Source organism: Ornithorhynchus anatinus, chromosome 4 (assembly GCF_004115215.2).
Source record: "Ornithorhynchus anatinus isolate Pmale09 chromosome 4, mOrnAna1.pri.v4, whole genome shotgun sequence".
NCBI lineage: Eukaryota > Metazoa > Chordata > Mammalia > Monotremata > Ornithorhynchidae > Ornithorhynchus > Ornithorhynchus anatinus.
Genome location: NC_041731.1, coordinates 13,528,300 through 13,647,525, shown reverse-complemented (window position 1 = coordinate 13,647,525; position 119,226 = coordinate 13,528,300). Strand labels below are relative to the sequence as shown.

General features: G+C 44.4%; 1 protein-coding gene across 6 annotated transcripts; it reads left to right on the top strand.

Moving 5' to 3' along the window:
- Positions 1-46,138: 46,138 nt before the first annotated feature.
- Positions 46,139-118,534, top strand: EZH2 (enhancer of zeste 2 polycomb repressive complex 2 subunit). 6 transcript variants are annotated; one of them, XM_007661506.4, is made up of 20 exons: positions 46,139-46,427; positions 87,668-87,791; positions 88,794-88,922; positions 92,977-93,093; positions 93,860-93,980; positions 94,549-94,692; positions 95,107-95,209; positions 96,507-96,685; positions 106,146-106,237; positions 107,606-107,846; positions 108,707-108,876; positions 110,445-110,539; positions 111,799-111,839; positions 112,395-112,520; positions 113,046-113,224; positions 115,067-115,162; positions 115,970-116,051; positions 117,190-117,270; positions 117,427-117,511; positions 118,216-118,534. In XM_007661506.4, exons 2-20 carry the CDS (start codon positions 87,675-87,677, stop codon positions 118,274-118,276), a joined length of 2,259 nt encoding a protein of 752 aa, XP_007659696.1. In that variant the 5' UTR covers positions 46,139-46,427; positions 87,668-87,674; the 3' UTR covers positions 118,277-118,534. The 6 variants fall into 6 exon arrangements, with proteins under 6 accessions (XP_007659696.1, XP_028918967.1, XP_028918968.1 ...); XM_029063134.2 differs by lacking the exon at positions 46,139-46,427 and adding an exon at positions 57,435-57,531; XM_029063135.2 differs by lacking the exon at positions 46,139-46,427 and adding an exon at positions 75,449-75,469 and having other exon boundaries at positions 88,794-88,895; positions 96,507-96,670.
- Positions 118,535-119,226: the final 692 nt, after the last annotated feature.

The following is a 119,226-nucleotide window of genomic DNA, read 5'->3' as shown; positions in this document are numbered from 1 at the left end:
CAGTGGGGAGGAGACCAGGGACCCTACTGTACACCGTTTAGACCGTGAGCCCGTCACTGGGCAGGAATTGTTGCCAAATTGTACATTCCAAGTGCTTAGTACAGTGCTCTGCACATAGTAAGTGCTCAGTGTGGCTCAGTGGAAAGAGCCTGGGCTTCGGAGTCAGAGGTAATGGATTCGACTCCCGGCTCTGCCACTTGTCAGCTGTGTGACTGTGGGCAAGTCACTTAACTTCTCTGGACCTCAGTTACCTCATCTGTAAAATGGGGATTAACTGTGAGCCTCACGTGGGATGACCTGATTATCCTGTATCTACCCCAGCGCTTAGAACAGTGCTCTGCACATAGTAAGCGCTTAACAAATACAAATACAGACATTATCTGAACTTGAGAGACCCCTAGCCACTCAGTGTGTGGGACCTCTCTCCCCGCCCAATCCTGGAAAAAGGCTGTCCTGTGGAATGCGATCCTTCTTAACAAATACCAACATCATTATTATCAATAAATGCTATTGGATGAATACAGCACCCGTGCCCTCTAGAGGGGCGGGGCTTCAGAGATAGCTGCCATCCGCCTCCGCCGACTCCTGCCAGGACTGCACTCTACCCATCGGGGGGTTTTCCTCACTCTTCCCTCACTCCTAGTCCCCAGCTACTGGGGTCTCCTGAGACACCCCTTTGAGTGCTTCACAAAAACAGCTGGCTCCTACAATCTGGTGTCTCGCAGTAGGCTTGCGGTATCCATCTGCCGCTTGGAAGACACCTGCCATCTTCCTCTCCTGGTGCCCACCGGGGTTGTCATTTGAGGTCACTGCCCTGTCCAGGGTGAGGCACTTGGCAGAAATGGTGGTTTACTAGGGAGGAGCAGAGGGGTCTAGTGAATAAAACACGGGTCTGGAAGTCAAAAGGGCCACTTGTCTGCTGTGGCACCCCGGCAAGTCACTTCACTTCTCTGGACCTCAGTTAGCTCATCTGTAAGATGGGCATTGAAACTGTAAGCTCCAAAGGAGGCAGGGACTGTAACCAACCTGATAACCGTGTATCTACCCCAGCGTTTAGCCTGGCACATATTAAGCACTTAACGAATACTATTTAAAAAAAAAAAAAGTAGGCACCACTGAAATCTGTCAGCTGTCATTGTGTCCTCATCATCAATGGTATTTGTTGAGCCCTTACTACGTGCAGAGCACTGTACTAAGCACTTAGACCTGTCTAATAGGACTGACCCAGCTTAATTCCTGGCCCGGTTAGGTCCCTCCTGGGTGCACTCCCGAGTGGCCCTTGCCCAGGGGTGATTCTGGACCCCCCCAAGCAGGGCACGGTGGCAGCTTGAAGGGCGATAGGACTGGCCCGTGAGCAGCTCTAGGATAGATGAATGTCGGGCGAAACCCTAGGCCACGTGTGATGGGGCTCAAGTTGTCAGTGATTGACTCGTGCAACAGCCGGAAGCCACCGACCGGGGACAGGTGTTCAGTATTACCCATGGCATCTCTGTCCCTGACTTCTCCAGCCGACGGGCCCCCGGAACAGCCAGGCCAGTGCCAATTAAGGAAGGGGGAGCAAAAGGTCTAGCGACGGAGGGAGGGGAAAGAGAGCAGTGTGGCCTAGTGGATAGACCACGGGCCTCGGAGTCAGAAGAATCTGGGTTCTAATCCCGGTTCTGCCACTTGCCTACTGTATGACCTGGGACAATCACTAAACGTCTCTGTGCCTCTGTTCCTTCATCTAAAAAATGGAAATTAAGACTGGGAGCCCCATGTGGGACAGGGACTGGTTCCAACCCGATTTGCTTGATTCCACCTCAGCACTTAGTACAGTGCCTGGTGAATAGTAAGTACTTAATACCATTATCATTATTTTTTATTATTATTATTAAGGGGGGGAGGGGTGGTCTGGATGTCTGTTACCTGCCCAGGCCCTTGCTAATGACAGGGTTGAGGGAGCCCGGGTTTAATTGCTAGAAGTAAGAATACTTGGGAACTTTCCCAAGTGCTTAGTACAGTGCTCTGCACACAGTAAGTATTCGATAAATACGATTGGTTAAGCACTGGAGTAGATGCAAGATAATTCTAGTGGACACAGTCCCTGTCCCACTCCAGACTCTCAGTCTAAGAGGGAGGCAAAATAGATATTTTACCCCCACTTTACAGGTGAGGAGGCAAGTGACTTGCCCAAGATCACACAGCAGGCAAGTGGCAGAGCTGGAAACCCAGGTCTCCTGCCTCCCAGGCCTGGGTTCTTTCTGTGTTGTCCTGTCTTGGACTGGTACTTACCTTGCTGTGCTGCCCAGCTCATTCACCTCTGCATCCTCCTCTTCCTTCCCACCTCCATTTGTCACCATCCTCTAGACTGTAAACTACCCTCTAAGCTGAAAGCTCTCTGTGGGCAGGGAATACGTCTACCAACTCTGCTGTATTGTACTCTCCCAGCCGCTCAATACAGTGCTCTGCATACATAGGGGAAGCAGTGTGGCTTAGTGGAAAGAGCAAGCACTTGGGAATCCGAGGGCTCCACTATGTACTTGCTGTGTGACCTTGGGCAAGTCTCTTACCTTCTCTATGAGTGTCCTCATCTGCAAAATGGGTACTCAAAACCTGTTTTCCCTACTACTTAGACTGTGAGCCCCGTGGGGGACAGGGGCTGGGTCTGGCCTGATTAACTTGTATCTACCCCAGTGCTTAGTACAGTGCTTTTGGCAAATAGTAAGCACATAACAAATACCACTGTAATTATTATCATTATCATCATCACTGTCAGAGAAAATTCTGGCTTGTCAAAGTAGCTGAGCAGTAATGCGAATCATCAAAATTACAGCTCTTCAACAAGACAAGTAAAACTTTGAACTATCCTCCTATCATCAAGCATATTACATTATTGGGAAAATGGTGGAAAATAATTCAGTAGCCCAAATCACAGGCAAATGGCAGTTATTTCACTGGTGTCTGGCGTTGGTGAGGTTTGGGGCTATTATATTCCTTTTTGAGGGTGCTTTGTGGTTACCATTTCTCCTTTCAATTGAAACTTGATAGTTACATGTCTAAAAACCTCCTCTGCTTCCCTTCTTCCTTAAACCTGTTTTTGTCTCCCACCCCAGCTCAAAGCCAAATCATCATCGATGGCAGCATTCTGCCAAACGAGTTGATTTCCAGTAAAATAAGTAAAGGATTTGAAAGACTGGGGCCCCCTTATTCTTTGTAAGCAGTCCTTTCTTCTGTTCGGGGTCATAAAATGTAATTAATGTCTTTCTTAACCTTAACTGAACAATATGCTCAAATAAACCAAGGGAAGGTGGCCATAGCTGCCAAACAAAGGAATAAAATGGTTAAGGGTGGATGGAGGAAAAACACAATGAAAGCTAAGCCGGTTATTCCACAGAAATGCTCTGAAAAGGGGGATGTTTTATTATAGTAATAGCAGTCGTTAACTACTTACTGGGGGCAAAGCATTGCTGGGCCCTGATCCTAGGGGAGCTCCCAGTCATTGAGATGGAAAAGAGCAGATGTGGGATTTTGGAGTCCAGTGGAGTGTTTCGAAGATAATATTGTTCCTAGTCAATCGTACCCCCAAAAAAATATGTTAATGAGAAGGATAGGAAGGAGGGCTGAGAGTAAAAGACTAGTCAAATACGGTAGTGAGAAGGTGGGAGGAAGAGAGAACAGGGATATCGATCTGTAACTGACTGTGAACAATCAATTGTGATAACTCACTACCTTCGGACTAGCCGACAGCGACACCCCACTCAAACCGTATTTAAAGCTCAAGCTGTTTGATCTCTTTCTGCTTATAGTGGATGTTTGTGTTTACATGTTAAAATAAATTATGGTCTATCTCGGACTAAGTTTTTTAATCTGACGATATGCAATCAGCATCAACTACTTCTATTAATTTGGGGAACGTGTGAAATCCTAGCCAGGATTTTGGTCGAGCATGCTGGGAGAGAAGCAGACTAATGTAGCAGCAGGAAAGCCCGGAATTCTCCAGCTGCTAGGCTTTGTGTAGGGACTCTGGGCCTGAATAGGCAGGGAGCCCTACTTTCTTTTTCTGCTTCCAGTCAGGATCGGGATCTGGAATCAGGAGAGAAAATGCTGATGAGGGGCTCTAAGCTCAGCTCTCTTTAAGGTCCAGCGAACAAGAGAGCATCAGGAAAGTGTGTTTGGGTGCGGGGGGTGTGCGGGGGGACAAGAAAGCAACAGGGAGGTGTGTGTCTGTCCACTGGACAAGTGAGCTTCAAGCAAGTTGTGTGTGCATGAGTGTCCAGTGGATAAAAAAGCATCAGACAGGGTGTGAAAATATGTGTGTTGGGGATCCAGGTCTCATAGCTCTTTGGAAGTCAAGAAAACATAACATTCCACACAGTATGGAATTTGATGCCGCTGAATTCTTTGAGGACAGGGATCACGTCTGCTGAATCAGCAGTACTCTCCTAAGCGCTTATCCCAATGTTCTGCACACTGCACACACTCAGTAAATATGACGGATCGATGCCCTGCTATCGCCACACTGCTGAAAGCCATGCTTGCCATTTTCATTCTGCTTTCTACCCCTTTGTCTATTTATGCGTCATTAGCTAATGTAGCAAAATAGTTAAGTTCTGAGTTGAATATTTCAGTTCCTGGACCGCCATCCTGAAGACTTTTGATGATGCTAGTAGGCTGAGCTGGAAGAGTTTCCAGGTGGAGCAGAACATTATTCCCACAGCAGCTTCTAAAATCTCTTGTTGCATCATGAAGCAGCGTGGGCTGGTGGAAACAGCACAGGCCTGTGAGTCAGAGGACATGGGTCCTAAACCCAGCTCTGTCAGTTGTCTACGTGAGACTTTGAGTAAGTCATTTTACTTCTCTGTGGCTCAGTTCCCTCATCTGCAAAATGGGGATTCAATGCCTGTTCTCCTTACTTAAACTGTAAACCCCATAGGGGACCTGATGATCTTATATCTACCCCAATGTGTAGTAGAGTTCTTGGCACATAGTAAGTGTTTTACAAATACAATTTTTTTTATGGTACATGTTGAGCATTTACCATGTGCCAGGCACTGTGCTAAGCATTGAAGTGGATACAACCTAGTCAGGTTGGCCCCATTCCATGTCCCACAGTCGACTCGTTGTGGGCAGGGAATATGTTTGTTGTTATACTGTACTCTCCCAAGTGCTTAGTAGAGTGCTTTGCACAGAGTAAGCACTCAATAAATATGAATGAATGAATGAATAAATGGGGCTAACAGTCTTAATCTCCATTTAACAGATGAGGTAACTGAGGCAAAGGGAAGTGAAGTGATTTGCCCAAAGTCATACAACAGAGAAGTGTGGAGGCAGGATTAGAACCCAGGTCCTTCTGAGTCCGAGGCCCATGCTGCTTCTCCTAACAAGAATAATTATTAATTATTAATACAATTATTATCCTCAAGCATGGCAGGCAGAGTGGGTTGGACACAACTGGATCAACCTTCATTGCTACGAAAAGGTCAGAAAAGGCATATTGAACTCTGATTTGATCATACCTTCACAGAATAGCCGATGGATATACGTGGCCTAGTGGATAGAGCCCGGACTTGGAAGTCAGAGGACCTGGGTTCTAATTCCAGTGCTGCTACTTGTCTGCATGTGTGACTTTGGGCAAGTCACTTATCTGGGCCCCAGTTACCTTATCTGTAAAATGGGGATTAAGACTGTGAGCCCCATGAGGGCCAGGGACTGTGTTCAACCTGATTAGCTTGTACCTAACCCCAACGGCTAGAACAATGCTTGACACAAAGTATTGCTTAAGAAATGCCATCATTAACTATTCAGGGCAGTTTAGTAATTACCATATCCTGGGTCAGTGGATGGTGTTAAAAAAAAAAAAGACAACATGATAACAACATGAGTCTCCCAGGGAGCTTCTGGGCACACCGAACTAGTGTGACTTCCAAGGAAAATTAATAAGAAAGTTTTTTCTGTTTACCTTCCCCTCAACTCCCCCCATCCTCCAATCTCTCTCCACCCCCTTTCCCATCCCCATCCTCTATTCCCTCCTGCTCCGCTGTGAGGAAATTCACATTGGTGTCTCCAGAGATGCTGGGTGCTGCTTGGGCTAGAATGGCATTCTGCGCCCTTTGGGAAACACAATGGTGGGTGTACTCCCTCATCACCTTCAGCTGGACTCACCCATAAGTCCCGGAGCTGATGGAGATTTCAGGAGGCATTGTGAAAACAGCCCTGGTGCATAGAGGGTCAGAACGACCCATTCTGAGTCCACAGATATTTTCCTGGCACTTGTATTTCATTCATTCAATCCTATTTATTGAGCACTTACCGTGTGCAGAGAACTGCACTAAGCACTTGGGAGAGTACAATGCAACAATAAACAGAACACATTCCCTGTCCACAACTTGCAAGTACAAAGTAACAATAACCTCTTTTAACTGCATAATTTGCAACTCTCCTCTAAAGACCTTGGTCTAAAGACCAAGCCCTTCTGCCTGTTTCTTCTCCCCTCCATTCACGGGTTGTGATGTTGATAAGTAGGGGAAAATCAATCAGTGCTATTTATTGAGTGCGCACTGGGTGCAGGGGCACCGTACAAAGCGCTTGTGGAAATACAATATAAGAGAGTTGGTTGACGGTTCCCTGCCCGCAACAAGCTCATAGCCTAAAATAGAAGTCTGAAAGAGTGTTCTAATCAATATAAAAGTCGACTTTGGCAGGGAAGGGTGACTCGCCGTCTATCTCATGAGGTCATGACAAGAAGAAATGGGCTTCATTTAGCTCTTCTCACCCTTCACTTCCTCAGGGAGCTTATTACTCACATGGCTTTAGTTCCCATCTCTCTGGGGATGATTCTCAAATGTATTTCTTTTTCTACTCATTCATCATCAGCCAGTGGAGCAGAATGCAATGAAAGCATTAAGTTCTGGGTTGAATGAAGTAGTCCTAGGACTCCCATCCTAAGGACTTTTGATGAGGCTAATAGCCTGGGCTGTAGGAGTTAACCCTAACCTCACACCTACTCTGGCAGGGAGGTCTAGTGGATAGAGCCCAGGCCCCGAAGTCAGAAAGACCTGAGTTCTAAGCTCTGCTCCACCACTTGTCCATTGTGAGACATCAGGCAACCTCTCTGTGCCTCATTTTCCTTCTCTGTAAAATGGGGATTAAGACTGAGCCCCATGTGGGGTATGAACTGTGTCCAACCTGATTAGTTTGTATCTTCCTGAGTGCTTAGTGCAGTGCTTAAAAAATACCATTAAACAAATAAAATAAAATTAATAATCTCACCTTTCCTCTGGCTACCAGAACCTTAAATCAACAGGGCTAAAACTGAACTCCTTAATTGTAGTGTTCGTTCAGTGCTTACTAAGTACCAAGCACTGTACTAGGCACTAGGGTAATAAAAATTGTGATGCTTGTTGAGCATTTACTTTGTACTCTGTAAATTCCTTGAAGACAGGGATCAGGTCTATTTATTCCATTATACTCTCCCAAGTCCTTAGTACAGTAAGCGCTCAATAAATACTATTGATTTATGGGAATGTAGTCAGTCTCCTGATTCCAAAAAGCACCAAGCACTTTCGTCTATCTCTCTCGACATCATCCCTGAGTTGTGATGCAGAGAACAGCGTGTTGCACATAGTAAGCGCTTAACAAATACCATTATTATTATTATAAGTGAGGCAGAAGAGCAGTTTGAAGAGGGATATAATCAGAGTCTGAAAGTAGATATAAATAATTAATTAACACAAGTTTATCAAGTTGATAAATAAACAGCTAAAACTACTTAGGTGGCTTAGAATGACTAAGTGGAACGAGTATGGACCTGGTAATCAAAAAGACCTGGCCTCTAATCCCAGCTCTGCCATTTGTCTGCTTTGTGACCTTGGGCAAGTCACTTAATTGCTCTGTGCTTCAGTTTCCTCTCTGAAAAATAGGGATTCAATTCAATGCCTGATTTCCCCCCTAATTATACTGAGATAGAAACCTTAATTATTATGGGATAGAAACCATCTGACCTTTCACTCATTCATTCGATCGTATTTATTGAGCGCTTACTGTGTGCAGGGCACTGTACTAAGCGCTTGGAATGTACAATTTGACAACAGATAGAGACAATCCTTTCCCAACCAACGGGCTCCAAGTCTAAAAGGGGGAGAGAGACAGCAAAACAAAACAAGTAGTCATGCATCAATACCATCAAAATATATAGAATCATAGATAAATACACAAAATTAATAAAATGAATAGAGTAATAATATATAGAAATATACACAAGTGCTGTGGGGAGCGCAAGGGGTAGAGCAGAGGGAGGGAGTAGGGGGAATGGGAGGAGGGGCAGAAGGAAAGGGAGGGCTCAGTCTGGGAAGGCCTTCTGGAGGATAAACAGGTCTGACCTGTTTATCTTCTATCTACCCCTCCGCTTAGAAGAGTGTTTTACACATAGTAGGCACTTAACTACCACAACAAAAATAAAATGGCCTAGAAGAGAGCAGAGCTGAGAAAGTGACGGGGTGTTAAATTAAGGAATGACTAAGAAAGAGTAATTTTTAGCTCCCTCTGGAAGCCTGTGGACTCCCCTTGAACTCTGCATCCTTCATGACCTATTTAGGAAGGAAAAAATATGGATTTACAGGTGCTTGTGTATACACACAGTGGGAAATGAGATTACAAGTACTCTACCCATCACTTCAAAATCTCTATGTTCCAAAGGTATGTGTCAAATGTTCTTTTTAAGTGATGTATCCATTTGGTACAGGCTTTCTTCATATTACTACCCATTCATTTTCTGAAGAGAAAATGATAGAAAGAAAGGGAGAAGGAGTTTTGAAACAAACGACTAAAATTACCCATATCTGTCATTTGCCTATTGCACAGAGATTGCTTGCCTGGATTGAGTTCCATGTTTTACCCTTGGGAGTAAATTAAAAACAGCTTTCTCCTCTGGAGATTGTTTGAATATGTCTAGTCCATACTCCAGTGGAGTCAATGCTTTGAAACAGATTTGATGGCTTATTGCCACTATCATGGTTTTATTTTTGGCATTTAAGCACCTTCTGAAACTGGTTTCGTTTGCTGGGAAAATAAGAATTAGAAATAGCACTTTAGGTAAGAATTCCATCCTACATTTAATTAGAAAGGTTGATCTACATTTCAGCTTTTCATTCCATTTATTCCTTTTTTGTTAAAATACTGGCACCTTTTCCAACCAGAAATAATGGCCATATTTTGCTAGTTACTTGTTGCATTTCTTTAGTAATAGACACTAGTTAGGAGACAGAATCCCGGTTCGTTCATTCATTCATTCATTCAATAATATTTATTGAGCACTTACTGTGTGCAGAGCACTGTACTAAGTGCTTGGGAGTGTACAATAGAACAATACACAGACACATTCCCTGCCCACATTGAGCTTCTTAAGACGCTGACAATCTAGCAGGGGGAGAAAGATATAAATAAATGACGGAGAGGAAGCAACAGAGTATAAAGATAATAATAATAGTGGCATTTGTTAAGTGTGTAATAATAATAATACAAACTAATCAGGTTGGACACAGTCCATGTCCTACGAGGGACTTATAGTCTCAAACCTAGTATTACAGATGAGGCAACCGAGACATAGAGCAGTTCATTGACGTGCCCAAGGTCACACAGCAGTCAAGTAGTGGTTGGAATTAGAACCCAGACCCTTCTGACTTCCAGGCCCGTGATCTTTCTTCTTAGGCCACACAACTTTTCACCTGAAGAAATGTCCAACCTGAAGAATCACCTCGGACATTTTACAAACTCGCTGTGGGCAGGGAATGTGCCTATCAGCCCTGTTATATTGTACGCTCCCAAGCGCTTAGGTCAGTACTCTGCACTCAATAAATACAATCAATAATAATTATAATAATAGTAATAATAGTACTTTTAAGCACTTACTATGTGCCAAGCACTGTTCTAAACCCTAGGGTAGATACAAGTTAATCAGGTTGGATACAGTCTTTGCCCTACATAGGGGTCACACACTTAACTTCTCTGGTCCTCAGTTGCCTCATCTGTAAAATGGAGATTAAGTGACTTGTCCAAGGTCACACAGCAGATATGTGGCAGAGCCAGGATTAGAATGTAATTGATTGATGAGGTCAAGCTGTTGCTCATTCCTGGCATGCCCTCCCATCTCCTCAGGACCCAGTAGGCTTCCTCCTTTCTTCAAAACACCGCTCAAGGTACCAGGCCCAAACTGGGGCTTGGCCAACTCTAATCACCCCTGCAATTCCCTTAGCACTTGTGTTTGACTGTAATTGGCTGGAGATATATTTCTAAGGTAAGTGCCTGGCTAGTTGGCTCTCTCTGTCTCTATTGTTTCTGTCCTTTGCATTTACAGTTTGTCCTGTTATGTCAGTAGAAAAGCTCTCTGAGGAAAGTGACTGTCTTTTCTTCTTTTGTAATTCCCATAGGGTCCAATGCAGTGTTCTGCTGTAAGGGGTATTAAATAACTGACTACTTGATAGACTGTCTTTCCTTCTGACTCACCTGACTGGATTTCAATGGCGGAGACGATGGACGACTGCCATCATCTCCATTAGTTCAGATCGTTTTTTGGGTTGGTTTGGAGCGTCTGGTCGTGGAAAATGATGGAGAGACAGAGAATTTGGTAGACATTCAAGAGTTAAGTTGCACATTTTAAATTTTTTAATGGGAACAGATGTCTGTTTTGACTAAGGGTGCCATATATTTTCAGGTGTGCATTAGAGTGTATAGAGAGTAGGGTGCCCATTCATTCATTCAATCGTATTTATTAAGCGCTTACTGTGTGCAGAGCACTGTACTACGTGTTTGAGAAAGTACAATACAACAATAAACAGTGACATTCTCTGACCACAGTGAGCTCACAATTGTTTCCCATTTGTCTTAGAATAGTAGAAGTTGGCCCCAAAGATTGTCAGCTTAGAAACCTAGAGAAAGAGGCAATATTAAAATGTTTAGGAATTGGAAATCATGCAGAACTAGTAAACCCTAAAAACTATCCCTGGAGAAATGTTTAAAATCCGAGTGACCAGGCAAACTCTTTTTAAAGGTCAGCAGTTCATACTGGGAAAAAATTGTGAGTCTACCCAATTCAATTGAATTTGTCGTCTGCATTGTTTTTCGGTTTTAAAATGTTTTAAGAATGCATGATATAGTCCATGTTGAATTTATTTGATTTTACCTTTTCTAAATAAATTACCTTGTAGTACCTAATGTATTCAATTTTTTTTACATCTTACTAAAGTGAAATAAAATACTGAGTTTTCTGGATGCAAAAGACTAGTCAAGTGAAGCAGTGGGAGTGGAGAAGGAACAAAGAAATCTGTAACTGACTGTGATCAATTAATTATAAATTCCACTGCACTCGGACCAGCCAATTTCAACCTTTCCTCTGGGAAGTATATATGTTCCTTATTATATAGCTACTTATATATTATGGTGAGTAATTATAAAGCAATCTTATTAATACATCAGCCTATTATTTTTAAGACCCTGTTTATATCAACCATATCAAAGGAAAATAATCTATTTTTACCTTCCGGAAGATTTGATTAAATCAGAACACCCAGTTGCATTCTGGGTGTTCTACCATGCAAAATAAGCAGCTGCTCCATTCATAGTTGATTCCAAATATGGTTTGGATTATTCCATTAACCCTGGAAATAATTCAGGTACTTATTTTGAATTTCTAAGGCAGGCATCTTTGTCATCCAGAATGAAGAATAAACCATTGATTTTTTTCATAAAGAAAATCCACACTGGTGAATGTCTTTGTCCAGAATGCTTTAGAATTTCTATTCAGCAGTACACACACAAGCACACACGCACCCACAAACACACACACTCTCTTTTTCTCTCCCTCTTCCACTTCCATTTCCTTTTCTCTAAAATCTAGGAATCTTCTTTTATAATCGACACTTGTGAATGTCTTCAAGTGAGACACACACACCTCCCACCCCCAATTTTTCCCTTTTAACCCCCGACCAGATTACATTGGAGCATTTAACCACCTTACTGCTGTGCTTCTTCAAGCTTTAACATTTCCTTCTACCCCTTATCAATCTCCTTTTTAAAAAAAATTATAGTCCCAGGAAGCTGGTCTAAACTTAAAAATAGTTTATTATGGGCAGGGAACGTGTCTGCTAATGTTCAGTGCTCTGCACATAGTAAGCGCTCAATAAATACCACCGATTGATTGATTTAATTTTCCTCCAACCAGTGTCATAGGCGAACCGGTTTGGTTATTGCTTTGGAAACAGAGTTCAGACTTCAGTGGTTATCTGCGCGGATTGCTTAAAAGGGTTGAAAACAACACATTTTTGAAATTGAACATTCTAGAGTCATGGTAGAGTGTAATCACTAACACAAAAGGTAAATACTGCCAAGGGAAGGGGTGTAGAGTACACAAGGAATAGTCTAGGAAAATACTGCCACAGTCATTCAATCAACCAGAATGGAGTTTCTACTGAAATAGGCACTTAATTCAACTTGGCTTCTAGCATTCAGTTTGATTTATTTTTGCTTAACTATTCCAAAGGTGATTGATATCCTTTTCTATCCGAAATGCTGATGTTTTGGGAAAGCAGAGTCCAAGATGCTAATCCAAGACTATAACGTTTGTCTCCCCTTCTAGGCTGTAAGCTTATTATGGACAGGGAACGTATCTGCTAATTCTCTTGTGTGGTACTCTCCCAAGCGCTTGGGACAGGGCTCTGCAAATACTGTTTGATTGACTCATTAATGCACAAACAAATGAGGTAGGTCTAGGGCTTGGAAGGCCAACGGCAGTGATGAATCTCAGTTCAACCTTCCTGCATCCTTTAAGGAAGCTACCCTGGACTGATCTGTGCCTTTTTATCTTTGCCCCACTCCCAACCCCACAGCACTTATGCCTGTATTCAACGCTTAAAACGGTGCTTGGCACATAGTAAGCCCTTAACAAATACCATAATAATAATAATACCATTTGAATTAAATATTTAAAATTACTTATTAATTCATATTAATGTCTGTCTCCCCCCTCTAGACTATATGCTAGTTATGGGCTGGGAATGTGTCTGCTAATTCTGTTAAATCTATGTATATTAATATATTAATGATAGTAATAATAATAATGTGGTATTGTTAAGCCCTTACTATGTGTTGAGCACTGTACTAAGCACTAGAGTAGATATAAGATAGTCAGGTCCCAGATGGGGTTCACAGCCTAAGTAGGAGGAAGAACAGATATTGAGTCCCCGTTTTACAGCTGAGGGAACTGAGGCACAGAGAAGTTAAAGGACAGAGAAATTAAATGACTTGCTCAAGTCATAGAGCAAGCAAGTGGTGAAGCTGGAATTAGAAGCCTGTTCCACTGACGCCCAGGCTCTTTCCACCAGGCCACACTGCTTCTCATGCCCTTCTGCTCCATCTTCCAAGCGCAGTGCACTGCACTCAGTAGACGCTCAGTTAATAAATACCATTACTATTACTATTGACAAAACCCATCTCACAAACAGCGAAAATGTTAGACCATCTCCTTCCGATACAGCTGCCAAGTAACACAGAGAAATGAATCAGTGAAAACAGGAAAGTGTTATCGGACCTGAGGTCAAAGGTCAGAAAAGAACAGCTAAGCGATACCAAACCTCCTTGCCCAGGATTCCTGAAATACAAAGACTACCTATTTTGTACAAAGGCTACCTGTTTTATTGATCAGGCCAAGATCTACCGCTTGTAAAAAACAGAGGCTGTCAGAGTGGGGAATTTCCTTATCTCAAATAAGAGGCGGCAACTTTGGCCAAAGGAGTTTCCTGTCTGCCCTTCCTGCATCTTGCTTGTCCATTCCACTGTTAACTCTTCTGAGCCTTTTGGAATCCAGCAGTTTGTTGTACAGTGCCTGTGCTTTCACTCTGTAGTACTCAAAGCAGAGGATAATTGATTTTATAATAACTGAGGCCATACTGGAAGATTTGGCAAAGACTAATATTCCCACTGATATTCAAGTAGAGCAGGAAAACACAAAAGGCATCTTTTCCCTTAGATAGCGCTGATTTTGATGGGACCAAGAGAACAGCAGGCAATGTGAACAGAAATGATCATTGGGGAATATGGCACTTCTCAGTGATCTCTTAACGCTTTCTGAAAATAATGACCCACCTGTTCTTTCTTTCTTACATGGTCTCCATCTGGGGCCTCAAGGCTCTCCATCACCTGGCCCCATCCTACCTCTCCTCCCTTCTCTCTTTCTACTGCCCACCCCGCACGCTCTGCTCCTCTGCCGCCCACCTCTTCACCATCCCCTGTTCTCGCCTATCCCGGCGTCGACCCCCGGGCCATGTCCTCCCGCAGTCCTGGAATGCCCTCCCTCCTCACCTCCACCAAACTAATTCTCTTCCCCTCTTCAAAACCCTACTTAAAGCTCACCTCCTCCAAGAGGCCTTCCCAGACTGAGCCCCCCCTTTTCCCTCTGCTCCCTCTGCTCCCACTCTACTCCCCCTTCACCTCTCCTCAGCTAAGCCCTCTCTTCCCCCCTTTCCTTCTCCTCCACCCCTCTCCCTTCCCCTCCCCTCAGCACTGAACTCGTCAGCTCAACTGTATATATTTTTATTACCCTATTTATTTTGTTAATGAGATGTACATCACCTTGATTCTATTTATTTGCTATTGTTTTAATGACATGTTCATCCCCTTGATTCTATTTATTGCTATTGTTTTTGTCTGTCCATCTCCCCCAATTAGACTGTAAGCCCGTCAAAGGGCAGGGACTGTCTCTATCTGTTACAGATTTGTACATTCCAAGCGCTTAGTGCAGTGCTCTGCACATAGTAAGCGCTCAGTAAATATTATTGAATGAATGAGTGGATGAATGAATGAATGACTGAATAATGGTCTGTATGTGGCATTAGGTAAGGTGCCCTGTCACCCTGAATTTAGCAGGATAGTCCCGTTGGTGGACAGTTTTTCCTACCATCCCAATTCCCACTCCCTAGTCCAAACTTTAAGCTTGCCAAATTCAAGGTGTTTGGTCACCTTAAGCTTAATAATAATAACAACAACAATAATAATAATAGTGGTATTTGTTAAGGGCTTACTATGTGCCAGGCACTGTACTAAGCAGAGGGGGGAATACAAACAAGTCGGGCTGGACAGAGTCCCGGTCCCACATGGGGCTCACAGTCTTAATCTCCATTTTATAGAGGAGGGAACTGAGGCACAGAGAAGTGAAGTGGCATGCCCAAGGTCACACAGCAGACAAGTGGCAGAGCCAGAATTAAAACCCATGACCTTCTGACTCCCAGGCCTGTGCTCTACCCACGAGGCTATGCTGCTGGAGGAAGCTGCCCTGGAAGAGCCACCATGTTGGACAAACCAGTCAGCACAAGGATAAGGGTTTGGGAAAAAACCCTCCCTCGCAGGAGGTACAGCTGCCTCACTGAACCCCTTCAAGAGGATGTGGGGGTGAGCAGGCCAAGCAGAGAGGAGAAGGAAATGGGGATTAAGATTGTGAGCCCCACTGTGGACATGGACTGTGTCCAACCTGATTACTTTGAATCCACCCCAGAGCTTAGAACAGTGCTTGCCACATAGTAAGTGCTTAACAAATACCATCATCATGATTATTACCAAACAGTACCAAAGTGAGATATCGTCGCGGTCCCTGATCCCCAAAAGGCATGGGAGTTAGAGGGTCTGGTCTGGGTTCTAATTCTGCTCTGCCACGTGTGCTGTTTGACTAGGCAAATCACTTCACTTCTCTACACCTCAGTTTCCTCATCTGTAAAATGGGGGTTAAAGACTGTGAGCCCTATGTGGAATGGGGACTGTGTTCAAACCAATTTGCTTGTAACTACTCCAGTGCTTTGTACAGTGCCTGGTACATAGTAAGTGCTTAACAAATACCGCAATTATTATTATTATTAGCCACCTTGCCACACATCTCATGATCTTGTAAATTTCAATCATGCTGTCTCTCTAGAATGCAGAGAACTAATCTTTTAAATCTATTTTATGAAAGCTGCTAAAAAAAGGAATGCTAAATAGTAACATTAGTTAGCCATAAGACAATATCAACGAAAACCAGTTCCTTCAGGGCAGCCTCTGGGGCCACTGAAAAAGATAATATTTCAAATCCTTATAAAAATACCTACTAAACTTGTCAAGAAAATGCCAGTGGAGTTCAATTTGCAAAGTTCAGTGAAACAGACAAAGCCTGATAGGAAAAGGCCAGTCAAGTTTAGCAGTGAGGTGGAATATACCAAGTTTAGTGAAACTATATTAAAGAGTTCTGGGCACCCACTACTATCGGACCAGCCGAATCATTGACTTTTCTATCCTCATATATAAATCACTCAAGTTATTTCTCTAATTCACTTAGGATGATCTTTTAAAAATCGTTTTTTTTAAAAAAAAGCTAAAATGTTAACCTGAACCCTGCATTGTATATGATGAACAAATATACATCTTGGGATATGGGAATTTTCATTTTGCTTGAAATGCTTAACAAAAACACAGATTGTCAAAATGGAAAGCCGTAGTTGCATGACGGGAAATCAAAGCAAATCACCAAGCAGAACCTCTGGCTTTCCCGTTGTATTTTTAGAATTGTATTAGTTGGTAGATTGCAGAGAAAATGGACACCCTGTAACAGAAAAAAAAAAGCAAAGCAATTAATATTTATGTGAAAACGGCTTGCTTTTCATTTCTTGTTCTTGATCATCCGCAAAACATTCTTTGGTTGAGATGAGGCAGCAGATGGCAGCAAAATCTACAAAGGCTATCCTACCAGCCTTTGCTTTCTGGTCCTTGAGTCGGCTGAGAACAATGAGCTGTAGGAATGTCTTCATTTTTTCCACTCACGTTTTTTTCCCCTTTTCTTTCAGTGTTGTCAAAAATCTCTGACGAAAAAAATGGCCATCTACCTCCTTAATAATTAAAACAAATTCATTCGTTATGCAGAAATTGTCAGAATGCACCCTAGTAGTTTTCTTCCTAATTCTATTTCAAGTTGAAAGATATGATAGTATCAGAGCTCTAGCTCTCATTTATCTATATCTATCTATCTATCTATCTATCTATCTATCTATCTATCTATCTATCTATCTATCTATCTATCTATCTATCTATCTATCAATACCCCCTCCATCTCAGCCTCCCTGTCCCTTGTCCCATAGGAGAGGGAGAAATGGATAGGAGTTTTGCTGATCTACCAAAATCCTGGTGTCAGCTCAATGCCTCTATTCCAGACAGGGTGGAAGAGAATGTGTCTGTTTATTGTTATAGTGTACTCTCCCAAACCCTTAGAACAGTGCTCTGCACACAGTAAGTGCAGTAAGTGGAAAGAGCTTGGGCCTAGGAGCCGGAGGACCTGGGTTCTAATTCCAGTTCTGCCACTTGTCTGCTTTGTAACCTTGAGCAGGTCACTTCACTTCTCTGTGCCTCAGTTACCTCATAATAATAATAATAATAATAATAATGTTGGTATTTGTTAAGTGCTTACTATGTGCAGAGCACTGTTCTAAGCGCTGGGGTGACACAGGGGAATCAGGTTGTCCCACGTGGGGCTCACAGTCTCATCCCCATTTTACAGATGAGGTAACTGAGGCACAGAGAAGTGAAGTGACTTGCCCACAGTCACACAGCTGACAAGTGGCAGAGCGGGAATAAGACTGTGAGCCCCATGTGAGACATGGGCTGTGTCAAACCTGATAAACTTATATCTACCCCAGTGCTTAGTACAGGGCCTGGCACATAGTAAGTGCTTAAACACCATAAAAAAAAAGGGCCATGAATTAAGGATGAAAAGTAAACTTCTGATCTGGATCTTTTCTGGATCTATGAAGAATGTCTAAGGGACTGTCACCATACGGATTTCCCACAAGCAGCAAAATACAATGGGATGTTCATTCTGAACTCTGGGTGACCCTTTTTTTCCTAAGAGGGCAATACAGTGAAGTTTTGGAATCCCTAAAGCAAAGGACAGCTATGTAAATGAGCATGGATTTATGAACCCAGGACCCAGGACAGTAAGACTACCTCTAAAGCGTGGCTGAAGGTAGCCAAGGAGTTTGATAACGATTGGACAATGAACAGTTGAGATCACTACCAGATGATGAATCCACAGTAGACTCTTGAATAGGGGGAAGTGCTCAGTCCAGTGCTCTGCACACAGTGAGTGCTCAATAAATAGCACTGGTTGATTGAAAGGTGGCAAAAATCCTGCAAATTGACAGATTTAAAGTCCTATTTACAAAATTTACAGGAACAATTAAAGGTCAGTTGACCCGAGCTAAATTGAGCCCAAGTATTACCATCTATGTGATTTGAGTGACTGTTATTTCTCCCTCCCTGCCACACTCACAGACCATACAGTAGAAAGGTTAAGGAGAAGAGTTTTAGTTTGATGGTATTTCAAGTTATGAATCTGTCAAATAAGAGTATTACTTAGTGGACTTTTTCCCTTTATAAAAATATTTTAAAATAAGAGCATAAGCTTTAGATTGTAAACACCTTGAGGGCAGGAATGATGTCTTCTGACTCTATTGTACTTTCCCAAGGGCAGAGTGCAATGCTCTGCAAACGATTGGAGTTCAATGAATACTCTCGATGGATTAATAAACATTCCTGTGGCCCATCTAACGCCATTATTCTGCCTCCAAAGACAATCAAACAATCACTAGTATTCATTGAGGATTTACCCTGTGAGCTCGTTGGTGGTTAAGGAGTGTGTCGGTTGTTATATTATACTCTTCCAAGCGCTTGGTATAGTGCTTAGCACACAGCAAGCGCTCAATAAATACAGTTGAATGAATGAATGAATGGAGTGCTTGGGAGAGCACAATAAAGTAAATAATGAATAGACATAATCCCTGCCCTCAAGGAATTTGCAATCTACCTGGGGAGCCAGCCATTAAAATAAATTAAGGAACTGTATTGTGGTTTTCTTCCTTCATACCCAGTACCAATTTTAAGGGTGCTTTCTAGCACCCTTTGCTTATCCCCTACTAATCATCTTGGATTTATCACTGGTGAATGTATCCACACCCGTCTGAAATTATTGCTATTTTCTATGTGCACAGTTTATGTACTCCCCATGCATAGGATCACCTCCCATTGTCTAGAGCATTTCCTTTTGTTTGCCTTCAATTCTCTCCTGACTTTGTATGCAAACTGCCATTTAGGGGTGCGAATGCACTAAGAGAATAGCAGCTAAAAAGCTAAATATCCCAGAATGATTAAAATAAAAAATAAAAACCAAGCAAGCAGATTGGCTACAGCTCCACTCCAACACTGGCTTTGCAGAAGGAAACACTGAATTTGGCACCAAATAAATACTTGGCTGAGGAGGGCCACCATACCTCGTGTCTTTCACTTATAGTGTTTATAATCTGGTAGGAAGGCTACAGTGCTCATCGAAATGCAACTGTGTAACAAAGTAAGAAAAAATAGACTCTCCCAAAACGAAATCTCTCAGTTGAATCCTCACCTGCTCAAGCACCTGAAGTCACCCTCCTAGTAGGGTGCAGTGCTCTTTAGAGGGGATGTTTGGGACTGAAAAAAAAAAAATTAAAAACAAGCAATCCTCTCTCCCCGCTACCTCTTTCCTTAAGGTGAAAATTGCCACCCCCTATTTGAGAACATAACCTCAACTGATCTTTATCTGATGGCCTGCCGGGAGCAGAAATACTTTCGTAAGAAGATATAAAATGCTCAGTATATAAACCAAGATGAAGTCATTTGGGTCCTTTGTAATATTTGTCTGTGGCCGCTTCGCGGTTAACATAGACACTCTTGGGAGTTTCGTAGCCTAATGTGGCATCAAGAAGCAATCTTTCCCGCTTTCACTTGAATTGTCATTTTGGAAACATTTTGGAATTTTGCAGCTCTTCCCATTCCCTCCCCCGTTAGGAAAAGCAAAGCCAGTCAAACTCAGTTGTGGGGGGAGACAATGTTCCATTCGAATCAAATGTAACAATAACCCACAACTCTCGGACCAACTAAGTAAATTGCAGACTTCTGCCTTATATATAGCTCCTCCTTTCTTCTCTTTTCTAAGTTAGGGGCTGTTTTTACTAATTAGGCCTAAAGAATGAAAATGCAGAATACCGACCTTGCCAAAGCCAATAAAAGAAAAACAATGAGGTTTAACATTGTATTTTTGTGACTTATGAAGTCTTTTGGGAGTTCTAGTTGCCTCAGTTGCATTGTGGGTAATGACTGGCTAAATATGAAAGTAAAGACTATTATCGTTGCATAATGATAAAAAAACCATAATTCATTAACCTCAAAGTCGGGTGGAGGGCGGGGCTTACAGAGGGCGGGGCCTAGGGGGTGGAGCTATGGCCAATTCATTCATTCAGTCTTATTTATTGAGCTCTTACTGTGTGCAGAGCACTGTACTAAACGCTTGGAATGGCAGGTGAATGGGGTTTAAAAAAAGGCAAGAAAGGGAGAGAGAAGAGTCACTTGAGGCCTGGACTGTACACTCATTTGGGGCAAGGAACGTGTCTACCTACTCTGTATTGTACTCTCCCAAGCGCTTAGTACAGTGCTCTGCACTCAGTAAGCGCTCAGTACATGCCATTGATTGTTTGCTTGATTGAGAGGAAGAAAGACAGATACAAACAGAAAAAGAAAATGACCAAAAAAGAGAAAGAGGCAGAGAACAGTGCTTGGCACATTGTAAGCGCTTTACAGATACCATTATTATTAGAAAGAGACTATTGCTTCCAGAGACTAAGACTTCCAGGCAGGCACAACAGACCCACATTCCACCCACACCACAATCATCCACCCAGAAGATATTTTCAGCCACCAACAGCAGCAGCAAGGAAGAGGAGAGGGAAGGCATCTATGCTGCTCTCCACAAACCCGTGCCAAATACACTGATGTTGCCCTTGACCACAGCCTAGTGCTTAGAACAGTGCTTGACGCATAGCGCTGAACAAATACCAAGATTATTATATAATATTATAATGTCAATCATCATAATATTATTATAATATCAAAATGTTAATTATTTCAATATCATGATATTGTAATAATAATAATGGTATTTGTTAAGCGCTTACTGTGTGCCAGGCACTGTACTAAACACTGGGGGGGGTGCAAGTAAATTGGGTGGGATACAGTCCCTGTCCCACATTATTATTACTGTGGCTGACTCCGTGAACTTGAGATTTACGACATGGCTGCATTCATTCATTCATTCATTCATTCATTCATTCATCCATCCATCCATCCATCCATCCATCCATTCATTCATTCATCCATCCATCCATCCATCCATCCATCCATCCATCCATCCATCCATCCATCGTATTTATTGAGCGCTTACTGTGTGTAGAGCACTGTACTAAGTGCTTGAGTACTTGCGTGCTGGGAATTTCCCCGGCAGCCTAGGGCAGAAATGAGCATGGAGATGGGAGATTGTGGGCTCACTGTGGGCAGGGAACGTATCTACCAACTATATTGTATCGAACTCTTCCAAGTGCTTACTACAGTGTTCTGGACACAGTAAGCGCTCAATAAATACCACTGATGATGAAGGGCAGCATTAGGCTCTCTTTTTCTGCACCCTTCCCTGTCTTTCCCTTCTTCTGCTACTGCCACCACTGCTAGCTTCTTCCTCTTACTTGGACTGTGAGCTCTGTGTGGGACTTGATTATCTTGTATCTGCCACAGCGCATAGTGCAAAGCTTGACACATAGTAAGTGCTTAACAAATACCATTATTATTATTGTTATTATTATTATTCCACACACCAGACTCTCTGCTACAACTATCACTATGGCCACGCTGCCATCTTCACACCCCAGCCAAAAACAGGATATTAAAGCATTCTTGTGTCCATTTTATAGGGGCTGGCAGGTGACCAGAATTCTTTATGGTCTCCTCTAGTTCAGTCTGTTAGCTGTATTTATAGAGCACTTATTGTGTGCAGAGCACTGTACTAAGCACTTGGGAGAGGACAATTCAACATTAGACAGACACATCCTCTGCCCACAATGGACTTCTAGCCACTTTAAGTAATGAGAAGTTTGTATAGTCAACCTTTAAGCCCTGTAAGCTCACAGTTGCCCCAAAAAGGAAATCATTTTCCCTGATGCAGAGCTAATGAGACATTGTTACTATCTAGAGTGAATGTGTCACGTCAAGACGTGGCGCCCATCATGGCCTCTCTGACGCAAGGTGTGAGAGTTGTCGCTCTGCGCTGTTGTGGCCCCCAGAGACCCTCCAGGTCAGATCCAGGGGTCACTCTGGGGCCCGGAGGGTTGGTCAGTGGAGGCAGAAACCCTAGTTTCAGTTGGAGGATCGGGGGGATGAAATTGGCACAAGCCTGGGATTCTATCACCATCAGCCTTGGTCCCATATTGCCTCCAACAGGAGACCGACATTAATATGTACATAAATGCTGTGGGGCTGAGGGGATGAATATCAAGTGCTCCAAGGGGACAGATTCAAGCGTATAGGTGACGCAGGAGGCAGAGGGAGTCGGGAAAAAGAAAATTTAATCGGGGGGAGGCCTCTTGGGGGAGACGTGACCTTAATAAGGCTTTGAAAGAGGGAAGAGCAGTCGTCCGTGGTATAAGGAGAGAGTTCCAGGGCAGAGGGAGAGGATTCATTCATTCATTCATTCAATCGTATTTATTGAGCGCTTACTCTCCCAAGCCCTTAGTACAGTGCTCTGCACTCAGTAAGCGCTCAATAAATATAACTGATTGGTTTATCAGCTGTGATAAGGAGGTTCACAGCTGTAGCCTTCAGCAATGACATAGTAACATAAGTGGGACCAGAGAATTGCTCTAGCGATGCGTAAAAGTCCTTGGTTTGGTCAACGTATCCCTGGTTCTCCTCAGATTTGATGACCCACCTCTGATCAGGCATGTGTTTTAACTTGATCTGTATATCCAACAGAATTTTGTAACCTTCCACTTTGCTATAATACTGAGGAGCCAGAAAGGGCCGTTGATATATTTCTTGCTTTGTTCCAAGAAGTTTTGTAATGTTTGTATTGTTTTCATCAAGCCAGTCTTGATGTTGTCTCTTTGCTATTCCCATGGTCTTCATAGCTGCCGAATAGACAGTATCTCTGGGAAACCCCCATTTGCTGCTCTACTGTACTGTACTCTCCCAAGTGATTAGCACAATGTTTTGTATATTGCTGGGTTCTTTCTAATTCCAGATCTGCCACAAGTCTGCTGTGTGACCTTGGGCAAGACACTTGACTGCTCTGTGCCTCAGTTATCTTATCTGCAAAATGAGGGTGAAGATTGCAAGCTCCATGTGGGATATGGATTGTGTCCAAATTGATTAACTTGTATCTACCACAGCACTTAGAACAGTGTCCTGCATAGTAAGTGCTCAATAAGTACCACTGATTGATTGGGCTCAGTAAGCTCTCAATAAATACTATTGATTGATTGATTGATTGACTGATTGGAGGTTCCTGTTCCAGTAATAATAATGTTGGTATTTGTTAAGCGCTTACTATGTGCAGAGCACTGTTCTAAGCGGTGGGGGAGATACAGGGTTATCAGGTTGTCCCACGTGAGGCTCACAGTCTTCATCCCCATTTTCCAGATGAGAGAACTGAGGCCCAGAGAAGTGAAGTGACTTGCCCAAAGTCACACAGCTGACAAGTGGCAGAGCTGGGATACGAACCCATGACCTCTGACTCCCAAGCCCGGGCTCTTTTCACTGAGCCACGCTGCTTCTCTAAGGTTGCTGTCCCACTAATGTCCTTTTGGTAATAAACCGGTACACGCTTGGAGGTCAATCAGTAACTCAAATCAATTAATTGTATTTATTGAGCACCTGTGTGCAGTGCTTACTGTGGGCCAGGCAGTGTTCTAAGCTCTGGGATAGATACAAGGTAATCAGTGGCACAAAGTCCCTGTCCTACACAGGGCTTACAGTCTTAATCCCCATTTTATAGATGAGGGAACTGAGGCACAGAGAAGTGAAATGACAATCAAGGTAACACAGCAGACAAGGGGCTGAGACAGTATTAGAACCTAGGTCCTTCTGACCCCCAGGTCCATGCTCTATCCACTAGGCCATACTGCTTCTCTACAGGGTACTGAACTGAGTGCTTGTAAAAGTACAAGAGAATGAGTAGACATGATCCTTGTCCTCAAACAGGGATCTAGCAGGGGAGGCAAACACTAAAATAAAGGGTTCTGCCTCCACTGGCCAAAATATTTTTTTAGAAATAATTTTCCACAAGAGATTCCATTTGGGGCTCAAGTCCACCCAAAGCAAACTTAACAGAGAGCGCCAATCCAATATTAGCAAGAACTGTGCTACACCGATAGGATCACACAATGATGACGCTGATGGTGGTATTTTTTAAATGCTTATTTTGTGTCAAGCACTGTTCTAAGCGCCGGGGTAGATACAAGCTAACCAGGTGGGACACCTTCCCTGCATCACAGTCTTAATCCCCATTTTAAAGGTGAGGTATCTGAGGCATGGAGAAATTAAGTGAATTCCCCAAGGTCACACAGAAGACGAGTAGCGAATGAGATCCTAGGCCCTTCTGACTCTCAGGCCTGTGCTCTATTCCCTGTTTTAAACTTTGGGCCCCTAGGCCCACCTCTAAGCCTACCCTGGGGGCCAGGGGCAGACTGACCAGCTGTAGGCAATGGCCCTGCTGTCATTCTTGGTGATCCCCCTCTCCTACCCCTGCCTTTACCCACTACTCCACTCTTTTTACTGCAGTATAACCAGAACAGGAGAATCACCTGACTTCTCAGAGGCATCCCTAGTGCCTCCCTGCCCCCCTCCACTTCCTCCTCTCCTCGATGGGCTTGGGCCGGACTAGGGCCAACTGACCTGTCTCTCCCTAACCCATAGAAGAACCTCAGTGACCGGCTTTCTGGACAGTCCACTGCTGCTCCAAAGGGTCAGATTCTGACCGCTTTTACCTCGGCTGCTGTTGCTAAGGATGGTGCTGTTATCGTGCATTTCAAATGCATTTTAGATCCCAGTTTCTGAAGAGATTTTTCTTCTGGAGGGTAAAATACCAGTTCCATTTCCAAATTTGCAATCTTTCATTCATTCAGTCAGCCATATTTATTGAGCCCTTACTGTGTGGAGAACACTGTAGTAAGAGCTTGGGAAAGTACAATAAACAGACACATTCCCTGCCCACAACAAGCTTACAGTCTAGAGGTGGAAAACAAACATTAATATAGACAGCTAAATTATAAATAAGTACATAAGTTATGTGGGGCTGGGAGAGGGAAACAACAGAGGGAGCAAGTCAGGGTGGCACAGAAGAGACTAGGAGAAGAGGAAAGGGATGTTTAGTTAGGGAAGGCCTCTTGGAGGAGATGTGCCCTCATAAGACTTTGAAGGTGGGGAGAGTGGACGTCCATCGGATTTGAGGAGGGAGGGCATTCCAGGCCAGAGGCAGGATGTGGGTGAGGGGTCAGCAACAAGATAGATGAGATAGAGATACAGTGAGAAGATTAGCATTAGAGGAGTGAAGTGTGCAGGCTGGGTTGTAGTAAGAGAGTAGTGAGGTGAGGTAGGAGGGGGCAAGGTGATTGAATGCCGCCTCGCCTCTCCCCTGCTACCCTTTAGGCTGATGCCAGTTCCCAGAGTTCCAAGGGCTGACAAGAGATGAGGGGAACAACTGAGACATCAACCTCCTGAGCAGCTACTGTCCAATGGGTCCACCCTCAACCCAAACCGTGATAAGTCAAAGAGATGGAATCAGAAAAGTCACCCTGTCTGCGTGGCACCAGCAGAATATTCTGTACTGAGTGCAAACTATGTACTAGAATCAAATCCCCTAATGTTAGCTAACTAATGAGCTATCATTAGTGCTGGATAAGACAGATGAATTCTATATCATTTTACTGACCTGCCATAGACTTGCCCTATGTAGAAAGTTCAAGTCAGCCTTCATTTCTTCAGGATAAACAGGCCCAATCCCTTCATCTTTATTACCTTGCACTTGTGCCTCTTCAATTTCAAACTGCTATGACAAATTATTTTACTAACTTACCTTTGAACTTATTGGAAGATCAGTTCTAAGGCATCCTAAATAAGGAATGGGTTTCTGGAAGTTAGCATTTCGTGTCTCCAGGATAAATCCAATAATAATAATAACAATAATAATAATAAGTAGGGGACATTGGCCCAGGGGTGTAGGGTTATTGAGGGAGTATGGCTCCACTAGGCCCCCCAATATTCCCCAATATACTATAGGGGTCAGCTAAGGGAGCGGTCGCCTAAGATCCAGTGACTTGGGGAAGACCTGACCCAGCCTGACACAGTTGGGCATGCAAGATTATTTCCTCAGGATGAGCAGGACTTTCTACCAGCTCATCCTGATTCAGTCTGGTTGGTATGGGATACCAGCCTGTCACCTTCCATTCATTCATTCAATTCATTCCATTGTATTTATTGAATGCTTACTGTGTGTAGAGCACTGTACTAGGTGCTTGGGAGAGTCGAATACAGCAATAAACAGACACTTTCCCTGCCCACAATGAGCTTACAGTCTAGAAGGAAGCTTACCATCTTCGCCTGGTTGGAAGAGAGGCAGGAAAGGCAGAGGAGAGACCCTGAAAGAACTGGACCCCCAATGGCTAATTAACACAGCCATAGAGGGGCAGAGGGTGTGTGTATAAATCCATCAGTGACAAACTTCCTTCCAGGGAAGATCGATCAATCAGTAGTATTCAATGAGTGCTTATCATGTGAAGAGCACTATACTAAGCACTTGAAAGAACATAATATAGGAGAATTAGCAGACATGTTCCCTGCCCTCAGAGAGGACTGTCTATAAGAAAAGAAACCACCTGGTCTCAGGTATCCAGAGTAGCTGAATGACAACCCTTTTCCTTGAACCCTCCTCTCCAATCTCCCAATCCACTTCCCGAAGAACCACACATTACATCTAAATGCTGTGCTCAAATTAGCATCTAATGGTCTCCTCATTATGTGGGGATTGGATTGGAAAGTTAGCCAGGGAAAGTCATTCAAGCTATTCCGGTGGCTAATTTGGCACAGCTCCCCATTCCTGCAGTGAATTACAGTTGAAAGTAGGGCTGAGGTCTGTTTAACTTCACTCGTGGAGACATGCCTTCTCCTAAATAACTGGGACTCCCGAGTCGAACCTGCAAAAACAGCGAAGCTTAAGCTAAATAGAACAGCCTCGTATGTGAGAACCAGGACATTACATTGGTGGCAGGTGGTGTTTTCAAGCCCACCTTGTCCCTTGGAAGGTATAAGGATAATCATTTTCAATTTGTATATTGGTACTTAATTTGCTTGGCCCAAACTGAGAGAGGCGGTTGTCTGTAAAGCAAGAATAGTGCACCCTCTGTTGGTTTGACTCTAAGCTTATAATTGATCAAAACATTATGGTAATAACTTTCTGGCTTGACACTACTCTACAGATAATCGCTTACTTCTCAGGAGAGTAATGATTCATGCTGGGCAAGTGAAAATCAATGCTGATTACATTTAGTACAGTGTCGGGAATCTTATCGGGGCCAGAGAGAAGGGTGGGCTGAGAGAAAACAATATCTTGGGTGCACTAATTAGCAAGTCTAGATTGACATACTGTGGGGGCTGCAGTTTCTTTAGAACTAGATGGTGTAGAGTACAACCCTAGTTTTTGTGAAGACACTTTGGTAGTAAACCAAGCCCTACTACAATCAAATCTCCTCCAGGAAGCCTTCTATGACTAATCTCTCATGGCCTATCCCTATTTCTTCCTCTACTCTATCACTCTCTAGTTCCTTAGGCTCTCAATTACCCCTCCAGGTGCACTTGTGTACCTATATTTAAACTCAGTACTTTCCCCTGTAATTTATTCTAGTGTCTGTCTCCCCGCTAGACTATAAATTCCTTGTGGCCCAGGACCTTATCCTGCCTACGGACTTCACTGTATTCTCCCCAGCACTTGGTACATTGGTCTGCCCAGTGTAAGCACTCAATAAATACTACTGATTGATCCATCTTTCCTGGAAGGAAGTTTGGCATTTTTGAGAAGATGAATTCATCCTTTCTGCACCCTGGTGTAGCATTAATAAATTTCTGCTTTACTGCCCCTAAGTGACTGTAACTTTAATTTATTCCCTGAGAGAAGATAAACATCTTGGAGAAACTGGCTCACTGGCCACGCCCACTCAAATATGTTTTGGAAGGAAACTGCATTGCTGGGGATTTCTCCTTCTAGCACCTGGTGTGAAACCTATCAATGACTGTGAGGAGAGTGCATGAAATCACCCCAGGGTGGTATTTGGGGAGACAGATACCCCAGTCCTGACCTAGAATCCTTTTTGGGACAGATAGCATTGCTGTCTTTCCCTCACACTCAACCCTGATCTTCCTATCCCCTGCTGCACTGGGGAATTTCACTACCATCTTTCTCCCCGCTCTAGACTGTAAACTTATTGTGGGCAGGGAGCGTTTCTAGCAACTCTGTTATACTGTACTCTCCCAAGCGCTTAGTTCAGTGCTCTGCACACAGTAAGTACTCAGTAAATACTATTGATTGATGGATTGATTGTAAGCTCACTGTGGGCAGGGAATGTATCTAGTATATTTTTATATCGAACTCTCCCAAGTACTTAGGACAGTCAGCACTCAATAAATTCGATCGAATATTGATTGATGAATTGATTGATTACCATTCTCAGAGTCCAGGTAGGCTGGCCCCGGGGTGAGAAGAGTGCCAAAAATCGCTCAGCATGCCCAGGCAGCAGCGATGAATCAGACAGACTCCTAGGCCAATCAGGAGACTCACATAAGCCTTCTGATTCACAGGCAAACCCGTTTCATTTCTGTCTGTCCTGAAAAATTGGCTTTTATTCCACTCTGACTGAACGACTTACAAATCTCCCCTCACGCTCACCTGAAAATGAAGCTGCTTCTGTATGGGCCATTGGGAAATTATTTTTCAAACGAATATAGGATTTGCCCCAGGCAGACTCGGCGATTATTATCCCGTACCATTTTGAAAGCCTCTAATAGTATTAGTTCTTTCACGAGCTTTAATTAAGGATATAACTCGGGTCCCCTGCAGTCATGTGCTTCCTGGAATTTGAATGATCAGGTCGAAAGGGACCTTGAAAAGGACGAGTCTGACACCCTCACTTTTAAGCAGGAGGAAGGCTAAACCATCCTAGACGGATGAATCTCTTTGCTAATTTCAAAGATCTTCAGAGGAAGAGATTTTGCTAGTTCTTTCTGTAGCCCAGCCTAATGGTTTATGTCCCTTAGCATGGCAATGCCTAGCAATCTCTATGGCAGGATTATTTCCTGAAACAGTCATGTGGTCCCTAGCCTGAGGAATGGGAGCATTTAAAAATAGTTCCATTTATAGAGTAGAAATTCAGTAGAATTATTTCTGTTTCAAATAGTTCCCATCTTTGGATTTAATGTCACTTCCCCTCCACTTACCCCCCACCTTAGACTGTGAGTGCCATGAAAGACAGGGATTGTATCCTATCTCTTCACATTGTACCTACCTAGAGTTTAGCCCAGTGCTTGTCACATAGTAAGCACTTAAGCCTCAAGATGATGATGATGAGTTCTTAGCCTGTAGCCTTGGCCACATCAACTATGACCTCTGCCTAGCCTTGACCCAGGTAGCCTGGAAATTCTCCCTCATAGTTCCCATTTTTCAAGAATTATGACTTTGATAGGAAAATTCACGCACTTGATCTCAGGAGTTGATGGGAGGTAGGGGAGAAAGGGTTGGGGAGACAACTTGCTAACTCTTGGAGATTTAAGATGATTTCGAAGAAAGCTCTTGAAAACAGTGGCATTAATGAGATGATTTCTCAATCTTCCGACCTGCTCCAGCCCTATAATTCTCTGATCTAATATAAATTACAACACCTGGCCTTCTGATAGTAATTGGTAATGTTTCCTTTACAGGGATTACAGATGACTGTGTAAGTATGTGCTTGTGGACATTTATGAGGCTCATTCTGCAATCTGTTTTTGAGTTCCCAGCCCTAAAAAATAACTGAGTAGGTGTTCAGGCAAGTTTTAAAAGGCTGTCTATTTTGCCATGAATCCAAATGGCTCTTAAAAGTCCAATTCATCTGTCAAAAGAGGGGGATGTATTTACACTTTAGAGTTTAAATATTTTATTGAAGAGTAGTGGGCAAGACCAAACCAGCATTAAATAAGTTCTCCATATGGATTGAAGCACCCTGGAGTCTGCTATGTAATTGAGAGCTCCAACGTTTGCGTTCTGCGATTGTATTCGGTCAGGTTCACAACTTTAACATATGTCTCTCATCAGACGTTGACGGTATCTCAACGTGCCTTGGAATAGCCACAATCTATTATGGCCTTACCATCTGCTTTGTCTTCTTCCTAAGGTCACTCAGACGGAGCGGAATTGGTTTCTTTGCCTTTTCCCATTCGAAGAACCTCACAGAGTAAGATGAGCACAATACGGACACTCTAGAGACATCTACTTCTGTTGAGGCCTGATATGTTCATCTGAAGCCAAAACTTGCTTCTGCCAAGAAATCTTAAGATCAGAATATTGACATTACAAAACAAAAAATCCTGGAAAGTGTTTTTTCAGGCAGGCTAATGTAGGTAAGAGGCTAGACATGTGTCTGTGACCTCTTGCTCATACCGTTCACCCTGCCTGGAACTCCCTCCCATTTCAGATAATAATAATAATAATAATGTTGGTATTTGTTAAGCGCTTACTATGTGCCAAGCACTGTTCTAAGTGCTGGGGTAGACACAGGGGAATCAGGTTGTCCCACGTGGGGCTCACAGTCTTAATCCCCATTTTACAGATGAGGGAACTGAGGCACAGAGAAGTTAAGTGACTTGCCCACAGTCACACAGCCGACAAGTGGCAGAGCTGGGATTCGAACTCATGAGCCCTGATTCCAGGGCCCGTGCTCTTTCCACTGAGCCACGCTGCTTCTCTAGGGGAGGTGCCTCCCAGATACATCAGATACATCAGACCTCAGATCTCCCTATCTTCAAAGTCCTCCTTACACCCCATCTCCTCCAAGAAGCCTTCCTAGATTAATTCCCAACCTCCCAGGCATATCCATCCACAAGCCATCCTTTGTACTGATGTGTTATATTCATCCTCGGTGCTAATATACTTAGGCATATTCAATGGATTATTCAATTTATGTATTTCAGGTACTTCATCCTTACATATTTGTGCTACAGATGAAATTCATTTCGGATGGTTTCATGGAGTAGGTTGAGTTTTACTAGTTCTTATTTCCTTGCCCTGATATAAAAAGTGATAATGGTATTTATTAACTGCTTGCTATGTGTTAAGCACTGAGGTAGATACAAGATAATTGGATAATTATGTTTCTAATTATGGATAATAATGTTTTTAGCTAACATGTCTGGGTGCGTTCATCTTAAAAGCCACAATGAATGGAATAAATGGATATCGGCTATTAAAAATTTGGAGAAAAATGGTTAGGTCTTCTACCCTGAACTGCAGACCAAGAGACTTCCAAAGAATCCTAGGAGTGAGGAGAATTGAGCCCAATCTATTTTAACCACTACTTTAATTCAATTTTACTTTCTGCTTGTCTGCGACTGGAAACTGTACAATTAGTGCTGATTTAAGTGGTTCTTTCTCCTGAATCCATGAAGAGGCAGTCAGAGATGCTTTGAGCACTCCTGAATCATACTTGTTTGACTTCCTCACATACCATGCATTGTTCAACAAGGATGTAAGGTATTAGTGCTTTGATTGCAGCTGCCCCAAGAGACTGTGTAAACTTGTTCAAACCACAGCGTGCTCAATTCCAACTGATGCAATTAATGAAGAGCTGGATATTCATCCACATGCTTTGTAATGAATTAATTAAGAATCATTTCCTTATCCAGAGACATTTTGCTTTTTATTTATAAATATGGGATCGGTTTAAATAATCACACAGAAGGCACAATGGAAGGGAAGGGCTAGTGGCTAGCGGCTAATGGCTAGTGGAGAAGAGTCCCGCACTTCAGACTGTTAATTCACTGTCAATGAGTTTAAACCAAATCACAGAGACCGAAATCAGCCTGCGGAATCCACCACCGCAAGAGACTATAGGTTCAGAAAAAAAAAGCAAAACTGTGCCAAAACTCCTGATCTGATACGGAAACTGTTTTGACAAAATTTTCCGTTGATGTTGGTTTGCCAGCCCGTATGTGTTTGCTTTGTGCGGAGAGTCCGTTCGAGATTCTGTGGGCTTGCCCTGGAAACCTTATAAACCAAACCAGACCTAATAAAAGGTCTGAGAGGGCTTAGCTTGGGGTGCTCTGACTCACTCCCTGCTCTTTAAAAATGGGAGGAGTCAGGGGAGGGCCTGCCTCCTAGGGTCCCCATTGAAGGTACTAGAAGCAACGTGGTCTAATGGAAAGAAGACAGAGTCAGGAGACTGGGGTTCTAATCCTGACCATGCCACTTGCCTGCTGCGTGACTTTGGTCAAGTCACTTAACTTCTCTGTGTCCCAGTTTGCTCATCTGTAACACGGTGATTAAATACCTGTTCTTCCTGCTACTTAGACTGTGAGCCCCACGTTTCTATTCAGATTGCATCATATCTACCACTCCACTTGGCATATAGTAAGTGTTGCACAAATACCAGTGTGATCTAGTGGATAGAGCACCGGCCAGGGAGTCAGAAGGACTTGGATTCTAATGCTGACTCCACCACTTGTCTGCTGTGTGGCAAGCAGACAATGTCTCTGTGCCTCAGTTACCTCATCTGTAAAATGGGGATTAAAACTGGGAGCCCCATGTGGGACATGGACTGTGTCCAAACTGATTAGCTTGTAACTACCCCAAGCCTTAGTACAATCCCTGGCACATACATAGTAAGCAGTTAACAAGTTCTTAAAAAAAATAGTTTTACTATTAGAATTGTTATTGTTGTTATTATTATTATTACTATCCAGGAAAGAGCGAGGGTTCCTTTGAAGATAGGATTCCTATGAAATGGCATAATACTTACGAGTGTTTCTAAAAGTAGGTCAGCCACATCAAGGGAAATAGTGAAACGTCACTGCCAGGAAAGTAACAGTGTGTTACTGGGGAATGTACAGTGGCGTGGTGACTGAAGATATATCAGACTCCCACAAAACAAGGCATTTACTGCTGTTGGAGTCTTCTGTTGAAATCTCTTTGAAAACATTTTTTTTTTGGTACCGTGGGAGGTTTCGAAGAAGAGCGATGAGTGGGTTTCACTTAGGTCAACTTCAATCTTTTCCCAGAGCAACAAAATTGCCTACTTACTTGCAGGCAACTTTAGTGACAGGTAGTACTTGGTCTGTTGAAGCAGATGGATTGACCAACCTCACTGTGAAATTCAATCGTATTTATTGAGTATTTACTGTGTGCAGAACACTGTCCTAAGCATTTGGGAGAGTACAATATAAACAATAAATTAATGGTATTTATTGAGCATTTACTGTATGCAGAGCACTGTACTAAGCGCTTAGGAGAGTATAATAGAGTTGATAGACATGTTCACAATGAGTTTATAGTCTAGAGGAAATGCTCACAATTCTAACTACTTTATCCTGGCAAAAATGAACATTTTCATTGTACTCCTTATTCAACAGGCTTAAATACCAACATGTATTTTCCAGTCACTGGGTTTTGTTTCTTTATCTTCACTTCCAGTGACTACCTTACTAACTGAAAACAGTGAAGTTTTAAATATGATAATTAGTGTTCAAGGTCCAGACTCCAAAACCACAAATTTGGATCAAAAAGCCTGGACAATAGATAGAATCAAGACCTACTTTGTGCAAATCTTGTGTGGGTTGCTCTGTCTGGTAATGTGGTTTAGCATTAGCTGCTCCGAGCATTGTATACCAGAAGGGTATTGATTACATTTCAGATAATGCAATTCACAGTTAATAAAATGACCAATGCTGGTTCAGGGAAATGTTTATTCTGTCCTATAACGTAGTATGGAAAGCATACATTTTCATAAATTCAACAACATACGGGATCAAGCATTTTCACTGAACAACAAAGAAATAGACACCAATACAGCCACAGATCAGGATAACTTCACTTTCCCTAAGGATGGAAAATACACCTCATTCATATTTTGCTGGGTATTTGTGATTTTTTCTTTGAAAGTGAAAACGTATCTGGCATTTTTCACCTAGTGAGGATGATAATCAGTATAATTAGTATTTTTTAAATGCCTCCTGCGTGCCAAGCTTTAATATACAAAGAAAGTTAAAGACAGTGTTTGGGAAGTATTATGGACAAGAGAGTGGCCTTTTTAAAACAGACCCTAGTTAGGCTATGTGGTGATAACAGAACCTGCTTTAACCCCCAAATGAACCTCTTAATGGAACGTGTGGAATTAACTTTGCTTTGACCTGGCCTTAGGAAGGGAAAGAGAGGACCAGACTCAAGGGTGAAGGAAAGAGATAGAGATAGTGGCAGATGTTCATCAAATCCCACAGTCCTGTGTGATAAGAATAGGTAAAAACCAAACTGCCATTGGCACTGGGACCATCATTCTAGTCACTATAGCTGGGTTCTTCGTCCTAGTATTTTCCTCCTTCCCATGTCCCATCTACTCAATTCAAGGAAATGACATCCATTTTCAGATAGACAGATAGGTAAGAAGGCATAGTATCCAATTTTATTTGAAATGGTTGGACAGTAAATGCTTGAAACACCTAGATCCAACTTCACTCTTGTGGGTACTATTAAATCGCCTCACTGTACAACAAGCATTCTGGCTGCTCTCTGACTCCTCCCTCTTCGTATCTGACAGCCGATCACTCTCCCCACCTTCAAAGCCTTATTGAAGCCACAACTTCCAAGAGGGCTTCCCAGCCTAAACCCTCATTTCCTTTTAATAATAATAAATAACAATAATAATGATGGTATTTGTTAAGTGCTTCCTACGTGCCAAACAGTGTCCTAAGCACTGGGGTAGATACTAGGTAATCAGGTTGTCCCACGTGGGGCTCACAGTCTTAATCCCCATTCTACAGATGAGGTAACTGAGGCACAGAGAAGTAAACTGACTTACCCAAAGTCACACAGCTGATAAGAGGCGGAGCCAGGATTAGAACCCACAACCTCTGACTCGCAAGCCTGTGCGTTTTCCACTAAGCTACATTGCTTCTACTTTTTTCCCACTCCTCCCACTCCCACCCTTGCACTTGGTTTTATACCCTTTATTCACATCCCGTCCCTCAGCCCCGCAGAATTTATGTACAGAATAAGACTGTGAGCCTCATGTGGGACATGGACTATGTCCAACCTGATTAGCTATATCTACCCCAGCACTTAACAAATACCACCAAAAAAAAAAAGGGCGCCCACCATTACCATCTTGCCCATGTCCTCCCTGCAGTTTGCAAATTCCTCACCTTTTCACACCTGAAAGTTCACAGTTTTCCCCAAATTCAAAGCCCTCTGACATGACAACTCCCACAGGAAGCCTTTCCCGATTAACTGTAAATGTCTCCAGTATATATTTCCCCCAACTGCCATTTAAGCTTTATTGTGGGCAGAAATGTGTCTATTTACTGTTGAACTGCACTCTTCCAAGCTCTTAGTACAATGATCTCCACTCAGTAAGCACTCAATAAATACGATTGAATGAGGAAATAATTTTGTCCTATGCATTTATGATGTCATTCTCTCCCAAGCCCTTAGTACTGTGCTCTGCATGGGCCTGGAAGTCAGAAGTTCATGGGTTCTAATCCCCACTCCGCCACTTGTCTGCTGTGTGATCTTGGGCAAGTCACTTCACTTCTCTGGGCCTCCATTCCCTCCTTTGTAAAATGGGGATGGAGACTGTGAGCCCCATGTGGGACAGGGACTGTGTCCAATCCAATTTGCTTGTATCCCACCCAGTGCTTAGTACGGTGCCTGGCATATCATAAGCACCTAACAAATAATAATAATAATAATAATAATGTTGGTATTTGTTAAGCGCTTACTATGTGCCGAGCACTGTTCTAAGCGCTGGGGTAGACAGAGGGGAATCAGGTTGTCCCACGTGGGGCTCACAGTCTTAATCCCCATTTTACAGATGAGGTAACTGAGGCACTGAGAAGTTAAGTGACTTGCCCAAAGTCACACAGCTGACAAGTGGCCGAGCCGGGATTCGAACCCATGACCTCTGACTCCAAAGCCCGTGCTCTTTCCACTGAGCCATGCTATCATCATTGTTATTATTAATATTATTTTTACAGTAGGCACTCTAAATATTATTGGTTGATTGAGTGACCAGCGCATTGTCAGCTGCAGTGCACTGCAGGGAAACAAAGGTCCCTTTTTTTATCCTAGCATGACTTGAATGGTCTTGGGCCTACAAAACTGTGGGGCGGGAAAGGGGTGTGTGGTGTGTGTATGTGTGTGTGTGTGTGTGTGTGTGTGTGTAGGGGGGTGGGAGGGGCTTCATGCCTTGTAGCCTTGACCATGTATCTGTCAGGATGGGCCCCAGATTTAAAAATTTCGTCTGTAAAATGGGGATGAAAACTGTGAGCCCCATGTGGGACAACCTGATCACCTTGTATCCTCCCAGCGCTTAGAACAGCGCTTTGCACATAGTAAGCGCTTAACAAATACCACCATTATTATTATTATAAGAAGGGCCTCCCTTCATGAAGATGGGTAGCTTGACTTTATTGTTATATTATACTCTCCCAAGCGCTTGGTACAGGGCCCTGCGCACAATAAGTGCTCACTAAATATGACTGACTGACTAAACCACTCCAGTATCTGGGAGTCCCTCTGCTTGCTGCAATAAGCATCCTAAGCTACTGGATCCATGTCTAATGGCCCAATCCTACCTTGTAATAACGATGGTTTTCCAAAATCCCCTTTCCCACTTCAAAATGAACATGATTTAAATTGTGAGGGCTAATTCTAAATGAGGAACTTACAAAAGCCAACTTTAAGGTTTCGCTCTGAATAAATGGTTAAGAGGATAGAGGCAGAAGCCGTTAAAAGGGTAGAGGCAGGTGTTTTAAAGAAAGAAAGTTACAGTTCTTAATGAACTACTGAAATGATACTGTTGTGGTTTGGGAAGTGGGGGTGTTTGGGAGTAGCTGTCTACAAGTGAACTCTGGCCCAAGTAGAATGTTACTGCTCTTGAGTGGTTGAAATAAATTGAGGAAAGGAATGATTAATTTCAAATTTGTCTGCGCTATTTACCCATCTCTGGTCCAGACAAATCTGGGCAGCCAGAGGTAAGTAGATTTGGTTTTTGAGAGTTTCCAGGGGGTGAGTGGGGCTCCTCAAGAGAAACTGGGGGAAAAGGAGAGATTGGTCTAGGAATGGAGAGGAAGAAAAAAGCAGGAGGAAGAACTAACAGGAGAGAGGCACTTGGAAGAGTACAATATAACAGTGTGGTAGACAGGTTCCCTGCCCACAATGAGCTTCCAACTTCATTCTCCCACACAGCTCTCTTCCTGTTCCCTGAGTCTCTGCCTTGCTGTTTGAAATACCAAACCCTGTTGCCCTACCTGCTTTCCCTCTCCATTCTCTCCTTTCCTCCTATCATTCCGAAGGGAAGAAAGGGAAAAGTTTACTCCCTCCATTCTCCTGGCTTCTTCCTGCTAGGCCCAAAGACAGACCCAAAAATAGTCTTTGACAGCCATTCAAGAGGAGTCACAATGTCACAATTTCAGTTTTCTTTTAGTAAATTTTTATAGCTTTAGCATGAGCATCATCAACGTAAGTCTACCTCCTAGCACATACTCTAAGTACTTGCTCTCTGTTCTCTCTGTTAATTGCCTTGAGGAAAGACACGCTTAGTAAAACACTGTTCTTGCCATTTTGTCCCCAGTTCTTTCTGAGACTTGGGTCCCTTCTGTAGTATTCATTCCTGGACTTGTCTCGTGCTTCTGCAGAATATTCAGTTTCAAAATTCATCACCAAAGCAGAGGAAGAACCAAATTAAGTGACCACTCAGGTATTAGAAATGGTCAAGAGAGAACTGATTTGGGATAACTTTATTTCTTTTTTCTTTTGGTTATTTCAAAGGAAGGAGATGTTTGAGTTTCCTCACTTGATCAGGTGGTGTCTGGGAGGAAGAGGGGAGGAGAAGCCTGAGAATGAGAAATGGAAGGGAAAGTTAGGGATGTGAAATGACACAATTTTTATCACTGGAGTGGATGTCAAGTAATCCTCACATGTGGCTCCAAGCTCCTGTGGAAGGCAGCAAAGCCTAATGGAGAGATAACGGGCCTGGGAGTCAGAAGGACCTGGGTTCTAACCCCAGCTCTGCCAATTGCTTGCTGTGTGCTTGGGCAAGTCACTTCACTTCTCTGTGCCTCAGATTTCTCGATTGTAAAATGGGGATACCGGTTCTCCTTCCCACTTAGACTGAGCCCCAAGTGGGACAAGGACTGTGCCCAACCTAACTAACCTGTACTTTTCCCAGTGCTTAGAACAGTGCTTGATACATAGTAAGTGCCTAACAAATACCACAAAAATAAAAAGGCAGAATATTGGGCTGGCTGGACTATGACTGGTATTTCTTTTACACTTATCCATCAATCCATGAATCAGTGGTATTAATTGAGTGCTTACTATTTGCAGAGCACTGTGCTAAATGCTTGAGAGAGTACAACGGAATTAGCAGACGTTCCCTGCCCATAACGAGCTTAGAGTCCAGCGGGAGATAAAACAAGATGAGTTTAAGAATAAATATGTTGAACTATAAACACATGCTGGGGCCAGTGAACAAATGATCCGCAACATGAATGAGGACGACAACACTGTATGGGCCATGGTAGGTTGCTAGCCCAGTAGAATTTTTACTAGCCCTGATAGTTTTGGAAGTTATCTGTGAGCTAGATAAGATGTTTGACATCCCTTCCTGGTGTAACTGAGCAAAAGCTCTGAAAGGATTAAATCAGGCTTAAATCGGACAAAGTGAATGATATCTACAGAGGAAATGCGAGAAACTGCTGTACCTCACAACCTAATGTTTTTTAATGCTTATTCTCTGGACAGTGTAGTCAATACCAAATCAATATGGTGTAACAATAATGCTTGAAAGGCTCGAAAAATTCAATACAGTATTTCTCTGGTAAAAGTCAAATTAAATTATCTAATTTGACTGATTTTAAGCAAAATGGTGAAAAAGTAGCACCTAGTAATTTGCTTCTACTTTATTAAAAGAAGTTTGTCTGTTTTTGGCTACTTGTATATGCAAAGCTATAAAGTGACATAATTCAAAGCAGGCAAAGGGTAGGGGTCACCATTTTCTTCCTATTGATAGCCAAAAAATTAAAAACCTTGTCACAAAATAGCCACCGAATAGCTTAACTAATATTAATAATTGTGGTATTTTTTAAGTGCTTACCGTGCGCCAGGCACTGTTCTAAGCTCTAGGGTAGATACAAGATAATCGGGTTGTTCACAGTCCCTATCCCACATGGGACTCATCCTTTTAATCCTCACTTTACAGATGAGGGCACTGAGGCACAGAGAAGCTAAGTGACTTGCCTAAGATTACACAGCAGACAAGCGGCTGAGACAGTATTAGAACCTAGGTCCTTCTGACTCCCAGGCCTGTGCTCTATCCACTAGGCCATGCCGGCTAACAGAGGTGAACAACCAGAGGAAATGGTAGGGGTTGTAATTCTTTCTGCATTTGTTGCTTGCAAAAATGCTTAGCTGAATGATAATAACAATAATAATTAGTATTTGTTAAGCGCTTATGGTGTCCCAGGTGCTGTTCTAAGCGCTGGGGTAGCCACCAAAGAAATTCTGGGATGGCAAAAGTGATTTCAGTTTCTATTCTGGATTTCATCCTGAGTGTGTTATTAGTTTTATGTGCACTCTTGTCTTTGAGGATGAGAGTTTATATATATGGAAATAAATTTTCATGAATAGGACATGTTGTAAACACATAGATTATCATTGCTTCCAAAATATCTTTGGAATTTTCAATTTCCCTTATAAGCAAATGTCAGATTTGAGCTTATCTAAGTAGCAGACAGGGCAAAAAGGCAGAGAACGAATATGGGGCCCCATAAAGCAAAAGACAAATGCTGAAATCACTATGATATTTATGACATTCTTGCCATAAATAAAAATAATGTTTATTCTGCTAACATAATTTTCACTCAGATGCCTTTCAACTGTGGCTTAACACAGAAAAACAAAAGTTGGCCCAAAATAAGAAAAGCATTTTTAAATGGGTAGCTTTAGTTCTGGTGGAGACATGAGCTGCAGACTTCACCTTTTTAGAAAGTCCAAAATCGTTGTCAAATCCTCTTTCCTGAATGAAGTAAATTAGAGAGAGAAAACCAAATGCTGTAAAAATAGCATTTGAAAATCCAGGCACAGGAGATAAAATGAATCGCTTTGATTCTCAGCTTCAGCTAAGAATTTTTAAAATCTTCTGTCCCATTTTCATTGATGCCATTATTTCTGAATGGAACTGTAACTTTTGGATCAGCATTCTGCTTCCTACACTCCTCTCCTCTCCCCCATTATATTCGATTGTCATCAGAAGCGAAACTGCCTGAGTCATTAATCAACCCTGAATTTGAAGCTGGACACGTGAGGGGAGCCATGGGGAGGACTTGGGTAGCAAAATCTCTAACAATTATGGTTCAAGACCCTAGGGAGAGCTCTTAGTACTTTAAAAGAGGTTTGTTTCTTTTTAATTAATCGTACAATACTTGTGACTGAGAAGTAGCTTAGTAATAGTATTAATAGCAGGGAATGTGTCTGTTTATTGTTATACTGTCCCAAGTGCCTAGTACAGTGCTCTGCACATAATAAACTCTCAATAAATACAATTAAATGAATGAGTGCATGAATAGTATTTAGTAAGCAGTTACTGTGGGCAGACCACTGTCCCAAGCGCTGGGAGAGAATACACAGGTGGGAATTAGTCACGGTCCCTGTCCCTTAAAGAGCTTCCAATTAGAGTTTGAGCGGGGAGAAGGGGTTGGAGGTAGACTCATAGGACTGATGAAATGTTCAAACAAAACACAGATACCCCAAATCGGCTCAAAGTCTCGGCAGGGACAGAGGGGTCTGAGAGCCCATGGGAGCAGCTTTTCTCTCCGGCCCGATGTCCACGGAGGCTGCCGGGAGCCAGGGATGCTTGGCGGCGGGTGGGAAGGCAGTGGTTACAGTGGTGCTTTTCTTCGTGGTTTTGGAAGATCTTAGTTAAGTTAGTTCTCAGTCTTTTTTCAAAAGTATCAAGAATCAACATCAGAGCTTGGATCTCAAATTCGGTCGTCAGGTATTCTTCCCAATTCAATGTCCTTTAATGAGAACTAACAAAATCTTCATTTTTGGCCTTCTTAATTCATTTTAACATAGGTCTCCTCCTTTAGACTGTAAGCTCCTTGTGGACAGAGAATGTATCTACCAACTCTGTTATATTGTACTCTCCCAAGCGCTTAGTACAGTGCTCTGTACATAGTAACCAATTTATTAAGTTTTATTAAAAACAATGAGGGGTGGCTTTGGATGGCTAAATGTATGCATTCACCTCTTTTCTAATGTCAATTCCTTGAGGCTAAGAATTCGCTTTTTTTTTTTTACTTTGTTGCAGAGAAACCCATTTAAATGTGAGCTCTTTTTAGTGATAAAGAGTAAAGAGTAAAATTACTAAACTTAATTACAGAACTAGAGTATTGAACCTTACTTATCAAGACTAAATGAGGATCTCATAATAGGAATCTAAACAACTCTATCTGGCATACCCTCAGTGGAAATTCTTTGTCTCCATTTTCCCTGCCTACATTCCCTACATTTTTGTTCTACTTTTTATTCCTTGTATTTTCTTGATTCTTGTCTGTGACTCATCCTATGTGGTCCATGCGTTATTGCAGGAGAAGAGACTAAGATTGAACTCTCCAAAGCGCTTAGTAAAGTGCTTTGCACACAGTAAGTGCTCAGTAAATGAGGATCCTGCTCGAATGGGCTCCAGATGGTTGCTGTGAGCTTAGACAAGTTTTCAGACAGCTTGTCCGTGGACTGGAGATTTTAGTCTGTTTGGCTCCCTTGGGGTCTTAAGATCATTTCAGCCCAAATCAATCAATTAATCAATGGTATTTATTGTTTACTTTGAGCACTGTGCTTGGGAGAGTATGATACAAAATGAATTAGCAGACAGGTTCCCTGCCAACAACTAACAGAGTCTAGAGGAAGCAAGCCAATCAAGGATTTTAATTTCTCTTTTACATGATCAGTACTGAATGATTGTTCAGTTCTGCATTTTATAACATTTGAGTCTGCTTAATGTTCTCTCATCAATCAATCACTGTTATTTGAAGTGCTTTCCGTGAGCAGAGCCCTGTACTAAATGCTTAGGACAGTACAATACCACACTGAACACTGAACATTAAAACCCCTAGCATGATATATTATTGGGGGGGGGGGCATTAAACCCTCACAATTTAGATGGGCTAGAAAACTACCCGCCCCAAAAAGTACAGCCTTTCTGTACTCAGATGTACTGGGACCAATCAATAATCAATCATTTAATGGTATTTGTTGAGTGCTTATTATATGCAGAGCACTGTACTAAGCACTTGGGAAACTACAATACAATAAATACTGTTGGTAGACAGCATTCCTATCCTCAAGGATTTTACAGTCCAGTGGGGGAGGGAGACATTAAAATAAATAGGAGAAGCTGCAGAGTACAAGGATATAGACAGAAGTGCTGTGAGGGTGGGAATGGGGTGGGTATAAAAATGCTTAAGGAGTATACCCTCAACTGCATAGGTGGGGAACAAGAGAGGGTCGCCAGGGGAGGCTTCTTGGAGGATATATGATTTTAGTAGGTCTTTGAAGATGGGGAAAGAGGTGGTCTGTGGGATTTGAAGGGGAAGGGTGTCCTCTAGACTGTAAGCTCATTGTGGGTAGGGAATGTCACTCTTTATTGTTGTGCCGTACTTTCCCAAGCGCTTAGATAAAGTGCTCTGTACACAGTGAGTGCTCAATTAATACGATTCAGTGAATGAGTTCCAAGCCAGAGGGAGGGGTTGGGCAAGGGGCCAGTGGGGAGAGAGACAACATCGAGACACGACAAGCACACTGGTATTAAAGCACCATTTTAAAAGATTCCCAGATCCTCCTCTTTAGAAGCTATCTACTCAGGAACTATTTCTTTTTTCTTCAGAGCAGACCTTGGTGGAATTCTTTGTGTCCTTCTTCTAGTTATTATTTATTCGGGTTTCAATAGGACCTTTCATGTAAAGAGTTCAAGGCCACTACAATTCATGAAACTTTTAATTTTCCTTCAAACCAGGAACAGCCTTCAAATATTACAAAAATAACAAAGAAGTAGTAGAAAAGTGGACGACAAGGATTTTGTCTTTGAGCAGGATAAAGGGACCCACGCACGAGAAGCATTCTCTCTGGGCTGCAGAGGGTCAGCTTCTTCAGGCTGCTCATCTGTAGAGTATTTTCATGTGTGCCTTCCCTGCTGGATTATAAACTCTTTGTGGGCAGGAATCATCCCGACCAAGTCTACTGTGCATTCCTAAGCACCTAATACAGTGCTCGGCACGCAGTAGATGCTCAAAAAATAAAACTATCGATTGTCAGGCCCTTGTTGGGAGGGTAGGGGTCTGCTCAAGTTGGAGTTTTCCTTGTTTTTAATAATAATAATTATGGTATTTGTTAAGCGCTTACTATGTGCCAGGCACTATACTAAGCATTGGGGTAGATACTAGCAAATAAGGTTGGGCAGAGTCCCTGTCCCACATAGGGCTCACAGTTTCAACCCCCATTTTGCAGATAAAGGAACTGAGTGAGGCCCAGAGAAATGAAGTGACTTACCCAATGTCACACAGCAGACAAGTGACTGAGCTGGGATTAGAATCCACGACCTTCTAACTCCCAGGGCCCATGCTCTATCCCCTATGCCATGCTGCTTCTCTACTATGCCATCCTGAATAGTCCTTCTTATGTATCCCAATATAATGTGGAGGAGGCCCTCTCTCTCCCACACCTCTGAGTACAGTTAAAATCAATTGTTTAAATAAATACTACATATGGATAATCGTGTTGTACTCTCCCAAATACTTAGTACAGTGCTCTGCACCCAATAAAAAACTCAATAAATACGACTGATTATGTTTGAATGGGCATTTTCGAGGATAGTTGTGGGTGACATTTCCTCTTCCACTTGAATGATTTGCACTATATCCACACTGGTTTTTGCTGTAATCTTATTTATTATTAATCGTACTTGTTAAGTGCTTGCTTTGTGCACTTAACACTGTACTAAAGGTTAGGGAAAAGTACAGTATAAGGAGACTATTTCAAACTCAGGACCTAGCCCAAAAGTGGGGACTCACAACCTATAAAGTGGGGAGCAGAGGAAACTGTCGATGGACACACAAGGATCATTCTCGGTCTCCTACGCTGGAGCCTCCTCCCCCTCCCATCCTTTAACTGTTGGAGTTCCTCAAGGGTCAGTTCTTGGCCCTCTTCTGTTCTCCATTTACACTCACTCCCTCGGTGAACTCATCCGCTCTCACGGCTTTGACTACCATCTCTACGCAGATGACACGCAGATCTACATCTCCGCCCCTGTCCTCTCCCCCTCCCTTCAGGCTCGCATCTCCTCCCGCCTCCGGGACGTCTCCACCTGGATGTCGGCCCGCCACCTAAAACTCAACATGAGCAAGACTGAGCTCCTCATCTTCCCTCCCAAGCCCGGTCCGCTCCCAGACTTCTCCGTCACCGTGGATGGCACGACCATCCTTCCCGTCCCGCAGGCCCGCAATCTCGGTGTCATCCTTGACTCGTCCCTCTCGTTCACCCCACACATCCTATCCGTTACCAAGACCGGCCGGTTTCACCTCTACGATATCGCCAAGATCCGCCCTTTCCTCTCCACCCAAACGGCTACCTTACTATTACGGGCTCTCGTTATATCCCGGCTAGACTACTGTGTCAGCCTTCTCTCTGACCTCCCTTCCTCCTCTCTCGCCCCGCTCCGGTCTATTCTTCACTCCGCTGCCCGGCTCATCTTCCTGCAGAAACGATCTGGGCATGTCACTCCCCTTCTTAAACAACTCCAGTGGTTGCCTATCGACCTCCGCTCCAAACAAAAACTCCTCACTCTAGGCTTCGAGGCTCTCCATCACCTTGCCCCTTCCTACCTCTCCTCCCTTCTCTCTTTCTACCGCCCACCCCGCACGCTCCGCTCCTCTGCCGCCCACCTCCTCGCCGTCCCTCGGTCTCGCCTATCACGCCGTCGACCCCTGGGTCACGTCCTCCCGCGGTCCTGGAACGCCCTCCCTCCTCACCTCCGCCAAACTGATTCTCTTTCCCTCTTCAAAACCTTACTTAAAACTCACCTCCTCCAAGAGGTGTTCCCAGACTGAGCTCCTCTTCCCCCTCTACTCCCTCTGCCATCCCCCCTTTACCTCTCCGCAGCTTAAGCCTCATTTTCCCCTTTTCCCTCTGCTCCTCCACCTCTCCCTTCCCATCCCCACAGCACTGTACTCGTCCGCTCAACTGTATATATTTTCGTTACCCTATTTATTTTGTTAATGAATTGTACATCGCCTCGATTCTATTTAGTTGCCATTGTTTTTACGAGATGTTCTTCCCCTTGACGCTGTTTAGTGCCATTGTTCTCGTCTGTCCGTCTCCCCCGATTAGACTGTAAGCCCGTCAAACGGCAGGGACTGTCTCTATCTGTTGCCGACTTGTTCATCCCAAGCGCTTAGTACAGTGCTCTGCACATAGTAAGCGCTCAATAAATACTATTGAATAAATGAATGAAAGAATTAATAAGATAAATACAGCAAAACAATTAGCCTTCAAGAGAACAATAACAAGAAAAACGACTGCAATATTCCCGAAAGGAATTTTTTTTGCAGATTTTCCTTGGTTCCTGGCAGAACCCAGCCTAATTCAACCCCAGGGTCCTTAAACGTTGCCCTTTGCTGCTTCTTTCTGCCCTGCTTTTACACGGTGCAGTAATGGTAGGCTGGGGGAGGTGAGGACAAAGAAATGACCCTCCCCCAAGGGAGGAGGAGCCCCAGGCCAAATGGCTGCAGCCAAAGCTTCTTTTGGAGTCCCAAGATGAGCAAGTCCAACCAGTGGGTTTAAGTCACTCTACCGGTCATCCACAGTGGCCTTGAAGCCTCTTTAGAATCTAGCAGCCACCAGATTCAGTCCCAACTGTCTTTCCTGGCTCGGCGGCTCTTCCGTTCTCTTATCCAGCTTTTTGGGGTCTCTTAAGATTTTTTTTTTTTGCCAGACATCAGGAGCATGCCTACATACACGCAGATCATCTGGGCCACTTCGGGGACACTTTCCGGGTGCCATAAAGCCAGATGAGGCAGTTTCTGGACTGAGGTTGGAAATCTTTTGGGGGACCGCCTGCCCATGAGTGATCGAGAAGTGGAGGATCAGCACCAATCTCCGTTTCTAGACACTCAAGTTACCGGCGAGATTCCCTAAATTGAACTACAAGATAAGACGCAGTGGAGATTCCAGTCTTTCTGAATCCGATCAGGTGATTTATTTGTAGTTAGAATTCATGTAAAAAAAATAAAAATGGTGCTTTTCCCATTCACATCCAGGTAATCTAAAGAATTTAAGTGGACCAACATGTACAAACACATCATTATTTCCTGACTTTGGTTCAAGGTTAGATCCTATACCAACCCATCCCATGACAGCTAGCTGGCTGACAGCAGAGGAGTGGGAGGAGAGAGGTGCAGGGGCCAGTTGTCTAGCCCAGCAACCCAGCAGAGAAGCAGCGTGGCCTAGCAGGTAGAGCACAGACCTGACAGACAGAAGGACCTGGGTTCTAATCCCAGCTCTGCCACTTGTCTGCTGGGTAACCTTGGGCAAGTCACTTCACTTCTCTGTGCTGGTTACCTCAGCTGAAAAATAGGGATTACGACTGTGACCTCCATGTGGGACATGGACTGTGTCCAACTGGATTTGCTTGTATCCAAGTTTAGTAAAGTGTCTGGGACAAAGTAAGTGCTTAACAAATACCATTTTTTTAAGCAGCTCAGCAGCACAGGAAGTGGCTCCCTAGGGTTTCCAGGGATCTGGGGTAACACTGCCCACAGGTTTCCTTTCATAAAACCGTGAGAGCAGCCCTCCGGCGGCTGTGACCCACCTCGGCTGGAGCAAGGAGTCGAGTTGCTGACAGATATGGGGAAGCGGTCTCTGCTGCACCTCTCTCTTGCAGCTGATGCAACCGTCCACCTGCCTGAGGAGATCACCTGGTTGGGTGTGGATGACGGACTCTGTGTGTGGATCTTAGTCTCCCACCATGCTCAACTTTCCTGCTGCCTTTTTTCTACCTGTTCATATCAGACCACCAGCTTTATCCTCCATAAAAGCCTCACCCATGGACAAACCTGATCTTCAAGAAATGTAAGATAGTTCTATTTGGTCTATTTAATAATGATGAATCAGGCTGCTAATCTGCAGCTTGTTGGAAAGTGTTGCCATGCCCCAGTGTAATGCCATAAATAGCCCATCAGAAGGCATGATTTGACATGCTTCATTGGCAAGAAATTTATAGTCTAGGATCTTTTAGCAGTCAGGAAGGATGCTACTTTTTTCATTTTAAACTTTCAGGGGCACACTACCACTGAATCAAACAAAAACTAAACAGAAAACCAGCAATAGACCCAGACTAATAAATAAATAAAAGGATTTCATGACTTTTGGCTCGCTCTACTCATAGAGCTCCCTCATAGCACCCAAATGATTTGCATTATTTAGCACCATATGCTTTCAAAGTGGTTGTTCTCATCTGCTTTTATTCCCCAAATCTTGGTGACCTAGGTCAGTTTTGTGCTTTTCATCTTACAGGGGCAGAAAGAGAGACATATAAGAGGGAACTGATTTTCCCCTAAAGTAACAGGACAATTTTCCTGCAGATCTAACAGTGTGTATTTTACTGTTTTAAAATCCCTACCAGACCACGAGATCTTTAAGTCATTTTTGGAAAATACACATTTTGTGAATAACACAGCTCTCTGTGCTTCTATGGAAGTTAAAACTAATTTCTGCAACTTTTTGCTGATAGATACCTTTTAAGTCAGAAGCGGAGTCATTGTAAACGTTATCTCTGAAAAAAAAAGTTGGTTTTAGCACCAAAATGTCAATGGGATTTGAAACCAGAATATAATGTTAAAAATAAATTTTTTTTGAACCTCAACATTACAGTCTGCAAAAAGAGATTGCCCTAAGAGGAAATTAATGATTGTTGCCTCTTAAGTGGTGCCATCTGATGAAGTACTGAGAAGAGAAAATAGTTGAGGAAATGGGATAATCTTCATAATAAGTTTGTCCTATTTATTGTCCATTAATTAATGATAATCCACAATTACAGTGCTTGCCATGGTTCTTTCCATTTCTGCCTCTCCAACATGTGCCCTATTAGAGCAGCCAACGATAATTCTTTTATTGCCCTGGGTAAGTTCTCTTTGTATTACTTCCAATTTTAATTGAATGATTTGTAAGTCCCTTTAAGGGTGCTTGTAAGGACCGTCCTGGGGATAATCCCTAGCCACCCACCATACTATGTGGAAATGCATCCCTATAGAGTTGCTAATATCGGATCCAATTTCATCTCCTTCCACTTGCAGCCTCTCGACTTGCTCTGCAGATCAATCGATCCATCAGTGGTACTGACTGAGCATTTACTGCGTGCAGAGCCCTGTGCTTGGGAAAGTACAAGATACAGTAGAGCTGGTAGAGGGGATCCCTGCTCACAAATAGTTGAGAAGCAGCATCAGTGCCGTGGGAGTCAGATGGCCTGGGTTCTACTCCGGGCTCCGCCAACTGCTTGCAGTGTGTCCTCGGACAAGTTGCTTAATGTCTCAGTGCCTCAGTTGCCTCAACCGTAAAATACCACCTACAGCTTCTTCCTTGGACTGTGAGACCCTTGTGGGACAGGGACTGGGTCCCACCTGATTGACTCCAACAGCTCCAGTGTTTAGAACAATGTTTGACGCACAGGAAGTGCTTAACAAATAAAAGAAAAAAAACACCACCTTCTTTGTAAAGCTTATTTCCCCCACTGAGCTCCATCAGACTGTGAACAATGTATCTTCCAGGTCTATTGCGCTGTCCCTTAGGTTTTAGTGCTGTGGTTGTTCCCACAGAAGTGCTCAGTAAATACCTACGATGATGAGGAGGAAAGATGATGCAAATGTACCTATCAGGAGTGTCCCTGGAGACAGGAGTGCAGAGCCATTAGTTAGAGAGACTGGGGAGGATTTGAAGGGTAAAAATTCCACTAGGCAGCTTGCTCTAGGGTAAAGAGCAGGAAGACTTGGGTTCTAATTGCAAGCAAGTCATTACCTCTCTTTACCAGCTTCCTCACCTGTATACAACGGCAAGGGCAGCTGTTGTCCCTACCACTTAGTTATAATAATAACTATTCTTATATTTTTATGGTATTTATTAAGTGCTCATTATGAGCTAAGCACTGAGATAGATACACCATAATCAGCCCAGATGCACAATGCAAAGGGGTTCACAATTTAAGGGAAGCAGCATGGTCTAGTGGATAGTGCATGGCCTGGGATTCAGAAGGACCCACTGAATCCCACTTGTCTGCTGTGTGACCTTGGGCAAGCTGCTTCACTTCTCTGTGCTTCAGTTATCTTGTCTGTAAAATAGGGATTAAGAGTGTGAGCCTCATCAGGGTCAGAGACTGTGTCCAACTTGATTAACTTGTATCTACCCTAAGTGCCTGGCACACGGTAATCACTTAACAAATACCATAAAAAAAAGTGGTAGCAGGAGCAGGTCTATTTTCAGATGAGGAAACTGAGGCACAGAAACCCTAAATGACTTGGCCAAGGTCCTAGAGTGGCAGAGCTGGGATTTGAACCCAGATCTCCCGACACCCCATCCCGTATTCTTTTCACTAGACTCCTTTTTCTTAGATGGTAAGCGTCATGTGGGACATGGATTGAATCTGACCTTTCATCTACCTTAGGGCTTAGTCCAAAACTTCAATCAATGGTTAGCATTTATTGGGCATTTACCGTTTGCTGTGTTAAGTGCTTTTTTAAGATATTCATTAAGCATTTGCCATGTGCCAGGAAGCAAGGATGCAGGATGTGGAAGGGGGAGGGTGGACGGGGTCCCCGCAGGGTAAATGGGGTGACCGTTGCAAACGTCCCTCAGGCCTGGGACCCCTAGACAATCTCTGCTTTGGCCGTCTGGGAGCCAAACCCCGCTCTCCCTGGTGACCCGGGTAGCAACACTCTTATTCATTCATTCATGCAATAGTATTTATTGAGCGCTTGATGTGTGCAGAGCACCATACTAAGCGCTTGAAAAGTACAATTTGGCAACAGATAGAGATAATCCCTACCCAACAACGGGCTCACAGTCTGCAAGGGGGAGACAGACAACAAAACAAAACAAGTAAACAGGCATCGCTACCATCAAAATAAATAGAACCATAGAAAAGTGCACGTCATTAATAAAATAAATACAATAAATATGTACAAATATATAGAAGTGCTGTGGGGAGGGTAAGGGGGTAGAGAAGAGGGAGGGAGTAGGGGAGATGGGGAGGGGAGGAGGAGCAGAGGGAAAGGGAGGGCTCAGACTGGGAAGGCCTCCTGGAGGAGGTGAGCTCTCAGTAGGGCTTTGAAGAGGGGAAGAGACTGTCCTCCCAGTTTCCCTAAAACCTGGGGGTACATTCTCACAAAACCGTCTCATCTGTAGGATTCAGGGTGTCCTAGGCCGCGCACGTGCCGTTTTTTCTTTCATTTTCTGACCTGCCGTTTTTGTCTGATAGGGTTCTGCATCTGACCGGTAAATCCATAGCATTTGTCGAGTGCCTACTGTGAACAGGCTGTGCTGAATTATGCACTTGGGAGAGTACACTTCAGTAGGCAAGATCCCTGCCTTCTTGAGTTTATATGATCTAGTGGGAGAGACACTCAGGCTCTGGTGCCCAGTGGGGCGAACACAAATATTCAATCATACCTATTGAGCGTTTACTGTGTGCGAAGCACTGTACTAAGCGCTTGGGAGAGTATGACATAACAGACACATTCCTGTCCACAATGAGCTCACGGTTATGATATTTGTTAAGCGCTTACTATGTGCCAAGCACTGTTCTATGAGCTGGGGTAGATACGAGGAAATCAGGTTGGACGCAATCCCTGTCCCACAGAGGGTTCGGTCTTAATCCCTGTTTCACAGATGAGATAAGGGAGGCATAGAGAAGTTAAGTGACTCACCCAAGATCACACAGCAGACAAATGGCAGAGCCGGGATTAGACCTTTCCTCCGCCCCCCACAGCTCCTCCAGATAGCCTGGGGAATGCCCCAGGGATAGGACGGCTGTGGAATACGTTTGGCCGGTTTGGTCTACACAGCGGCTGCCCCCGTGCTGCTTCCAAGCCTCTGCCACCACTGCCCGAGCCCCAGTCCACAACCTTGACATCATCCTTGATTCCTTGCTCTCTTTCAATCTCACGTCATCTGTTACTAAAGCACATTTCCTGGAATTCTCCCCCTCCCCCCTCCGCCCTTTCCTCTTAATCCAAATGGCCACCACCATGGCCGAGCACCTGCCAGACCCCGACTTGAATACCGAATGCCTACTATTGCATCCCTCTCCCGGCTGACTTTCACACCTCCAACCCCTTCCCTCGACGCTTCACTGTACTGAAAGGATCATTTATAAAATGACATTCTGCACACATCTCCCCGGTCCTTGAAAAATCCTCCAGTGGTGGCCCATTCCTCCCTGTGGCCAACAGAAACTTCTGACTCCCTCTACTTCCTCCCTTACCTACCTACTCTCTTCTCCTACTACATCCCAGGGGGGGACATTCCCTTCCTCCCAAGCTCACCTTCTGACTGAACCTCATTCTCGACTCTCCTACCGTCCACCGTGGGATGATGATGATGATACTAATAATGGTACTTGTTAAGCGCTTACTATGTGCCAAGCAGTTTTAATAATAATAATGTTGGTATTTGTTAAGCGCTTACAATGTGCAGAGCACTGTTCTAAGCGCTGGGGTAGATACAGGGTAATCAGGTTGTCCCACGTGAGGCTCACAGTCTTCATCCCCATTTTACAGATGAGGCAACTGAGGCACAGAGAATAATAATAATAATAATAATAATAATGTTGGTATTTGTTAAGCGCTTACTATGTGCAGAGCACTGTTCTAAGCGCTGGGGTAGATACAGGGTATCAGGTTGTCCCACATGAGGCTCACAGTCTTAATCCCCATTTTACAGATGAGGCAACCGAGGCACAGAGAAGTGAAGCGACTTGCCCACAGTCACCCAGCTGACAAGTGGCAGAGCCGGGATTCGAACCCATGACCGCTGACTCCCAAGCCTAGCCTCTTTCCACTGAGCCACGCTGCCTCTCTCCACCCCAGAGTTTAGTACAGTGCCTGGCACCCAGTAATGCCTTAACAAATACAATTATTATTAGTAGTAGTAAGAAACTGTCATTCCTTCATTCAAGTGCTGGGGTAGACACAGTCCCCGTCCCACATGGGGCTCACACTCTTAATCCCCATTTTACAGATGAGGTAACTGAGGCACAGGGAAGTGATTTAATAATGTTGGTATTTGTTAAGCGCTTACTATGTGCCGAGCACTGCTCTAAGCGCTGGGGTAGACACAGGGGAATCAGGTTGTCCCACGTGGGGCTCACAGTCTTAATTCCCATTTTACAGATGAGGTAACTGAGGCACCGAGAAGTTAAGCGACTTGCCCAAGGTCACACAGCAGCCATGCGGGGGAGCTGGGATGGTGCCCGTCCCGCTGCCTGGAACTCCTGGCCAAATCCACCTGACTTCAGTTTTCCCCTATCTTCTTAGCTGCCCTGAAAATATACCTCTTTTCATAGTAGTAATAGAAACAGCATTAATTGTGCACAATGCTCTGTACTAGGTGCTTGGGAAGGACAGAACAAAGTGACCCATTGCCTGACCTCAGTGCGCTTACACTCTGTAGAGAAGATGAAGTAAAAATATTAATACCAGAGCAGTCAAAATAAAGAACACCAAGGAGACCGAAATGAATGCTAAGTGGGCGGTGTAAGTAAATTCCTAAGTGTTAGGGATGACTGAAGGGATGATGACATGGGTCATGATGTTGGGAAATCAACGGTTGTTTTTTTCACCCCATCTCAAATCCCAACTATCACCTCTGCATTTTCGAACTCAACTTTCATTGTCCTTCTGTATATGTTGACTGACGGGCTCCACTATTTAAATGCTCCTTCTGCTTGTAGATTCTTTTGTCATCAACAATGGTATTTTCTGAGCCCTTATGGTGGGCAGAGCAGTGTACTGAGTGCTTTTGTGCGTCTCCCGCTTTAGACTGTAAGCTCCTTTCGGGCAGGGACGATGTCGTCTATCTCTAGTGCACTCTCACAAGCTCTTAGCACTGAGTGCTCAGTACCTACTGTTGGTTGCCTGACAGCAGCTCAGTTGGTCCAGAACTGGCATTTGGCTGATGCCACTTGGCATTTGACAGCTACTGGTACAGAAGTGGTGGAAGGTAATAACAATGTTGGTATTTGCTAAGCGCTTACTATGTGCCGAGCACTGTTCTAAGCGCTGGGGTAGATACAGGGTAATCAGGTTGTCCCACCTGGGGCTCACAGACTTAATCCCCATTTTACAGATGAGGTAACTGAGGCACCGAGAAGTCAAGTGACTTGTCCAAAGTCACACACCTGACAGGTGGTGGAGCCGGGATTAGAACCCACGACCTCTGACTCCTAAGCCTGTGCTCTTTCCCCTGAGCCACACTGCTTCTCTAGTACCCTATTGCCCTTCCTTGCCCCTTCTCTTCCCTCCTGCCTCATATTCACTCACATTCAAAATGAAGACTCAGCCCATATGGCATCTCTCGGCATTTCAGATTGTGAGCTTGGAACAGGGACCGCTTCAGCCACCTTAAATTCTTTCAGAATTGGGGGGTTGGGGGGGGTGATGCTGATATTATCATGTAGAAACCAGGTAAAAACTTTTCAAAACAAACCCATAAAGTAACTTCTGGCCTCTTTTCCCTTCAACTTCAATTCGGGGACCGCCTTCTATCCCGCGAGTCTTTCACCTTCCCAACCCCACTTTTCCACAAGGCACGGAAGCGACGACAGTCAAGGGTTCTCGTCCCAGCTCCGCCATTCGTCTGCCGTGTGGCCTTGGGCAAATCACTTCGCTTCTCTGTACCTCAGTTACCTCATCTGTAAAAGGGGACTGAATCTGTGACCCTCCAAATGGGACAGGGATTGTGTCCAACCGGATCTGCCTTTATCCACCCCAGCGGGTGGATATGCCTGGCACATTAGTAGCAGAAGCAGCGTGGCTCAATGGAAAAAGCCCAGGCTTGGGAGTCAGAGATCATGGGTTTGAATCCCTGCTCTGCCACTTGTCAGCTGTGTGACTGTGGACAAGTCACTTCACTTCTCTGTGCCTCAGTGACCTCATCTGTAAAATGGAGATTAAGACTGTGAGCCTCATGTGGGACAACCTGGTTACCCTGTATACCCCAGCGCTTAGAACAGTGCTCTGCACATAGTAAGCGCTTAACAAATACCAACATTATTATTATTATTATAGTATGCGCTTAACAACTAGCACAGTTATGATTATTTGCAATGGGGCGTTTATTCATTCATTCAGTTGTATTTACTGAGCGCTTACTGTGTGCAGAGCACTGTACTAAGCACTTGGAATGTACAATTCAGTGAGAGATAGGGACAATCCCTGCCCAACGACGGGCTCACAGTCTACAAGATGGGCTCACAGTCTAATGAATGTTTTCTGGTGATCGGTTGCAAGAATCCGGAGGGCCACAGCACAACAAAAAGAGGTTTGGTCGTGTCTCTGTGTGACTTTGGACGAGTCGCTTCACTTCTCTGGGCCCTCGTCTGTAAAATGGGGATTGAGACAGGGCCGTGTGGGACGGGGACTCTGTCCCACCTGATTTGCCTTTATCCACCCCAGCGCTTAACACAGCGCCAGGGACTGTGTCCCACCCGATTTGCCACAGCGCCTGGCACAGGGTAAGCGCTTAACCAATACCACAACGGTTATTAGAGAAGCAGCATGGCTCAGTGGAAAGAGCACGGGCTTTGGAGTCAGAGGTCATGGGTTCGAATCCTGGCTCGGCCACTTGTCAGCTGTGTGACTGTGGGCAAGTCACTTAACTTCTCTGGGCCTCAGTTCCCTCATCTGTAAAATGGGGATTAAGACGGTGAGTCCCACGTGGGACAACCTGATTCCCCTGTGTTTACCCCAGTGCTTAGAACAGTGCTCTGCACATAGTAAGCGCTTAACAAATACCAACATTATTATTATTATTATTACTTGCAGTGGGGCATTTAATGCATGCTTTCTGGTGATTGGTTGCAAGAGTCCGGTGGGCCACGGCATTGCCAAAGGAGGCCTGGGCAAATGGGGTTGAGGGCCCTTGTGGGTGCTGATTACGGGCACCAGCCCCGGGGTGGGGGACGGGACCGACCACTGCTTTTCCTTCTCTTTTTTTAACACTGGCTCAGTGGAAAAAGCCCGGGCTTGGGAGTCAGAGGTCATGGGTTCTAATCCCGGCTCCGCCACTTCTCAGCTGTGTGACTCTGGGCAAGTCACAACTTCTCTGTGCCTCAGTTACCTCAACTGTAAAATGGGGATGAAGACTGTGAGCCCCATGTGCGACCACCTGCTCACCCCTGTATCCTCCCCAGTGCTTAGAACAGTGCTTGGCACATAGTAAGCGCTTAGCAAATGCCATCATTATTAATCCCGGCTCCGCCACTTGTCAACCGTGTGACTTTGGGCAAATCCCTTCGCTGGGAATCAGTTCTACCATCTGTAAAATGGGGCTGAAGACTGGGAGCCCCAGGTGGGACAACCTGATCACCTTCTATTCCTCCTCCAGCCCTTAGAACAGTGCTTCATTCGATAGTATTTGTTGAGCGCTTACTATGTGCAGAGCACTGGACTAAGAGCTTGGAATGTACAATTCGGCAACAGATAGAGACCATCCCTGCCCCATGACGGGCTCACGGCCTAAACGATAATAACCACGATGGTATTTGTTAAGTGCTTACTAGGTGCTAAGCGCTGTCCCAAGCGCTGGGGTCACAAGGAAATCAGGAGGTCCCGCGTTGGCCTCACAGTCTTAACTGTGTGCGAAGCGCTTAACCAACGCCATCGTTATTCGTATGATTCTTTCTCGGGCCCTTACGGGGTGCAGAGCGCTGTGCTAAGCACTTGGAATGTACAGTTGGGCAACAGAGACCATCCCTCAGCTGAAACGATAATAATCACGATGGTATTTAAGTGTTTATTAGGGGCCAAGCACTGTCCTAAAGGATAACAACAATGATGGCATTTAAGCGTTTATTAGTTAGGTGCCAAGCACTGTCCTAAACGATAACAATGATGGCATTTAAGTGGTTATTAATTAGGTGCCAAGCACTGTCCTAAACGATAATAACAATGATGGCATTTAAGTGTTTATTAATTAGGTGCCAAGCAATATCCTAAGCGATAACAATGATGGTATTTAGGTGTTTATTAATTAGGTGCCAAGCACTGTCCTAAACGATAACAGTGATGGTATTTAAGTGTTTATTAGGTGCCAAGCACTGTCCTAAGTGATAATAACAATGATGGCATTTAAGTGGTTAATAATTAGGTGCCAAGCACTGTCCTAAACGATAATAACAATGATGGTATTTAAGTGTTTATTAACTAGGTGCCAAGCACTGTCCTAAACGATAATAACAGTGATGGTATTTAAGTGTTTATTAGGTGCCAAGCACTATCCTAAGTGATAATAACAATGATGGTATTTAAGTGTTTATTAATTAGGTGCCAAGCACTGTCCTAAACGATCACAGCAATGATGGTATTTAAGTGTTTATTAGGGGTGCAGCGCCCTGTGCTAAGCGCTGGGGGGGGCGGGCACGCGGGGCGACCGTTGGCCTCCGCGCCCGCCACGCGGGGACCGGAAGTGCGGGCGGGAGCGCGCGCGCGCGCGCGGAGTCCGTCCCCCCCCCCCCAGCGCGCGCCTGGCTGAGGCCGTTGAGAACCGTTACCCCTCCCCCCCCGCCCCGCGCCGCGGGAACGCTTTCCCGCCAAGAGCGGCGACGCGACGCCCGGTTCCCCGCCGGTTCCCCCGCTCGCCCCGGCGGCCGCCTCCCTCGTCCGGCCTCCCGCCGCGGCGGGTGGTGGTGGTGGGGGGGGGGGGAGGCGGGAAGAACAAAGCGTCCGCCATGGCGGGGCCCGGACGGCGGTCGGGGTCCGGCGGGGCCTCGTCGGGCCGCCCGAGGGGGGCGGGGGGGGAGGGCAGGGGGCGCGCGCGCGCCGGGTGTGGGTTGGGCCGGCGCTCGGGCGCCCCGCTGATTGGCCGAGCGGCGGCGCCCCGTCCGGCCAATCGGGGCGGCGCTTGGTGGCGGCGGCCAATGAGGAGGCCGGCCATTGGGCGGCCGCCTTTGGCGCTCCGGCCGCTCGCGCCCGGCCCCCGCGGGGGCGCAGAAGGCGGCGGGAGGCCGAAGGGAGCGGAGCCCGGCGGGAGGCGGAGGAGGCGGCGGGAGGAGGAGGAGGAGGAGACACCGGGACGAGGCGACAGACACGGTGAGGCTCGGCGCCGGACGCCTCCTTTGTCCGGCCCAGGCGGGAAGCGCCCCCTCCCCCCGCCCGCGGCCCCTTTGTGCGGCCGCCCCAACTTGGCGGGACCGACCCCCTCCCACACAAAGGACCGGCCCAGGCCGGGAGCCCGCGCTCGGGGGAGGGGCGGCTTCTTCAGGAAGGAACCCCCCCCCCCCAGGAGGCTTCCAGCCCCCCCGGGGGTCGTTTAACCCCCCCCACTATGGATGGAAATAATCATAATGATAATGCTAACCGCCCCCCCCATGGATGGAAATGATGGTAGTGAAGCGCCCACTATGTGCCAAGCGCTGTTGTGAGCGCCGGGGGGGGGGAGAGGAGGCGACGAGGGCGTCCCACGTGCGGCCCTCGGTCTAAAGGCCCCATTTTCCAGATGAGGGACCCGAGGCCCAGAGAAGCGGCGCGCCCGGAGTCACGCGGCGGAGCGGGGATGAAGCACGTCGGGGTCGCTTAAGCGCCTACGAGGCGCAGAGCCCTGTGCTAAGCGCCGGGGTGGGTGCAAGGGTCAGGGGCCGGTCCCACGAGAGGCTCCCGGTGGATCCCCGTTTTTTGGTTGGTGTGCGTGTGTTAGGCGCTTACTATGTGCAGAGCGCTGGGCTGAGCGCTGGGGTCGGTGCAGGGCCATGGGGTGGGCCCACGAGAGGCTGCCGGTGAATCCCCATTTGACAGATGCGGGGACTGAGGCCCAGAGAAGCCAAGTGGCTCGCCCGCGGTCCCCCAGCTGCCCGGTGGCGGAGGCGGGATTCGAACCCCCGACCTCGGACTCCCCGGCCCGGGCTCTGGCCACCGAGCCACGCCGCTTCCCCCTCTCCCCCCGAGACCCGGCCTGCGTGGGCTGCTGCCCGCGAGGGCGAGGAAGACCATTCGTTTATTCATTCAATAGTATTTATTGAGCGCTTACTATGTGCAGAGCACTGTGCTAAGCGCTGGGCATGGACCAGTCCCTGCCCACTGACGGGCTCACGCTCTAATCGAGCACCCACTCGGGAAGTCCAGAAGACCCGGAGGACGCCTTGCCCTGCCCCGCAGGAGGAGGAGGAGGAGGAAGAAGAGGTGGTGGTCCCGTCCCCGGGTCCCCCCACGTCCCCCCACGTCCCCCGGCCCAACCGGCCTAAAGATACTTGGAGTCGGAATTTCTGCGCTGGCATCGGGCGCTTTGGGAAAGCTCGAGGGGCCCCCGGAGACCTGGTTCCTCCCAGGAGAGCGGAGGGTGCACCGAAATGTGCCAACTTCTGGCATCGGGGCACGGAGACTACCGCTAGGGAGGACCTGGACCCGGGATCTGGGATCTGGGATCGGGGGGGCGACCTGGTTCCTCCCAGGAGAGTGGAGGGTGCACCCTAATGTGCCAACTTCAGTCATCAGGCCACGGAGACTACCGTTAGGGAGGACCTGGACCCGGGATCTGGGATCTGGGATCTGGGATCGGGGGGCGACCTGGTTCCTCCCAGGAGAGCAGAGGGTGCACCCTAATGTGCCAACTTCTGTCATCAGGGCACAGAGACTACCACTAGAGAGGACCTGGACCTGGGATCGGGGGGCGACCTGGTTCCTCCCAGGAGAGCAGAGGGTGCACCGAAATGTGCCAACTTCTGTCATCAGGGCACAGGGACTACCGCTAGGGAGGACCTGGACCCGGGATCTGGGATCGGGGGACGACCTGGTTCTTCCCAGGAGAGCAGAGGGTGCACCCTAATGTGCCAACTTCTGTCATCAAGACACGGGACTACCGCTAGGGAGGACCTGGTCCCGGGATCTGGGATCGGGGGACGACCTGGTTCCTCCCAGGAGAGCAGAGGGTGCACCCTAATGTACCAACTTCTGTCATCAGGGCACGGGGACTACCACTAGGGAGGACCTGGACCCCGGATCTGGGATCGGGGGGCGACCTGCCGTTCACCTCACCTTTCATCCCCTCTCCCGGAGGGTGTGAGGGAGGCGGCGATGCCGTTTGGGCGGCATCGTTGGACCAAAGGTGGGACGGGACCGTCGTGGGTCGGGGAGAGGCTTTGTGCTTCTGCCTTATTAAAAAAAATGGATTCGGACCCGATGGGGGTGGTGGCGCGGAGGGGAATGGATCCCTTAAGGTAGACTCGCGCGCTTTCAACGTTGGAGTTGGAGCCTGTCTACCACTGGATCGTCATGAAAAAATATTTTGAAGCTTGTGAGGAAGATTCGGAAATTAAGGCGACTTCCTCCACAAGACATTGTGTACCCACCCACGTAGCCCGCTCTCTCTTATTTGTGCTTAGCAGAAAATGTTTCGTTCGTGGAAAGGTTAAATTCGCTGTACGCTTTATATACTAAGGGATTCGGCGTGCGATCGCTGACCTCAGTGATTAAGGGGGAAAGAAAAATGGGAAAGAAAAACAATCTGTTTGTGTGGACCTATCTGTGACCTGTTTGGTGTGGTGTTTTTTTTAATTGATTTTACTCTTGGGAAAAGATGCTACAGTATTGAGGTCAGTTTACACTAGCCTTAGCTTTAGAGCCCTAGCTCTAGTGATTAAAATCATTTCATGAAGACCCATCTAGGTATTTCTGCGTGTACCCAATGTGCTGTTAGGTATTGTGAAAATAAACGATTGTGACGTTAGAAAATGAGTTTCTTCAGAGGGAATTTCTGAATCCGAAATTCCCAGTGATGGAAATGGAAAGAGAAAAGCCGATAGGAAGGATCTCTCAGTAGTCTTCTAATTTGTATTTTGGTATATCTGTTTAAAAAAAAAACAAAAGCCTGACAGTTGCATCTACGAGCCTTTTTGGATCGAACCAAAAATTTTTTAGGCGAACAAGTGTGGGTTTAGTGTAAGATATAAGTATTTGTTATTACGTATTTATAGTCTGCCCAGAGACCTGGAGAAGCAACCTGGTCTAGTGGAAGAAGCACAGGCCTGGGAGTCCGAGGACCTGCGTTCTAGTCCCAGCTCTGCCACCTGCCTGTTGTGTGACCTTGGGCAAGTCACTTCACCTCTCCATACCTCACTCTCCCCCAATCTGTAAAAGGGTGATTCAATACTTGTTCTCCCTGGGAGAACCCATGTAGGATAGGGACTGTATCCAAAGCACAAGTACTTTTATCTACCCCAGCACTTACCAAGTCCAATGCTTGGCCCATTGTAAACACTTAACAGATACTACAGTCATTATAATAATAATGTTGGTATTTGTTGAGCGCTTACTATGTGCAAAGCACTGTTCTAAGCGCTGGGGTAAACATAGGGGAATCAGGTTGTCCCACGTGGGGCTCACAGTCTTAATCCCCATTTTACAGATGAGGGAACTGAGGCACAGAGAAGTTAAGTGACTTGCTCACAGTCACACAGCTGACAAGTGGCAGAGCTGGGATTCGAACTCATGAGCCCTGACTCCAAAGCCCATGCTCTTTCCACTGCGCCACGCTGCTTCTCATTATTAGGAGATGTGGTCACTAAACTGTGTTTCTTAATGCTGGAGGTAATCATTAGAAAGTGTTTCCGACATACCCGTTGAACTATTTCACTTCTGAGAGTTTTCTTTTAAAAATAAGACGAATTAGGTTGTGCACCATAGCAAGGTGAGCTCGCTCCAGATTGGATTTGTAGTCATTCTGAGATTCCAAAGGGCCCCAGGCTCCTACTTTCATTACACAAATTCTTACAAGTGATGGTCGTCTAAAAAATGCGACAGCTCTGCTGTAATGTAAGGCGCCGTGGCCAGCTAGGAAAGCTTTCCTGTAATGTTGGAACAAGTTTCTATATGGTGTGTTGCAAAAGAAGTTATTTTTTAAAGTACAATTCAGTGAAAGCAAATGGTGGTTAAGAAGACATTTATTCCAATCATATAAATGCTCTCCCTCTTCATATAAACACATGACTTAGGCAGAACCTTAAAAACATAGGCGAATGACGAGTAAGGCGTGGACTCGATCGTGACATCTCCAAAGTAATGTAGAATCGTGAAACCGAGCGGTCCGTTTGGCTTGGTCAGTAGAAAAAATGCGCCGAGCGTAGCGCAAAAGAAAGTTAGCAAAGAAATTGGCAGGCTCAAGGTGCGATGAATTGAATTCTCTAAAGGTTTGAAGAAAATCATAACTCTCTCCAGAAGAAATTTGTCAGGATGAGGGGTTTGGAAGAAAATACGGGAATGGTTACGACTTTGTTTATGAAAGACTGCACTAAACACAATGAGAAATGCCCGCTGTTTGGCTTGGAGGCTCACCACCAGCTCACTAGCTCTTCTCCCCTGTCGGTTCTCCTCACCAGCTACTCCCCAGACAGTCACTCTCTCTGCTCCTCCTTTTGTATCTCTTCTGATTCCCCCCACCTTCAACTCCTTGCTCATACCCTTCCTCCTGCCGGGAAGGACCTCCTCCGTCAAATCGGACAGATTTAAAGTCACCTCTTCCAGCGGTGACTTTATTCTCGGGGTCATTTATTTCCTCCTCGAGTTGTCCCCCACTATCACCCTGGATATACAGGTGGACGCCCCGGGGTTTATGGCCGGGCCACAGGACGGAGAACCTGGAGATGTGTCACTCGCACCGACTGCTCCAGGGTTTGTCTTTCATCCCCAGAGTTATGCCCAATCACTGCTGGTGAATCAGTTCCCTTCTTCCCCTGCCTCTTCCCCCTGAGCCACCCAGTTCCCGCCCTCCCCGGTTCCCAGCGTTTCCCCCGTCCCGATCCTGAACTCCTTTCTCCTCAACGTCCCCACCACCCACCGGGAAGCTCCTCACTTCCCACCGCCTTTAGCTCTGGGCCTGATGGCTCCTCGAGGCGGACACCACCTCTGGCTTTCTTGGCCGTGGGGTTGGCAGCCCCGCCGCAGGCAGCCGGGCCAGAGGCTGTTGAGTTTGGTGTGCTGGCAAACGAAGGAGGGTGGTATGTGCGGGGTCAGGGGAGAAGACACCCCGGGGTGACCAAGGAGTGATGAGAAGGGGCAGTTGTCAGCGGCCAGCAGAGAGCCTCCACTGAGGGGGACGGGGCGAGCGAGAGATGGGGATGATGGTCCCCCTTCACCAGGCACTGGGGTGGAAGAGTTAAACCAAGCCGCCTCCCTGCCTTTAGGAAAAGGGAAGGGAATGGGGGACGGGGAGGAATACACCATGTGATTTTTGATTCATCCGTAGGGCTTGACTATCGTGTCGAGACTGGTCCTAGGAGAGAATAACAAGACTTGTGGTAGTTGTTAGGCACTTACTATGTGCCAAGCATTGTACTAAGTGCTGGGGTAGAAAGTGAGGAAATCGGGTTGGATAGAAGGGAACCTATCTAACTATTTGCATGTAAGTCTGAGAAAACGGCATCTCCGATACAGCAGTTCCTAATACTCCCTTGAAGATGAAACTCGGGTGTGGAGTGGAGGGTGTCTGTAATACCTACCCCTGACACTTCAGTATATTCAGTTTCACATGCTCCACTTAATCACTTTTTCCTTTTGTCACTGTTACACTTTGATCTGGGTTTTCCCCCTCCTTTTCCCACCATTAGTAGATGATATATGCCTGACTCTTCATCTTCGGATTATAAACTCCTGGAGGGCAGGGACCGGTTCGATCTGATTATCCGGTATTTCCTCCGACATTTAGCACAGTGGCGAACACGTAGTGAGGACTTACTAAAAATACCGTCACTTGAGCTTCTGTGGCACTCTCCCAAACACTTAGTACAGTGTCCTGCCCCAAGGAGGTGCTCAGTAAAGTCATTGGAAGGCACATTCTTTGCAAGAGATTGGGGTAAAAGTTTTGAGTTTTGAGTGCAGGAATCGAGGCATTCAGTGAAACGTGAGAGTGGCATCCGGGCGTTGGAGATGAACGATTGAGTTTGGGTCAAGGGCCTTTTTATTAATTTTATTTTTATTCCCGTATAATTACATTGACATGAAGAGTTGAAACAAAGGCCGTGTGCTACTGTCTAGCCTGGTTTACTCCGAGTCCTCTATTGTGTGTCACATCTGGCTTCTTGAATGGTTTTAACAGCCACACCTTCGAGCTCCATTTAACATTAAATGGCAAGAAAGAACGAAGGGGTCCTTGAAAGTAGCCCGTGGACCCATATCGAAGTAATCGTGTTTGCCGCTACCTTCCTGCTGACTGGGCTGGACTGGTGTAAAGAATGGATGAGAAAATAAGTAAGACGCTGTCGTCTGTTGAGCAGAAATGGGGCTACCGAGAGCAGGGTTGGCAGAGGAAATGGTTTATCTTCCTTCTGGAGCACATCTTGGAAGGCTCTGGCATTCCTAGAAACTGCCGCCTGCTAGGGTGGTCTTTCTCTCCGTGCTGTTTCCAAACAGTCGGACGGCGTGGTCTCTTTTAGAGCCATGGTGGCACAGCACTGGACAATTGGGAGACGGCAACGGAAGGCAGATCAGCCCGACATCCCTGAGTGGAGTGACTGCATTAGAACAAAGGCTTTGGGAAGATGAGGACACTGAATTGAAAGTGGTGCCAGGCACTGTGGGCAACAAATGTAACGATGCAGCTTTACATGCACAGGGGGTGAAAAGGATTGTTGGTCGCATTCGCACACGTGAATCAAAATTTTATGAGTCGCAGCGTCGAAACCGAAGAAGCAGAGATATAAATCGGGAGTGTAGGGTCTGAGAGTCATAAACAGCTCCTGTCTGACTTTTCAAATGCACTCAGTTCTCCTATAATGCTGGGGTTATGTTCCCAATAAACCCTGCATTAAGCAAAGCTCACTTCATAATATGTATGCTTTGCTGTTCCTCCCGACATCGCTTTGTATTTGGTATCCAGGAAGTCACATTTTGTCAGAAGTATGCTCCTTAATTCCCTAAATTTTCCATCCAGATTAGTTGGGAAAACACACATTATAGGAAAGCCGGGTGTGATGGAAACTATTACTGGCCTCTCGCTTTTTTCTTTTTAAATATTTACGTGCATATTGATCATCTTAATGATTTAATCCTTGGTATTACACACAGTCCTGAATTAAAATTAAAAGATCAGCCAGCCAAGAGGAAAAACGGACTGACTTCACCCCAGGACCCAACCCGGTATTCCTCTACGTATCCATTTTTTCTTTCTCTTTTTTTAATCTGCAAACTCTTTGGGGTCTGCCTTGCTCGTTAAGCCGTAAACTCGCTGTGGGTCAGGGAATGTCCTCTGGGAGAAGGATGAATAAAGGGAGCAAGTCAGGGCGACGCAGAAGGGAGTTGAAGTAAAGGAAAAGAGGGCTTTGTCAGGGAAGGCCTCTTGGAGGAGATGTGCCTTCAGTAAGGCTTTGAAAGGGGGGAGAGTCGTCTGTCGGAGATGAGGAGGGAGGGTGTTCCAGGCCAGAGGCAGGACCAGGGCGAGGCCCAGTGAGAAGTTCAGCCTTAGAGGAGCAAAGCGTGTGGGCTGGGTTGCGGTAGGAGAGTAGCGAGGTGAAGTAGGAGGGGGCAAGGTGATGAAGTGCTTGAAAGCCGACGGTGGATGGGCCGCCGCCGGAGGTTTCCGAGGAGTGGGGGAACGTGACCTGGACGTTTCTGTAAGGTGGAGATGGAAAAATGGGCTTGTAGAAATTGTTCTGCTTTCCAGTGGAGCGTAGGCCACAGGCATTTTTGAGCCAGGTTCTGAAGCTCTGAAATCATAATGACAAATTACGACAGAGCTGAAAACGTGAAAGTGAATAAAGTGGATTGAAGAATTTTGTTTTGCAGTTCGAAACTAGCGTCCCTATGGTGTGCTCACCAAAAAAAAAAAAAAATGTATGTGGTTGTCACACACACAAAGTGGGTGAGCGTTATAGTGAGTTTTTCTTTTAGAATGATTTATACTATTGAGTGTGTAATATATTTTCTCTAAATGGTAAAATCAATAACACTTTTAAGGTTACAAGTTTGTGACTACAGAGTCCACATTCTGAGATCTAGTCAAATAATGCTCATGCTCTAGACACTGTAGGTAAACTCAATTACATGAAGTGAAAACAAGTGTTTATTTAATCACAGTCCAGAGAAGTTCACTTTAATCACTCAGGTAAATGAGTTGCCCTGTGCTTACATAACTGATTAAATGTTTTACTATTATTATTTTTTTTTTAGTTTGTATAAACAGCACTCTTTGCGGATGGCTGTGGGGAATAGGAAAGCATAGTAGGGATATTTTTGTTCAGAATAAGCAAGTTTTTAATGGGAAATTTAGATTTAATTTGGGATATAGGTGTTCTTAGGTCTTTGAAGTCTAACCAGATTTGAGACTTCTTCAAAGTTTACTTAAACTGATGGTAATTGAGTTTTCTCATAAAAAAGCTATATCTCTCTCATGTAAAGATATTGTTTGGGCTCAACAGAACGTGAGTCCCCTGACACTTAGGAGAATATGCAAGGCTTGGTTTTTGCCCGATGATTACGGATGAGAGATGTTATCCTGAAATGTACCTGTGTAAGGCATTTTTTTCTGAGCGCCCTAGCCATGAATATAGTATTTGCTGGTGTAGAGTTTCTTTCTAATGTATTTTAAATACAGGCATTCGGGCAGGCTGATTGTCTGGTTGAAGGTGGAGGCTTGGGGGCAATCATGCCATATTTGAAGATGAGCGATAGGAACAAACACTCAGAGTTAAAAAGGGGAAAGGTCCCCGGCCAATTTTGCTCTTTTGTCTTATGCCATCGATCCGTCTCCGACCCATAGAGAGACCAGGGACGCATCTCTCCTAGAACACCCCACCTCCATCTGCAGTCGTTCTGGTAGGGTATCCACAGAGTTTTTCTACCACCCTGTAAACCCTTACTCCCCTTCACCACATCTCAGTTTGCCAAATGACTGGCCAAAACGGGACCGGGAGAGGGAGCACGATGAAAAGGGTGTGCACAGCCTCGCAGATCGATTTCTAAAACTAGGGCGGGATGCCTCCTGTCTCTCCCCACTCCAGTCTATTCTTCATTCCGCTGCCCGGATCATCTTCGTACAGAAACGCTCTGGGCATGTCGCTCCCCTCCTCAGAAACCTCCAGTGGTTGCCTCTCAACCTCTGCATGAAATAAAAACTCCTCACTCTGGGCTTCAAAGCTCTCCATCACCTTGCCCCCTCCTACCTCACCTCCCTTCTCTCTTTCCACTGCATACCCTGCGCACTCCGCTCCTCCTCAGCTCACCTCTTCTTGGTCCCCAGTTGGCGCCTGTCCCGCCGTCGACCCCTGGCCCAAGTCCTCTCGCTGTCCTAGAACGCCCTCCATCTTCACCTCCGCCAAACTAACTCTCTTCCCCTCTTCAAAGCCCTCCTGACGGCTCACCTCCTCCAGGAGGCCTTCCCAGACTGAGCCCTCCTTTCCCTCTGCTCCTCCTCCCCTCCCCATTCTCCTTTCTCCCGTTTTCTGCTCTTCCCCCTTCCCCTCCACACTGTGCATATTTGTATATATTTATTACCCTATTTGTTTTGTTAATGATGTGTATAGCTCTATGATTCTGTTTATCTTGATGATGTTGTTTTGTTTTGTGCTGTTTTGCTTTGCTGTCTGTCTCCCCCGTTTAGACCGTGAGCCCGTTATTGGGCAGGGATTGTCCCTATCCGTTGCCTAACTGTACATTCCAAGCGTTTAGTACAGAGCTCTACACATAGTAAACGCTCAATAAATTCTATTGAATGAATGAATGCCAGGAGACGGGACTGGGAGCCAGAGGCGAGCTGAGGAAGGGGATTTGTGGGCCACTGGGAGTGGCTTGAAAGGACGCACGTGGGCAGTGCACCCATGAGCTAAAGGTTTATAGTTTGTTGAATCCTACTCAGGAAATTCCCCCTCTTAAAATCCAAGCATGAGGAAAACTGGATGAGGTGGGTTTCAGATGCCCTTAGTTGTGCGTCGCTCAGCATCCTTTAGGGTGCTCACAGGTAAAGAAAATCAGGGTTGTGATAAATGACAAATGAGCAGTTAATGTGCCTTGTATGATCTCACTCGTGCCCCTCTCTGGGCTCAGAGTCCAATACAGTGCCTTTGAAGAAACAGATAAGCTCGTCTGTGGGCCCGGAATCTGCCTGATTACTCATTCAGTAGTATTTATTGAGCGCTTACTATGTGCAGAGCACCATATTGCACTCTCCCAAGCGCTCAGTACAGTGCTCTGCACGCAGTAAGCGCTCCGTAAATACGATTGAATGCATGATTGTAAGATACTTTTATATTCCAATTGTTTAGTACCATGCTCTGGATGAAGTAGAAGGTTCGTAAATTAAATCCCGGGAACGATGAAGACACAGGCTGTTTCGATCCCCAGATATTCAGGAGACCTTCTTGTCCATGCTGCTTTATATCATTTCAGAGTCAACATTATGGCAGAAATTTCTCTTTGCCTTACTTGGTACAAGTAGCAGGCCAAGTTGAGAAAATAAAGTCTTATGAGCCACCTCGCCTGCTTGGCCCCGTTAGGTCTGGATTTCGAGGAAGAGCCTGGAGTTAGGAGCTGGAGGACTGACTGAGGGAAGAAGTGAAGGGGAAAATGGGGTGGTAAATGGGAGGCAGAGAAACCTATAGAAAAGCCTACTAATGCTCCAGCTCCTTTATCGTCTGTACTGAGACAGACTCCTGCTACTTCTCCTGTATTCTCACACTCTATCGTCATCATCACCATCGTCATCCAACTCATTATCGTGGCACTTTTTATCCTCTCTTTGTTCTTCCCCATCCCCTCTCCTCATTCCGTCTCTTCATAATTCTCGTCACCTGCCGAAGCTGGGACTTTTCTGCGCATCCTGCCCATATTTCTTTGGATTTGTTGTTTTCAAATCTCATTTTCTTCCCTCTGCTATCTCGGCCCAGGCCCGTTGGCCTCGCCAGAGGTCGGTGCGGTGCCCCCTAGTGGGAGAAACCGGCACGGGCACAGAGGTGGCTTTATGATCGATAAACTATCGATAAACTAGGAAGGAAAATCCGACCGGAGGAAGTGCATTTTTAGGTGCCGTGGGCCAAAAGCCTTCTAAAGCCATAGATGGTGGTCATTTGCAAAGCTAGAGCTTTTCATGTAGCTTGGCCTTATCAAAGTGCCATCCAGTAATTTCAGTGCCTTGCGCTTAATTCGTTCCATTTTTGATTAAAAAAATAATTGTTAGCGTCATGTCACTTGCCTGATTTCAAGTTTCGAATTTAATGTGTAGGTCGCAGCCTGCTGCTAGGAAGTTATCCAAAAGTTTTTTATGATTCCCTTCTAGAGGAAGGGATCCTCCTTACTTGGCGGGTAAGTGTTTAGACCATGGGAAAGCCTAAGGTAGTAATGGAAAAATTCCAGGGCCTGGCACTTGCCTGGATCACTTCAAATTTCGAATTAATCAATATAAAAGTTGATGAAAGTCAGAACTGATGCAGTGAGCCCTGGAGTCTAAATTACACTCTATCACGGAGTGATATGAGATGCAGCAAAACACATTTTCCTCTAATTGCGAAGTAGGTCAGTCAGTCTTACTGAGCTTTGGCTGTGTGCGGAGCACTGTACTAAGTTTGGGAGAGTACAACAATCTAACAGACACATTCCCTGTCCACAGCGAGGATACAGTGTATGGGGGGAGCCAGACAGTAATAGAAATAAGTCAAATTACAGATATACTGCTGCCCTCCCTCATACTACTGTCTCTCCACTGGTCAGCAGACTTCTCAGACAGGCATGCCAATTCACAGATTTGGGCAACAGATTCAAAGTATTTAAACGGTACTGGTTGATGCCGATTGAGAGATACAGTAAGACTGTACTGGCTGCCCCCCCCGCAATCCAGATCCTGTTCTAGCATGATTCTTCAACCTGGGTCTCGGGTGTGAGCTACCCGGGCCTGTCCGCTTCTGCTGCATTTGCTCCAGTCGGGCCACCCCAGCCAAATAGCTTCTGACCTTTAATGTTTCCGCTGGAGGAGGGTGGGAATCGGAGTCGGAGTGCAGGTAAGATCTCCTTTCTGTTGTGTGGTATCGAATTACAAGAATCTGGAGTGTGTTCTTGCGTAAAAGAGAAAAGGAAGTGGTACTGATTGCTGCGGATGCAGTACGTACGTGTGTGTGTTTGCCTGTGCAGTGAGTGTGTTGGGAAGGATTTACGTGTGGAAGGATAAATAGGTATCTGGGGCTGTCCAGGAGCATAAGGAATTATTTAATAACTCTGCGCCTACCTGGAAGTGGTTGGCCACATTCATTAGTTGCAAACCTTCCTCCCTACCCCCCCCCCCCCCCCCGGATCCTCCCACCCCGCCAAGGAGACAGATTCTTTAAAGATCTGGCAGACTTCTAGTAACATAATATCTGACAAGCTGATTTTCACAGGAGATTTCAGTGCAGTGTGACAATGAAACGTATCGAAAACTAATCAGACAACCCAGGCTCGAAAATGGCTTAGTGAGGGTGCCAAGCGCCGCGTCTAAATCACTCTCGGTTTTTCACTTAACTCAACAGGAGAAAGGTATCTTAGATTGTTGCCGTGCTCTAAGCAGATGTGTATAAACTCTTAAGGCAGGTACCGGGACTTTTACCTTTTTTTATGGTACTTGGTAAGCGCTTACTATGTGCCCGGCAGTGTACTAAGCACAAGGATAGATACAGGATAATTCAGTTGCCCACAGTCCTGTCCCACGTACGGCTCACAGTCTAGGTCGGAGGGAAGATTTAATCCCCATTTTACGGATGACGGTAACGGAGGCACAGAGAACTGAAGCGACTCGCCCAAGGTCACACAGCAGGCGCGTGGCGGAGCTGGGTTTAGAATCCAGGTCCTCCGACTCTCAGGCCCATGCTCTTTCCACTGGCTGTAGTAATATTCTCTCCCCACCGCTTAAGGTAGTGCTGAATATTCAATAGGTTCTCAATTAATACCGCCGTTTGATATTATTTTGGCTCCGCTCACCCCTGATTGCTGGTTTGACCATTGCTTGGTGCATTTAAAAACTTGAAAGATAAAGCTGGTGTATCCTAAAGAGACCTTCAAAGTGTCCAGCAGCCAAATGTCAAACTCCTGGAAAACCAAGACACATGCAAGACATTTAGAAAAACACCAGAACAGCCTGTTAGGGCAAGAAAGCACCCTGTGCTTCGGCCAACGAAGGTGACCTCTGATTAGTTGTGTCTCCGAGATGCTCTCTCTCCCAGCTAGTCTCTAAGACCGAGGGGGCCTGTCCAAGGAAAATGCCAGGATTCAGAAAATGAGAATGATTCTGAGATGAAAGAGCTTCCTGCAGAGAAACATGCAGAGCAGCTACAACTCTTGGCAGGATCCTCACGACTCTATCAAAAGGGATGCTTATTGAAGCCTGGGTCGTAGCAGATTGAAGGCGCCAGAGCCATCTACTGAAATGCGGAGGCCAAAGAGTTGTATTTAGAGTTGATGGCACACTTGATGAAGGTTACTTCTGGATGTTCGTGTGGCTAAACAAGCGATTACAGGATCAACAGTCCTGACTCACAAAGGAATTGTTTAATGTGGTGCTTTGGTGTTTTGTTGTTTGCCGTTTTCAGTTGTCAGTTCGTCCCCTGATCTCCTTGAAGTTCCTTCTCAAGAGAGTCAGCCCTTCTTTTGATTGCCTTGCACTGCCGTGCCATATTGTCTGAGTTTCAGACTGAAGCTGTCTCCCTAAAAGATTGTATATGAATCTATACACCCTCTCATCGCGCTGTCGCACAAGTGCAACAACATTTCACTAATTTTAGCATAGCTTCCACCCTTTAGAGTGAAGAATCAAAGTTCAGTTAATCTGCCATCATCTGGAGAGATGCTGTCACTCCAGTACAGAGTCAATCAGTAGTCTGTATCGAGCCCCTAAAAGGGTGCAGGGCACTTGAGAGCATTCACCAGAAGCAAAAGACATGATCTCTTTAGGGAGCTGACAGTCTAAACTTGGGGGAGGCAGGCGGGCATAAATCGTTGATATAAAGGGGGAATAGGAGGAAGAACAAGTATGTGGACAGGAAGGGAGCGGCCAACTCTGTTGTATTGTACTCTCCCAAGTGCTTAGTAGGGTGTTCTGCACACAATAAGTGCTCAAAAAAGTGCTGTTACATACCTATCCTAGACAACTCGAGAAGCGTGGTGGCCTAGTGGAAAGAGCCCCGGGCCGGGGAGTTAGTTGGAGGACTTGTGTGCTAATTCAGTCTCTGCCACTTGTCTGCCGTGTGACCTTGTTACTGCTCTGTATATTAGTTTTCTCATCTATGAAATGGGTATTAAATACCAGTTCTTCCTCATTCTTAGACTGCAAAGTCTGTGTGGAATCGGGACTGTTTCTGACCTGATGATTTTGTATCTACCCCAACACCTAGTATAGTGGTTGTCGCGGAGTAAATAAGTTAACTAAGGTCACAATTAGTATTATCAGGAATGCTGGGAGAGTTAAAAGGAGGAGGGACTGGGCAGAGTCAGGTTGGACCTGGAAGAATTGCTTTGAATGGATTCACAGGAATGGCAGAGGGTATCGAGTGCCTATTCTTTGTAGAGAGAGAGAGAGTTCACAGAAGTAAGCGATGCAGTCTCAAGTGCCTTTTCACCTTCCTCTTCCCCCTCAGATCTTTCCTTCTCCTTTTTCTCTTCCTGCTTCCCTTATTACTAGTTTTAGTTCTTATATGAGTTCTGTACTAGCCCAACACTGCTGCAAAAAATAATGCCGTATAATTTTCCAAGCTTGTATACATTTTTACATTTTTAAAAGCTTCGGCATCAGTTGCCTTTCTTACCCATTCACCATTCCTGTGAGATAGTCTGGCACCGGTGTTCCCATTGTAGAGGTGAGGGAACTGAGGCCTAGAGGGGTTAATTGACTTATCCAAAACCATATAGAAAGCCAGTGGCAGATTTACAAATATAACCCAGGGCCTTCTGACTCCCACACCCATACTAGTCTTTGTACTAGACCTTGCTGTCACCATACACAAAGAGATAAACCAGAAGTAGCAAACACATATAAAGGGAGAGAGCGTGTGAGAATGGTATTTCTGTTTGGTTATGCAAAGCCAACATTAGTAGAAACTTGATTTCAGTAACCTTATAATTAGGAAAAGGAATGTCTCTTATTTTACTTCTGTGCTCACCTTATGCTCCTGCTGGGTTAAAATGCCACCCAAAGGAGAGGGAGCCTTCCTCTCTATAAACAGTTTCTTGGGGAAATGTCTTGTCTTAAGCTTTCGAGTCGTCTCCGACCCGTAAGTGACTCCAGGGACACATCTCTACCAGAATGCCCCACCTCCCACCTGCAGTCGTTCTGGTATGTATCTCTAATTGAAAAAACAAAAAACCCAAAGGAATTAGAAGGGTAATGCCTGGGCCTGGAGCTCTGAGGGTCTGGACACTTCTAATTGAAGCAGGACGGGAATAACTTAAGCAAACCTAGTGGGCCGCTTTTAGATCTGAGCAGGCTAGGTGGACCCACGTATGTTTGCTCTTTTCTGGTCTGGTTCTTAAACAAGTAGAGTTGGCTAGACTGGGCTTGCACGATCGATCAGGTAGCTGGGATCTTCCTGCAGAGCTAGACAGTAAAAGATTAGCAGATGATAGAGAGGTGGTTCTGTTTCTCTTTCTGTCAGTCTAGAGTGGTGGCCCTCTAAGAGTGTTCAGTATCGACCATTCTAGAATGTCTAGTCCACCTGGGCGGATTTAATGTAAAAGTAACCTTGTTTTGGTTTTCCGGGTTTTCGTCTTAAGGCAGATGCATAGTGTGCTCATCAAAGGTGGGGGTGGTAGCAATAATGGCATTTCATTCATTCATTCAATAGTATTTATTGAGCGCTTACTATGTGCAGGGCACTGTACTAAGCGCTTGGAATGTACAAATCAGTAACAGAGACAGTCCCTGCCCTTTGGGCTTACAGTCTAATGGGGGGAGACGGACAGACAAGAACAATAGCAATAAATAGAATCAAGGGCTTACAGTGTTGAAAACAATACTAAGGGAAATTTATAGGTGTTGATTCAGACCTCAGGGATATCCAAATGTAAGTGGTGGGGAGAAAGGGAGGAAAGAATAGCAGGATAAATTTAAACAAAAATTACAATGGTAAAGATGGTTCTATGGAGGGAATAGTCCTCAGCAGGACCACCCAATTTTGGTCTAAGTTAACCCAGACTTCTTTTCTCAAGGATCTAAAGAGAACCTCTTTCTTGTTCTGCATCGTTTGCTCTTGCAAGGTATGGGACTTCTCTAAGGGAGAGGAAGGAGAAGAAAAGGGCCACTCCTTGGTCACTGGAGCCCTTAATGGCTTGGAGCTCCAGGCCACCTGTTCCTAGGCTTTGGCGCCCCTTGTCCTGCAGGGAGATCTGAACTTGGTGTCTCTTGGAGAGGGAGGAAGCTTTTTCAGTCATCTGGCTTATTCAGACGGTTTCCGTATCCCCAAATCAGAACTGTCCTCTGTTCTCTTCAGTGTTGCGTCTCACCTCATTAATATTACTTTTTAATCCATGCACAGCTGCATTCAGGAATGCTTCCCTTGGAAAGCCTTTTCCCAGGTGAAAGTCACTTCAGTTTGACATATCAATGAGTTTAGGCCTGGAGCATCCTCCTTTGTACCAGAATTTTCAAGGGTAAGATCACAGTCAGCACACCCGGATTGCCTTGATAAATTCATCTTGGATTTCCACATCAATAAGGAAATCATTCTCTCCTTCTTCCCTAGTCCTAACAGGAGAAACCTCTCTTAGGATCACCCGTGTTTGAACACATCCTTCTCGGCATCAAGAGTAGAAACTCCTGACCATTTGCTTTAAGGCAGTCCGTCAGCTCTTCTTCTTTTCCACTCCCAAGTCGCACTCTGTTCCTCTCAGGCACTCCTCACTGGGCCTCGTTCTCTACTCTACCACCTCTGACCTCTGATTCACCTCTTTCCTTCTTCCCAGAACTCATCCGTCAAACCCCCAAAGCTCAAAGACCTCCTGAAACCCTACCTCTTTCTTCCAGGAGGCTTTTGCTGATCTATTTTTCTTTTCCCAACTATCACCGTATCACTTACGCTATTACAACTTGCTATGGCAGTTTTTAACATAGTTAATTTAAGTCCTCCCATCTGTAAGTTATTTTGTGTCTGTCTCCCTGTTTAGATTGTAAACTCCTAGGAGGCAGGGTTTATATCTTCGACCTCTGTTGTCCTCTCCCACATGCTTAGATCAGTGCTCTTAGATCACACAGTGTGTACATAAGTGCTTTTGATTGATTTACTACTTAGGGGCTAGGATTAGGTGGCCTAATGGAAAGAACACTGGGCTAGGAGTTGGAAATCCTGGGTTCTAATCCTGGCTCTGCCCTCCTCCCTCTTTGGTCGAATTCATGAAGCACTTACTGTGTGCCAGGCATTGTTCTAAGTTTTGGGGTAGATACAAGGTAATCAGGTTAGATACAGTCCATGTCCCAGGTGGGGCTGATAATCTTAATTTCTCTTTTTCAGATTGAGGTAACTGAGGCACAGAGAAGTGAAGGGACTTGCCCAAGGTCACACAACAGAATGTGGCAGAGTCAGGATTAAAACCCGGGCCTTTTCACTAGGCCAGGCTACTCTAAACAGCCTGCCTGCTCTGTACTCTTGGGGAAGTCACTTAACTTCTCTTTGCCTCAGTTTCCTTATCTATAAAATGGGGATAAAATACCTGCTCTCCTGCCCCATGTAAGCAGGACTGTAAAGCCCCATGGGGGTCAGCGACTAGATCCGACCTGATTAGCTTGTATCTACCCCAGCATTTGGCAGATAGTAAGCATTTAACAAATAACAGTAATTATTATTAGGAGTAGTATTAATATTGGCACTCTGGGCTAGTCCCAGCACACTCTGAGGGTGAGTGCATCCCTGGTAGCATCCCTGAGAATCATTACTGTAGTGGGATGCCTGGGCGGGGTGGAGCTTGATTTTTTTTTCCTGAGAAAGCTGCCTTTTCTATTGAGCAACCACTTTAGGCTTTGAAGAGATGGGAGCCAAGATTTTCTGGGAGTGAATGCCAGAAGAGGCCATATGATGTGCCCACACATCTCTGGAGAAAGCAGGTGAGGCTAGGATAGATTCCACCTGCTTAGTTATTGTTTAAAGCATCGGGTAAATACATTTTTTAACACACGAAAGAGCAGATTCACTTTCCTTATGCCTGTAACCACTCATAATCCTAGTTCTTTTCAACCTTTGAAAGTCTTGGTAGAATGGTTTATGGTTTTCTGGTCATTCAGGTAAATTCTAGGGAATATAAAGGCGATTTAAAGCATGGTGACCTCCATTCAAAATCCCGCCGTTTCCGCCATCAAATGTAATGAATCTGTGTTCAACTAAATATAAATGGGAGATAGAAAATGGTCATTTCTGTCTTAGTGCAGTAGTAGAACCTCATGTTGTGGGAAAAATTGTGCAATAGAAACCATTGGTTGAGTAGGAATTAGTGGTCTAAGAGATAGTTGGTTCAGGGATACCAACTTGACTGACCAACATGACTGACTTTTTTTGATTGCAAATTCCAATATTATTTAGGTCATCCCTGGCAGAACAGTTTACCCCTTTGCTTCTCTCACTGTCACAGTAGGCTCTCGATGTATAGTAATGATTGATTGGTTTGTGTCCAAATCACATAATGAAAACACTGTTGTAGCTGAGATGCCTATTAAGGATGACCGGTTTATCCTGAATACAGTAATTATCTAAATGTAGGCAAAATAGTGTTTTTTTTAACCCAGCTTAAAATTAGTCAATTTATTTAAAAATGTAGAAAGCTAAATTTGACTCCTAAAGAACAGTATCAGTACGTAGATTTAATTTGGGCAGCATATAAAAAAGAAAGCAATTTAAATCTTCCCAGACAGTGATAGATGGAGAACATGGTTGTACAAGTCCACTTTTACTGTGGTCATTAGTCCTTAAATTGAGTGCTACTCTAATTGAACAGGGAACTTCAAATCATCATTATTATTTTTTTTAACCTGGGCCCTTTTATTTGAAACTCAATTTAAGGTTGTGTCACATCCGTGATATAAAATGCATTTTAAGTCTCTGTTGTTGCAGATTTCTCTGGTGGGAAGTGTATTCTCCTTGAAAAAGCTAGAGTTATTTTGTTCTATTTGAAAAACGTGATGGGTCCGGGGGTGGGGGGACATGGGCAGCTAGATTGAGAAACAAGGGCAGATAAATGCCATTACGAGAGCGGGCCACTGGGCCAGCCAGCCCGTTATTTTGTCTCTGACAGTGGTAACAAGACGTTGGGAAGAATGATGGGAAAAACTGTTTTGTCCAGGTGCAAATTGGGGACCAGTTGAATTTCCAGGTTATTACTGTAGCATCCCACTGTTGTCCTCAGCATCCTGTGGGCCCTATAAGTAGACCCTGTTGCTGACAGGATTTGGAAAATACCATTCTCTGAAATTCAAGGCTTCCCACCAGCTGGGCTTCTTTTTATCTGGTGAACCTCTTTTCCTGACTAACCCTGACTAGTGCCCTCCAATCAACCAAAGCTGATCTCACCAGCCTGGAAGTCTTGATTCTGCCATTTGCAAGCAGTTATTCACACTCTTCACCCTGCCGCCTGCAGGAGTGGTAGTAGACATTATAGTGTTTATTAAATGCATACTGTGTGCAGAGCACTGTGCTAAGTGCTGGGAAAGAATACCCAGGTGGAAATTAGATACGGTCCCTAGACCTCCGAGGGCTCACAATCTAAAAGTTGAGATGGAGGACAGACACGTAAGGAGAGAGGAAACAAAATGCTAATGCAACATAAAATCACGGACAAACACACAAAGTAAAATCAAAGACCTGTAGGGTAGTGAGGCTCGGGGAGCGGAATTTCAGGCCCCTCCTGGCTCAGAGTCCCACAGCCACAGTGATGGCGATAGGAGCGGCAACTTTTCCTATTTTGGCTGGAGTGGTTGGCGCAAGCTGGGTGGGAATGGAGGTTCCCTGGTGGTGTGGGGGAGTGCTGGTATAGGTCCCGGGGGCCTGGGGGCTTGTGGGCAACTTGACCGTCTGGTCAAGGAGAATGCCGAGGTCCCTGGATGTCACGCTGGCAAAGTGACATGGTTCCCGCTGGATTTGCTCGGCTGCGGAGGAGCAAGATGCCTAGCGGTACCCCGCTGCAGTTTAAATCCCTGTGGCCCAGAGCGCACCTCAGGATCAGGAGGGATGGCAGTAAGGTTCCCAATGGATTCCCTCCTCTGTCCACTAGAAAGAGACATCCTGGGGCCTTGTGGATGGCCCTCTTGATGGGTGGTGGGGGGAGAAGGAGCTAGAGAGGAAACAAGCCAGGGCCAAGAGCCTCTTTGCCCCTCCCCTCCTTAAAAACCCTAACTAACCCCAGCCAGCTGCCTGAGTCATATCATTAACCACTACTTCTTTGGTACATATTTGTAAGCTTGGTAATTATTTTGTGCATATGCTCATCTTTCCCATTTTCTGTAAAACCCGTGAGGTTAGGGTCCTTTTTCTCAGGCGTCCTTAATTGCCCTCAGCCTAGTTGGAGAGGCAATTCAAGAAACAAAAATACCTCATGTAGTGTGGCATAGAAGAAGAAATGGAGCTGGGAACCAGGTGACCCAGATTCTAGTGAAAGTGGTAGCATAATTTATTGAGCACCTCCTTGGTGCAGTACACTGTACTGGGTGCTTAGGAAGTACTACTACTACTAATAACTGGTATTTTCTTAAGCGCTTTATTATCTGCGAAGTGCCGGGGTAGATACAAGAGAATCAGGCCCTATAGGGCTCATTGTGTAAGTAGAAGGGAGAACAGCTATTGAATCCCCAATTTTGAAGATGAGGGACCTGAGGCCCAGAGAAAGCGAAGTGACTCGACCAAGATCACACAGTAGACAAATGGCGGAGCCGGGATTAGAACACAAGTCCTCTGACTCCCAGGCCTGTGCTCTTTCCACTAGGCCACATGTTCACTGCCCACAGGAAGCTTCCATTCTAGTGGGGGAGAAAAACATAAAAGTATTCACAATTCAAGAGGGCAGAAATAAATTGGACCCATATGCGAGTGCCAAGGAAAGTGTTAATGTGTTCATTTGTGTTGGATTTGGCTGAAGAGATGCTGTGGCTAACGGTGCTGGGCAGTTAATCGGTCAGTGCTGCTTCTAGTCTCAGCTTTGCCATTAGCCCGCTGTGTGGCCTTGAGAGAGCCAGTTAACCTCTCTGAACCTCAAGTTCCTCCTCTGTGGAAATAATATTGCCTACCATTTGGTGTCTCACAAAGATATTCTGGGGAGAAAATGAGAGCGGTATTGCAAAATAAAAGAAGTTATACAAATCGAAAGTATTATGAATCCATGGAAAATTACTAGTACAGTTCATTGAAAAATCACAGAGAGAAAAACCTTTACCGAATTTTACTTTAGAAGTCTGTAATCAAATGCTCTAAATAACAAGGAACTAAAATTCAATTTAGAAAAAAGCCAGTTTGGGGCAGCAAAGTCATGTCAGTGACGTTGCAGTCTGTGAAGTGAATATCTTCCTTATGGGCATGGTTTCCTGCCTATACCAGTTAGTATCCAAACAAATACCATCAGCAATACCTACTGTGGTATATATGCTTTTAGAGTGGAATGACTCTGATTCATATATTCTGAACACCTTAGCACAGTGGGAGCGTTCAGGTGGAAATCAGTTGAAATCAAATGCTAGAGTGAGGTTTCAGAGTTCCTCAGGATTTTACATCTTTTTGTCTATTAAAATCTTTTGGATGAAGATTTGTACTATATGAGTGAAACCATTAGTATGGACTGAGAAATAGTATGCGCATAAGTTCTTGCCAAACAGCTGGTATCTAAGAGAAGATACTGGCAGAGTGAATCCATAGTGCCATTGGTGGCAGTTTGATGGGATGAACAGTTTTTTTTTCCTTGGGAGGAAAAAGAAAAAGAAATAAAAGCAGATGCTCATTTTCATTATATTTAGGGCAGCAGAAATAAAAGCGAAGTAAAATGAAAAATTTCAATATGGTAGCAGACATGGAAGAAAAATAAAAACCGCTCACTATCAGGATCGATGGTATTTTTTGAGCCTGTGCTGTGTGCAGAGCACTGTACTAGGCATTTGGGGAATATACACTGCCGTTTATTGTCCTAGTAGACGATTTGTCTTCGATAGGTAGGCTAGTTTTACAGCCTGAGGGATAGTGCTATCTTCTCTCCACTCTCTCTGGAGGAATTAAATGTCAGAAAGTTTTACCTGATATTCAATATGAGTTTTAGTTTTCTAATTTTATTCCAATGCTCCTTTACATTCCAAAGGAAATGAACTATTGTCTGTCTTTTTCTTTTATTCTTCATATTTTGTGGACAGCTCTTTTACTCCCATTGTATCCATTCCACATTGCTTGTATGAAGAATTAGGAAATGAATAATTGCTTTTTTTCCCCTTGTTCTCAGACGTCTTGCATGTGGTTACATTTTCCTAGGATTCTCCCAAACACAAATGTTGTGCTCCATTGGAGGACTTTGGGAAAAGGACCTGCCTATCTCAGTGTGATAAATGACATAATGGCATCTTCGCAGGCAGCAGAACTCTTTAGTGATTTCTTGTTGTCTTATCTTAGTGCAGATTCAACTGTAATTTCCTGTCTTTCATTCATAATCTCTTGATATTGTCTTCTTAGCTTTCTCCTGCTGTTGCATATGCGTTCTTCTGATTTCTTCCCCGGATATATATCTGCTTTCACACTGGACTTATTGTATTTGTTGTCTATAGACTAGTTCCAATCTGATCATGTTCCTTTACATATATTTGTCCTACTTAGTGGCATCTGTAATAACTTCTGATTTAATATCCTTTCCCTATCTCACTACAGTGCTCTTTACTCTTTTTTTTCCCCTTCGTTATTCTTAAGAAATATGCTAAAACCAAGGACCATCTTTTGACAGCAACTCACTAGGCTCCTCTTTTGGTAAAACAACGAAGCAGATCATTTTTCACATTGCAATTTTTTTGGGAAAGCCGCTTCGAAGCATCTAGAAATATTCTCAGATTAGGGAAGGAGGTCTAGGAAAGTGAGGCTGTGCCACCTGAATACATTTGGTTTGGCTTTGCTCTCATTTAGCACTCATTTGTTCCAGCTTCTATTGAGAGTTGACTCCTGAATTGAATGAGTTCACCAAAGTTATCACTTCCAAGGATTCCCTTCCAGCGAAACCAAAGCAGCATCCAGTAAATCAGAAAATAATCTCGGGTAAAATCCAGGAGGACCAAAGTGGAAGGGCCAGCACAACTTTGCCTGGTCTGAACCTGGCAAGGTTCTGTTTTGAAGAATCCTCTCAATTTGGCTGAAATCTGGGCACTCTAACAAGACTTGAACTTGGTTGTGTCCTGGCCCAAAGCTCATTTGTTCCCCTGTGGATCCTTGAGGTCAGGTAGGATCTGTTTGGTTTATTTCTTCTTTTCCCAAGTGGCCCAGGACCAGGCAGAGGGAGGGCAGAAAGTCACCTCTCCCCTTATGTTTCCCTTTTTCCTGAACCTCCATGTCTTTGCAGCAGTGGTTGAATCCGGGAAAGGGGAGCTTTTGGGGAGAGACTCCCCTGCCGCAGACCTCCAGGTTTACATGGAAAAGGGGGACATTATGTGCACACTGGAGCTTGTGAGGTTGCTACATATTTAATTTTATTCTTCCCCATTCTTTCATTAACTGACATTTCTGTTACTGTAACTCTTCTGGTGGCCAAGATTTTGTACAGTGGAAGTAAGAGTCTCTCTCTTTGGTGCATTCCAGAGTTTGGCCTGATTGAGAACAAGAGGCTTTTGCGGAGAGTAGGGGAACCCAACTCCTACCTTCCTGGATGGTGTGTACTGGGGTCTAGTTTTAGGGTTGTTTTGGTTTTGTTTTTTCTCTGATACTCTATCACTACCTGTGTCACCATCGTATTGTACAGTTCTGATCAGTGTATGGCGTTTTGGCCCAATTGTCCTTGCCTGCATAAACCATACTCTTTGCTCCCAGGGCAGAGGGCAACTAACACTTTCTTAGAGTTCAGACAGACCGTGGGGTCAGTTTTGCACTTTAACATCCTCTAAGCTTTTTAAGTCAGATAGATATGTTGTTGTTTTTTCATGAAAGCAACAGAACCCCTAACTTTAATGGAACTTTCAGTCTCTTTTTCCATATTAATTATTGGATTTGTAACACATAATCCTGAAAGTTGAAAAATGCAATTACTTTTCCAGTTGATTTTCTTTAACATTTTGTGGGGTGGAAGAAAGTCCTCAGAAAGCCGCCATTAGGAAATTCACAGTTTATAAATAGCTGTCTTGGGAGCATAACACAGGCTGTTGAGCTATTTTGAAGCCAAGAAATATGAGGGTGTGCTGATGTGTTATTGCAGCAAGTTGCTTAGTTTTGTCAATACATAATTCGAGAGAATGTAGGGTATTGTTTTTGTGCCTATGTGAGGGAAAACTGGAATACCATATTTGTCTAAATACTTATGTGGAAACTCCTGGGAATTTCATCACCTTTGCTGCCAGGGATTTCGCCTTCGAATTCCCATTTTCCAGCTGCCTGGCTGAGTTTTGTAAGGAAGTACCCGAACTGACATTTCCTCAGAAGGGTTACAGTGGAGGTGTATTTTACTGTGGTAGAGTTGAGTAGAACGAATGCTAGAACTGGTTTTTAAAAGGAAGAAAGAAGAATATTCTGTACTCCCCCTTTGTCCTTCAAAATAATATTTGGATCTAGTCGGGGGTGCTGACTCCATGACTTTTTAGGCAGGTGAGCCACCATATGTCTTTCACACCTCTTGGACTTAAAAAGGGGCTAGAGATGGATCCAAGCTGTTAACCCTGCCCTTCGCCCCCTCCAGTGGCAAGTGCATTGCAGGATTCCTCTCATCCCCTTCCCCTCCCGCCCCCATTGCCCCACACACACAATGCTTCTACCCAAATTTTCCCTCATGCCGAAGGTGAAAATGCGGCACCTCGGCTTGGCTCATTACTGAAGCAAGGAGTTACTGTGCTTCTTGTCTTCTATGTGTGTGTCACTTTATCATATACTCTGAGATTTTGAAGATAAGGTTGAGAAATCTCCAGCTGAAGGAAAGGGTCTCAAATTTAGACAATTAAGCCTTAGAAATCAAGTTTAAAAAATTTACCCACACATCAAATTTTGTTGTTGCTGTTGTTAATTCTTCCCTCGGGAGGTACCCAGTGGGTTAAAAAAAAACAGCACTTTTTCTGCTCTCCCAACCTGTGTTTGGAACAGTGAGCTAGCATAAATTGTCTATGCAAAACTTGTCATTTGTATAAATCAATTTAAATTTCTGGGGTAGAAGTAATATTGGGGTAGAGACAGTAACTATTAGTGCTCATGATCCCTGTACTCGAGGGCCTTAAAAATGTAAACTAGGGGGAACAGTCCATTTAGAAAAAAAAGTATTCTATTCCGGTAAAAATACTAAGTTCCGCTGAGAATTGGATCACAAATATGGAATCATTAAAATCAATGGAGAAAGAGGGTTAAGTTCCAAACAATAATAGACAATTTTCTGATAATGTGGGAGTGGATGATTTGAGGAGGAATGTGTTTTGGGATCACTGGAGGAGAAACTAGTGAAAACCTGGTGTTTTTACAGGAAATCACAGGAAATCGAAGACCTGTGCCAGAAATTAGGAGTCGGTACACAAATGGGGTGAGAGCAAAAATGCAGTATATTGCAATTCAATATTGTACTCATAAATAGGAAGAAGACATTTCAGGAATTTGTTCCGGCCCCTCAAAAGGGGAGACACTAGGTTAAAGGGTAGACAGATGAACTCCTCCTCAGCCCTGGTTTATGGGTCACTGCCAGGCTCTCTGCTGGTGGGAGACAGTGAGACGGCATTTTCTGGTCTAGTAGGTGGTCTCTCCCCCTCTCAGTTCAGAAATTGTAATTCTACAGCCATGTGGATTTAGGGGGATAATATTAGCATTCTAAAATAAACATTTTATTGGTTTTACACATTATAGACTGCATGCTCACTGTGGACATGGAGTGTGTTGACCGACTGTACTATATTGTACTTTTCCCCAGCATTTAACACAGTGCCCTGCCCACAGTAAGCACTCAATAAATATGATTGCAGGGAAAACTTTCCGGTTTTCTCCCTAGCTTTGCACTCTGGCCAGTGTGTTTCATACTTGGAGGTTAAACCCTTTCTTGATAAAGGGTTAAATTAATTTGAGCACGTTGTCAGTTAATAAAAGTTTATTAAGCTCCATTGGAGATGAGAGGGCTTTGGCCTCATTGCATATAGAATGTAAAGAGGTTATCCTTTAACTGCATTATGAAACAGTCTGCAGAACTTGTGACAAACTAGGACAAGGTTGAGCCATATTACTGTTCCTTGCTTAGCACTTCCTTTCTTGCAAGGATGAATGAAATTAAAATGCAGAGTAAGGAGGGCTTTTCTGACTTTGGGGTTTAAATTCTAGTGGACATCACTGAATTTCAGTTTCAGAGATAGGTACGTGAATCTTTTCTCTTCATATATACTAATGAATGTGGTTGCTTCATCTCTTAAATCGTTCGTGTCTATGTGTATGGGGCTGGGGGGAGGGAAATAGCGACTAATTCTTGTTATGCAACTTTCTGTACTCAAGTATTTCTCAGTTTTTCTAAAACTGTAACAAGTTCAGGTGCTAGCATGTGCCTCACAGCATAATTCATTCATGCAATTGTGTTTATTGAGCACTTATTGTGTGCAGAGCACTGTCCTAAGCCCATGGGAAAGTACAGTGCACCAATAAACAGTGACATTCCCTGCTCCTGAAGCGCTCACAGTCTAGAGTGGGGGAATAAATACAATACAAATACAATACAAATAAATAAAATGAAATGTACATAAGTGCTTTGGGGCTGGGAGGGGGAAAGAGCAAAGGGAGCAAGTCAGGGTGACGCAGAAGCGGGTGGGAAATAAGGAAAAAGTGGGGCTTAGTTTGGGAAGGCCTTTACAGTCTATTCTTCAGTGTTCTCGATGTTGATCGTGTACAAGTCTTTAACACTTAATTATCAATTATTTTTGGCTCCCAGATATTGTAAGACTTAATAATATTCAGGATTTGAAAGCATTTTGTTATCTTGTTAGGTGATTTGTCAAGAAAATTGATGACTCAGTAAGTCAATTGATTCATCTTTCGTAGCTGATGTTTCTTCAAAGGTTCAAATTCTGTTCTCAAAACTGGTTTACTTTTATGTTATTGTGAAATCAGAATCTGGTTATTAAAGATCCTTAATTATTGATAAGTAATTCATCATTTGAAAGGCGCTGCTATTTTTTTTATTTTTAGGTTCATTGCCTTAATTGGCCTATACTTTGATTAATAAAGGGCCCATTGGTCATATTTTGGTCCAAGCTTTTCATTTGGGGATTTTCACCAATTGCATTTTAAAGCATCTGAATGTTTAAAAACTTCAAGGTGTAATCCTACCTTATATTGCCAAAATTTTTTTCTGGTTTCTGGAGATAAGGCTAACAGTTTTCCACATTTTGTTAATGTGAACCACACAACCAGAGATCAGGATGAGATCTGCCACAGCACTAGCAATGGGTGACTACTCTTCCTCTCTCCTCTGGCTTGGAGGAAGATGGTGACTTGTGCCACTTTTTGATGTTTCTGCTGAGAGTTGGGGACTGGGGGATTAAGCAGGTAAAGATTGGGTGGTGAGGGAAGTCAAGGTTAGTATTGGTGGTGTCACCTATTCTTGAAAATGGGGGAATCCACCGTGGTCCCATTTCAGCAGCCCTTGACTGTCTGTGTTACTGTTGTATCTGGATTCCTTTGGTAACTAGGAATGTAAGCCATTTCTATACATCGGTGAGTTAATAGAAGCTGGTATCCTTAAACCAAGAAGCTAGGTGTAAATTATGGGGAATCGGGAGAGTCTTAGTCTCTATTGGAGGATGAGAATAAAGAGAGATTGTTAGTTGGGATTCTGAAACCCTCCCCCAGACCTCACTGCACCATCCCATTATTGTCCCATCTCCTTCCTACCATTACTTTCTAGACTCCTTGCCTACACTCTCTGTCTTAAATTCCTCTCCTCCAATTCTCTCCTAGACCCCCTCCAATCCGGCTTCCTTCCCCTTCACTCTACAGAAACCGCCCTTCAAGTGTCATCAGTGGTCTACTTCTTGCCAAATCCAATGGCCTCAACTCCATCCTGATCCTCCTCGCCCTCTCAGTTGCTTTCCACACTGGAGGGATGGAGTGGGGGAGAGAAGGAGATGGTCACTCCAGCCCTTTTCCATCAGGGTGGGACTCTTCAGGGGTTCCTGACCTTGGGACACCCCCCACCCCTACCCCTTCCAGAAATGTTGTCTCTGTCATTGTGGCATCCTAGTCCTATCCATTGGCTGGAGTGTCGGGCAGGTACTCAGCTCTTTTAGCGTGGGGCTGACATTCTGGACAAAACTTGTACCGTTGTACCCGTTTCTTCAGAGTTGCTCTATGCATGCTCACTGCAATTTCTTCCAGCACTGTATCATGTTCTGTCCAGATAGATGTTCTGTCAGAACATTGCCTAATTGTGTAGTAAAACTGTCCAAATCCTATGGTGCAAAACAGGTCGTGGAAGACAGTGTATTTAGAAAGTTGGGGACATTGCTGTGGCTGGAGTGGCATCGGGGAGGGAAAAGGTCGATGGGTTGGGCGTTATAACTCTGCTTACGCCTGCTTAAACAGTGAACCTTTTGTGGGACAGAGACTGTGTCTAATCTGATTAACGTGCGTCTACCCCAGCGCTTGGAACAGCTTGAAGCATAGTAAGCAAATGCTTAACAAATACCATTAAAAAAAAAGTTATGCACAAAGTAGACGCTCAACAAATACTGGCAATACATTCATTGCACCTGAAAAATGAACTTCACAGTGCAAGAGGCCCTTAAAGATTAGCTGCCATTTTATTTGAGTGATATCAGTGAGAGCTCTGTATTGCCCCTAAATCAGCCCAAGAGTCTTATTGAGCCCTTGCTTATGGCCTTAGGATGGTCAGGCACAGGTCAAAATTCAGCGTAGGCTTCTCTAGGGCAAAAGTATGCCTTTTATATCTTCTGAAGATTCTGCAGGCATCTAATATGGTACCCTCCATGAGGTACTAAATAAATACTGTTGGTACCCGATCAAGTTCAGCGGTACGGGGTGGGGAGGCTCAGACAATGCCATCTCTTGCTGGCTGGGCCCCACATTAAATGTTAATTTTTTTCTTTTGCTTTGTTAGAGGAGCTGCACGGCGTAATGGAAGGGCAGTCAGACCGTCATATTTATTGAGCACCTGGGAAAGTACAATATAATAATATGAGACACAGTCCCTGTCTCAATGAGCTTACCGTCTAGAAGCACATTTGAGGAATTGGGAGACCCACTGATCCCTGCCCTGTAACTTGCCTATTGTGTGACACTGGGCAAGTCACTTTATTTCTGGGCTGTACGACATCAAAGGTAAAAATGGGATAGATTCTCCTTCCTGTTTAGACTTTGAGGTCCAGGTGGAACAGGATCGGGTCTGATCTACTTATACTCTATCTACCCCATCACTTAGTTCAGTGTTTGGCATGTAGCTCTTAACAAATACCACAGTTATTACTGCTGTTATCATTATTATATCGGAAAACTATAGTGCAACACATGTTTGTTTCTGAATAGCAATCCCTTAAAGAACTTTGTATCACATCACATGTTTTCCTTGAAATTCGAGAGACATTTCATTGTAGTCAAGTGAATTGGAAACATTTGGTGAGACCATGGCTTTCTTATCTGGGTTGCTGGATTTTATCTCAGAATATCACCAGGCAAACTGTGCATATCAAGCATCCCCTGCTGTCCCTCACCCAACACACACTCAAAACACTGGCTGAAACAGTTTTTCGATGTGATTCAGTCTCATTCCCAGATCAGTTTAACGTTCACCGGAGGCTAGAGATGGGCTGGGGATAAACCAGGGCTGGCCTGGATTCTCTTAGATTTTCCATTGTTCACTTGAGCACCCCGAGCTTGTTCACTTCTTGTTCTAGGCTCAGCAGGTTCGAAATGCCAGGTATCTCCTTTATAAACTCTTTGGTTCCAGAGAGATTGGAACTTTGTCTTTTCCACCCTCTTGAGTGCTTATTTAGAAGGTTTAAAGTGTTGTAAGCGAGAGTATCTCTGAAAATGGCAGAGTATATTTTGAACTACTGCATAATTAGGTGGAAATCATTATGTTCAGAGTGGCTAGATGAGTGATTTCAATGTGACACTATTGTTTATAGGATAATCATGGGCCAGTCTGGAAAGAAATCTGAGAAGGGACCGGTTTGTTGGCGGAAGCGTGTAAAATCAGAGTACATGCGACTGAGACAACTCAAGAGGTTTAGACGAGCAGATGAAGTAAAGGTATACTTTTATCTTTCTTGAAAATGTATGTAGAATTCAAAAAATATGAAGTTTTTCCCCCCTAAAGTGGGTATTTTAAAATCTGAAGCAGTCCAATATAGAGTTAATCTTATCATAAATTGCTTTAATATGCAGTTGTTTACTCCCTTAAGTTATTGTAAAATGAATTGCCATTACCTTAGTACTTGTTGAAATTTAACTTGTATTCATTATTGCTTGGATAACATTCTAATGTTCACTTTTAGTCTCTCTTCTTCCACTGAGGTTGTTGGCCCCTTGTGGAACTGGGGTGGTGCCTTAATTGTTTTCTGTACACCTGCCTCAGCATTTAATACAGGACAGCGCCTACTTTAAGGGCTTAATAAGTATTAGTAGTAATATTCTAATAAATGTAGAATTGGAAATTACCCCTGATTCATTTGTGGAACCTCAATGTTAATAAACTTGCGATGTCTCAATTCCATTTCTTAAAAAATTGACGTGTATTTTGGTCTCTATTCAGGTACCTAAAAGAGAATGTTTTATAAACTTAAGAACTATGCCTCTTCTAAATGTTTAGTAGTGAGGAATTTCAGGACAGATAGATGAGTTTACACTATTTATATGCAAGTTCACCACAGCTTGTGGTGAATCAACGAGAGATTCTCCTTCATTGAGAAAATCAATTGTGAGAAACTACCTCAAAATCATCTTTGAGAAAGTCAGTATTTACCGAGCACCTCCTGATGATAGAAGAGCACTGTACTAAACAATCACCTAATTGTATTTATTGAGCGCTTACTATGTGCAGAGCACTGTACTATGTGTTTGGAAGAGCTTAATCTAACAGTGTTGGCACACGACTAAGCCCACCAAGGGTGTATAACAAACTTAGTAGATGTGATCCCTGCTCTCAAAGAAGGCAAGAAATGGCTTTTGGTGACATTTTAGGGAGCTGCCACGTGATTGAAAAGATGCTTTGTCTACTGAGATGCAATTTTAAAATTTCCTCATTATTTTTAGAGTATGTTTAATTCTAATCGTCAGAAGATACTGGAAAGAACAGAAATCTTAAATCAAGAATGGAAACAGCGAAGGATACAGCCTGTACACATCATGACTTCTGTGAGCTCATTGCGAGGGACCAGGGAGGTTGGTTAACATGCCGTGTTGTAGTAATTGTCAGCGCATTTTTGATTTTACTAGTGGAAAATTGATTGGTAATTGTTGGAAAATGATTCTTCAGCTTGCCCATCTCTCTCCGTTGTTAACTTTCCATCTGAAACTGTTAAAGGCTCTGCAGAACACCCTTTCAGTTCAGTTCATTCTCACTGCCATGTTGGGTAGATTTCTGGTTTCTATAATAGAAGGCCTTTTTATTTCCATTGTTAATGAAAGTATCTAACGCTCCTAATCAAGCTCATAATAATAACCATTGTGGCAGTTGTCGACTGCTGACCGAGTGCCGGGCACTGTAGGAAGTGCAAAGGTGGATACAAGCAAATCAGCTTGGACAAGGGGCCTGACCCACAGGGCTCACAGTCTCAAAACCCATTTTACCGAGGTAACTGAGGCCCAGAGACGTTACACAACTTGCCCAAAGTCACACAGCAGAGAAGTGGAGGAACTGGGATGAGAGTACAGGTCCTTCTGACTCTCAGGCCCATGCTGTATCCACTAGGCCACGCTGCTTCTCATCAGACAAGTTTTTATTACAGGGTTTCCTGACACACCAATGGAGCCTTTCTTTGTAAGAAAAAAAAACAAAAACAAAAGTCAGGAATGGGTTTAGTTTTTTAATGTAACTTTTAAATGTGAAATCCCCTTGCCCAGATATGTATCTGTGCTCATGAGTTAGGTTGAGAAGACTTCTGTTAGGCCATCCCTTATTTCATTTTTTTATTCCTAATGTAGGAAATAAGAACAAACCAAAGTAGGTGTTGGATGCTTTCATTTAAATGACTTTTCACTTTAAAATAAGGCATATAAGGATATATTTGACCTTCAAGCTCAAAGCATATAGCTCGGATGGTAAAATTCATCCCAGGTTTTGTGAGTGACTGAAAAGACCAATTTAAGACCCAGGGTCCCTGTGTGATTCTTTATCATATTCCTTACCCCTAAAAGCATGCATTGGTTTATGAACTGTCTTTATTCTATGCAAATAGTAAAAATCAAATAAGTTGATATGTGGGATTAGTTTTCCAAAGTCCCTTTTAGCTACCTCTCGTACTAGCACAGAAATAACCTTGAATGGATTTTGCGGGTATTTTTAAATTAAAAATAATTTCCTAACAAGGACATTAAATGAAATTTCCATCATTCTTTGGAACGTTGGTCCGAATCTGTTAGACTTGTGGCTTTAATTGGATTTTAATTTGCTGACTTGTTATAGAGATAGTCTTTTGTTTACTCTACTGAACTGATGGAGTGGAGTGATTAGGATGCAAATAGGCTGTATAAATAACTTTGAAGAACTTAGATGCTTTTAGAATCCTCAGTCTCCTTAAAATTACCATTATTTTAAAGGGATGCTTTATGGACAGAAATTTTGATTTGATTTGTATATCTGGATCAAGAATATTGAAAAGGAATGGGTGAAAAAGTGAAGCAGTTGGCAACAACGTATCTACTGTGTGATGATTTCAAACTGTTGGATTTAGGAGCTGTAGGCATTTGTTCCGGCTTTTAGACATCTCTCAACGGACATGTCAGCGTGAGCGGCGATATTGTTTACTTAATTAACTGTAATTTGTGGTTGGACGGGCGTGTTTCGGTCATGCTCGCTGCAAGGTTCAGCCATCCGACCCAACCACCCACTTCATATGACTGGCACTGACCCTTTTTTTTTTTAAATTAAAAAATAGCATTTGTTACTGGCTTACTATGTGCCAGGCACTGTACTAAATGCTGGGGTAGATACAGAGTTATCAGGCTAGACACAGTCCTGTGTCCCGTTTGGGGCTCACAGTTTTAACACCCATTTTACTGATGAGTTAACTGAGGCACAGAGAAGTTAAGTGACTTGCCCGAGGTCACACAGCAGACAAATGATGAAGCCGGGATTAGGACCCAGGTCCTTCCGGCTCCCAGACCTTGTTCTACCCATTAGGCCACGCTACTTCCAGCTATAGTTGTCCAGCCTGCCTGGCGATATGGTGATTTGCTCAGGCACACCTAATAGTGCAGCAAAAGAGAAATCTCAGGAACTGACATTTTGGTTGCCCCAGGTCCATTCTTGCATCTAGCCATATTCTTAAGCCCTATTTCAAATTGTATTCATAAGCCCCCTGCTCTCAGTTTTCCTGGATCTTTTCCTTTGCCCTCCCCATAAATAACATTCAGCCTTTTTTTGCTTCCACTTGAGAATCCCCTTTCCTGCCCTTTCTCCTCCCCACAACTTTACCCAGCCCAGTAGGCGCATACAGTCTTGAGCAGGGCACCTTCACTGATAGGCAGCTGCTAGATTCACTCGGGAGTTTTTCTCTCCCGTTCCAGTGCACTTACAAGGCTTCTGCACGTCCAGCTTCCTCATCTCAGTTCTCATCCACATCCCTTCCTTCTTTCTTCTAGGAAGAAAAAGAGGGTGTGGGTGATCAATCAATGGTATTTATTGACTGCTAACTATGTTCAGAGCACTGTACTAAGCACCTGGGAGAGTGCACTACAACAGTACTGACACACACGCCCCCTGCCCATAATGACCGTACAGTCTAGAGAATGAAAAAGTGAGAAAGAATGGCAGTGGTGGTCTAGAGGACTGATGGCTATATGAATTCAAGCTGTCGCTTCAAGAAAAGACTGGCTCAGCTTTTTAAATGGGATCGCTTCCTGTCAAAGATGCTAAATGCCAACTAAATTTCAGTTTAGCACACTGTGAAACGGAATGACCGCTTCGAAATGCCATCACCACGGGAGAGCTAGCCCTCCCCCTTTCTGTGTCTTATCCCAGAGCAGTAAGAGTTTGGGTAGTGGGGACCCTGGAAAGGGAATGGCAGATTTAGGACTAAGGAAAGGTGGGGGAGCTGGTAGATTCTCAGTTGAGGCTTCTTGATGTGGATTCAGTGGCCTTTTCAGCGTGCCTTTGCCCATTCTACTGGGACTCCTTAGCCAACAGTTCCATCTGTATTGCTTTCTTTGCATGTAGTTATGTGGCCAAGTAGGAGCGCTTTATGAGCATTCTCTATTGGAGGGAAGACGGGTTCTTTCCCTTCCAACTCCACGGCACTTATGTACATGTCTGTAGTTTTATTTATTGGTATTGATGACTGTCTCCCCCCTCTAGACTGTAAGCTTGTTGTGGGTAGGGAATGCCACTGTTTATTGTACTGTTTTATTGTACTTTTCCAAGATCTTAGTACAGTGCTCTGTATACATACAGTAAGTGCTCAATAAATATCACTGAATGAATGAATTAAAAGAAAGCTTCTAAAACAGAAGAGGAGATGCTATGATAGTAACTTAAGCGATTTTCATTTGCAGTTTAAACCTTCTTTATTCTGTACTTCCCAGGCACCTAATACTGGGAATCAAGTGGGTACTCAGTAAATATTTCTACTACAAAAACAAAATATGCCCCATTTTATATCCACTGATAAAAGAGACTTTGCTTTTGTTTCAGAGGGTTTAACTTTGAATCAGTTTGGTAATGTTTACCTCCTAGCTGCAGATTATGCTGGCAAATAAGAATACACCAGCACAGGATGCTTTTTAACAAAAAGAATAATGTAATTATTTTGTCCAGTTTTCTTGGTCCCATTGAGAAAAGTGCAAAGAGCATATAAGGTGCACTCAGTCATGCAAACTAACTCTCAAGTCCAGGGCGCATAAGGCCTTGAGCAGGATGTAAAGTTGATTCCATTATGAACAGATATTGTCTTTTGTTAGAAACTAATAGTATATAATTTTTAGGTTATTGTGAAATTATATTGTGATTGTTATGACTCTAATGTGAGAAATGCTTATCCTTTCCTATTCTTTCCCATAAAACCTTTTTAAACCGTAAGATAGGGTTAATTTGATATTTTAAGATATTTGTTTTAAGAAAGTGTTAAGGGCCAAAGTAAAGCAACTTGGTTTTCAAAATGGCTTAACTTGATAGTATTCATTTTTAAATCTATGGATGTTATGAAAGCTGTTTTCATTGAAGTTTCACTAGTTTTCCTTAGAAGAGAGTGTAATTCACCTTTTCATCTTTTTGTTTTAGTGTTCTGTGACCAGTGACCTGGATTTTCCAAAGCAAGTTATACCTTTAAAGACCTTAAATGCTGTTGCTTCAGTGCCCATAATGTATTCTTGGTCTCCTTTACAGCAGAATTTTATGGTATGTAACTGTTGTCTCCTTCATTTAAAATGTAATCTAATGTGAAAGTATATTGAGTTTTGTTCCATCAGAAAGCTCTCGGGGATAATGGGACCAAAAAATGATTTTTACTTTACTAATCTGAACAATATCCTTTAAATCCCTCTCAGATCAACACAATTATTTTTTCTAATTTCTTCCTGCTTTCTAGTTGTTACATTGGTTGAAGTGTTTTTTATATTCTCTAAAGTTAAGAATACAGTCTATCATCATCGTCATCATCATCAACAATAGTATTTATTGGGCACTTCCTGTGTGCAGAGGATCGTACTAAGCGCTTTGGAGAGTACAATACAATGGAGTTGGTAGAAACTTGTCCTGCCCACAAATGACTTTGCAGTCTATATTAAGAAGTTGTTAGAATTTTGTCTTCCCCATACCCAACCTGTTTGCCTGGCGATTTTATTAGCCACAAGTTATGTTAGACTGCTAAAAAGGGAACATAAATGAAAACTTTGTACTTGAGTGCCTACTCCATACAGAGTCCATTACACTAAGCTCTTGGGAGAGCAAGCCAGAAGCAAAAGTCATCATCCTTGCCATCTAGAGGCTTACAATCTAGAGGGGAAGACAGACTGACTTAAAGTATATACGAATGGGAGCAGGAAGAAGGACAGGATATTAGCGCAAATATATAGGGATGAGATTGCTGAAATGAATCACGTGGAGGTTTTGTTTGCTGAGCCAAGAAGTTAAATCTATTTTCTACGTGTCTCCTTGTTTTCAGGTGGAAGATGAGACTGTTTTACATAACATTCCTTATATGGGGGATGAGGTCCTTGATCAAGATGGAACCTTCATTGAAGAACTAATCAAAAATTATGATGGAAAAGTGCATGGAGATAGAGGTATATCATCTAGCTTGTTTGGCATTGATTTTTCTACTTTGGCAAATAATTGGTGAATGTCATTTGTATAAAAGTTAATATTTGGATTTACCATCAGAGGAAAGGGGACAGAGGGATAGTAAATAAGTTGGGAAATCTGAAGGGAGAAACAGAAGTCAGAAGGGATAGGGTGATTTGGAGTACATAATATTGAAGTTCAGTTCAAATCCCCAGTTGTGTTATTCGCCTGAGATGCCTAGTGTTTGTTATTACTTAACACTCGCGTATTGTCTTTATCCCTGTAGATAAAAGTTAGGACTTTTTGCCTCCTTTTTCTCAGAAGACTTTATAACTTTTATATAATATGAAATGATTAGATAGTTTTAAAAGCCAGCAATATATAAATTAAATAGAGCAAATTCAAAATCTGTATAACAAATGACCATAACTTTTTCCTTTACTACCTTCAAATACATTTCTTTCCACTGCCTTTTCAAGGACTAAATGATGCACGAGTTATTTAGCCAAAATAAATGTGGATACTTCACTTTTCTTGTTTATTTCTGATTTTGACCGTGGTGAATTTCAGAATGTGGGTTTATCAATGACGAGATTTTTGTGGAGCTGGTAAATGCTCTTGGCCAATACAGCGATGAGGATGACGATGATGATGAAGGAGATGATCCTGATGAGCGAGATGAAAAACAAAAAGATCAGGAGGACAAAAGAGATGGTATGCTTGTTCGGTAGATTCTTAAAGATGTTTACTAATGCAGCATCATTGCAAATAAGTGTTAAAATAGTTGTTTCTTGTTATATGCCACCTTGAAGTTAATACTCATCTTCACTAATTGGCTGAGGAACCTATGTCATCAGCTCCAACTTAGTGCAGAAGAGTTCAAGAAACTCAATTTTCTGGTAAGCAGAAAAGCCTTCCCATGAATTTTCTGGTTCTTGTGCATGCACATAGCTGAAGTGCATCATTGGAAAATGTAAATTATTTCAAAAATAAGAGGAAATAATGAATCTAGCCAATTGGTGAATAATTTTTCCTTTGTCTCAGTTTTAGTATAGTGAGAAGGTAATATATACAGCGAAGGAGGACTGCCCACAGTTTATTTTCTCTTTCATGTCCTTCCCTGTTTAGATAAAGAGAGCCACCCACCCCGGAAGTTTCCTTCTGATAAGATTTTTGAAGCCATTTCCTCAATGTTTCCTGACAAGGGCACAGCAGAAGAATTAAAGGAAAAGTAAGATCTGATTGTTTGGCTGTGTCACCCTACCTAGTGACATTACTAGTAATATTAAAGATGATATTTGTTAAGCACTTCTTATGCGCCGAGCACTATGTTGAGCTGCTCAGATAGATTCAGTCAGATCAGACAAGGCCCCAGTCCCACCTGGGGCTCACAGTCGAAGGAGGATGGAGAATGCAAATGAATGTCATTTTTCCCCAAGTACCTTTTCTCTGGAAAACAGTCTGCATCACCACCACCAAGGACTTTTCTGGTGAGGACATTTTGCCCGAGCCCACAGCTGAAGAAAGCTTTCGTGGGCTCGTGTGAAAGGCTTCCATGCTGGAGAGATGCACCACCCAATGGCCTCCACCTGGGGTATTGGGTGATACTTAAGAAGGACCGTCTGGCCAGAGCTGGTTTTAGGGTGGGCTGAAGCTGGTCGTCATCCAGTGAGGCAAACCAGTTCCAGTTCCGAGTGAGCGTTAGCCACAGTTGTCCAGTTTGGCGGCCAAGGGCGAGCAGGTATTTAGCGGCCTCAGGCTGGGAGGCTTTGGAGTCTAGTACCACTTTGGGCTCCTCCTAGAGAATGAGGTAAATAGCATGGCAGTTGGTTCTGATATTTGGACCTCTCCCCAATCCCCCCTCGCTTCCCAGTCCCTCTCCCTGAACTGTGTAACTGTGATGAGGATGGCCCGTTTATTGCTGCCACGGTGGGACCTCCTGCCTTGCTCCCAGGGCTTGGGGGGTGAGTTTGAACAGAAGCCCCCTTCTCCTGGCCCTTAGAGGGGCTGATTTTCAGGGATGTTACTCCGATGTACTACTTGGTCCGTGACTCGTGAGGACCAGAATTTCTGCCCCATGGGACAAAAGCCTGTATAGGCATCAGCTGAAACTCACACTTAATGGTTGGGAAAGCCAACTGCTGAAGACATGCCATGCTATGAGAATTAGCATTGCCTTTATAGTAGAAACAAAATAAATGATGATAACTTTTTTTATGAGAGTTGTTTGGAGGAACATACTTTTTTCCTCTGAATATTTGTAGGTATGTAGGTGAAATATTAATTGGCATGGCACAGTTGACTCATTGGTGATATACGTCACAGAATGTTTACATCAAGAGCCATAGACATTTAAATGACAGCATTATTGTCTCTAAAGGAACTTCTGTCTGTGTTTTACCAAGTTCAGTATTGAATAAATCATTATAATTATGATTTCGCCAGCAAGGTGGCCTTATTTTAAGACTTTACCTTTCCCCAAAAGTGATCTTTACGTTTACACAGAATATTTTTTGTGTTTGTTCAAGGTACAAAGAACTAACAGAGCAGCAACTCCCCGGAGCACTTCCCCCTGAGTGTACACCAAACATAGATGGACCAAATGCTAAATCTGTACAGAGGGAGCAAAGCCTGCATTCGTTTCACACCCTTTTCTGCAGGCGCTGCTTTAAATATGACTGCTTCTTACATCGTAAGTGCAATTATTGTACGTTTCTCTTTTCTTTCTTTGTTTTGTACCCTTACACTGTAAAGTTGCCTTGGGGATGACACATGACTAGCTAGAGAAAATGCAAATGCTCTGTGAAAATGTCACATGCTCAATCTCCCATTACGACAAGAAATCCCATGGTTGATTTTGTGTGCTACATTTTCCCAGGCGTGTTCTGGATTAACAAAAAGCAAGCACTGTTGCAGAGTGTTCGTTTTGTACTCGTGGCCCTTAAAACCAATCCACCCCATTTGGAGTTTTCTTTGTTTCACATTGACTGGGAAAAGAAATAATAATGAGTTTTGTGGGGTCGGTAGTTTAATCATTTCCTTTCTCGAGAAGGTTTACACATTTCTAGACCTGGAAAAGTCATCATGAGATTTCAGTTTTCTGTCATCTAGTCCTGCCTCTGTGTCCACACAAGTAAATAAATCAATTGTATTTACCGAGGGCTTACTATGTGCAGAGCACTGTACTAAGTGCAGTTAGTACATTGTGTGCAGTTGATGGGAACGGGAGGGAGAACATTAACCTATAATAGTAAAAAGTGATGGAAAAAGGAAGAGTGGAATAAATGATTAGTATAGACAAAGGGTGGCTGATGGGGTGAAATGACCGGATTAGGTGGGTAGTATTTGGCAATGCCTCTTGTGGGAGGTGGCTTCTCAAATTGGGAAGGAGCTCTGGAAACTCAGGGAGGGTGTGGGTGGAGACAGATGAGACCAGAGCAAGGTACAGTTGGGAAGTTAGCTTTGGTGGGGGGAGATTGATAAATACAAATTGGGGTGCTCTTTAAGAAGGAGAAACCTGGTGAAGTCGTTGGTCTGCAACTTCTAGTTGCAGGGGGAAGCGGGAGGCCGATGAAGGTTTTCAGAAGTGTAATGATGGGTGTGGAGAGAGCCTTTTAGGAATACAGTCCAGGGAGCCAGAGAAGATAAAATCGATTGAAAGGGGAAGAGCCCAAAGGCAGGGAGACCTGTCAGGATGCTGATGCAGTAAAACAGCCATGTGATGACCGAAGCTTAAAGCAGGATGGTGGCCAGGAGGGTGCTGAAGACCCCAGGAAATAATATATAGGAAATACTGGCAGGATTTAGAGACAGACTGAGTGTGGGAAAGAAAGGTTTACGACAGGGACAGGGAGGATAGTGATGTTGCCCCTCTTTCGAACAAGGAAAATATTACAAATACTTCAATACTTGGTGAACACTTGTAGTCTTTAGTTACACTTGACTTCAGAAGGTGCTTATTCCTTTTTCATGTACTTAAAGCATAAGGGAAATGATGTCCTGAGGACCTTTAAAATGTTCAGCCTTGCAAGGCATTTTGGGGATCTCAGTTCTGCCGCTTGTCTGCTCTGTGACTTTGGGCAAGTCTTTTCACTTCTGTGCCTCAGTTTTGTAAAATGGGGATGGAGACAGCCCCATGTGGGACTAGGACCGAGTCCAACCTGATAAGCTTGTATCTACCTTAACACTTAATACAGTGCCTGGCACATTTAACAAATACCACAGTTATTAGCTTCCAGTGCACTGGCTATATGGTCATACTTCAACTAAAAAGCAATGAGTTAATTTTTGGTCTTTCTGAAGTAAAGTATTTGGAATCCACACATCCCTTTGAAGTTTAAAAGTCCCACGGGGGACCAAAATTGTTTTTAATTTTTGAAAAAAAACTTTAATTGGATCAGATAGACTCTTTCAGTTTGTCAAAAATGTGTATAGTGGAGACGGCAAAATGTTCTGTCTGGTTCTGATTTTCACTCAACTGAGGGGACAGAGTCGTGTTGGTCAAACTAGGGCTCTTGAATACTGTTTTTTTACCCATCCTTTTTGCTTGCAGTGCTTTGTTTCCCTGTAGTTTGCAACGTCTCTGGCCCACTGCCCTGGTCCCAGGCAGGATTGGGGTGACACCATTTAAGCCATAGTCCAGGCAGCTTTGTGGTTGGGATGGCAGTGAAATGGCCAGGGCCATAGTTTAAAATAGAAGTATCACTCAATGGTGAGGTCTGTAGACTCTTGGACTTTAGGAAAGCTTTTGCCACGTGGCTCTGGAATATTTCTGATGGTTTTGCAGCAACTTCCAAGGACTTGGTTGCTGCGATTAGAGGACAGGCTCTGAGAATTTGAGGGTACTTTGTGGGTTATGGAGGGATGGAAACGTGACCTCCTTGGCACTCTATCCTTGGGAGAATAGCAGCTTTCTCTTTAATAGCTGACTTTGATCAGGCTTCTCATTTTGGAAGCTTACTTTGAAAATTTCACTAAACCAAGTACTAATGACATTGAAATCAGCAGTTGAATTCCGCGAAGAGTCAAATTACAGGTGCTCAAAGATGAAAAAAAACCCAAAAATCAGCACCCAAAAGCAGATGTACATTTCAGGCACCAGAGTGGGCTCATTATTCTGAGGACCATCTGTTGTGGGAAGAGTAAGCAAGTTTGGTAGAGATGGAATAATGGGAAATGGAGAGTGATCAAGGAGTGGGTTTGCTGAGGGATTGTTGAGGAGGAATGACAACATGTATTTGAAGCAAGACTTCACTATGACTTACTCCTTCATTTTTGTGATGAAAAAGACGAATGCATAAATGTGGTGTTATGTTACTATAGCCTGGTGACTGCAGGGATCACCATTTGCATTCTCACACTAGCCAGTCAGTCATGTCGGTACTTGTGGTTATTGATTGGTGAGCATTTTGTTGCCTGGTAATGTTGGGGCTAATTGTGGCAGGCTAGGATCTCCTCAGTCCTTCTCCCATCAAAAATAGCTTTTGGAACCACCGTAGCAGGGCTTGGATGTCCGGTAACATCTCAAAGTCCTGAAGCCCTCCGATTTTTCCCTTCCAGGAATGGGTGAAAATTGGGGGCCTTCAACTTAGCAAATCCCACTCCTTAGACCACTGCCAATCCCCATCCCTTCCCTTGGTTCTCAGATAAACATCCCCAAAGTGAAAGGGGGTCATTCAGGGTCCAGTCATCCTCTTGCCTTCTTCTCTGGCTAATATATCCCTTGGCACCCAGAGGCCACTCGAGCCCCCCTTTCAAATGCGGACATGGAGGTTAGAGTGTTACAACAGGGTTTTAGTAGATAAATAGAAATCAGTCAGTCAATGGTATTTATTGAGACCTTGCTTTAACTAGTTAGATAATGGATATAAAAGAATCTGAGATCCAAAAGCACCTTTTCCTTCTCTGTAATACGCTTCCCTCTGTCTCCTGGCAGGACCCTTTCAGCTTTTCTGCAAACATCCTTGGTGCACATGTTCCCCAGGTCCATTTCCCTCAGCCTCTTGGGGAATCCCAGGTTTCCGATCCACCCTGTCCATGTTCCTTCCTTCGGGATTTTTGGAGGCCAGGGTGAAACTGCTGTCAATCCACGCGAAATTTGTCTACCATCTCTGTTATATTGTACTTTCCCAAGCGCTTAGTATAGTGCTGTGGATATAGTAAGTGCTCAGTAAATGCCACTGATGATGCTGATTACTTCACTCTAACCTAAAGAGGCCCAGGGATTTCTCTCACCCCCACACCATGCCAGTTAATTAGCTCCCTCCTCTTTTACCAGTCCCCCTCTTAGATTGGCTGTATTCCAGGTGGAGCCACTAGCTAAATGCCTGGCAGGCAGATTAGCTTTCGCTTGGGAGCCAGACATCCTTAGTAATGTGTTTCAGCTTGTTCCATCAGGTTTCTGAGGGATCCCTCGCCCGCCTCCCCGCCCCACCTCGATGTGAGAAGTTAGCTTGAAGAACTGTCACACTGCTAAGCTACAGTTGTCTATTGAGCTAACCGTAGCTTGCTGATCTTGAAACTTGGAAGATAATTATTTACGTATCATCCCTAATTGAACCAAGAAGTGAGTCATTATCACCGGCGAAGTTTTCACGAATTACTAGAAACCACGCTTTTAGCAGGATTGGAGTGTTTTGGGGTAGATTGCGGAACTCCTGGCCTGAACCTCTCCATAGGGTCAGTGGAAATAGTATTAAATGTGTCCTGTAAGCACAGCACTGCACGGTTCCATATCAGCTTTTCTGGAAATAACTTCCTCTTAGAGTGATTGCAGTTGAATCCTCCCTTTGGCTTTACCCCTGCTCCTAGCACCTTACCCCGGCCGCTTTTTTGACTGGTGGATCCAGATCTCCAGGGCCCCAAAGTCAGGAGGACCAGTCTTGGCAGCCCTCTCCTCCTCTTTGGCCACCTGCCCTCCCCTCCCTCATTCCATCCTATTTTGGTGGCACCTTGGCACCCTCACTCAGCATCCTTGAAGGGTGTGGATTCAGTTCTGACTCCAAAATGTTGGCGTAAGTGAAAAAATACCAAACCTGAGCTAGCATTTGGTTTCCCGGGGCTGCTTCCTGGTCCAGAGCCAGCCTGAGTCTCCTGCTCAGCTTGCCCGGTGCTTGAAGCTCCTCTCTCAAAAGACCAGTGGTAGCGGCAGGTTTGGTTTAGTAGCGAAGAATGGGGAGCAGGGCTAGGATAAAATGTGGGTAGTGAGTGGGAGAAAAGCATATCCTGCCCCCTTGTAGCCCTGCCTTTCGAAACTCCCTTCTCCTTGTTAGTCCCTCAATCCAAGCCAACACTCTGGAAATTTTCCTGGCCTGTTCTGAAGATGCTGTCTAACCCTGACCTTGAATGTTGACATTGGTACCCATGGGGTAGTCAAGTTGTTGTTCAATTTCTATTATTGGTGTCGAACTTAAAATAACCAGGTAACTGGCGTTACTAATTTGATCAACCAAGGTTGCGGCACCTCACAAATCCAGCTGATTGACAAAACTGAAGTCGTGGCTGCTCGTCATGATTTTCTGTGATGAACTGGTTGCCAGTCCAGCTAACCAAGAGTTGGTTTTATGGGGCAGGTGTATGTTGGTTGATCCGTGTCATAGAGAGACTTTGATTAGATATGTAAACGTAGTATCTTCATTATATTTGAAACCTCTGCTATTGAGCATTTATTTACTCATAAAAAAGTTACAGGATCTTTAGGGGCAGCATAGTTCTGGCGTTTCTTCTTGCTTCAGGTTTACAGTTTCCCAGCCATCAGAACTCTGATAACATCTAAAGGATGCAAAGGGAGCAGCTGGGGTTACCGATTGCAACTTTTATGTAATCTAGAAATGTGTATGGGCAATGCCTGCCATTCTTCATCTAGCTACTGCAGGCACATTATGTGTTGAAAAGCTCCCTCAATGAGCCGTATTTATTATTTACTGTGTTCAGAGCACTGAACTAAGCACTTGGGAGAGTACACCGTAACCGAGTTAGTGGACACATTCCCCACCCACAACGAGCTTACAGTCTAGAGGACAAGTTTACAAATGGTATGTTCCCATTTTGGGCGTATCTTAATATTTCCTCTCATTAGTCCTCCTATTGAGGTCTAGTCACACTCTCCAGCCCTTTCCGAAGTGTAATATGAGCTGCAATTAGGTCATTTGTGAGGCAGGATTTTTTTGAGATGAGGTGTAGTCTACTCGTAAGGAAATTACTTTCACTCCTGGAAGGAGCCACATTGCAAATTTATGTATTTCTGTTGCCGGCTGGCCCGAGTCCGCATTGCGGAAAAACAGGTCTTAAGTCACATTTCTGACGGCGATCAGCACCGAGAGCAGTCTACTACAGGTGAGGCGTGTATGTGAAAGGAGTGGCCTAGATCGGCCCCACGATATGTCTGCTCATCAGATGTGGGGCAAGAGGGAGGTGCAGGGGTTGGTGCTCGTGTCAGTGTTTCATCCTGCTGCTGGGCCTTCTTTAGGATAGCCCGCACCAGAGTCTGACTGATTGGGGTATAACACTTTTCAGTTGAATTTTGGGATCATGAGCTTGAAACTGACCCACAGAAAAGAAGCCTGGGTGGACCCCGACAGGTCCCCCTCACACAGCCCCAGGATCACCCAGCTGCATGTGGTACTCACTCCGCGGACCTGGTGGGGATGTCAGTGCTGCTGGCCTGGGGGCTGGAGCTCTTGGGGGATCTGGGGGTTTGCACTTCAGTGGCCGGATTTACCCACAGGTGCATCTGGCTGCGAAGGGAGTGGCCTCTATCTTTATGGGTTGACTTGAGGGGATCAAGCCAAGAGTGGCATCAGGACAGAGTTAGAGCTTAGGCAGGAAGAGCGATTCTCCCCCCACACTGAATACTGAGAAGACAGAAAGCAAGGGGTTCCCACTGGACCATGAACAGGAAGAGAGGAGAAAGAAGGTCCCATTCAGCCAATTGAGCAGGACTAGATTTAGAGAGGGATAGCAAAGAAATCCTCTCTGTACGTGAGCTGAGTTTAGGCCAAGGGGCAACCTTCCCTGGTGAGGGAATGGGGATTAATAGATAGCCTCTCAATCCTGCTGCTTCTTGAACTCATGACCTCTAGTTTTGGCCCAAACTGGCAGAGTCACCTCCAAAGGGACTCTGGCTTGAGACCTATTTGTTCCTCATTACTTATAAGAGAAAAACCTCATTTTTCAGATCCAGTGAATGTACTTCTCGCAACTCAAGTCTAATAGCAAAATATCCCAGTCACAATTGGTTTGAATTTAAAGAGCAGCGTCTTATTTTGAATACATTTTAACACGTAATTTGTTCTCACTGTAATCCCTTAGAAGGAGAGAAACCTTTAGAATCATAAAAGTCATAGTAAATCTTCTTTCCCCAGCTGATATCTAAAACAGATAGCTCTTATGCTTTTTCTTAGCATTTTGGGTATTGGCAAGTCTTGTAACAAATTAAGGCTCTACCTAGCTCCAGCCTGGATCCAATTAAAGTGTAATCCCTTGTTAGTAATGTGATCTTTACCTTCTGAATGCTAAATAACTGCAAATAATCCCCACCTAGTTGTACCAATTTAATTCTAAATTTAGTTCTAAATTAGGTGGCATTGATCTTATTTTGATATGCAACAATCTCATAGATTTGAAGGTAATTTAGTTTCTTCTTTTTTTTTTATTCAAAATCATTGGGGTAACATTTTTATCTGCTCCACAATTCAAATGTTGTACCCACCACACTTCTTTTCAATAAGGGAAGCAAATTCATTTCATTTCACCTTTTCCTGTGCCTGGATTTCCAATGTCATTGAGTTCTTCATTTTTCTAAGTATGTATTTAAATATGAGTCTTATATCCTTGTTAAATGAATAATGTTGAGTACATGAAATTAGCAATCTGTAAGGCAAACATATGAAAAGAAATCTGGGTGACAGATAATTGGGGCAATTTCCTGCAGTCACATACCTTGAAAAAGAAATCCTTCTTGGCTTAACTTGCCCCCAAACCAAGGTGTATATATAGGCTTTCAGATTTCCACTAAATCTCATCACTTATTCCTCCAAAGCATCTCCAAGATTTCTCTGCCCTTCTATTCCCTAGGCCCAATTCTCATATTCATCTCACTTCTCACCACTGCCGTAGTCAGTTTTGTCATTGTCCTCCTGGCCTCCAACTCCTCTCTCCCAGCTTATCAGGCTGATCCCAGAAAGGGCTCTCTTCCACTGCTTTTCTTTTTATTATCCGTTTCCTCCACCTCCAACCCCTCCAAAAAAAATTAAAAACCCAAAAAAATTCCCTGCCTGCTGAATTGGCTTCAGATTATTCTTACATAATTTAATGCCTTCAGTCATCACCCTCCCCTGCTTTCACCAGTGCTCTTTTCTTCCTCTCTTCCATTCACTCCTCAGGGGTGCCATTTCAAAGGTGAAATTACTGCATATTCGCTGTAATTCACTCTCCTCATTCAAAGATTACTTTGAAGCCCATCACCTTCAGAAAGCCCTTGCTGAAGAAGTGAAGACAAAGAGTGTTTACCAGTTACTAACTAAAATAGCATCCCCTCACAAGGACCACAGGGGAAGAAGAAGTGTTTGTCTTCTCAGAAGGCAAGAGGTGTTTTGAGAACTTGATTATGGTGGATTGCGTTCAGTACATTATGGCTTTCTGTAAAGGATTAGGGTTTATGTAAAGGTGCTGAAGGTTCCATATAGTCATAATTATTAGATCCTTTTGCTCTAGTTAGATAGAATTATAATAGGTTGTTCCTCTCCCAACTATCTTGTTCTTTTTGTTGTGCAGCAAAAACTTTTAGGTGGGTTAGGAGAAAGCCCACTGTCAAGCATCTAGGTTCACCCAAGATGTAATATGCAATTCAGAGATTTTGGGAAGTGGAATGTGGACCTGAGAGTCAGCAGACCTGTGTTCTAATCCCAGCTCTGTTGCTTAGTTGCTCTGTGACTTTGGGCAAGTCACTTAACTTCTTTGTGCCTTAGTTATCTCTAAAACGGGGATTACTCGTCTTCCCTCTGATTTAGACTGTGAGCCCCATATCGGACAGAGACTGTTCAACCTGACTTTTGTATCTACCTTAGTGTAGTGTGTGGCATACAGTAAGTGCTTAGCAAATAACAAAAAAAGCCCTAATGTGCATCACTATTGAGAAACCTTACTACTCCTCTTTCGCTTTTTTCGAGGGGGTGGAGGGGGAGGGGGGAGGGGCAGTATTGTGGTAAGTGCTTCCTATGTGCCCAGGCACTATTTGAAGCACTGGGATAGCTAAAAAGATAATCAGGTTGGACACAGTCCCTGTCTCACATGGGGCTCACAGTCCCATTTTACAGGTGAGGTAACAGAGGCACAGAAACGTTAAGTGACTTGTCCAAGGTCACACAGCTGCCAGAGCTGGGATTAGGACCCAGGTCCTTCTGACTCCCGGGCCCATGCACTATCCAGTAGTCCTCTCTGCTTCTCATTTCTTTCTCCTTGCTCCATTTCAAAGCCAGATGGGGCTTGATATTTGGGCAATGCTGGGGCTGGTTTTTTTGTTGTTGTTTTTTTTTTAAGAAAAAAACATTCCTGGCTGCCATTTGCCTTTATTACCTGCTCTTTCAAGCACGTGGCACGTGGAAGGCCAATCAATGGGCCCCAAAGAGTCTCTTAATTTCATGTGACTAAGAACTGTTTGATTTTAGAGACCTCCAGGACCAATCCTGAAGAGCCTCTCTACCTGGAATATTGTCTTTTAGAGAGCAACAAGTTCTATAGTTCTTCTTGCTCTCATTGAAGGATGTCTTCCTATCTCTTCTGAAGAAGCAGGTGGTGTCTCCAGTGGTTTGTGAATATGGCTGCTGCAGCTTCTAATAAAAATAGAAACCGTTTCTCTGGCAAGACTCAGGATTTTTGTCCTTACTGATTTCTCAGTTTATCCATCGTAACTCATTTAATTAACTAGGTAACCAGCAGCCTTAGAAAGTACTTGACAATGTGATTTATAGGAGAAACAACCCACCCCATCACTTTAACCAGTTCTTACCGAGAGGGAGGGGACTCCTGATTGTTGAACAGAGCATTAGCATGGTTTACTCATTAATCCCCAGACTCTACTTACAGTGGTGGGGTTGAATAGTCACCGGAGTGGGTTTTGTATTCCAAAGATACAGTCTGGACAGTGTATAACTTTATCTCATTCACAGCATTCCATGCCACGCCCAACACATATAAGCGGAAGAACACAGAAACAGCACTAGATAACAAGCCTTGTGGACCACACTGTTACCAGCATCTGGTAAGACCCGCACGTTTATGTCCTGGAGTTATGGGAGGTCGGCTTGATTGGGATCTGCCACATCTGCTCCCTTACCGGGATCTCTTATGGGGATTCAGTACCTGTGCCTCCTGCTGCTTAGACCGTGAGCCTCATGAGGGACCCGATATAATTTTGTATGTACCCCCATTGCTTAGCACAGTGCCAAACACATTATAAGCACTTAACAAATGCCACAGTAATTATTGTTGAAAGGCATTTCAAGGTGGCAGCTAGAAGGGAACACAGGCTGAAAAACCACAGCACTCCAACAACCTGTTCCCAGCTCCTGCACTTGCCCTGGTTTGGTTCTCGACCCTGCTCCTGACCCTAATCCATTTTAGCTCGCGCTACCCCTCTGGGGCCAGAAATTCTGAGTCGGATAGACCCCTGGCTTGAGGAGTGCAGCGCTATGTAAGAAACTAGGAGTTTGTGAAAGGGAACGCCTCCTTGCCTATCCCCCGTATGAGACCTTAATTTGTTTCAGGTTAGGCTTTTATTTGATTTTTCAGGCCCATTTGAATAACACTGCTTTTGAGGCAATGGCAGCATATCGAGATCAGGAATCAGGTTCAGACATGGTCTTACTCGGGTCATTATCCCTTGACCCCAAATGGTAAACTGTACATCTGGGCCAGGAAATCCTTACGTGGTTTCAGCAGTAACCCTCTTTCCTTTGAGAATGAATGAGCCTTTTGCCTAGTGGAGGGCCGTCTAGAAAAATGACTTCTAGTAAAATGGCTGTTTGCCTGGGAGTTTCAAGAAGTCTACAGCATTAAAAAAACAAAACACAAAACCACCGCACATAATATTCTTAGGGCTCCGATCAAAGGTGACTGAAATGTGCTATTACTTGTGTCTTCTACTAGTAGGTAGTGGTTGCAACCCGTTAAACAGCTGCTACATTGCACTTTGGAGGAGGCCTTGCCCAGCTACACTCCTAGCCTGACCATTGGGCAGGAACACTGTCTGTCCTTCTGGAGCAAAGTGTTCAATTTGGCGAAGACAATCAAATTACCGTTTCACCTCTATCTGTACTTTATGTTCATTTCTCCCGTTAAAGTTGAAATAAGGTTTAAATATTTCAATATTTGTTCTCAGATGCAGAACTTTGTAGCTGAAAATGTGCTCCCTTGCCCTTCCCCCCACCCCCCCCATACAATCTTTGAAAATAATGATGTCCATGATGAGTAGATTTGGGAAATAAGTGATTAGAATGTTATGGTTGCACGTGGAAATTTCCTGGGTGTTTTTTTGACTGGGGTGGGGGCAACTTACTCCACTCCATCCCAGCTCAGATGGAAAGAGAACTAAGTTCCAATTCTGACGGTCACTGTGTTCCTTTTCTAGGAAGGGGCAAAAGAGTTTGCAGCTGCCCTGACTGCCGAACGGATAAAGACCCCGCCAAAACGCCCCGGGGGCCGCCGAAGAGGAAGGCTTCCCAATAACACCAGCAGACCCAGCACCCCAACAATTAACGTGCTGGAGTCAAAGGACACCGACAGCGACAGGGAAGCTGGCACTGAAACCGGCGGGGAGAATAATGATAAAGAGGAGGAGGAGAAGAAAGACGAAACCTCTAGTTCCTCTGGTAAGAGAGCTGTACTTAGGCGACTTGGGTCTTTTCCAAGCTTTTTTCCGCATTGTTATGCTCTGTTTTGAGGCGATTTAAACCAGTGTTGCAATAGAAGTGATTCGGTTGGATCGATCAAGTTTTCGATGTAGTGAGAAGCTAGAATCACAACCATCTTAACAGGAAAGCGCCAGCTGCCCAGAGTAGCTATTTTTATGTTTGCGCTAACCAAGCCAGGAGTGTTCAGGACCGACGGGCTAATCCGTAGATAACCAGAGCTTGGCTGCTTCCTCCTTAAGATGCTGACCTTTCAGACATATCACCGACCCTCGGGAAGCAGGGGCAAAGAGAGGAGGTAATATTGCAAGAAGTCAATTTTGCAGCTAGCAACCATTATGTCAAGAGGCTAAAACAGTTGGAAAATTGCTCACTCTTAGAACTCATGCTTGGTGTACTGAATTCAGTTTAACGACTGCCTGAAATAAGGGTCTTCCTATGGGCCAAAGGTTTGTAAATATCGGGTTCGTTTGGATAGTTGTCGGTAGGCGAGGAGGTTTGCACTTGGACTAAAACTTAACTTTTGTAATAGTGGAAAATGTCAGTTATCCGTGCTCTAGGCCCGTTCCCCATTTCTGTGTATGTAATTGAGAGCTTGCTGCTTATGACTTTGTTTCTCAAGGTAGAGTGGCTTGATAGACTATCTTTTGTCCAAAAGAGTTCTGAAATATTCATGGTAAGTGTGTTTCCAGGGAAAATATCCTGCAAATACTCATCTCAAACTCTTTCATCTACCCTGCAGAAAGTATTTTCTTGTTCTTGGAATATCATTTCCCGGTGCCACCAGTCTTGACTGATCATGTGTAACTTTGATTTTGCAGAGGCAAACTCCAGGTGTCAAACGCCAATAAAGATGAAGCCAAATATTGAGCCTCCTGAGAATGTGGAATGGAGTGGGGCTGAAGCCTCAATGTTCAGAGTTCTCATTGGCACTTATTACGACAATTTCTGTGCAATTGCCAGGCTAATAGGAACCAAAACTTGTAGGCAGGTAAGATCATTCATTCATTCATTCAGTAGTATTTATTGAGCGCTTACTATGTGCAAAACACTGTACTAAGCACTTGGAATGAACAAGTCGGCAACAGATAGAGACAGTCCCTGCCGTTTGATGGGCTTATGGTCTAATCGGGGGAGACGGACAGACAAGAACAATGGCAATAAATAGAGTCAAAGGGAAGAACATCTCATAAAAACAATGGCAACTAAATAGAATCGAGGCGATGTACATTTCATTAACTAAATAGGGTAATGAAAATATATACAGTTGAGGAGACGAGTATAGTGCTGAGGGGATGAGAAGGGAGAGGGGGAGAAGCAGAGGGAAATGGGGGGAAAGAGGGTTAAGCTGCGGAGAGGTGAAGGGGGGGCGGTAGAGGGAGAAGGGGAGCTCGGTCTGGGAAGGCCTCTTGGAGGAGGTGAGTTTTAAGTAGGGTTTTGAAGAGGGGAAGAGAGATCAGACAAACATTTTCACCAAAAGGACCAAAAATCACAATGCCCATAAGCAGGTAGTAGTAGCTGTATTTATTAACTGCTCATTTGGTAAGGGGCACCGTGTTAGACACTTGAGAAGGGTGTGTGGTGGTGTTTTTTTAGGGTACTTCAGTGCCTACTATGTGCCAGGCACTGTACTAAGCGCTGGGATAGATAAAAAGGTAATCAGGTTGGATGCAGTCTCTGTCCCATACAGGGCTCACAGTCAGAGGGAGAAGGATTTAATCTGTGTTTTACAGACGGAGTAACTGAGATCCAGAGAAGTTACGTGACACGTGCGGGTCACCCAGCGGACAAGTAGCCTAGTTAGAATTAGAACCCAGATCCTCTCATTCCCTGGCTCATTCCACCAGGCCATGCTGCTTCCCTAGTATAGGGTAATGAAGCATCATGTTCCCTGCCCACAAGTGGTTTACAGTGCAGTAGTGGAACCGAACATAATATAACTAGAGAGGTCAAAAATAAAACTGGACATATATGAACGAGGTGGAAATGTGTACTGATATTTTGTACCACAAGTTTTGTATATTAATTGGAGTTACTTTTTCATCTCCAATTTTAAATTCCAACAACTGCAAAATATTTTTGAAACTGTTTTTGGGTTTTCACCCTTTGTGTCCATTTAGACTAGAGCAAGTGTTTAAAGAGTTTGAAGTGTTTAAACCTACCATTCGTAATCACTGGAGTGTTTTCTTTTTGCTTTTTTTCTTTTTTTAAAAATGGCGTTTAAGTGCTTTACTATGTGCCAGGCATTGTACTAAGCACTGGGTTAGAACAAGCTAATCAGGTTAGACAAAGTCCACATCTCATGTGGGGCTCCTAGTCTTTATCCACATTTTAGAGATGAGGTAACAGGCACAGAGGAGTGAAATGGTTTGCCCAGTGTCATACAACAGGCCTGGTGGAGCCCAGCTGAGAATCTGGAGGTCCTTTAACTCCCAGGCCTGTGCTCTTACCATTAGGCCAGGCTGCTTCCTTTCTCTAAGTAATTCCGCTGTTGCAGAAATGGTGACTGATTTTGCTTCATTATGAATCATCTGGCTTTGTCCTGGTTCCCCTCCCCAGGTCTATGAATTTAGAGTAAAGGAATCCAGTATTATCGCCCCAGCTCCTGCTGAAGATGTTGACACCCCTCCAAGAAAGAAGAAGAGGAAACACAGGTGAGCCTCTCACATGGTTTTCAAAAGCTGAGCTTGACAGATGTTAGGACAATTCCTCAGGATGTTAGGATTGGTCCTCAGGATTGAATTTCACCCAGTAAGTGTAGGTTGTCAGGATGGAAAGGGGACAAATGAACGAGTGTTTGCTAGACTGTGGAAAAAATGGTCTCTCTTCAAAGATCTGGCTTGTATCAATAATTAGCTGAACTTAAGAAAAGTGTTTTCTCCCTATTTAGCATTGTTGGAAGAGCAACCAACTTCTTGGCTTGACTCTCCAATTAATGCAAGTTGGGGTCCCAGGTTAGAAAAGGCCTGGTGAGTTTAAACCAAATGTTTTCTTTTGAAAGTCTGGGTTTTCCCAATGGGCAGAGCCACTCTTAAACACAGCCCGAGTTGTGCTGCTCAGGTCGAGGCATCCACTGACGTGGGGAGGGAACCAAGGGCTTCCACTCCGATCTCAGCTGGCTTTCCTGATAAATACATAAGAAAGATGGGTTGCTTTGAAACACTACAAAGCCTTTAAATCAGGTCTTAGGGGAGGGAAAGGAAGGCAAATCGATGGATCAGTTTCAAGAAAGGGGGTGAGGAGAAATGGTTCTCCGCTGCCCCGTCTTCTGTACATGAATGATACGCAGCAGTTCTCGGAGGGGCAATGGGGAACTTGACTCTTCAGGTTTTTCAGTAGTGGGAATTTAGGTTGCTGTGGATGTTGGGGGAGATTCTTTCCCACACACATGATGTGAAAAGTATATTACCTCAATCAGTTTGGTGATAAATGGTGTGAGGAATTGGAGCAATAACTCCCTTATCAGTAGCTTGTTTCATAGCGGAAACAGAGAGATGTTGCCTTGGCATTTACAAAATGAGAAACTCCTGTCTCCCGGGTGGCATTGTACCGTGCGGTGTCTGCCAGGGAAGTGACTACTCTGGCAAAGTTTTTTGGTGGAAGGCAGGTGTATATCACACCAGATGCTCTTGGGGTAACTTCTAAAGGCTCTTTTGACCAGGAGATACCAGTTACACTGGTCCCCTGAGCCACGACTTGAGTTGGAATTTCAGAGTGGTTGTTAGTTCCCACAGACATTTTGTCATTTGGGGTTGGGGGGACGTTTCCCACCGACAATCTTCAGTTGGCTTGTTTTGATATATTGCGCTACTGTCCTCTCCCAAGCGTTTAGTACAGTGCTGTGCACACAGTAAGCACTCAACAAGTACCATCATTGATTGATTTTTTGTTTGCGTGTATTGTGTTTTTGCAGGCTGTGGGCTGCACATTGCCGAAAGATACAACTGAAAAAGGGTTAGCAACTTTCCGTTCAACTTTATCCGTGGCTTAATATTTTCTCTGATGTAGTAGTATTGCTTTGAGGACCTTATATATTTCCACGTGGGAGGGGCCCAAGTGTGGCACAAGGAAGCCGAAGAGTAGTTAACCGAACATTAGTCACACACCACCAGAATTGAGGATGTTCTGAAATGTGTCCATTAAGGAAAATAAAAGTAAATTGAGAGAGAGAGAAATTCATAACCCTCCAGAAGTCTCATTATTGCATGACACATAATTTAAAGTAATGGGATGAAGAGAGGGTGTTTTTGTTAAAGGAAAATGAGCTCTGGAAATCTGGCTGTAGTCTAGAAGACAGTTGCTGCTGCTGAGTCTGGGGACTTATAGAAATTGGGAGGAAACTGCTTTACCTCATTTACACATCACTCAAAGACAGGAATTTTGTAGGCACATTTAAGGAAAGCCCAGTTAAACTCCAGAGGGTACAGGGAAGACTTTCCACTTGTTAACTGTGCATATTCAAATTAGAAGCCCTGGCTCAATGCTTTTTATACCGGTATCTTTATTCAGATGGCTCCTCCAATCATGTTTACAACTATCAACCATGTGATCACCCGCGCCAGCCTTGTGACAGTTCATGCCCATGTGTAATTGCTCAAAACTTTTGTGAGAAGTTTTGTCAGTGTAGCTCAGAATGTAAGTATTTGCCTATTTTTTATGCTCTCATGCCCATTTTAATAAGATGAGCCCTAAACTGTTTTGTTGTTTGCAATTTAAAGCAATATATTTTATTTTTTAAATGGGGACCCCTCCCCCCTCCCTCTTTTTCTTCAAATCAGCTCCCAGGATTGAATCTAAGAACTGGTTTCTGGGAGTGTTTTGCATGCTAGGCCGAACTGAATCAAAAGAAGCTGCTTTTTTTTTTTTTGGCTTTCCCCCTCCCCCTCCCTCCCCCTCGCTTAAATAGGAATCCTAAATAAAGTTAGCACAGTCTGGAAGAGGGACCTAGGGAAAGCTGCCAGATGCCCCTGGCCATCCAAAACTAAGTGTGACTCGTGGGAACGTTGTGTTGTCAAGGAGTTAATATAAATAGGCTGAATTTCATACATAAAGCAGTAGGCGACCAGAAATGGCAGACTGCACCTTGTGAATTATTAAAAGTAAGACAAAAAAGCGACAAAGTGGTTCTTTTTCTGAAGTGACTCATTTTCCCTCTTCAAGGCCAAAACCGATTTCCTGGGTGCCGTTGTAAAGCACAGTGTAACACTAAGCAGTGCCCGTGCTACCTTGCTGTTCGTGAGTGCGATCCAGACCTCTGTCTAACCTGTGGGGCCGCTGATCACTGGGACAGCAAAAACGTGTCCTGCAAGAACTGTAGCATTCAGAGGGGCTCCAAAAAGGTGGGTACAGCTTACTTCCCACTCAGTCTGAGGTAGTGAATGCCATCCGTTAGTTCGCTCATCAGCCCGAAAAACTGCAGAAAGCTCTCTCCCGCTTAGTCGATTCCTCTTTCCTTTCCATTTTCATCTCACGATCTCTTTTTAGAAACCATCCAGTCATTACTTTTCTAGAGACTGTTGAGTTGTTTTCTCCCCATGGGAGAGCTCCACCCAACCTTGCAAGCACCTGTCGGTGGTGTCCGAATGCCATTTTCAGCGTGGCTCAGTGGAAAGAGCACAGGCTTTGGAGTCCGAGGTCATGGGTTCGATCCCGGCTCTGCCACTTGTCAGCTGTGTGTGACTGTGGGCAAGTCACTTAACTTGTCTGTGCCACAGTTACCTCATCTGTAAAATGGGGATTAAGACTATGAGCCCCACGTGGGACAACCTGATTCCCTTGCCCAGTGCTTAGAACAGTGCTCTGCACATAGTAAGCGCTTAACAAATACCAACATTATTATTATTATTATTATTATTATTATTTCCAGGGAGTGCCAGAGATAGTTTGTTCAGACCAATAATAGCGCTTGCATTTAACCTTTTTGTACTTGTATCCGTAAGTCTCTAACTTCTAGAGAAGCAGCATGGCTCAGTGGAAAGAGCACGGGCTTTGGAGTCAGGGCTCATGAGTATGAATCCCAGCTCTGCCACTTGTCGGCTGTGTGACTGTGGGCAAGTCACTTAACTTCTCTGTGCCTCAGTTCCCTCATCTGTAAAATGGGGATTAAGACTGTGAGCCCCACGTGGGACAACCTGATTCCTCTATGTCTACCCCAGCGCTTAGAACAGTGCTTGGCACATAGTAAGCGCTTAACAAATACCAACATTATTAAAATACCAACATTATTAACTTCGGTAGCCTTTTAAATCTGAATTATTTCTCTTTAGCGTAATGAAATAAATTATCATCTTTGGTTGAAAGCTGCCAGAGGGCAGGGGCATTCTCAAAACAACCCCTGGTCCAAATCCAAAGACTTTTGAATCGGAAGATTTGATTTGTTCAGCCCCATTCCACACCTGGGGCCTTACCAAAGGAGTGATACCCATATTGTCATTTGAAATGGTTTAAAGTGTTCTTGTTGCAAGTGTGGGAACGGCTGTAGATGGGCAGGGCAGGACCCAAGCAGAGGGGGTTAGTAGAGCAAGAGTCTTTGCCCCACTTCCCTCCGGAAGAAGCCAGCCATTTTCTGCCAGCCTCCCTCTCCCCCAACACTGCCCACCTTCTGTGGCTTTGGGGGAGAATTAGCTCATTGGGCAGTGTCCGTGTTGTTAGGGAGCCACTTTCCACCTAAGGGCCTTCAAGGCTCCTGTTAACTTGCTCGGTATCCTTGATAGCTTTTTTCTTGGACCAACAAACGACTTAGCCAATCCTCAGAAATCCCCCATTGTGTTCCTTCTTGACAGAACTTGGGCACGGGAACCCGCTGCTAGTGGTTCTCTTTGTGGCAAGACCCCATGCATCCTTGTCCTTTTGGGATAGTGAGAGATTCCTGCTGAAGGTAGTCTCTGTGCTGACATTGTCAGATGCTTTTGGCTGTGCACAGTGTGGTGCTTCTAATGTTATATTTCCATATATATGAATGAATATAAGTGGCTGGCTTATATGCAAGTCTTGGTCTCCAAATGGCAGCCAGCCCACTAAAAATTGAAGTCACTTGAGCTTGTGCCCCATCCAGTGTAAGCGTGAGCTTTGAACTCTTGAGTTCAAAGTTCTCCATCAAAAATCACCTGGGATTGCCCAAGAACCTGCCTCAAATCAGGCAGTCCACTCATGGGTCTTTAAGGTTCTGGTTTCTTCTCTAGCATTTGCTGCTGGCACCTTCTGATGTGGCAGGCTGGGGGATTTTCATCAAAGATCCCGTACAGAAGAATGAATTCATCTCTGAGTACTGTGGTGAGGTAAGGCACGTTTTATACCTTCAAGCCCATTTCAGGTAGAGCGTGCTAATTAACCATGCATGGGCTAAAACAGTGGCATGCTTTGCTTTTCCATAGTAGAGTTCATGTGTCGAGAACCCCATTTGACCTGGACTGTGATGCGAAATGAGTAAAACAATGCTTTGGTGCTTCAAGGGTAACACACCCTTATTGATCATTCAGTTATGCCCGGCCCGAGTCGAGACTTGGGCACCCGGCAGAGGGAGGAAGAGATCTTTCCTGTATGTGTGTCACAGGGTCTGCTGATTCTACAGCTCTTCTGTCAGGACCAGTAAAAGTGACTTTATGATCTACGGTTGTAGTCGTGGAGAGACCGGCTAGCTGTATAGGATCGCCAACTTGAGCCAACCCAATATTTTTCAGCTAGACTGTGCTTACAGTGCCTAGTCAAACGCTCATCTAATTAACCCAATTTTCCATTTCCCAAGATTTGGGCTGGAACTTGAAATGGCTTTGGGGCGACTCGCTCGGAAGGGCAAGTCACGCGGAAAAGCCATTACTCTTGGGGCTTCCTCGCATCCAGCCACAGCTGTTCTTGGCCTCTGCACTTTCCTGCAGGTAGTTTTGGGAGCAAAGGAGAAAAGGTGACTGCAAGGGTAATTAATGAGAGCGGCCCGCTCAACTGATTCATCAGGCAGGGCCCTCGATTCAGAGGGCCATTGGAGGTCTGATGGGTTTCCAGGATAAGCTCTAGGCATGTGCCTTCCCCTGCCCAGACCCCTCATCCAGTCGACAGCAAATGGTCTTTTCTATGTCTTTCTTTTTTAGATTATTTCTCAGGATGAGGCAGACAGAAGAGGGAAGGTCTATGATAAGTACATGTGCAGCTTTCTATTCAACTTGAATAATGGTATGTTTATGGGTGAGCCCCATTTTGTCTTTAGGGACAAGTGCATCGGAAGACTTTCTACTGCATATACACCACTGAGAGATGAATTCATGGTCAACTTTTCTAGGCCTGGGATCACCAGAGAAGTACCTCCAGATTAAAGGCTGGAGGGGCATTAGCTCCTGCTAGATGAATTTGGGAATGGTTGCTTCCTTCAAAACCGACTAGAGTGGAGAAAAGCACACTGTTAACCGAGATAGGAAGGTTGAGCGAGTGGCGTTGATAGTGTTTACTTCTAGATTACGGGTGCTTTTTTGGCCTCGGTCTTGTTCCTTTCTTATTTTCCCGAGTAAAATCATCACTCTTTATTGATGTGGAAAATTTCCCTACTGTCCCTCCCTCTTAGACTGTGGGCCAGGGACTGTAATTGATTTGATTAGCTTGTACCTATCCCAGCGCTTAGCACACTGCTTGGCTCATAGTAAGCGCTTAACAAACACCATTATTATTATTATTTATTATGATTTTACATTGCATCGCAAAACATCTTCCAAGCTTTTGTTTCTGGATGTGATATCAGAGTTAAGTAGGTAAATGACCTGTCTTCCCAGGTGGGAGAGAGAGGTGAGCTGTCAAAGTTCCTGTGGGTATCACTCTTACGGCCAAGCTGAAAATTAAGGAATTCTTAGTCTGAGTTTGTGTTCTCAGACATATTTCATTTTGAGGTGGGTCGGGGGGGGGGGGGGAGCATGATCTCAGCATCTGTTTGGATGAAGCCACGGGAAGGATTTCCCTAGCAAAACAATGCAGAAAAGTGCACAGTCTTGACTGAAGGGAAGTTACCTTACCGTACCCTAAAATCCGTAGCCCTCGGCTAACTCAAATGGTCTATGCTTTCAGCAAACAAGTCAAGACCGAAGAATTGCCCCAAATTTTCCTCATTTTGACTGGATATGACAGCACTCTCTGTGTTTGGGTTGGATCAGGAGTGTCTGGTTTATTTGCTTTGAGGTCAAATCCTAAAGGACTCTGAATGATCCTAGCCAGACAGAATAGCCTAAAAGCCTGCTGTGTTTCTGTGCATTGTTAACACTGAGTCCTATTTGAACTTAGAAGTTGATGAAGCAAACTTACGTTCACATTTAATCATTGTTTCCAGATTTTGTGGTGGATGCAACCCGGAAGGGTAACAAAATCCGTTTTGCAAACCATTCGGTAAATCCCAACTGCTATGCAAAAGGTAAGCGTTCAACCAGCCCCCTAAGCACGTTTTGATGTAAATTTACCACCAGGGATAGGGGACAGGCCCAGTTGTGGGTTGAACTCAGTCATACGTGGCAGTCATTCTGTGGTTTGTTCCTGCCGAATGACATTATCTTGTGTCCTCTTTCCCCAGTCATGATGGTTAATGGTGATCACAGAATAGGGATTTTTGCAAAGAGAGCCATCCAGACTGGTGAAGAGCTGTTTTTTGACTACAGGTGAGTAAATGTGTATTCCTAGGGTAAACCCCGGGTTCTTTCCCTCTGGACCCATAGCCATTGGTGCTTTGGGAAATCATGTCATATTCTGAGCTGGGGGGAGTGTTCTTGTTCAGGGTGTGTGGTTGAATTAAGAAAATAAGACCCCTCTACCAAGGAGCCTGTTCCAAGCAAGCAAGGCTTCCCCTCTGACCAGTTGAAATCATTTAGTCCTCGGGGGACCCAGAGAAAGCCACCTGGTCAGCAACTCTTCCCTTCAGGCAGGGGGTTATTTCGTCATCATTGAGCCTGCTTCCTGCTCTCAGTAGCCAAGGATTTAATTATATTGTTTCCAATTGAGTTTTCCTCCTTCCTCTCTCACTAGAAAGCATTTCAGGTTGGTGCCCCTCTCTGCCTAGGAGAGCAGTCAGCCAGGGTGGTGGTGGTCTAAGCCAGTAAAACGTAAGCTGAAGGAGAGCAGTGGGAGAGGCCAGGGCTGGGATGTATGTACGGGGGATAAGCCCGTGGCTTTGAAGTCTCTGGGCAGTTTAGACTCCTGACACCCCCACTTCTCTGGGAATTGTGCTGGTCTGCTCACTCTGTGAGTACCACTTCAACTGTTTCCACCTCTGTTGCAATAAGCAAACCTTGTACTTGGGACACGCGATCCCTTGAGGCTGGGCCGAGGATAAAAACAACACGTTTTATGTCTCACTTTGTTTCAGATACAGCCAGGCTGATGCCCTTAAGTATGTGGGCATCGAAAGAGAGATGGAAATCCCTTGATATCAGCTACCTCCTCTTTTAAAAACAGCTGCCTTATCTTCAGGAATTTCTAGTACTGTGGGCAATTTTAGGGAAAAAAAATGCAATTTAAAATTCTGAATTTGCGAAGTACTGTAAGAATAATTTATAGTAATGAGTTTAAATTCAACTTTTTATTGCCTTCTCACCAGCTGCAAAGTGTTTTGTACCAGTGAAATTTTGCAATAATGCGATGTGGTACATTTTTCAACCTTGAATAAAGGATACTTGAACTTCTTCTCTAAGTGTCAAATTAATACAGCCGGATGGAAACGTAGATCCCATTGTTTTGGATAGGCGGTCCCTCTCCTTTGACAAACATTCTCCACTTGAAATATCCTAGCTTTACCTGTAGATTGCACTCCCACCATCATCCAGTGCATCCTGAATCCAACCCCATCTGTTAATTACAGTCAAGGGGACAATCGTGGATGTTATCTCATCTTTGTAAGTGCAGGTGTCCAGTGGAGAGGCTGTGCCTAGGGGACTCTGACTTGGGATCGGGCCAGTGGTGGTGAAGAGTGAGCTGCCTTGATAATTTTCCAGTCACCTCAGACCATTCTTTCTGAAGAATGCCACAGTGGCATCTCTTTGCTTTTCAAATGCTGGAACAGGTCAGAGCGGGAGATGGGGGGAGTCACCAGAGCCAGAAGCATTGTCAGACTGTTTAAATTGATAACTTAGGAAAATAACTTAGGCAGGACTATTTTGTTGGTTTAATGCTAGAAACAAGGACCAGGTAGTTGGTTGGATGTAACATAGCCCCCCACACTTCAAACTATAAGTCCCTGTTCCTTTGTCCCCTCCAGGCTCCTCGGGAATGAGCCGCCTAGAAAAGACTATGGGCCAGTGTACTCGGCCGTGTAAACTGAGACCCTGTAGAAGGTGTCAGTGCCGGGCTAAGAAACTCTTAGAATATTCACCAGAATTGG

Excerpts from the sequence above, each read along its gene's own strand:
- EZH2 (XM_007661506.4), top strand. The coding sequence starts at position 87,675 with ATGGGCCAGTCTGGAAAGAAATCTGAGAAGGGACCGGTTTGTTGGCGG. Across the intron at positions 87,792-88,793 it reads GACGAGCAGATGAAGTAAAG|AGTATGTTTAATTCTAATCG; the intron begins GTATACTTTTAT and ends CATTATTTTTAG. Across the intron at positions 117,271-117,426 it reads TCCCAACTGCTATGCAAAAG|TCATGATGGTTAATGGTGAT; the intron begins GTAAGCGTTCAA and ends CTCTTTCCCCAG.